The sequence below is a fragment of the Leuciscus leuciscus genome, assembly GCF_965113295.1.
Source record: "Leuciscus leuciscus genome assembly, chromosome: 14".
Taxonomy (NCBI): Eukaryota; Metazoa; Chordata; class Actinopteri; order Cypriniformes; family Leuciscidae; genus Leuciscus; species Leuciscus leuciscus.
This window is the reverse complement of record NC_138738.1, coordinates 21650060-21794238: the sequence shown is the minus strand read 5'-3', so window position 1 is coordinate 21794238 and position 144179 is coordinate 21650060. Positions and strand designations below refer to the sequence as shown.

Here is a 144179-nt window from a genome sequence, read left to right as displayed (position 1 = left end):
CACCTTCGCGGTGGAGCACAAACCAATCATAAAGGTCTAATTCGACTGCCCAGCGTGCACGTCTACCCGTTGGATCGTGGTCCAAAGGGAGCTTTTTTAGTCCGACCAATGGCTTGTGGTCCGTGATGATAGTAAATGGGTGGCACGCAAGGTAGTGGCGGAAATGGCGCACCGACCACACAATGGCGAATAGTTCTCGATCGAAAGTGGACCATTTCCTTTCCGACACAGACAGCACATGGCTGGCGTATGCAAGAACATGCTCCTTGCCATCCACCTGCTGTGAGAGGACAGAGCCAACTGAATACAGGGACGCGTCTGTGTAAAGAAGGAAGGGTATCGAAAGATTCGGAAACGCCATAATAGGCGGCGATGTCAATGCTTCCTTTAAGACACGAAATGATTCATCCGCCTGAACTGACCAAGTGAACGCAACACCCTTGTGTGTTAACCGGTGTAAGGGCTCTGCTGTATGAGCGAAGTTTTTTATAAACCTGCGGTAATACGAACATAAGCCTAAGAAAGCCCTGACCTGCGTGGCGGATGTTGGAATTGGCCACGTTTTAACTTTCTCGATGTTTGATGGGTCAGGCTCAACTCCGGCACTGGAGACACGATGGCCCAAAAATGTAACCGAGGAGCATGCCAGATGGCATTTAGACGGCTTGAGTTTAAGTCCAGCTGAACGGAAGCGTCCAAAGACGTCGCGCAAATGTTTCAAATGTTGTGCGAAGTCTGCACTGTAAACGATTATGTCGTCTAAATAGATCAAGCAAATGCTCCAATGAAGACCACGGAGCACCAACTCCATTAAGCGCTGGAAGCTAGGCAGCGCGTTTGATATACCCATGGGCATCATACGGAATTGATAAAGCCCTGCTCCCGTTGAGAACGCAGTTTTTTCTTTGTCTGCCGGATTAAGGGGTATTTGCCAATAACCCGTAGTCAAATCAATCATGCTAAACATTTGTGCCCCAGACAGCCTATCTAGAGTGTCGTCGACCCGAGGAAGAGGGTGTGAGTCCTTGATTGTGACTGCATTGAGTCGTCTGTAGTCCACACAGAACCGGTATGTACCGTCTTTCTTTCGAACGAGTACAACCGGGGCTGACCATGGGCTCTGTGACTCCTCAATGATGTCACGCTCCAAAAGCCTAGACACCTCTTCTTGTAGAATATTCTGCGTCGCTGGTGATGTACGATATGGGCGTAGTTTGATTGGTGCCGCGTCTCCTGTGTTAATGGTGTGTGTGACTAAATCGGTCCGTCCGTAATCGTGTGGATGTGAACTAAAAATGTCTGCAAATTCTGTCAGCAACTCCTTAAGTAACGACTGCTGGTCTGCATCTAAGCAGGTGTCTGCTAAAAGCGTGTCCTGAACAGTGCGTCTTTTGTCAGTGGAGGTAGATACAGATGAAACTAGTACGTATTCATCCTGTATTTTTCCCGTTATGGAGAAAAACTGGCCCACGGGGCATCCCGCCTCTAAAATAACCGGTTGGCTGGTCGGATTAACGACTCTAACGATGCCTCTACCGTTTTGAATCGACGTTAGAGTGCGCGCGATGCCTAAAGACACAGCCTGGGGAGACTGAGGCTCTACAACACCCACATATGAGTCTGTGAAGGGGTTTGCGACAGCACCGTCTTTAATTGAAACTGAGACCGTCGTTTCTGACATTGGCAGCACAGTTACCTGTGCGATAGTGATCGCTGTGCCCTGTACTGGAATGAATGACTGTGGCGGTGAGAGAAATAAAGTAGTGTCATACAATCGTAGCTGTTTGTGTGGTATATCGACCGTAACTGCGTGTTTGACCATGAAATCCCATCCGATAAGCACTGGATGGGTTGCTGTTCGTGTTATGTGAAAAATGTGAGAAACTGTGGCATCCCCAATATGCAGAAGGGCTGTTACAGAGCCCAGTATGTCTAATGGTTGTCCTGTGACTGAGGAGGCCAACACGAATGACTTATTAATAGGTTGAGATGCCAAGGCTGGGATCGATCTACGACAGTCGTCGGTAATGAGGGATAAACCCGAACCGGTATCGACTAGAGCGTAGATTTCGGTGCCAGCCAGCGTAACTTGAATGAATGGTGTAGGTGGGGTGGATGTATAGGGCATATTATCAGAGTGGACCATCGAGTGTGCTGGAGCTGACATTTGGTCCCCAATGACAGCTTCTACTCGTTTCACTTTACTTTATACTTTATTTGTCCCATTGCTGGGAAATTTGTCTTGGACAACGTGCAAAGTCCATACATACAACAACATACATTAAAAAACTAATAGAAATAAGTCAAATTAAATATGTAAAACATAATGACAATCAATACATACAATACAACATACATTAAGATAAATAGCAGGTAAGTGAAGTTAGATACATAGAAGACACAATGGCAATTCATAATATTTTATCTGTTTAACACTTTGATTGCAGTAGGAACAAAAGAATTTTTCAGTCGATTAGACCTGCACATCAAGACCCTATACCTCCTTCCTGATGGTAATAATTTAAAATTGGCATTCAGGATATGAGTATCGTCTCCAACAATGTTCCTGGCATGGTTTAAAATTGAAGCATCGAACAACTCTTGTGGTGATCGTCTCTCCTCACCCCCTATAATTTTAAAGGCGGTGTGCACCAAACGTCCTAATCTTGATTTTAATTGGACAGAGAGATTACCATACCATGCAGTAATACCATATCTAATCAAGCTCTCGAAAATAGACTGATAAAACAAGTACATGATTCTCTGGTTCACTCCAAACACTTTTAACCTGCGTAGAAAGTATAGTCTCTGCTGTAGCCTGGAACAAAGATTATTGACATGAAAAGACCAGCATAGTGAATTATCTATAAAAACTCCCAAGTACTTATATGAAGGGACCTGTGCGATGATATTGCCGTGTATCATTACCGGACTATGGTCCCCTACACTTCTAGGATCGAAAATCATCTCAACCGTCTTAGTTCCATTTAGTATTAAGGAGTTATTGTCACACCAACCTACAAATCTCTCCACCTCAGAGAAATAATGAGAAACATTGTCTTTCCCATTTAATAAACTTAAAATTGCAGTATCATCAGAAAATTTGATAAAAAAAGTATTGTCTTGACGTGCTACGCAATCATTGGTGTATAGTGTAAATAAAATTGGCGAGCAGACACATCCCTGCGGGGCTCCCATGTTCGTAATTTTAACCTCAGAATACGAGTTGTTGACTCTCACCTGTTGTGTACGGTTGTTCAGAAAGGAATAGAGCCACTTAATACAGTATGGATTTATCTTAAGCTCTTTTAACTTTGTTGTCAGCAACATGGGATTTAATGTATTAAACGCTGAACTAAAATCAATAAAAAGTAAACGGGCATATGATTGACTGGCTTCTAAGTGACTACTGACCAAATGAGAGATGTAGTTAATGGCGTCTTCAGTACCACGCCTCTCCCTATATGCGAATTGAAGTGGGTCGAGTAATGGTTTGACTTGATCCTTTAACCCCATTAAAACAAATCGCTCAAAACACTTCATAACATGAGATGTGAGGGCCACTGGTCTAAAATCACAATTCTCCAGTGAGTTCTGTTTCTTAGGAACTGGTATAACAATGGATTTTTTCCATAGAGATGGAATAGTATGCGAGTCCAAAGATTTTTGGAAAATGGGGCAGAATGCCTTGGATAACTCCATAGCACAAGTTTTTAGCAAAAAGGCCGAAATTCTATCCGGACCCATAGATTTTTTAGAGCATACACCTCTAAATATAGTACTGACCACCTGTGGGTCAACCACTAACCTCTGACCCGGTTCACATATTACGTTGTCCAAAACACCCGTATAATCAGCTGGTGACTCAAACCTAAGAAAAAAGTCATTTAAATCATTTGCCCTTTGTTCGTCATCATTAGTTATAAAAGTTTTGTGAGGTGGTGCCATATTTGTTACAACTTTCATTGCATCCCACAGTTTTTTTGAATTCCCTATAGCAAAATTATCTTCTAATGTATCTCTATATTTTTTCCTCGCCCCCTTCAGTAATATATTCAATTCCTTTTGGACTATTTTTAATTTAATTTTGTCATGATTTATAAATGCCAACTTCTTCCTATTCAAACATTCCTTAACTTCCTTTGTTATAAAACTCTTGCTATTTGGAAATACCGTCACAGTTTTCTTCTCCACAATTGAGTCCACACAAAAATGTATATAGTCCGTTATGGATTCTGTGGCCGTCTCAATGTCCATCTCGTGAAAAAGATCCCAATCCGTGGAATCAAAGCAGCCTTTTAAGGTCTCAATACTATCCTCCGACCAAACCGAGATTGTCTTTGTGTGTGGCTTAGCACTTTTTAAAAGAGTTTTATAAGTTGGAATCAAATGAACAGTGTTATGATCACAATTAGATAGAGGAGGTTTGGCCTTAGCAACATATGCATCCTTAACGTTTCCGTAACATTTGTCCAAAATCTTGTTACCTCTCGTGAAGCACTTAATATATTGTTCATATCCCGGCAGCATAAGCTCCAGTCTACACTGATTAAAGTCTCCAAGAATAAAAATTGGAGCCGCTGGAGTGCGCCTTAATTGTCCGTTGACACAGTCACTTATACACCTGGCCGCGTTAGCGGCATTCCCGCTTGGTGGAACGTACACCGCACAAATAATGATGTTTCCAAATTCACGCGGTAAATAAAAAGGCCTTAATGATAAACATAGTAATTCCACATCGGGATTGCACACAGTTTCTCTCACCGTATGCTGGCCGCACCATTTGTCCTTGACGTATATACAGACACCGCCGCCTCTTGATTTGCCCGAGTTTCCATCCCTGTCTGCACGGACAAGCGAAAACCCATCCAGTTCGACCAAAGAGCAAGGGATATCCCGATGAAGCCATGTCTCCGTGAACACCATCAAGCAGGACTCGCGATACTCGTGCCATATCCTTGTGATCGCGCGTAGCTCCTCAATTTTGTTCTTTAAGGACCGCACATTGCTTAAAATCACAGACGGAAGAGGAGGTTTATCACCACGGTTCCGAAGACGGAGACGAACTCCTCCTCTCTTCCCTCTTTTCCTGGGTCGCGCTGAAAATGCGCTCTTCCTCCTGAAGTCAACAGGTAGATCCGTGGGAGGCGATGTTCTTTCAGGCCTCAGAAGGAGCAATTCTGCTCTGGTATAGCACACAGATGGTACAGCGACAAAGTGTGCAGATGACACACGATTCAGAGCAAGGATCCTTCCTCCAATCAAAGTCAGTAATAGGAATTGTACCAAAAACGTCTTCATTATGATCAATCACTTTAACACAAGCCGTTAAAAATTAAAATCAAACTCAACACGAACAAACGAACAGTGCACGTGTCCGTGTCGCCAGCTGAGCAGCGCCACCGGAAGCTAGTTTCCCTGATGTGGCGAAGGAGGGGCAGTATCTCTTTTGACTGGAGAGAAATGTACATGGCGTGTAGGGGATGTATGAGAGTGTGGTGACTGTTTGTAACGCGGAGCTGGTGATGGTGAGCGATGGGTGCGATAAGTAGAATGCCTGTAATGTGAGTTTGGTGAGGTTGAGCGAGTGGCGTGTGGTCTGTCATCATAGACCAAATGGGATCGGGGTTCTCTTGAGGGGGAGCGGCCTGGTCTAGGGTGTATATAATTGTGTCTATGGGGGCTATGTTGATCGGGATGTGAATGATATGGGGTGTGTGACTCACAACACAGGGGAGGGGGAGAATAGCTGCGACGGCTCTGATGACGGGGGTCTTCATCAGATGTAGAGTGATCGTGAGAAGAACGGCGGCGGTGCGAGGAGCTGTAGTCATCATAAGGTTGTTGTCGTCGCTCTCTCTGTAGGTGCTGTGACGGGCAGCGGCAGTCCTGACGATGATGGTGACGGTCATCCCACTCAGGCTGGCGAGTCCGTGGTGTTATGTTGTAGTCAACAGCTGCGCAGGCGTGTGTAGTTTCTGTCATCTTGTGCTGAAGGTTGCTATCTGTTGTGAGAGTACATCCAGGCGGTCGTCAGTCCGACGCTCGTGAGACTGGCGTAAAGTATGCAGGTCCATCCGGAGGTCAGCGATGGCTGAGGCCAGATCTGTGATGGGCGTTGGCGTCGCTGTGGCAGATAAAGGCTGCTGATGCACAGTCACTGGCATGATAGCCGTTGGATTGGCTATGCTGATGGCCAACTGTGCACGTTCACATTGACTGGCTATTTTTAAAGCATTGTCCAAGGTCACTGCTCCATGCTCATGTATTTTCAATTGAAGTGCAGGATCTAAGCCAGTAATAAATCTACGAAAAATTTCACAATTTCGAGCCGTGACATCATACTGAGGGAAAGCTTCCGTCACTAAACTGGTGAGCTCAGCTGCATAAACTTCGAGAGGCTCCTGAGGCTTGCGGGGACGAGCATTCAAATATGTTTGGAATGTGGCCAAAAATGTGGCACGTCCAAAAACAGCACTTAAACTGGCCTTAGTCAGATCATAGTCCGCTTTAACAGCAGGGGAAAGAGACTGCCACTATGCAAACCCAGGTCCTTAGAGCTTAGCAGGGAGAAGTTTAGCTTTATCTGGTGGTGTGGCAGAGACATTAAGAGCAACTTCAAATCTCTGAATCCAGGAGCTGAATGGTTCAGCGTTATCACCCGAAAAGGGAGCAGGAAGATCAATTCTGAAAGGCACATGTGAATTTGTACCAGCCATCACGTTATGTGGTTGCGGCTGCTCCACAATATCATGCTCACCATCAGACATTTTGTGTGTGCGAGCAACGGCGAGAGAAAAAAAAAATATAGCACGTAAAATATTATGGGCAATATTAACGTCCCTGCAGGTTAATGTGGATATTTTACGTCGTGCAGAGTCAAGTAGAAAATGTCCATACTGAAAACAGAAAGATAAAAATAGCCAACCAACGCTGCCACCAGTGTAATACTCAGATTTGCGAGTCTCGATGAATCCGTGCTTACCGAGTATTATGCGTGGGTTCTTGGCTATTTTCTGTATCTGTCGTAGTCACTTGATAGAGGAGTCAGACCAAGACTTCTGTGCTCAGAACTCAGTGTTTATTTCAAAATTTCTCTTAACTATGACTCTACATCGTTCCACCCGATTACATCGTCCATTTCTCCATCCATATCCTCTCTCTTCTCCCTCCTTTTCAACTCCTCCCCTTTTCGCGTGTTTCTTACGCTCGCGATATCTCGCGTACCATCAAACTTTATTTAAACCTTCCCATTTCCATTCTTACATGTGTATGACACTGTGCACCTTCTTTATATTAACATGTGCCTAAGTTTGTGGAAAACTAAAAGGTTACTTCTGTATTTTTTATGGTAAAGTACTGGGAACCACAGCTGATGTTTATCTTTTTTTCTTTTCTTTTTTTTTTCAAAGTAAGTTTTTTTTTTTATATTGTGTTTTTTTGCACGTAAATTTAAATCCTGTAAAACATAAAAGGTTGCCACCATATTTTTTACGGTAAAATACGGACTTTTTTTAACAGTGTGGGACAATGTGGCTTTCCATCATTCGCAAGCAATAACAACATGGTTTGAAGTCCACCCAAGACTGGTAAGTCTCTTCCTTCCACCCTATTCACCTTTCCTCAACCCCATAGAGGAGTTCTTTTCTGCATGGAGGTGGAAGGTTTATGACCATCAGCCACATGACCAGATGTCCCTCCTTGAAGCCATGGATGCTGGCTGCAGGGACATCACAGCTCATGATTGCCAAGGGTGGATCCGACATACCAAGCGGTTTTATCCCAGGTGCATCGCCTTGGATAATATCAGATGTGATGTTGATGAAAAAATGTGGCCTAACCCTGAAGATCGCAGAGATTAGATACAGTAATTTTGTGCTTTTTTTTGTTTCAGCAGCATTCACTGAGCAGTAACCTGCTTTTGCATATAAGAACATGTACTTAAAGATTAAACATTTAAAGTTTATTTTCATCTTACAGTGCACATACTGTAGCCTATGCATCTCTGTAACATGTATGTCAGGATGACCTATACTTTTCCACTTCATATGTTGGACAAGTTTCTATCAGAAAGATTGTGACATAGAGAAAACATCTGGCCGGAAGGGAAGATCTCCAAAAACTACCCACAACTATTACAAGCAGCATCTATCCCAGATCTTTTAGAATTGACTATTACAGCAAGCTGCGTGTAAAAAAAAAGTTATATTTTTTACTCCTGCATTTATACAGGAGTAAAAAAAAAAGTGACTGGATTATGCTATTAGCCCTCTGGTATTGTTCGTTTTGGAGTCACACTTGTGTTGTTCATGGTAAAAAAATAATGTTACAAATTAATATTTACGCAACATGATAATTTTTCCCATTAAAAATAATACACTTTTCAAAAAAAAAAATTCAATAAAAGCTTTACAAGGCCTTTAAAATCCAATTTTTGTAGGCAGATTAGTGTCATCTGTTGGGAGTAAAAAAAGAAAAGCATCTGTAATGCCATGGTGTGTAGTTCCCTTTCAGTCGGGTAACGTTCGACTTAGTCGATCGTATACCGACTGTATGGGATAACGCCTAGTGAGCCCGATCACTCTGATTACTCTTAAAATCAAGCCAACAAGCTTTGGCAGGTGCGTAATCAACGCCCCGCCTTACCCTGTGGGTATAAACACGGAAGTGGATGCACCTACCAGTTGTCTTTCGCTTTCGGAGCTGATCGGTTCATTCTGATGGCCTCTGATCGAGCAACTATACAACGAGTGTGCTGGTGTTCTTCTGGAAGACTCTCCTGGTGTCGGTGTTTACAGCAGTTGTAGCGGTGGTCGCGAGCTACGGAAGCTCTCTTCAGCTGTTTCCACAGCATTTTCTTCTTAGTAAGAGTGTTTTGTTGACGCAGTTGAGGGCAGAAGTAGTGAGTGCTTCACTTTCGAGTGTTGCCGCGGTTGTTCCCCTGTGTGCTCCGGCACTGGTGACGGGTCCCATTTCTAAAAGAGCAAACACGGTTGTGATTTGTGTGTCTTTTTCAAGATGCCATTTCATCCGTGCGTTTCTGGGCATCCGTCGGTCTGTCGGTCTCTGTCGGTCTCTGTCGTCCTCTGACGGCCACGAGAGCTGCGTCACGTGCCTGGGCATTCAGCACGCTGAAGCGGCTCTTGTGGATGATTCATGTCCGCATTGTGGGGATATGATCAACTCGGTGCTAAGATCGAGACTCGCTTCCGTTAAACGCGGCTGTGTCGTCCCCGTGCCTTTGCCCCGTTCTAGAGTGCCCCCTAGGTTAACCTCCCAGGGGAAACCTGGAATGCCGCAGGGTATGGGTGATCTGAGAGTTACGGTGAAGGGTAATCCGCCCGGCGTGGCCCCATGGATCCCTCCCGTTTCTCAGGCATCGCAGCCGGGGGAAGCTCAGCAGGAATGTGCCAGTCCCTCTGTGATGGACCGACCGGACATTTCTTTTTGGGCGACTCCGGACGATGGGATGTCCATCGCAGCATCAGAGGGGGAGCTTGATTTGACGGAGGAAGACTCGGTGCCGTTGCCCTCCTCCGGGAGGGTGGTGACGCCGATGTTGGATCCTGAGATGACGGCTATGCTCAAGAAGGCCGCCGAGGCCGCCGAGGCGGTCGGGCTCGTGTGGAATACTCCACCGCGTCCCGAACCGTCTCGGTTGGATGATTGGTTTCTTGGAGCGGGCCGGTCTGGTTCTCAGCCCACCGCTCCAGTACCTTTCTTTCCTGAAGTGCATGAGGATCTCACTAGGTCGTGGAAGGCACCTTTCTCTGCCAGAAACAGGCTTGGTAGCTCCTCCTCCCTCACTACCCTCGATGGAGGTGCGGATAAGGGTTACGAGGCGATCCCCCCAGTGGAGCGGTCTGTTGCGATGCAACTGTGTCCAGCGACTGCTGCCTCCTGGAAGGGAGACCTTCATCTCCCCTCTAAGGCCTGTAAGTTCTCGTCTGCTTTGGCGGGCAGAGCTTACAAGGCCTGTGGGCAGGCCGCATCTTCACTGCATGCCATGGCGTTGCTTCAGGTCCACCAGGCCCAGGCACTCATGGACATGCACAAGAGTAGTGCAGATCGTGAGCTCATGGGTGAGCTCGATCGGTCTGGCGATGTCCACCTTGGTGGTCCAGGGGCGCCATCTCTGTCTCAACCTGGCAGATATAAGGGAAGCGGACAAGATTCGGTTCCTGGACTCACCCATTTCCCAGGTTGGGTTATTCGGCGACGCGGTGGAGAACTTCGCCCAACAGTTCTCCACTGTACAGAAGCAGACGGAGGCCATCCGGCACATCCTTTCCCGAGGGCCTGCTGCTGCCTCCACCCGGCCGTAGGGGGTAGATCCTCCGCCTGCCTGTCGCTGATGGCGTCCCCCTGCGTCCGCCTCTTCTCCCGCTCCCGCTCCCGCCGCACGTGCGGCAGCCTTCACCCGGGGCTCAGCGTGGATCCAGACGCAGGCGTAGCGCCCCGCCCATTGATTCACCGGCTTTGCCATCCGGCGCGCATATATCCTTTATAAGCTAGTGTGTTCGCCGCTGTGACTCACTTTCTAAAAGAGCAATTTTCTTAAGGCATTGTTTCAAATGCCTCGAGACACCTGCACCTCGTGCAGAGGCCCTCTCTTCGGCGGAGATCATCACATCTTGTGCGCTCCCTGTCTGGGCCTGAAGCTGCACTCTCTAAGGGCGGTTGCCCGGAATGCGATGAGATGGCGCTCTCCACCGTACGGGCTCGACTGGCCAGCTTCGCCACCGACGACCCCGCCCCCCCACTCTCTCTTTTCCTATGCTCGGACCGCGCAAGAAGAAGCGCCGTGCTCAGAGGATGCCAGAGTGGACAAATGCGAGCGAGCCCATGCCGGCCCAGTCCCCGTGTGCCTCACTCTCACCCAGATAAACCCCCTCGCCGGTCCTGTTCACAAAGGCGGACCAGTGCCCCTCTCAGCAAGCGGCCGGTCTCGTCTCCTTTGGGGGATCGGATGAGGAAGAAGAAAAGGATGACGGTTTTTCTCCTGCTGCATCCGAAAGTGAAGAGTGGCAGAATCTAAGCTTAGATATTTTATTGTGACTATAACACCATTTTACACATATTAGGATGATGCATATAAATTGTGCCACACAGAATTTATTTTTGAAAATGTTGAGCAATTGATGTCTTTGTCTTTGTTGATGATTGAATTAAGTGCCTAAATATTTTTCTGATTAGTCAAGTCTGTGGATGATGTGGATGTTATGCTGCACAGTCTGCTGAGCTTGTAATGGGATCATGAGCTTGTAATGGATTCTTTATACTTAGCTTTGATTGAGAGAGTTTCAGTCAGACTCATTTTGAAAATAAAAGTAGCACTGAACAATTGGCATTTGTATTTTTTTGTGAATACATAACTCATGTATAAAACTGAAACAGAAAGAATTTTTTTTTTTTTTTTTTATATTTTTTTTTTTTACTCTTCATGAAAGGAAAAGCAAGAATTAATAAAGAATGAATAATGGACATACCACTGATATCTTAATTTGGACAAGCTCTCTCTTGTTTGAGAATTATACAAATTTGGCACAAAAAATTATTGTGTTGAATGCAATTTTAATGTTTGCTTTTAAGGCCTAATATAGCCTGTTAACTGGTAGTGTCCCACTAGCAGGACACATGGCGTGCCTTTTTATTGTTTTGTGTTATATCAACTTCAAATATGGATCTTGGTTAGATATGACTTACATTTTTTGACAATTTCCAAATCATTCGGCCCAAAACCGGCATCCGACCAGCGCGGAAGGTCCAGTGTTTCCCCTACCATTATATAAGGGGGCACTCGCCCCGCCCCCCTTGAAGGTCAAGTACATTTTATTTGATTTTCTTTATGGCGTCAGATTACAATTTGTTATTTTATTAAACAAACTAAATAGCCCTTAAAGTCCCCGTGAACCGGAAGTTGCAAACGACTTTTCTCCAGTGTTGTGACGTATTTCCTAGTGAAACGGAATATTGAACAGAGGGCAGGGTTTTACTCTAGCGCTCCTCCTCTCCATCTCTGCTCATAGCAGACTAACGGTTTGAGGGGAGTGGTTAAGCGTTTTTCAACCCAAGCCCTCAAGCCTATGTCATCAGAGAGGGACCGCCATTCCAGTAATTTTTCAGACTTTGATTAAAGATTACCACGGCAAACAATTTTTTTCTGTGTCTTAACTTGCACGGATTAATTGTTCACCACAAGACTAGTAATATGCGCTAACAAAGTAAATATGTTCAATTTTGATTTCATGCCGACTTTAATTATGTTATTTATCTTATTTCCACGATGGCATTTCTTTTCTGTCTGTGTTTGCGCGTTTACAATTATCCCAATGAGTGCGCACGTGCGCACACTCACGCACAAACAAACACTTGTGTCACATACAGATGAGCACTAGCGGACAGAGAGCGCGCAGCGGAAAATATGTTGCGTCAACCAGATGAAAACCAGACAAAAATATTTGCGTTTTTTAAACGCTCACAGGGAACTGAAGATGGTAACACTCGCTCTACTGCGAGTAGCAGCCGGAGTAGCTCTCCTGCTCCAAGTCTAAAGGGGGTCGCACACCGGACGCGCAGCGCCACGTCTTTTAAATTCGAAAACATTATTCTCTATGAGTGTACACACACCGGCGGCGCCCTTTCGCCGTCTGTCCGCGGCGCCCAGCAACGGCTCAGGACCTTGTTCAAAATCCTGCCGCGCCACAGAGCGCCATCTACATAGTCAGGGGCGTCATGCAAGCCAAAATTCTGGGGGGGCACAATCTGAGACGTTGCAATTGTTTTCTGACGGGTGATATGGATCATGTTAGGAGGGGTCAGGGGGCTACTCCCCCTGAATTTTTTTTAATTCTGGCTGCTAAACATACCATTTCAATGCAGTTTGGGAGGGACACAAATACCTTAATGGAGCTAGCAGCAATCCTCCTCTATCTGAGGACTAAGTTAAAGTATCTATTTTGTAAGTTTATGTAAAAGACAGGTTGATGAAAGAACTGTAAGCTCAAATTCAAAAGCTTTTGAAGTCTACTTCATTAAAGCATGTTTACACACACATTTACTGTACACTTAGGCCTACTACACATGATTTTAAAAACAGTAGCCTACCATTGCAGTTTTTATGTTATGATAATTGGTATGTGACCTAAGAACGATCTTACATTAAAGGTACATAAAGGTGCTGAGGTCTGACTTTGTGGTGCTCTGAAATTAAGTTATTTTAATATTAATATGTGATGAAGGACTTTGAAAGAAGTTTGACAGATTTCAGTGCTGAATAAGGTTAACACTACCCCGTTTATTTGAAAATGGTTAATATTTGACAGAAATGTAAAAAAGTAATCAAAACCGATCAGATAACGTTACTATGGCTTTGTATGGCAGTAACGTTAGCCAACTAGTTTACGGTTAGACTAGGCTAGCTATCGATAACGTTACACTGACACAAGTTAATGCTCTGAATTCGCAGCTAATATCAAATCCATAACTTTTTGATCAAGTTAAAATTTCCAGGTCAACCACAAAAATAATCCCACTACCTTTTAATATCATCCGATAACTAATTCAATGCCGATTTGTTGCTTTGCCCACTTACCACTTCAAGACCATCTGTAAAACATTGCCAGCTCAACGTGCGAGACGAGTGAGTTGCTTGAACATACACAGCAAAGATTCTAGAGCGCTACGCGCGTGTATTTGATATACACAGACACCATATTAGGAAAAAGGGGCGGGCTGATGCATTGCTGACCGATTTATTACACATCCAGAAGAATACATTTGAGTCGTTATAGGCTCTGGTATATTATTGAGCATAATAGGAATAAAGTTGTGACAAAAAGATTATCAGGGAGGAAAAATCTCTCACTTTGAATGGGCATGACGCCACTGTACATAGTTTTACATTAAATGTAAGTTACATTTATTTTTCTCAAATCGTCGTTAATGTATACTGACTTCACCCTGTGCTGCAATACACATTCAGTTTTACACTCATTTACAGAAATCAGCTGCTTGAATGAAAATTGCTGATGTTATCGGATTTTCAGGTGATATTCTCGGTTAACGGACGCTCTGAGGTAAAGTGAATTCAGACTGCAGACTTAGCAAAGATTGTATTTAATTGTAGCCTACAGTCCAATCATAACATAGTATAGGCATTATCGTAATTTCATAATGTCCTTAAACATAACAATATTGCTGGCCATAAACTGAGAAAGTGCGCGTCCGGTGTGCAGTGCGACCCCCTTAAGTGCTGCGCATTTGTTTATCATATAAATGTATTAACTAACATTAACGAACAATGAATGAGCAATATATTTCTTAGTATTTATAAATCTTTTTTTAGTTGTTAGTTAAAAATAAAACTATTTAAGCTCTGGTCCATTCATATTAACAAATACTTCTATAAATTTAACAAAGGTTATTTGCCAAAGTCAATTTTAAAAAGATTTAAATTCGTTTATTTAATTTTTTTAAAGAGATATCTTATGTTAACATTTTTTAACTTTTACAAAGCATTACCCTCCCAGACAACCAATTTATGTGACATAGATAGATAGATAGATAGATAGATAGATAGATAGATAGATAGATAGATAGATAGATAGATAGATAGATAGATAGACACCATGACTCCTTTAAGTGTTTGTGTCTGATATATTTCAGATATATATATATATATATATATATATATATATATATATATATATATATATATATATATATATATATATATATATATATATATATCGGAGGTGAGACTTTCGGATGGTGCATGAGGGCTAGTTCAAATTTCCAGAGAGGTCCTTTGTCCTCTCAGGGTCTGTTTGGCATTTTGTAATTTCTCAATTCTTACATTGTTGATGACATAAACACTGAAGTATTTGTTTGTGTTAGGGTATAATCTGCTGGAATTTGTAAATACATAGACAATCTTGTTCTCGTCAGGTCCAAATAGATCAAAATCTCATTTTCTTAACTGGCCTGCTAAAAAAATTATACATGAGTGGTATTGGCTCATTACTTATATAAAAAGAATGTAAATTCTTGATATTAACATTGCAGTTAGGTACAATATTTTGCCGGTTTTTAGGCACTTGTTTTGCAATGTTGACTTCCCAGGAGAATCTTGAAAATTACCATGGAGGTAGATCTATATGTCCCTGTTCCCCTGGTAAAGAAAAATAAATTGTAGGGCACCAACACAGATTGGTTGACCATTGGTTGACCATCGGGACTGAACAGATAGTGAATCTGCTTCAGACTACTTGAAAAACACATACTGTATGAATATGCATTTAATTAATTGTGTTCTTGCAGATAATCATAAAATGTCGCAGATGGATGCTGTGTCAGATATTTGCAGTGACTGATTCAACAAGACACATGAATCTCCTGGTGTTGTGTGATATAGGCCTATGCCTTTAAAACGACTTTGGCGTCTTTCATTTTTGAAAGACTCTTTTCTTCTTAAGATGAACACAAATATAAATGTAATAATAATGGGGAGTGATTATGTTTTTCAATTACCAGCATTTACAAAAGCAAATTAAAAAGTGAGCCTCACAGCAGTGATGCACAAAGAAACTTGTAACATGGAAGTCCACTGGAGGCAAGCTTGACGAACCCAAGTGCAGTTTATTAATACTCAAAACAAGATCAAACATAAACAAAGGCATGGTGTGGCATGAAACTCAAGACTTAAACTTGGACATGGCAGGATCACATGAGGGCCAGGGAATCACATGACAAGTCATTAAACATGGACCAAAACATGACGTGTGACAAAACTACAGCAAGGACCACAACCTTAACTAAAGTCATATGGTGACATTGTTTGAACAGGAAATTTCTCACTAAATTTCCTAATGTTGAATAAATTTAGCAATTATTACACAGAGCATTTTCAATGAGCAGAGGAGATAAACATGGTTTATGGCCTCTGAATTTCAGCATACTTTTGACAACCTCTGGAGTATTTCTTTCTGGGATCAGTTTCTCACAGAGTTATGAGAATGTAGCACACAGCTGCAGTTTAGGGGGTCCACCCCTAAACTGCAGCTGTGTGTTACATTCTCATAACTGAGACAATGATTCATTATTTTGGAGAGAAAAATAAATTGTCATTGTCCTCTGGGAATTGACATTTTAAGAACTGTAGCTCCTCCCACCTGACTTCAATCTGCCTACACTGAGTTGCACGGAGGGCTCTCTGTGCTCTCTTTAGTTTTTTCTCTTATTGTTTCATTGTATTTTGTAAGTCCGCACATTTAGGTTCATCATAACAACTCCCTGACAGAAGACTAGAACAACAAAACTAACCCAGCACGATTTGAGTTACAACTGCATTCCCCGTGGTTTTAAATAAGGCTTTTGCATCAATTGCCAAAAAATGGAGGTAAAGTTAAATCTTATAAATGCAATATAAACATTCTTTAGATCATTTGTTCTAAACCTCCACTGGTTTAGAACAAATGATCTAAAGAATGTTTATATTGCATTTATAAGATTTAACTTTACCTCCATTTTTTGGCAATTGATGCAAAAGCCTTATTTAAAACCACGGGGAATGCAGTTGTAACTCAAATCGTGCTGGGTTAGTTTTGTTGTTCTAGTCTTCTGTCAGGGAGTTGCCTCTGCCTCTCCACAAGAGAGGCTCAGATGACTTAAGATAATTTAAAATAAGACAAATAAGTGTTCAAATAATCTAAAACAATTAAAAGCAATGTATTTCTTATTTTAATTCATGCCTATTTATAAACTGAGCGCCTAAACCAGTATTTGTACTGGGAGACAGGGCAATTCAGGGAGGGAATGCTCTAGATTCACTGAGTTTCCTGCTAATACAAAAGACCCTTCAATAAAGCAATAATACGCACCCTGGACAGAAGATTGCAAAGAAAGAGCACAGGACATTGTCTTGTCCAAATTGCCTTATCTCTGTATCCCACTCTCCCTCCTCCCTTCCTTTCCCCCTAAGTTCACTAAGAATGTCTATATATCACATATGATGTATCTTGTGAATCTATTGTTTTTCCTTTTCATGTTTGGTATCATTTTAAATGTCTCAGTGTGATTGGTAAAATGGTCTTAATTTCATTGCATTCATTGGTTTTATGAGAAAGATTGAGAACTTAGGAGAATCCTGTTCTGCTCTTTGGGTGATGTCTTTTCAAGATGTCTCCCCTCTCCCCCGAAACCAGGTGTTACCACCTGGGGTACATGAATTGACCCAAAACAACTCTAAAAAATATTGGTATAACCCTTTTGTTTTGGTCTGGGTTTTTAAAGGTAGGGTAGGTAATCCTGTTCAGAAACACTTTTTTTTATACTGGGTGAAATGGTCCTTCCATCCTGATAGTAGTCAATACATTATGTGTTTAGAAAAAGGAATGAAAAAAATCAGACCTCTGTAGCAGCTGCATGACAGTAAAAACTCTGACCAATCACTGCCATTCGGTGCGAATGTAAAGAACCAATCAGATGCCTTCATGTCTCGTGCCCGCCCCGAACCCCACTGCGCACGCTGCCCGGCGTGCACTCATCACATGTCACCGTTCCCGGAAATATTCAGCTCAAAGCACCTGCATATGCAGTCAGCGAAGGCAAACAAGGCAAAAACTACTTCCTCGGACCCTGCCCGCGCTCTTGAACGACCTCCTCTGCTTCGCCCTCAACCCCGGACCTGTCCTCGAACCGACGATGTGGTACTTGTCTCCGGACTCGGAGTGTACGTTAGTCTTCATTAGAGTCAACAATGTTTTCATCATGGAAACTCTTACATGCAAAACACCGTATATGTTATGAATCTTACACGAAATTCATCTTCATCACAGTGTAACTGATGGTAATGGAAAAACGTGTATCAATGCAACCTGTTTTTAGTTTTGCCTTATAAATATAGCTCGTTACCGAATGAAACTTTACCATTATCGATATGCTAGCTTGATAGTGAGTACTAAAAGAAATCTTATTTGTTTATATTCATAGTGATAAAGTTATAGGTATTTTATTACATGTGATTCTGACATGATGTCACTGTATGTACTGCGCTCCTTCCTCTCCACTCGTCTCAGGTAATAAATGCGTCTTGTTCCAGCCTGAGCGTTTGGCGTCGCGTGTTCATGTGTTTTGGGGGCGTGGCTTTGGAAGGAGCTCAGAAGGGAGGGGGTGGAGTGAATGGAAATAATGAGCTGTGTTTATTGCAGATTAAAAGGTCTACAGTCACTCGATTTTTATATTTTCTTTTTCAGAGTACTTACATTTTAATTATGTATTGGTATATAAAGACAGTTTAAACAAATTTGGAATGTTTTTTTTTTAGAAAAATGATTACCTACCCTACCTTTAAGGGGAAGTGGCAGAGCAGACTTTGGGAACCTGTAACCAGGAAAAAAAAAACATACAGTGTTGTTTCAGTGTTTTCCCGTTGGAAAATACTTACACACCACTGCATGTCTCTGTCAGGAATGCATTGCTTACTTTTAGAGTAATCTTTGAGTAAATTATGTCATGTATTTATTATTTCTGAATTGGCTTTTAATAATTTCCTTGTGTAATTGGCATGATACATTTTCTACCTGACAAATAAATGTTACATCTTGATTTATTCTGAAATCATTATTCTTAGTAGATTAATGTGTAGTCTGGTGTTTCCGCAGCGCTACTCCAGGGTAGATCAAACTGAAGGCACTAATGAATGGAGCATGGGGCACATCATTAAGGAGACCTTCTGATTTCTGACTATCACTGACTTAGCACGTTGCATCTTGCGACTATTACAAAAATTGGGGCGACCGCTTAAGGGTAAAATAGTTTGCACTGCATCCTCTGACTATTTCAGAACGGTTGTGATCGTGAGCGCACATTCATGACGTGACGTGTCAAAGCAATACCGGGTCCTTAATGAATGAATAATTGAAAATATGGGATACTCAGAATAATCAAAGATCTAAATTAAATCATAATCAATATGTATGATCATTTTCTAATAAGAAACATGATCTAAATTTGATTATCATTTGAAATTGGAGTCAGATTAAGCGTAGAGCTAAAGTAACTAAATTCTAATAAATTAAGTGAACTTCACTGGAGAGCTGAAAAGACATACACGCATAATAACTTCGCCCACAACATTGGATTCCGTCTTTGGGCCAATGGGTGGTCTTTACAGTGATGTAGAGGGTCGACTCATGAGTGTGTGTTAGCGGCTTCCAAAATTAATTGTGCTGTTCCTGAGCATAGTAGAGGAAGCGAATGAAGTGGTTGGAAAGGGAATACATATACATAGTTTATTTACCCCAGTACTACCTCTTTCTACCCCCGCTAAAAAAGTCACCATTTTAAATGTACACCCTTTCATTAAGGATGAGATGTTGACTAAGGAATTGTCATGCTTTGGCAAACAGATTGCTCCCATAAAAATTATCACTATAGGGAGTAATTCGGAGTCGGTGAAACATGAAGTGTCGATTCACGTATGATACTAAACGGAAACAAAACTGATCTTGATTTAAATCTTAAATTCAAAGAAAATGATTTGATTACATGTTTTTTGTTACTACAGACACGATGAGGTGTTTTGGGTGTGGAAAGTCTGGTCATTTGATATGCAGGTGCCCGGAAAACACCGCTCATCACAGCAGAATGATGGTGTTAAAGATAACAATGCGCAAAATGAAGACAGAGAAGTTGCCAGTAGGCTACTTCTAATGCACTGAATTCTAGTAGGCCTACTCAAAAAAGAGTTTGTCAGCAGATACAATTTTTGAATCTGATCTGACTAGACAAAGTGATGAAATCAACGAAAAAACAGCTGATATGCTAACCTGTGTTAATACACAAAAGAGTTTGAGTCCACTTTCTGATACTGAGTCACAAGTAGAAAGTTTAATTCAAAATGATAATATAATGGACATGGCCAGGTTGTTTTTAAAATACCTCTGAAGAGGAAAAAAAAAAAATGACAAGAGCATGGTTTTGAAACAGGCCAGAAAGAACCAAAAAGAGATTAAGGTGGACAATGAAAGTAGTGAGAGCCGAGTGCTCTGATTCAAATGTCTCAGTTTGTTCTCAATCCAGTTGTTAAGGTCTTGACTATGGAGTGGAAGAGATTAAACAAGTTCTACCAGAAAGACTAGGGAGAATTAATACTGTGACAATGAACATTTATTTAAGAGCTCAGCAAACAATCAAATTCTTTGGCGTAGGCCCCGTCCGTAACTCGCATTCCGAGGGTACGGAATCTGCATATCCTGCCTGAAGACGAAGGCAGGGGCGCAGCCCACCCCCTGCGAAGTAAGGAAGGGGGCCATCTGGTGGTGGTGGGGCGGAGGGAGGAAGAGGACATCCTGGCGTCTTCAGGATGGAGGGGAGAGCCCGTCTGGAGGTGTTGGGGAGGATGGAGGGGAGGACCCGACAGGATGGAGGTGGTTGAAGCGACAGCATCTGCGAACTCAGACATGAGTAAGTACCACCCTTTTATACTGGGTTATTAAGATATGATTGGATAGATGAGAAGGTAATAAGTGACGAGAATGATTGAGTCTTCCTGACAGAACTTGCGCTAGGCTTCATTTCTACCAGAAAGACTCAGGAGAATTAATACTGTGACAATGAACATTTATTTAAGAGATCAGCAAACAATCAAATTCTTTGGCGTAGGCCCCGTCCGTAACTTGCATTCCGAGGGTACGGAATCTGCATATCCTGCCTGAAGACGAAGGCGGGGCGCAGCCCACCCCCAAAAATAGGTGGAGGAATAATCCACCGGGACAGGGCCCACCCTCCAAAGAACGGTAGAGAAAGTATACCCACTGGTTGTGAATCCTGAAGTTCCTGAACATAGAGAGAGAAAAAATATATTAGAACTTGTGTTATTTTATTTTTTTTATACATTTAATTTTTTTATATAGGGACCACGGCTATCTTATGATATAACACGTGGACCACATGCCATCTCTTGATACTGACATGTAGGCCACAGGCCATCTTTTGGAACTGGCACATGGGCCACAGGCCATCTTTTGATAGGACACATGGGCCACAGGCCATTTTTTGATAGGACACATGGGCCACAGGCCATCTTTTGATAGGACGCATGGGCCACAGGCCATCTTTTGATAGGACGCATGGGCCACAGGCCATCTTTTGATAGGACGCATGGGCCACAGGCCATCTTTTGATAGGACGCATGGGCCACAGGCCATCTTTTGATTGGACGCATGGGCCACAGGCCATCTTTTGATAGGACGCATGGGCCACAGGCCATCTTTTGATAGGACGCATGGGCCACAGGCCATCTTTTGATAGGACGCATGGGCCACAGGCCATCTTTTGATAGGACGCATGGGCCACAGGCCATCTTTTGATAGGACGCATGGGCCACAGGCCATCTTTTGATAGGACACATGGGCCACAGGCCATCTTTTGATAGGACACATGGGCCACAGGCCATCTTTTGATAGGACGCATGGGCCACAGGCCATCTTTTGATAGGACGCAAGGGCCACAGGCCACCTTTTGATATGCCGTATGCTACAGGCCGTCTTTGATAAAGCACGTGGGCCACGGGTCATCTTTGTTTTGACACTTGGGCCGCAGCCACTTAAAACTATTGCGTGTAACAGCTGTTTAAACAGGTTGAAGCGACAGCATCTGCGAACTCAGACATTAGTAAGTACCACCCTTTTATACTGGGCTATTAAGATATGATTGGATAGATGAGAAGGTAATAAGTGACGAGAACGATTGAGTCTTCCTGGCAGAACTTGCGCTAGGCTTCATTTCTTGAAAGTGACCAAAATTGCACTGAAAGTGAGTGCAAATTGATAAGTATTTTCCAGATATTAGAACTTCTGGAAAATTTTAAATGTTCAATGAGTGAAGGAAAATGTACAGATAAAGAAGTATATCTTTTAAAGAAAATAGTTGGAAAAAATTCAACTCCAATTGCTGGGTTTCAGTCACGTGATTATGATGACGCGCGAAGGCGGGGCGATTTCAGATGGAGGGCAGGAAGTAAATATGGAGAATATGTCTATGGAGGAAACCGTTGCGGAGAGTCCGTATTGTACGAGTTTAGAACCAGTTTCAAGAAATAGATACAAGGAGTTAGTAAAGAGATATGTTGGACGTGACCCGTTCCTCATGAAGATGAGTGAGTTTTCGGTCGAACTTGAAGATTTACCGACAGTGGAGGCTGTTGACATCACCAACTATCTGGTCCTTCAGACATCTTACTACACCAGACAGCAAATGAAGGCATATAAAAGTCTGGAAGCGTACAACTTTTTTGTCAGCGGGTGGGTCCAGAACCTCGGTACCAAACGGCTCCAGGATGATCATCGTTTGGTCTTCGCCAGGGTGAGTGTTTGTTCTTAAATTGTTTTATGTGTTAATATGCTAGCAGTAACGGCTATAATGTCAACAAACATGCAACACATCTTAACGACGACGTTAGACTGACAATCGTTTATGTTTCAAGGTAAACCACTCTCAGAGATCAGGCGAAACACCTCTGAAGACCTGGATTATTGCGAAGGAGGATGGAGAAGTCATTGCAGCTCATTGCAATTGCATGGCAGGGTAAGTAATTTATGTAGGCTAGGATGTTTAACGTTACCACGAGATCTCTCTCACTCACACACACACACACACACACACACACACACACACACACACTGCTAGCATACTGGAGAGAGCTTTAAAGGGGTCATGAACTTGGTTGTTTTATTATTTTATAATGTTGCCTGGGGTGCCCTTATAATGTATAATGTTAGTATTTTTACATCAAATATTGTCATAATTTGGAAATAACATGCATTTTTCCTAGCCTGATTTTAGCCTCTGATTTGAACGCTCTAGGCTATATTACACATTATCAAAATGTGCTGATATAGATTGCACTTTTCCTCTGGCGTAGATTGCATTTGAGGTAAAAAATAAATACATAATCATATTGTATTCTATTCACAGACTATCAGAATCGTGTTCTCATGTAGGGGCAGTTCTTTTTTCCATTGAAGTTGGGGTAAAGATGCGAGATACAGCTTCCTGCACAACAGAGAAGTGCAAGTGGCTGATGCCATCACATGTAAAAAAGGTAAGGTGACACGCTCACTGCAAACCAAACGTGGGACAGAGAATGTTATTTTTTGGACACTGTGTAACTGTAGGCTAAATTATGATGTTAAATGAATGTTTATACTGTGCGCCTTTGGTTATGTCTATGCTCTGGTTAATTCATCAGGCAGATTGCTTGTCTTCATCTACACTTCATCTTCTTTTAGGGGATTTTCATTATATTCCATCATACCTAATGTTGGGGATTATTAAATTGTTTATATTCTATATTCTGCCTTAATATGTGTAGCTTGTGACAATGTGGTCAGTCACAATTTCCCTGTTGGACAAAGAGAAGCTAAGACAGCAAAGACCCACATAAACACATTATACTGCATATAGATATGTTATGGTTATGGACCACAGAAATGTGGACTTAATGATCTTCTTTGTGTTAACTTCCTGCTTCCTGCGGCTTCCTGCTTCCTAACTTCCTGAGGCTTCCTGCTCAGCTCAGCTACCATTCGGACGCTCTTGCTTACTGCTCCGCGCTTTGCTCTATCGCTTTTTTATATTTTATCTTCTATATTTTTATATTTTAGCTCCTTTTATCACCTAATTTTAACTTCAGCAAATCAGCACAGTGCTCAAACGACAAAGTTTGGATTACCACAAAAACGCAGAATTCTTCTACCCGACCAGCTTACATTCCGGGGAAAGAAAAACACAACTGCCTACAAGGATAAGAGAGAAAATGCCTCTTCTGGAATCTACTTGCTGCACTAACTGCCACAGACTTTTACAAAGGATTGCAGTTCTTGAAACAAAGTTATTTACGGGAACACCAAACCAGACGGAACACACAACAGAGCTTCGTCATGGACACCCTCAGCATATAGCCGGTGAGTCCCATGAAACTAGTGCTCCTCGACAGGTAAAGAAACAAGCCGATCGACTTACAAATCGATGGCACAAACAGGGAGCGAGACCCAAAGGCACTCGAGACATCAGATTGTCACGAGCCCCACATATTACCGCAGTAGCATCCTCTACCCCAGATACAGCTCTGTCAAGGACTGCAAACACTGGTCTCCAACCAACACCTATACATCTTGAGAACAGATTTGAAGTACTAATGAATGTAAATGAGGAATCCCCAAACATGATGAATATGATCGAACACAGACTGTATCAGCCAGTGGCTAACACTGATGCTAACTGGCGCTCAAGGTCGAGCAGACAGCGGCACTCAGCTCAGAGCACAGCCGAGCCCAGGACTCTGATAGTGGGGGACTCCATAATCAGAAACATTAGCAGCAGGGATACAACTACATGCTGCCTTCCACAAGCTACAACTTCTGATATAAACAGGGAACTTCAAAACATTCTGATGAAACATAAGACTGCAAATCGACTCATAATTCATGTGGGGAAGAATGATATTCATAAAGAGCAGTCAGAACTCCTTAAGAAGGATTTCAATGAACTTTTTGAAACACTTAAAAGACTGAAAGTTCAAACATTCATCAGTGGACCACTCCCAGCAAGAGGAACAAACAGGTTTTCACGGCTGCTTGGGATTAATACATGGCTGCAAAAAACCTGCAATATAAAAGGAGTAAACTTCATTGACACTTTCAATCTTTTCTGGAGTCAGAGACAACTATTTCATCGGGATGGCCATCACCCAAACAAACTTGGTTCAAGAGTGTTAAAGGACAATATCGACTTCTCCCTCAATCATCCTTCTGCAGTGTGTGTCAATCTGAACGACACACACACACCTGGAAACAGTATGAATGAACACGGGACTTCACTTCAGCAGCAAAATGGACATGATGTTGACATATCACACAAGGACAATGATAACACCACTGAGCCACAACAACCTCTGCTCACGGACACAATCTCAGCTGAGCCCTGCCCACAGAGCTCACCACAGACAGACATATTAGAACTGCTCGAAGATTCAGCACCCAAGGACGATTTCCTGGAAAACAGCCAGGGAAGCCAGGACAGCATATCCCAGCCTCCGATAACACCTGAGCAACAGCCCCTTTCACCAGATACTTTCTCACTCTCGCCAGCAAGTCCACTTTTGTGCTTCTCACAGAAAATGGAAGAATTGGTGCATGCTGGAACCAGACTATCCCACTCTTTTGCTGCAAGCCCCCAGATACCAACCAAAAAACGTCAGGCACCTCAAACACCGAAGCCTGCGCGCCGAGCTCGCCCGCCCCCTCCTTCTGTGAGAGCTCTTCGGCCTCTTCGGCCAAAACGCCAGGGCCCACACCCTCCTCCATCTGCTCGAGGTGAACCAAAAACAACTACCAGCTCTCAGTGATATGTGTCGGGTTCCTGCTATGATAACAGTAACTTTCTCAAATGTTTACAGAACAAGCGGGAACCCAGTGTGCCTGTATCTTTCTCTATTGCTGTTCTATTACAAGATAGAAAGTCTAAGGCCTTCAATAGCTGTACAGCAAACCCAACTAATCTGGTGCCTATTACATGTCAAACTAAGATTGCTGTGGGGACAAAAAGTAAGACTGTTAAGTTAGCACTTTTAAACATTCGCTCACTCAAAAATAAATCACTTCTAGTCAACGACTTAATAACCACAAACAACCTGGACTTTATGTTTCTAAATGAAACCTGGCTAGAATACAGCTGCAGTGCAACAATCCTCAATGAAACAGCCCCTCCTAACTTTACTTTTATGAGTGTCTGCAGAGCTGTTAAGAGAGGTGGGGGTCTAGCTGCTCTTTTTAAAGATATCTATCAATGTAAGCAAATATCATTTGGGAATTACCCATCTTTCGAATATCTGGGTATTGTGTTAAAAGGTGCTCCTCGCATTTTACTTATCATTATTTACAGGCCTCCAAAATATTCTCCAGCCTTTGCTGAGGACTTTACAGAACTGTTATCAACAATTACCTCAGAGTTTGACTGTTTTGCCATTGCTGGAGATTTTAACATTCACATAGATAATGCAGAAAACAATATGGCCAAAGAAATCAAAACTGTTTTAAAAACTTTTGATCTGACTCAGCATGTACATGGACCCACACACAATCATGGACACACTCTAGATTTACTTATCAGTAAGGGTCTAAACATTTCATCGATTGTTATTAAGGATGTAGCACTGTCTGATCATTTCTGTATTCTCTTTGATATATTGATCTCTCCTGCCACTGAAGCTAGATCTGTGTCTGTCAAGAAGAGATGCTTAAATGAGAACACTAGTGTACTATTTATGAAGGCTATATCTTTAACACCAAGCATATCTGCTGACTCTGTTGATTTTCTCCTTGATTCTTTTAACTCAAAAGTTAAAAATATAATTGATGATATTGCTCCTGTTAAAGTCAGGAAGAAGAGTGGCAGACAAAAAGCACCTTGGAGAAACTCAACAGCAGTGCAAAATATGAAAAGAAAATGCAGAAAAGCAGAGCGCATGTGGCGGAAGACAAAACTTGTAGTCCATTATAACATCTACAAAGACAGCCTGCATGCTTTCAATATGGAACTAGGCAAGGCTAGACAGACTTTCTTCTCAAATGTTATAAACAGCAATTTAAACAACACACGCACTCTTTTTGCTACTGTAGAGAGACTGACAAACCCCCCAAGCCAGATTCCCAGTGAAATGCTCTCAGACAGCAAGTGCAGTGAGTTTGCTTCTTTCTTCTCTGAGAAAATCAATAATATCAGAAAGGTGATCAGCACATCCTTGAGTTGCACTGAGGTCAGACAGATCAGACCACCTGAGAAAGTAGTTACTATGTCTGACTTCAAAGAAATTGATGGCAAAATTTTGGAAGAAACCGTACAACACCTCAAAACATCAACCTGCGCTCTTGACACACTTCCCACATCTTTTTTCAAAAGTGTGCTAAACAGTTTAGAAGCAGATCTTCTAGAAGTGGTAAATGCCTCACTTCTCTCTGGGAGTTTTCCAAACTCCCTTAAAACTGCAGTTGTCAAGCCCCTCCTGAAAAAGAGCAATCTGGATAAGACCATATTAAGCAACTATAGACCGATCTCAAATCTTCCTTTCATAGGCAAGATCATAGAAAAAGTTATCTTCAATCAGCTGAACAAATTCTTAAGCTCGAATGGATACTTTGACAATTTTCAATCTGGTTTCCGACCGCATCACAGCACAGAGACAGCGCTCATAAAGATAATAAACGATATTCGCTTAAATACTGATTCAGGAAAATTATCAGTGCTGGTACTACTCGACCTCAGTGCTGCATTTGACACTGTCGATCATAACATACTTCTTGACAGGCTGGAAAACTGGGTGGGGCTTTCTGGGATAGTCCTAAAATGGTTCAGGTCATACTTAGATGGGAGAGGTTATTATGTTAGTATAGGAGACCATAAGTCTGAGTGGACATCCATGACATGCGGAGTCCCTCAAGGGTCAATCCTTGCACCACTCCTGTTCAACCTGTATATGCTCCCAATGAGCCAAATAATGAGAAAGAACCAAATTGCTTACCACAGCTATGCAGACGACACACAGCTGTACTTAGCCCTATCGCCTAACGATTACAGCCCAATTGACTCCCTGTGCCGATGCATTGACGAAGTCAACAGTTGGATGTGTCAAAACTTTCTTCAATTAAACAAAGACAAAACTGAAGTTATTGCGTTTGGAAACAAAGATGAAGTTCTCAAAGTGAACGCATACCTTCACTCCAGGGGTCAAACAACTAAACATCAAGTCAGGAATCTTGGTGTGACACTAGAGTCAGACCTTAGTTTCAGTAGTCATGTCAAAGCAATAACTAAATCAGCATACTATCATCTGAAAAATATTGCAAGAATTAGATGCTTTGTTTCCAGACAAGACTTAGAGAAACTTGTGCATGCTTTCATCACCAGCAGGGTGGATTATTGTAATGGACTCCTCACTGGCCTTCCCAAAAAGACCATAAGACAGTTGCAGCTCATACAGAACGCTGCCGCTAGGATTCTGAGCAGAACCAGAAAATATGAACATATCACACCAGTCCTCAGGTCTTTACACTGGCTCCCAGTTAGATTTAGGATTGATTTTAAAGTATTATTACTGGTATATAAATCATTCAATGGCCTAGGACCTCAATACATTGCAGATATGCTCACTGAATATAAACCCAACAGATCACTCAGATCATTAGGATCATATCAGCTAGAAATACCAAGGGTTCACTCTAAACATGGTGAGTCTGCTTTTAGCTATTATGCCAGCCGCAGCTGGAACCAGCTTCCAGAAGAGATCAGATGTGCTCCTACAGTGGTCACATTCAAATCCAGACTCAAAACACTTCTGTTTAGCTATGCATTTACTGAATGAGCACTGTGCCGCTGTTCGTCCGACTGTTTTTACTGTACTGTATTTTATTCTATTTTTCTAAACTGTTTTCGTCTGAGAAAGAATGTGAACGCAGTGCTAAAGAAAGTAAAAAGAACGTGTGAGTAAATGAGGGAGAAAAGAAAGTTAAAGGAAAGTTGATAGATGGAAGTCGTAAGAAGATTGAAGGTTAAAAGAAAGTTGAAAGATTTAAGTCTTAAGGGATTCCTTTGAAGGAAAGATTTATAATAATATTCTTTTTTTTTTTAAGTACTGTATTTTATTTTATTTTTCTAAACTGTTTTAATTATTCTTATTTCTTCTCATTATTTTAATTTCTTCTATGTAAAGCACTTTGAATTGCCATTGTGTATGAAATGTGCTATATAAATAAACTTGCCTTGCCTTGCCTTGCCTTAACTTATTTTCAGATTCCTGCTGCTCCAGTAGCTCTGATCGACTTCTCCTCTGCCAAAGCCAAAAAAAAAAAGCTTGACCGTTCCATTGATGGCAGGACAACTGAAAACCAGGTTGGGAAATCACTTTCATGCCCAAAAGTGAAGAGAGGGTCAGAAACATATGCTAGTTTTTTTGAGACTTTAAGCAAAAACTGTCCAAGGAGTGCAGCACTGATGGCTAGGGAGCCTTACTACAAAGAATTCATCCCCAAATCTAGTATGCTTCCTAAAACTGTTCTTGAATATAGAACACCAAAGACTCTGCAGCTACCCCCCAAAGAGCTCGGAGAGCTATGCCAGGTATTCCAGCTAGAAGAGCTCATCATGTCCGAGGTCCAGGCTGTAGAGAGGGCAACTCGAAGTCAGAGTTCAAGCAGGATTTGGTTTAGGCAAAGAGCTGGACGCATAACTGCTTCCAAGCTGAAACAAGCTATTAAGACCAACCCCGAGCAACCATCTAAGAGCTTGATCAAGGCCATATGCTACCCAGAAGCATATAGGTTCACCACAGCCGCTACAAGGTATTTAGGGTTTGAATTAGGGTAAGGCAGAGTTAGAGTAAGGCCACGTGTGAACAGTGTTTATGTCCAGAAAAAGAAACACTGACAACAGAGGGTATAATTTGGATAAAAAAGAAGCTTGTCTATTAAGTAAATGTATCTTACTGGTGGAATATTAAATGAAATGTATAGTAACACATTGCTTTGGTGCGCGAGCTGATAAGAGAAAAACGTGCAGTGGATTTGAGCATGGTATGGACAGCCCTGAAGGGTCAACATTAGTTATAGGGTTATAAGACTAGGGTTATGCAGGAGTAGAACTAAGTAAAGGGGTTAGGGTAATGGCATTTAAATCACTGTACTGGCTCTACACATACAATACTAAGTAATCATTTCCTTTTCATGTTTTGCATGTGTACTGTGTACAGTTATGGATGCAAACATGAAGCACAAGCCAGAGGAGTGTATGAGACGCTGATGGGTCGGGAGCATGCAGGCTTCTCCTGTATGGACAGTGGTCTCTGGCTGAACCCCAAGTGGCCATACATGGGGTCCTCCCCTGATGGGATTGTCGCTTGTGACTGTCACGGAACTGGCATCTGCGAGATTAAGGTAATATTACAGTCTCTGTTGTAGTAAAGTCCCTAAATCTCGAGTCTGAGTCGTGTCTCAAGTCCTAAACTGAGCAAAAAGGCAGAACATATATTTGTTAATCTATTGTTCACGTGTCCTTCTCTCTGTGATTTTAGTGTCCACACTCTCACCAAGATGAAGCCAATCTGCGCTTGTGTGCTGGGCAAAAGGGCTTCTGCCTCATCAATGATGGGGATAATGTCATGCTGGACCGGACTCATGACTACTACTACCAAGTTCAGGGACAGCTTCACATTGTAGACGCTAAGTACTGTGATTTTGTTGTGTGGAACCACAATGATATTTTTGTTGAAAGGATTTTGCCCGATCTTGAACTTTGGGATAATGTTATCCCTAAAGTTGAGTGCTTTTTTAGAAATGGTATACTTCCAGAAATACTGGGACAGCAAGTTACAAACTCACATGTGTAATGTAATGAAAGGATCCAGGCACTCTTGAAAGTGGGCTGTGTGATATTGCTGTTATATCAATACTGTTGTATGAGACAAGATTACATTTTGACTGTTGTTATGAGTGTGGTCTTTGTGAGTTCTGGTTGTTGTATAATTTAAATGAAAATATTAAATGCCATTGAGAAGACAGAATTATACATGGTGGTTTATTTACAAGATTAGAATTTTCAACAGTTGTTATAACAAGAACATGGCATACAATAACAGATTAGAATCCATTTCATTACATATAATACATATAGCCAGTACAATTGGACTAGTGGATAAAAGTATTACACTTGTTGAAAACATTAACAGACTGATACGTGTCGGGGCTCAGGTACTACTACTCCCTGTCCTCTTACTTATCATCAGAGCCAAGAAGCAGGAATCAGGTATTGGACACTACATGCGTGAGGGCTCAGGTACTGGACTAACTGATTGTTATCCCCATCCCTCCCTCCTCCTTACTCCAATGGGACAATAGACTCCGAAAGATTAGACAAGACACAGCAAATAACCCCAATCTTGTCAATCAATGCTAGTGCCTCACCTTGTTTTGTTGCCATGTGCTCTATGGGCATAGCCCTGCTTTGCAGAATCTGATATTTTCTTCTGACTAAACCGATAACTCTCTCAACATGAATGCGCAAATTCGCTATTTTTCTTGTGTCTGCCACCTCATATGCTGACAGCTGTTTTCTCCCCTTGGTAAATGCAGGTATCTGTAATGAAGCACAGTAAAATCCCACACTATCACCAATATTGAACCCACGGTCTGCTAGGACAATATCTCCAGGTAACAGATTTTTTAGGAGGCCACTCTCTATTGTGATCTGTTTATCGCTGACTCTCCCTCCCCAGGCACAAGATATGTAAGTGACATAGCCTTGGGGTGCAACACCAATCAAAAATTGTACAGTATGGTGATGCTTGTAGTTTGACCACGTTTGTGCTTGGGCTAGTAAATTAGAGGGCTTCTCAATAAAAACTTCGAAACAGTCAACTATCACAGCAACTTTACATCCAAATGCCTGTCTGAATCCCATTGGCATTGTAGCTTGAAGAACATGTCGCTCTGGCCACTCAATTTGAAATTCCAACCTTTCATGAAGTATGTCAATTACTTTATGCCAAACTCTAGAAGCAGTTGGCAGAGAGATCTTGAACCTGAAAGCTAAATCTTTCAGCGGGAGATTTAGTCTCAGCTTCATCAAAACTAAAATGAACTGTTCAAATTTAGACAGCACAGACATAGGACCACAGCTGATGTAGGGTTTGCACAGCTCAAAAATCTGAATTAAAACTAGGAAGTTGGGGAGCCCCGTGTAGAACTTTGTCTTGTCTTCGTTTTTTTCAAAGGACTCCTTGTTGAACTGTGTGTCCAATGCTTTGGCTCGAAGATCTCCCAGCTCTGTTGTGTTTTGTCTCAGAACATCATCCATCTTCTCAATGTCATCCATTGTTAACTCAGTCTGGCATCCGACATCTACATAGCCTGCAACATATCAGTGGGGAGTATAATTAGTTAATTCATGAATATGAATTATGTGAATTGTTGTGAAGTAATCTTTTTTTACAACCTTTTTACAAACATAAAAGATTTCTGGTCCAATTATACAGGGTGATTTTAGTTAATGAATTATGTGAATTGTTGTTAAAGGGATAGTTCACTTTGAAATTAAATGTTGGTAGGTTTTAGCTTACCTCAAGGGCATCCAAGATGTAGGTGTCTTTTTTTCCGCAGTAGTTTCAATTTTTAGGTCAAACCGTTCTTGTCTGTCAGTCATATAATGCGGGTCGATGGTCACTGTCTCAAAGAGCATGCACAGAGTCCAAATTAAAACAATTCCCCATCGTCCAAATTAAACAATTCCCCATCGTAAGTACACATTGTACTAAGACACGAAACGAGCGGTTTGTGTGAGAAAACGAACAGTATTTATAGCGTTTTTACCACTTATACACAGCCATGTCCAAGTGATCTGATCTGACGTGTACGCAGACTGGTGCATAGATATATACACTAGATGTCGCCTTAAAGACATTAGTTCCAATGAACTGCCGTAGACAAGGCGACATCTAGTGTGTATATATCTATGCACCAGTCTGTGTACACGTCAGATCAGATCACTTGGACATGGCTGTGTATAAGTGGTAAAAACGCTATAAATACTGTTCGTTTTCTCACACAAACCGCTCGTTTCGTGTCTTAGTACAATGTGTACTTACGATGGGGAATTGTTTTAATTTGGACTCTGTGCATGCTCTTTGAGACAGTGACCATAGACCTGCATTATATGACTGACAGACAAGAACGGTTTGACCTAAAAATTGAAACTACTGCGGAAAAAAAGACACCTACATCTTGGATGCCCTTGAGGTAAGCTAAAACCTACCAAAATTTAATTTCAAAGTGAACTATCCCTTTAAGTAATCTTTTTTTACAACATTTTTACAAACACACAAGTTTTCTGGTCAACATTTGTAACAATTAATAATTATTAACAACAATGAATAATAATGCTGGTTACACATCTTAGTACAATAATTTACCTTGATCATTTAATGTCCCATTCCCACTGATCCCCTCTGATTGTGGGTTGTTGTCAGCTGGCTGCTTCGGTTCGGAGCTTTCGGCTGTCGGCGTCAGTTCCGGGCTCTCATCTGTCTGTTGGAGATCCAACATAGCCTCTGCACATTCCGACCGTCTTTGTTGGTCTTCCTTGAGTTTCATTCTCTGCTCTCGTTTAAGAGACGCCTCTGATTTGGGCTTAGTTTTTTGGTAACCTAGGTTGACCGTCGGAGCCCAATCTACCGACTCAACGTCACCCAAAGCGCTAGGGCAGCCTAAAAAGCCCCAATGAAGTCCATATTAGAGTACCGGTAACTTAATAATCATTACTAAGTAAATGAGCATTTAACGACAACCTAATGCTATATAAACACAGACACAAAAAACACGTTGGCTAGCTAACATACCTCCGACGAAGTGGTCGCTGCAGACACGGGCATTAACAGACTCTGCTCCTCCCGACCGCAGACGTACGTTAAAAATCCACTTTTTACGGCGTTGTTCTGTGAGCTTTTTACATTTCTCACCTTTATGAGTGACAATCTTCGGTACTCTATAAAAACTCTTTCCCTTTTCTCGATTAGACCGATTGGAGCAGCCGTAAACTACACAAAACATTGGCATTTTTCAGACGGCAGATCCTCAGCTATTTCACTTCCTGCCCTCCATCTGAATTTCGCGCTCTCGCGATGCAGCAGTGTGACGTCACGTGAAACCAACCTATTGAGTAACGATGCCTTTACTGGATGTTTTGCTCTCTGAAGTGTAGTTCCCTTTCGTAGTCACTAGGGCCCTGTCCCAATACCTCCCCTTACCCTAGATTTCTGCCCTAACCCTTGTTTTTGCGCGTTCTCGTGTAGGGGTGTCCCAATACTCTAAAGAGCAAGGGGGAGTGCTTTTCTCCCCTTAAAATCAACCCTCAAAACATAGTGCGGTCAGAGAATGTCTAATATGGCGATAAGTTTCACTCTCACTACACTTCCGGCTTCTGAACTGGTTGCAGTTCCACTCTGATTCCATATGAGGGCGCTCACAGGACGAGTGCAGAATGAATGGAGGTCAATGGCGGTATACCCCTCAAAATCCACTTTTCTCAGGATATAATTTTTTGTCTAGTAATTTGAATGTTGTATTCGAAAGGAGATGCAAAGAAATTACACATTGCTGGGTGTTAGATTTTTTAGAGTCACTTATTTGATTTAAAAAAGTCTTTCAAAATGTCAATGACGTCAGAATGCTGACGTCATTAGCAGAATGCTAGCGTGTTATGGGCAACAACAACTCAACCTGTAAGAAATCAAAACGACATAAGTACTCGTTCATTCAACTTTCGACCTAAAACCCATGTTGAACTTGCAAAATCTACAATCACATCTGAGATTTCTCAACGGCAATCGGGTGAAAGAGACAAATTTAGCCGTCTAGCCCCATTGACTCCCATTCATTTTGCACTCATGGCGAGCGCCCCCAGTGGAACTCTGGTGGTACTACAACCAAAATTCGGTACAATAGGGCTTAATAGGGAGTGGACAGGCTCTCCGTAGACGGGCTCTGGTGCGGTCTGATGCAGGCTTAAAACGAAGTGGAAGATGAAATTACCCAGGATACCTTGCGGCCTCAGCAAGCCGGTAATTTTTTTTACACAAGATGGCGGACACCGCTGGAAAGGAACAATTGAAGTATATTTTCGCAAATAAGCATGTTTAAATTTCTAACTATGTTGGAATATGTTAGTTTGATGCACATCCAATGGACTGTTAAGTTTTGAACACTAATATTAGAAAATATTTCGCGAAGCTATCAATCTGACGATGTTCATGATATCTGCCGAGTGCTTCGAGAGAGTCTGCCCATCAAATATGATTTGGGTAGTTCATCTAATTTTATTTTCGATTTTGGCTTCCAAGGATTATAAAAAGAAGATGTGAGGTAAAACTATTAAAAAATAGCCGCGTTCGTCTAGTGCTTCATCTTTTTCTTCACAGCGCGCTGTCACTTCTCCCTAACGTTAAACCCAAACAGCACTAAACACAATCAGTGATTGTTGTAAAATGCAGTGTCAGCTGATTCTAAATTGCGGGAGGTGTTTGATTGTAAAAAGAGCTATTATAAGCACAATTATCCGCGCAAGAGATGTACGTTGAGGGCGGCGGCGCGTTCGGAAACGGACTGCAACTAGACAAGCAAACTATACTTTGGGTTTCATGTGCGTGTCTAAACGATCAAATACAGACAAAAATATGGCTAAATGACAGGTTTGGAGATTCACTTTAACACAGTTTATGTCTTAAATGGGAGTTAGTTGTGGAATAGTTGGGAGAAAATGTGTATTATTAGATCTGCATTCGGTCTTTTAATGTGCAGCGTCTAATAAACCTGCTAATTATTACCTTTAATGTGAATAAAACAACTAAAGGCAAAGAGAAAATTACTCCTAGCTCATGAATGAATAACTTTAGCTTTAAAAAGCATTAATCTATCTATAATAAACTATGCTGTGTTATTTTACATTTGATTACTTTATTAGATTTCTAGCATATTATTATGGATACTTATATCCTGATCATAACTGGGATAGTTATGTGCATGTATTCACACTCATCAGATTGTATTGACCAAAAATCTGTTTAGTTCTCTCCTGTTAACTTGCAATTTACTTAGCGGCAACTGGTCTCTTATTTCAGGGACTGTCGAGCAGACCTTTGGCCTCATCAGGTTCTGGACTGAAAATGAGGAGAAGTTTACCAAAAAAAAATTTGCCTCCAAACTGTTATGGGAGTGAGTGACCAGATTGTACTATTCAATAACTGATAACAATATCAATGTCTGATAATGTTCTAGCCCCCAGGCAGCTACAATGCATTTTGACAGCTATTCTCATATTTGTATGTTTTTTAGGAAAGCAGTGAAAGACCTGGGCCTGGAAGGAAGGATTACAGGAGAGAAGGCAAGCAAGAAGTGGGAGAATCTAAAGAAGCGTTACAAGGTAATTCTTTGGATCGAGATCTGTTGCATGTCTTCATCACCTACATCTTACATCCTTTACACTAGGGCTGAAATTGCAAGTTAACAGGAGAGAACTAAACAGATTTTTGGTCAATACAATCTGATGAGTGTGAATACATGCACATAACTATCCCAGTTATGATCAGGATATAAGTATCCATAATAATAGGCTAGAAATCTAATAAAGTAATCAAATGTGGTTTGTCCTGTCTGTTTAATAACTTAAGATATAACTGACTGTTTACATTTTCGTGCCATAAAAGCATTTTGAGACTGTTTCTGTTTCTCTTTTTCTTTTCTTTTTTATTGTAGGACCTGAAAACACCAAAGAACAGAAAGTGGAGAAAAAACGGTATCCAACTGGCGATACTTCGAGGCGATGCATGCCGTTTTGGGGGGAAGGCCAGCTATAGATCCTCCTGTGATTGTGGCCTCTTTCAAGCCGGCAGAGGACCCCACATTATTGCTAATGGTAAGTTGATACTAGAAGGAACTAGGGCTGGGTATTGACACAAATTTCACAATTCGATTCGATTTCGATTCACAAGCTTGCAATTCGATTCGATTTTGTTTACGATTCGATTCAATATTGATTATTTTGGATATCAGGTACAATACATTGCACATTTTCTCAAGGAAAACAAATTTCTTTCTATTATTGTAAACTATGGGAGTCAGTTGTAGCCTATAGGCTTCATTAGCCTACTATAATATTGAAGGTAAAAATTAACTGATTTGTATACAAACACTTAAAATACACTTATTTATTATTTGTTTTTGAATTTCATAAGAAACTAGACGTAATTTGAAATCTGAAACTTTGTTTCATATCAATAATAACAAAGCACAAAGATTATTGCGATTTATTGGATGGGATGCACACAACAATGTTCCATTCATTCATCAACTGAAAACAGGATGACTAATCGATTCTTGGGATTTAAGAATCGATATCGTTTCATAAAAATGAGAATCGATTAAAATCGAGAAATCTATATTTTTTACCCAGCCCTAGTAGGAACTATCACATTTTCAAAAATAGCCTATGGTGCAATACTTGCAATACTTGTACCCCCCATCCCCCCCAGGCCATTGTCGCACCTGAACACGAACCCCTTGAGGAAGACATCTCTGAGCCTGTATCTACTCTTCATCCCACCACCCCAGTTCGTCCCACTACACCAACCACCACTTGTCCCACAACTCCAGCTACGACTCGTCCACCCACCACTCCAGCTACTCCGAGCTCCTCTAAGAGGAAGAGAGGAAATGATCTCATTCTGGATTTTCTTCAAGCAGAATCTGTTAAGGAGCAGGAAAGGCACAAAGAAACGGAGGCCCAAACTGAGAGGTTTTTAACCCTCTTCGAAAAACTTGTGGACAAAATGCCCCAACAATAGTTATGTTGTGTTTGTGGACAAAATGCCCCAACAATAGTTATGTTGTGTTTGTGGACAAAATGCCCCAAAAATTGTTATGCTGTGTAAAGATGTCATTAAAATGTTCAATATTTTTTTGCATGTCTAGATCATTATAAAAGAAACCATCACCAACATGTTTTCAAAATATAATTAAGTTTAATAGAACTAAAGTTAAAATGAACCATAAGTACACACTAGAACAACCCCAAAAAAACATGGGCATGTAAAAAAAACACACACAGAGAGTTGAACTATTTACAATTTTCATCAGAATTGTCTAATGAGGGGCTTGTGCGCTGATCAAGGTAGCAAGTCTGTCCCTTGTGGCATTCCCCGGTGTCTCATGTGCCTCAGGAGCTTCTTGTAGGGGAGGTTCTGGGTCCAGGATGTCCACTGCCACATCATTGTCAGGTTCCAGTTCCAGTTCCATCTCCATTGTCAATACAAACATTGTGCAGGAAAGCACAGGATGCTATGACCTGGGGTGCAAACGTAGGACTGACCTCCAGGGCCCTGAAAAGTGTGGACCTCCAACGAGTCTTCATGATGCCAAAGGCCCTCTCTACAATGGAACGTGCCCTTGATTGGTGGTAATTGAATTTCCTTTGCACTGGGCCATTCACAGGTTCCCTGTATGGAGTGATGAGGCAGATTGGTGTCTCCAAACAAGGATGTCCGCCATCTCCCAGGATAAAGTATCCATTGGGTGGATAATTTCTGGCCAGATAAAAATAACTGTTTTTCAAAATGCGTGTGTCGTGTACGGAACCAGGATAGCCTACAAAAATATCCAGGAACTTTCCAGCAGAGTCACAGATGGCTTGCATGTTTATGGAGTAAAACCCTTTGTAATTTAAATAGTCCAGGCGATGAACTGATGGGGGCTTAATTCTTATGTGACAGCCATCAATAGCACCTACAGCTTTGTTGAGGATGGGCGTTCCAGAACACTGGGCAAATCCATCAGCCACAGTGTCCAGGTCTGCAGGCTTCGGAAAGACGATGGCTCTATGTAGATTGTCCCAAATGAACTGTGCCACCTTGTGAACAATTCTGTGAACAGTGGATTTGGGCACACTGAAAACTCGCGACACCACACGATAGGAAAGTCCATGGGCAAGCCAATAGACATAAATCAGGACTTCCAATTCATTGCCCCATCCATGGTCCTGCTCTCTCTGCATCAGGCGCTGCAGGGCATGCATGGCCTGCCTATTTAACCTGAAGTCATGTTTTATCTCCAACTCCACATCAAACCACAGGCGTAGGATGGGCACAAGGGTATTCAAACTGCAGTATGTCACTGGACGGTCACTCTGGAAAACAATGAACAACAAGTAGCCTAATAAAAACATGTTTTGCATTACACATTCCACAGTCAGTGTAGATTGGTGACATTTACAACAATAAAATTTTTAGCATTTAGTCTTTTATTTGTAATAAACACTTTAAGTGGGCTATTTAAAAAGTGTTATTTATGTTAAATTATGTTTTTTTTAAACATACTTTTTTAGAGTGTTAACTTATGTAATATTGTGTTCATAGAAAAAAATCGTCGGCAGCCACTCAAAAGTGTATGAATAAGATACATTTTTATTGTATCAGAACCCCCAACCTAAAACCACCTCCCGCACCCCTGGATTTAACTAACGTTATACGACCTGAATGTGTAGGTCGTGTTATTTTATCGACACAAACAACAGGTAAGTTAATTCTATTTGGGCTAGCGTTAAATCACCAACAGCTGAGGTAAACATTTTTTTTTTTTTTTTTGAGGTAAATATATAACGTTAATCGTCAAAATATTTAAACAAATCGGACATACCTGAAATAAATCCTCAAGGCAAAGAAGACGGCGAATGCGTCTTCTATATTCCACATGTCTTCTCTGTTGATTCATCAGACGTAGATAAACGAACACAGCCAACACAACAGCTGGAACCGGCATTTTTCTGAATGAAAATAGTAGTAGTAGATGACGCTGCGCGTGACGTAGTGAGGTTTCCCTCGTTTGCCGCGCTAATTTGCATATAGTGGTGTCCCATTTCATAGGGAAAGATCTTCAACTCCACTTCCCTCGTTGAGGGGACTTACTTTCGAGGGCACTCAAAACTTAAGTGGAAGTTGTAAGGGGGGAGAAATGGGACAGGGCCTAGGAGTTACGTCGTGACGACGAATGGGGTTTCGCCTAGGAAGCCTCTCCTCTTCGAGAATTAAAACGAGCCAATGGCAAGAAATGCCATGGGTCTGCGGAATTTGCATAGCGTAACTTTTCCCCAAGGAAGTTTGCCGGCAACATGCAGATATGTTTTTGCTTCGCAGCCAAGTGTTTCACTTCAGTCCACAAGCCATCCTGAGATCATCGATTTATCTCTCTCACCCTGCCTAGTGTGTTCTCGCGGCTGAATGATTGGTTTTTGGGTGCGGCCGCTGATCCCCGTCAGCGTCCAACCCCAATACCTTTCTTACCGGACGTGCATGAGGAGGTCACGAGGTCCTGGAAGACTCCTTTGTCTTCCCGTGATCGTTCGGCGACCTTCTCCGCCTTCCCTCCCCTCGACCTGGCCGCTGCCAAAGGGTACACTGGGGTTCCCCAGGTTGAACGCTCTGTTACGATGCAACTGTGTCCACAGAGCACTTCTTCCCGTGGCGACCCAAAGCACCCCTCCAAAGCCTGTAGGTTTTCGTCTACTCTGGTGGCGAAGTCCTGTAAGGCCCGCTATATTGGTCCAATTGCCGGTTCGCCGATACACGGGGAAGGTTATCACGTGTTCTGTCCTCACTCATGCAAAGTATTGGTTGGTTAAATTTGTAATACATTAATCATATGTATTTACTCGTTAATTCATCTGACTCCATAAATGAAAGGTTTTAATAATATCTGTCCCTCACTAAAAGTGAGCGAAAGTTTGACTATTTCTTTTAACCATTAAAGGAACAATGTCAAAATCAGTTGGAATAATCGCATGTAACAATTTAATATTTCAGATATCAGAGATCAATTCCACAATCAATTCAAATATCTAGAACATGGTTATACATTGGTTACACCAAATAATCTTACCCAGCTTGTACCTGAGATAGAGAGAGAGAAAGGGAAAGAAAGAGAGAGAGAGACAGAGAGAGAGAGAGAGAGAGAGAGAGAGAGAGAGAGAGAGAGAGAGAAAGAGAGCGAAATCACCTATTCCATTCGTGTCCAGCAAAGAAGAGAGCCAGAGAGGGCCAGAACACCTTCCTTTATTCTCTCCTGACCAGGTGACATGGGGGATGGGGTGAGACCACCCTCAAATGGCTTCTATCCCACAGAAGGGGGGTTGCCTTATCTGGCCTTATCTCTAAACCAGTTTTCTATGAACTTCTATAAACCTTATTTCCTTTTATTTTATCTATCTGGATATGAGATATCTGTACCACTCACTTTGAGACATTTCAAATGACACCAAAAGCATAACAGTCAATGATAAACATTCACATTAAACCATGTTCTTGTGGGAGTTCTTTGTTGTTAGTTCATGTGCTTGTGTGAGTTCAAATGTTAATTAGCCAGCCGGCCCTTTTGTCCCATAAATCAGGCCTCAACCAGTATTTTCAGTCTTACAGTCCTATAGAGCTGCGGGGCAGGCAGCCGCCTCTCTGCATGCCATGGCCACTCTGCAGGTCTACCAGGCCCAGATGCTCAGGGACATGCACGAGGGAAGGACTGACCCTGGGCTCTTTGATGAGCTGCGTGCCACCACTGACCTCGCTCTCCGGGCGACGAAAGTGACCGCACGCTCCCTGGGTCAGGTGATGTCCACATGTGTGGTCCAGGAGTGACACCTGTGGCTCAACCTGGCCGATATGAGAGAGGCCGAGTTAACCAGTTTCCTCGACACTCCCATATCCCAGGCTGGCCTCTTCGGCGGCGCGGTTGAGGACTACGCCCAACAGTTCTCTACCGCCCAGAAGCAGACAGAGGCTATCAAGTATATTCTGCCCCGACGGCCCGCTGCCGCCTCCACCCAGCTGTCGGCACACCCACCCAGCCGTTTTTTTTTTTTCTTTCATAAATGGCTCAATTCTTCCAGTGGGTTTGGTTGTGTGTAAAATGATTGTAAGTTCTGTTAAATAGTCCTTATTGGCATTTTAATGTGACATTGTTGTCAGATTTACAGTTTAAAGATGTTTTTAAAGCTACACTGTGTAGGATTTTCTCCCATCTAGCGGTGAAATTGTTTATGACTACCAACTGAATATTACTTTGTACTACAAACAAAGAGAAAACTTTTCTAGACAGAAACTTCTTTCACATGGAAACATTTGCTAACAATGGGAATTTGCATTCAGAGTTCACACCTTTTGGGAGCAGAATGCCATTTGCCTGGAAGACACACCCTCATCTGTGTGCAAGTTATCTCTAAACTCTTAAGAACTTTATTACCTTTCAGTTTACTTCTTTGGGAAAGACACATTTGTACCAGTCGCACTGAGACATTTCAAATGATACCAAACATGTATAATACTATGGGCCCTATTTTAACGATCTAAGCCAGGGGTGGCGAACCCCTGCTTTTTTGTGGCTCGGTTCAGTCTCCACATGTTCTGTGTAGGCTATTCAATCGCAATTAATTCAACTTTTTTAGAATTTCAAAATTTTATTTAAAAATAAATATGAATGAATTTAAATGTATTTTCTGAATGTAATTGTACTTTTTTAAAATAATATATTATTCATATTATTTAAAAAAAAACTTTTTAACAGAACCTCGACTCTCGCGCAATTTAACGTGGCTAGCCTATTATTGACTGACAGGAGCTGCCGCTGTCTGATTAACGTGAAGTACGTTAGTAGGAATTATCATGGCAGAATCAAAAAAGCATACAGCTAAGTGCAAATATGAAGATGAGCACAGAACATTTTTATCTGAATGGGAGGATTTATATTTTTTTGTTGAACGAAATGGAAAACCATTCTGCTTGATATGCCAGACGTCATTGTCGCATTTTAAGGCTTCAAATCTTGAGCGCCATTTCACATCACTCCATTCTACGGTGGCCCGGGAATTTCCCAAAGGCAGTGAACTTCGCAAGCACAAGGTAAACACTTTGAAACGTCAGTCAGAGAAGCAAAGTCAGCTTTTTCGGAAATGTACCAAGCATTCAGAGACAGTGACATTAGCGTCATATCAGCTGGCATGGAACATTGCTCGTGCAAAAAAAACACATCGTGAAGGGGAGTTTCTTAAAAAGTGCCTTAGTGATGTAGTTGATATTCTTTGTCCCGAAAATTTAAATTTGAAACGTTCAGTAATGGACCTTCAGCTGTCACGGCACACAGTTGAAGAGAGAATATCGGACATTAACGACTCAGTTGAAACACATTTATATTCAGATCTTCAGAAGTGCCGGTATTTCAGCATTGCTTTGGATAAGTCTTGCGATGTTCAAGATAAGCCACAGTTGGCAATATTTGTACGATTTGTGTCAGAAGACTGCACAATTAAAGAAGAGCTGCTTGACATTGTACCACTGAAAGACAGAACCCGTGGCATCGACCTGAAAGAGACAGTGATGGCTGTTGTTGAGAAAGCAGATCTGCAGTTATCAAAGCTAACAGCAATAGCCACTGACGGAGCACCAGCCATGTTGGGATCTGGGAAAGGCCTTGTAGGGCTGTGTAAAGCTGATGACCGTTTTCCTGAATTTTGGACATTTCACTGTATTATCCACCAAGAGCACTTGGTGTCTAAAAAGCTGAACTTGGATCACATCATGAAACCAGTGCTGGAAATTGTAAATTGTATACGCACACAGGCTCTCAATCACAGGCAGTTCAAAAATCTCATTGCTGAGCTTGATGAAGATCTTCCATCTGATCTGCTTCTTCACTGTGCTGTAATAACTTTCAAGAGGTAATGTGCTTTCTCGTTTTTTTTGAGCTTTTAAATCCAGTGAAGCTGTTCCTCGCAGAGAAACATAAGGACTATCCTGAGCTACGTGATCCCCAGTGGATTTCGGACTTGGATTTTTTGGTCGACATGCTGCATTATCTGAATGGCCTCAATGTGGATCTCATCTACAAAAGAGGCAGTTAACACATTTTCCATCCTTGTTGAAGGCAAGTGGACATGCAGCAGAGGTTGTAAATGTAAGTACTGCACGTAATGCAACACTGCTTGAAAACTGCACAAATTTCATTTCTTATCAACCCAATTCACTGCTGAATCAGACTGTTTAAACGCCCCTTTAGTGGCAGATGAAGCAGCATCTCAGCTTGAAATTATTGAACTTTCTGAGGATGACAGACTTAAAAGTGTACTGAGGGAAGGAACCGTGGAGTTTTGGAAGATTGTGCCGAATGAGAGATAACCCAATGTCAAACAGGCTGCAGTCAAACTATTGTCAATGTTTGGGTCAACTTACATGTGTGAATCACTTTTTTCAACACTGAAATCATCGCTCTGTCTTTACTGACACGCATGTGAAAGAGTTACTACGAGTAGCCACAACTGAATACAAGCCAGACTTAACAAAGATTGTGGAAACCAAGGAGTGCCAGGTGTCCCACTGAGTCATGTAACCTTTTAGGTAGGCTGATACTATGACAAACATTGACAAACATTAAAATCCATGAAAACTATTGTGTGTTATATAATTAGTAATTGTAATAAGTAATAAATTGTAATGGTAATGTTATTGTGAGACACATCTGTTGTGTGGCTCTTTGCCGTGATGAGGGATTTTTTTTGGCTCATCATGCTGAACAGGTTTGCCACCTCTGATCTAAGCGCACGGCGCACGTTCACTAAGTGGTCCGAATCCACTTTTGCTAGTTTAACGACGGGAAAAATAGTCGGCGCAACAGGTGCATGGTCTAAAAGGGTTGTCCCTATTCTCATAATGAGTAATGGGTGTGTTTTGGGATTTACGTGCATTAAACCAATCAGAGTCTCATCTCCCATTCCCTTTAAATACCAGTTGCGCTCGTGCCATGGCAGATTCGCTATTTACATGACAGAATTTGATAGTGGAAAGACCAAAGCCGTCTCCAGAGCGCAAACGGAACTGCTCGTGCGCGAGGTAAAAGGGAGCCATTTACGGGACAAGCCGGATTCCACCATATCTTTATGTACACAATAATAATCTTTTACATTATAATCCTTTTATTTTAAATATGTGGCATGTTTGTGTGCTGCTGTGCTTCCCTGTGTGTTTAATAAGCAGAGTGTACGCGCATTGTGGAGCCGCCTATCGGCGCACATTACTAACGCGCTCATTAAATAAAAAAAAATGATTGCCCATTGACTTTAGACCAGGTTTCAGTTGGTCAATGGCGCAGTCTATTTCTGTTGCCTCAAAATAGCAATGCGCCAACAATCCGCCAGAACACACCTCGTTTGCCCTCTTTTCTAGTTCTTCCAGTCTTACAGCTTATGCTGATGATGTTACTGTAATTGTAAAAGAGCAAAATGATGTCAACATTTTGATGAAAACTTTGGAAGATTTTGAAATGATATCAGCTGCGAAAGTGAATTGGTTATAAAGTAAAGCTGTTTTAATGGGAGAGTGGATAACAGTGACTCCCTATCTCCCAGTTGGTCTGACATGGAAAAAAGAAAATATTTTGGACTTTATTTAGGAGAGGAGTCGTTTTAATTACTGTATTGGGAAGGGATGGTTGAGAAAATAAAGGGCCGTTTTGATAAACAGAAGTGGATTAAGTAAATATTGCCTTATAGGGGTCGACTTACAAAGCAGGACTTTTCGAGTACAATTTATACAACGTTTCTTGACAGGCCCAGAGTCTGTAAGTTATGCAAGTGCTCTTAGAATTTCTGTAAAATGTACGTTTCTCTAAAACGCCTAAAAAGGCATACCCAAAATAAATTGGATGCTGTTCTTGAACCATTTTGGAGTATATACATGGTTTTGGTCTCTTGAGGTTTGTTCCTAAACAGTCAGAATGACTGTAGGTCTTACTGGTATTGAGTAATAGAACTTTGAACACACACACAGATAACTATAGCTACTATTAGCTACTGCCTCCAGATAACTATAGCTGCTATTAGCTGGAAAACACAGTGGGATTATAGCATGAAGCCTTACCAAGCCCAATTTAAAAGTTGATAATAATACCTTAGATAATGAGTGTTTTACACATGTTTATCTAAGTTTATGTCTAGACGCTTCCCAAAAAAAGGCCACTTGGAGACTCCAAATGACACTTTGTAACCACAGACACATAACATGCTGCTATTCTTGAATGCTTTACTGTACAGTCAAACTATTTACAAATTTATGATTAGGTTTTTCTTTGGTTATTGAACCTCTCTAGGAAGGTGAAGGATGGGGCTCCTCTCTTGATGTCCATCAGATGGCTTTATCCAGTTCAATGTCAGATGATTGTCTGTGATATAAAAAAAAGCAAAGAAAGAAATAATTTACATCTTTTATGTATTCAACTATTTTATACAGAAATGCACACACACGAACAACCAGGCATATGCAGTGAGCACACACACACGGACACACACAAACATATAAACCCGTGGATAAAGACACACAGGGACACAAACATAAATGTACACCTTATAACAGCTCAAGAGCGCTCATAACACCAAACACACATGCGCTCGTGGACGAGCAAACACACAACAGAAGTTAGCATGACCATCTCAAAACACAAACGCATCAGTATACTCAGTATACAAGTAAAATATGTTATATAATAAAACACTTACTTGTCGAGAGTGATGTCTCCCCATCCAAAAAGCATATCTCCAAGAGTCACTATATGCCATTTGCTACACTATATGCCGCGTTAAAGTCGACATGAAATCAAAATTGACCCTATTTACTTTGTTAGCACATATTACTAGTCTTGTGGTGAACAATTAATCCGTGCAAGTTAATACACAGAAAAAAATTGTTTGCCGTGGTAATCTTTAATCAGCGTCTGAAAAGTTACTTCCGGTCTGAAATGGCATTCCTATTCTGATGACGTAGGCTTGACGGCTTGGGTTGAAAAACGCTTAACCACTCCCCTCAAACCGTTAGTCTGCTATGAGTGAGAGATGGAGAGGAGCAGTGGCGGATTTAGCAAATTGGGGGCCCAAGGCGAAAGTATGTATGGGGGCCCCCCCATTCGATCTTTAGAAGAGAACGAAAAAAAAATTACCGACTGAATGGTGTATAGGCAGGTAAAGCTAATCTATGGGGAAGTAGGCTAAAGGTTGGAGAGGAAAAAAAAAAACGTACCCTTTAAACCCTGCATACATTTCTTTACTCCAAAATGAAGATGGAAAGCAAAGAACACACAAAGTGTAGCACTACACAAACTAATAGTCACGATGGAACCCAACAGAGAATAAGGTTTCAGATAACACCTGTGTTACAACAAGTGTATTGTACGGTGGCCGAGAGAGCTCAACGCGCTGCAACTGAAGAAAACACATGCAAATAGAAAAAACACCCGCAAATTAAGAAAACATCTTCATCAGTTTTACAACACATGTGTGCTCCAAATACTCACAACACAACCAAATACAGAAACGCGCTGCAAAAGTTCACAACACAAACAAATACAGAAACGCGCTGCAAAAGTTCACAACACAACCAAATACAGAAACGCGCTGCAAAAGTTCACAACACAAACAAATACAGAAACGCGCTGCAAATAGGACAGAACACAACGGAAATGTTTCCGGGGAACCCAATAAGTGACGGACGGACGACTGGGACGTGCTTATTGCTCGTGAGCTTTACCTATGCCCTACTCTCTTTAAAGGGCAGACGGCAGAGCCCTTGAATTGGGCACTTTGGAGGGAGCGGGGCACTTGTGTGCCATTATGTTGATGAAGGGAGCAACGAAAGACAACGTAATATTTTCCTCATTATTTTCACCTGGGATGTTCCCATGACAACGCAGCGCGTGTCCATCAGCTGAATAGCTGTTCTTACCAGAAATATAGTATTATTGCTGTTAACATAACTGTTGCAAATAAATATACATTTTATACAACAAAGTTTTTAAAATATGCGTTATATCTGTGTGTGAGTGTCTCAACTTTAAAACTTGCTGTCTCATATTTGGACCCTAGCTGCATTCTAACATTTCTTATGAAACTTATTTTAACATAACATGACAAAATGTGTACAATGTAACTGATGTATAGATTAATGTCTTTCCCTCATGTTCTTTTTCTCTCTCTTTTTTTATTTATTTATTTTAGTCTTCAGCTCATTGTTCTTTTTAGTATTCTTATGACATTGAACATTATTGTAAATACATTTTGTATATTGTATACAAAGTTGTATGTCATAAACGTGTCATCTCTGTATGTTTTGCAAAAAAATTAAATAATAATAAAAGTAGACAGCTGTAAGCACGTCCCAGCCGGGTTCGTCACTTATTGGGTTCCCCGGAAACATTTCCGTTGTGTTCTGTTCTATTTGCAGCGCGTTTCTGTATTTGTTTGTGTTGTGAACTTTTGCAGCGTGTTTCTGTATTTGGTTGTGTTGTGAGTATTTGGAGCACACATGTGTTGTGAAACTGATGAAGATGTTTTCTTAATTTGCAGGTGTTTTTCTATTTGCATGTGTTTTCTTCAGTTGCAGCGCGTTGAGCTCTCTCGGCCACCGTAGTATTGTGATGTCAAAACATTTTAGTAACTAAACAGAAACATGTTACAATGTTTACATGGTACAATTTCTGGTAAGCTACGTTTTTTATTATTATTGCTTGACACAAATTTCACGATTTCAATTCAATTCTTGTGATTTGATTCAATATTGACTCATTTGGATAAATATTAGGTACACAAGATAGGCGTTAATTTTTCTCAAGAAAAAAAAAAACCTCACATAATGCTGTAAACACACAGAGAGCCCTATCAGCTGGTAGTATTATTTAAGGTTAAAAATAACTCAAATTAAACATAATGCGTTTTTATTATAATAACAACTTTAATAATATAAGTAAAAAATATACGTAATATATTACACATATTTAGCTAAATATACTCTCTATAGCTCTTTTTTCTAGCCAACTAACATGCTATAACATATATTATGGTCATTAAACGGCTTTCCTGAGGTAACGTAACGTTAACGCACAAATGTTATGTGACAATAATTGTTCTCCAGCTATTTTATTGACGTCTTTCCGCGGTTGAAAAACACTGATTGATCGATATTATGTATAGAATATACATTTCGGTAAGTTGGCCTGTATCTTTCAACATTTTTCAGTCGTGTTTATTCACTATTAGCTAGTAGAGATGATCGGCCGCAAGGGATCTGTCACGTCACATTTACAAGCGCCAAAACGGTATTTATAGTAAGGGGGTAACTAAGAGGGGCGAACTGGGGAGAGGTGATGTTGCATTTGGCTCCAAGCAAATCCACGTAACTTATATCCATGTGAGTGTGTTAACGTTATCCTCACCTAGCGCCACTTCACAGCTAACTTAGCTGCTGCTGCTGCTGCTTCAGTAGCGGCATGTTCAACGCTTTGGACGTTGTTTTTCCAGTCTGTATCCCCAACAGTAGCCATAAAAAAGTTTGTCATCTTTGGCAGCGTTGCCAAATACTTATCGGCGTCTTTTCGCTTTTTTCTTTTATTTGAGCCGCTTGGGTAACTTCGTTTCATTTTCGTGTTTAGACTCATCTTGCTTCGTCTCTGTTTGTGTAACGTTACTTCCCAGTCCTCCTGTCACTGCATGTTTATCTTTCGCGGTGCACACCGTTACGGACTAGTCCATTTCATTGTGAAAGTCGGGGGTGTATGTGTAGAGACGGATAACCATGAACTGGACATTTTAACTACTACTTCAACGTTTCAACGTATTTCTTAAGAATATTAATACAATTTACCATGCTTTTGAAGCGTTCATGATGATAAGGGGCTTTTTTTTTTTCTTTTCTTTTTTTTGGGAGGTTGGTTGGGGGGCCCCCTACTACGACCGCTGGCAGGGGGCCCCAAGCAGCCGCCTACCTATGCCTCTATGTTAAGACCATAGATATCATATATAAACACTAGATGTCTTATGGCGCCGTCACTTCCAGCATCACCGTTCGGCCATCTTGTCACAGTGAAGCTGTGAATTAAGGTGAGTGATCAGCATGCATACAAATCCTCTTATCTCGCTGAAATCGTGACGGATTTACAAACGGTTTGGTTTCTTACAAACGTTATTAACGTGGCTATAATTCCGAATGCTTGAACATGTATGTTATAATTATTCATATGTATGCAGTGTATGTATGCAGTGTCGTAACTACATCTCTGACGTTTATAACAAACCAAACCGTTTGAAAATCGGTAGAAAATTGAGCAAGTTATGGTTATTTAAAAGTACATGCACCATTAAACGAGTGAGCGAGCACCCTGTGGTAAGATGGCCGCCACGTGCGGACGTCGACCTCCATTGGCCAGCAGCGCGCACGAGACATCTAGCCTTTATATATGATATCTATGGTTAAGACCGCCACTGGAGAGGAGGAGCGCTAAAGTAAAACCCTGCCTTCTGTTCAATATTCCGTTTCACTTGGAAATACGTCACAACACTGGAGAAAAGTCATTTGCAACTTCCGGTTCACGTGGCAGTAATATGCATGGACGCGCTGATCACCATGAAACTTTGCGCACAGTCTTCTGTGGTCGATGTGTTGATTCCTCCCACTAAAACTGCATATCAATGTTTTCAGAAGTTCATTGGCTATCAGATAAGCCAGTCATTTGCGAACTCTGATCCAACTGGAGCAGACAAATGTCCCTCAAAGAGAAGGAGGGACCATCCCCCATACAACGCACTGGCTGGCTAATGCTGCCTGGAAAACCCCCTTGCACGCCCCGATTCGCTCAAATCAGCGGCCATTTTGGCATAAAAAAAATCTGTAATATTTACATGTGAGGTATAGTTTCATCACAGAATGCGTCAAAGTTGTGACAGCTCTGTCGGCAAACTTGAAATGCTACTACTACATTCTGTGGATGTTTATTGATATATAAATGTGTTATGGACTAAATACTTCGTTGAATTGGATTGTATGGACCCTTTACAGTGTAACTAAACCATTGTTGTTGGAATGTAATGGATCAGTGAACTAACAGGAGGCTTCATAGGTGAGTTTCTTCCGTTTTGTTGTTGTTTATTTTGTTTGCAGGTGGTCTGACAAAGACACAGATTGTACCAGCAGTGTTGATTGTATCCTAAAATGGTTTACATCGTTCAAATCACAAGAATCTCAGCTTTCCAAAGATATATGTAACATGTTTAATTTTTAGTTTTTTTGAGTTTTGTGTTTCAAGAAGTTAAACCTGTTAAACATCCAATGGTCCGCGGGTGGGACGTCGGAACTTTATCTGTAAAACTGTTGCAGGTCTAAGTTTGGACAAATCCTTATTTTTATTGAAATTTGAAATTTTGTTGAAATTTCCATTTTTTCATCGGAACCTTTTTAAAGTATGGAGTCTTTTTAAACTCCAAAGGATAAATAAGCCCAAATCCTTGTATTGGCTTCATGAAGCGCCATTACTTTATGGTGCAAGACTGGACATAAATAGTGCATCAGTTTCATTGACTTAAGTCAGTTTGGCAGGACCAGATCTTATTGAGGTGAATGTGGTGTAGCATGGCCACATAAGGGGAAGTTTTTAAATAAGGTTAGTGACTAATAACAAAGAATGTTTAGTCACTTTATGCAATTACTTTATCTTCTTACCTCGGTACGCTGTATGTGTCTTAACTGTTGTGTATTTGACCCCGATTTCTGTTCGCGAGATAACTTCTCGTGACTTTGAGTCATGTGATGACCTGTCATGTAAACAGGAAAAGACGATGACGAAGACGTTCCATTAAAGGAACCGGTCGTCGGTCGTTCTCAACTTTCTTCAACTCAACTCTTTTCATTGTGGATTATCCATTTGTTGACTGACTTGGAAGCGCCGTTCCTTGGAGGAGTATTTCTGTGGGTTCGCTGCCTGGATTTCTTATTTCGGAGGACTTAAGCCAGTCAAAAACTTCATTGATACTGCTCAAGGACTTGACATTGTTACCGGTGAGGCTGATCTGAACTTGACATTATACACGCTGGACTAAAATACATTACGTACACGCTCATACACACACACCCGCACATTTGTAAAGTTTTATGTGATTTGGGTACGTTTGTGTGGGTTTTGTAAATACACTTGGATTGTTTGATTAACACACTTGGTTCCCAAACCTGTCCTGGAGTACCCCCAACACTGCACGTTTTCTTTGTCTCCCTAATCTCATCATTATGAAATCAATCATTATGAGCTGATGAGTTGAATCAGGTGTGTGACATCCTTGAATCAGGTGTGTGGCATCGTGAAGGCATCCTTCAGGTGTTGGAAGGCTTCGGTAGCCAAGGGGTTCCAGGACAGAGACTTGGGCCGGTTCCTAAGGAGTGAGGTGAGCTGAGGAGACTGTAATTCTGGATGAATCTGCGATAGAAGTTTTGCGAAGCCTAGGAAGCGTTGGAGGTCCTTGATGGTGACAGGTTGGGGCCAGTTGTGGATGGTGTCCACCTTCCTCTGGTCCATCTGGATACCTTGTTGGTCTAGAGTTGGAGTGAGTTATAGGCGCTCCGCAGGTCCATAGACGTTGGAACAGGGGGGGCGGGGGGGTCGGCAGCCCCCCCCCCCCCCCCCACCACCCCTTTTCCCCACCACCCCTTTTCCCCACCACCCCTTTTCCCCACCACCACCCCTTTTCCCCACCCCTCTAGGGGTCAGCCAGCTGTTTTTTTCGTTGTTTTTGGTTTCCGTTTTATATATACAGAATCTGAATTAAATGTGTTTGATTTAAGCCTACATTTCAACATTTTGTGTCATAACATTTCTTGTTTTTAAGCCTTTCGCACGTACGGTCACACCGTTGTGATCAGTCTAGGCTGGTCCCTGGAGCGTTTCACACCGGTGTGATCAGAACGGTCAGTGCATCACATGATCAACTGCTAAATTCAAATGTTGAATTTAGCCAGAGACAGGCGCGCTCAGAGCTGTCATATATCACAACTTTTCAGTGTTTTCAACCACATACTGTTTATTTTAGGTTTCAGACATATAAATTCACATAAGTAGGCTACTAAAAAAACAATACATTTAGAATTTGTAAAATACACACTGATGTCTATGCATAGACATCAGTGTGTATTTTACAAATTCTAAATGTATTGTTTTCGGAGGTAATAATAATCCTTTCCATTATAATTCGACACGTTTTATTCATCAGATACACATTGTGTAAGTAACTTTAATGTTTACTCTATTCTTCTCCCAGTTCACCAGCCACTTACTTTTATGTATTTCGGGAGAAGTGGATGAATGTGAAATTTACACGTGTTGTAAATCCAACAGATCCGATTCTCTGAACTGCGTCTGCGGCACAAACTAACACGGCGGCGCCCATCGCGCATACAGCTCAACTAACGCGATCGTTATAAAGGTGTTTAAACAACAATACACTTCCACTTGCATATATTTGACAATCGGAATATCAGATATTTCATGCCATAGCTAACACATTTGTGAATATTCTGAATAAAAAAGGAAAAATGACATAAAAGCAGATCATCATTCATTCAGCGCTGTTGACTTTAGAGCGCTCCGTGGATAGACTGAAGGAGTGGTCTGTGGAGCTCGCTGAACTCCAGACACACATGGCCACGTTTTCTGCGCGTTTATGACCCTGCTCTGCGTAAATGCATTGCCTCTTTTGACGCGTTTTGACATAGATTTCATTGAAGGTAAATTGGAGCGGCCACACTGAGCTGTGCGTAACGCCCACAGACTTGAAGTGAACGAGACAGAGGCTGTCCGGTAGCCTACTGTCTGAAATGGTTAACTCTGTGGCGATGCATGTGCAAAACAGGTTTAACTAATCATAAAGTCAATCAGGATACATAACACAGGCTACTATAGGCCTACACTATAGTGTATAGGCCTATAATCATAAAGTCAATCAGGATACATAACACAGGCTACTATAGGCCTACACTAACACCCCCCGCCCCCCCCCCACACCTCCCTCCCCACCTCCCTCAAGAATCCCGCCCCCCCCTCACAATATAGTTCCCACGTCCCTGCGCAGGTCCAGCTTGGAGAAGATCGCAAGAGCTGTTTTTATTTCTATTGTTAATTGTGACCTTTAACATTATAGTAATGTGTAATTTAGGGCTCCCCATATAGTTTACAGCACTAGCTAAGATATATTTTTGTATCCTTTAGAAAATGTTAATTATAGAATTTATTTAAACTCAAATACACATTTAAAAAAAAAACTGTTTCAAAAATAAAATAAAAAAGAAGCAATATATTTAGTGACGTGAAGATGTAAAAAATAAAACTGAGGTACTGAATATACTTGTACAAAGTTGGCTTATCCTGTTTTACCATCATGTAATCAAGTTATGTTTTTGGTAATCCATCTAATAACTTGTCTGAACAGGGAACCTCCAAAATGTTTGTTGAATAGGTCTATGATAAAAAAGTAGGACCATTCAAATCTGTTTTTGTTCTGTTCTTTAGTGAAGATGTAACAAATAAAACTGAGGGACTGAATCGTGTAAGGTTAGCTTATCCTGTTTTGCTTTCATGTAATCTGACACTTTTCAAATAATGTTTGTGGTAAGCCATCTGATAACTTGTCTGAACAGGGAACCTCCAAAATGTTTGTTGAATAGGTCTATAATAAAAAAAATAGGACCATTCAAATCTGTTTTTGTTCTGTTCTTTAGTGAAGATGTAACAAATAAACATCTTTATCCTGTTTTGCTATCATGTAAGCCATCTGATAACTTGTCTGAACAGGGATTCCAACTGTATGTTGACATTAAACCTCCAAAATATTTGTTGAATGGGTCTATAATAAAAAAGAAGAACCATTCAAATCTGTATTTTTGTTCTTTAGTCAAGTCAGAAAATAGGCTAAAGTTAAATCGGGATCAAGTTATTAAACTGCTCTTAGATCAACAAACAAATTTTGAAGTGAGAACATAAAAGTTGCTATTATGGGAGCCTGTTTCTGTTTATGAAATTCTTTTTTAAATATATGCAGATTGAAACACTTGACACTGAAGAGTCCACCCATTTTTGTAAAAGATGAAAGTATACATTAAACAAATATACATTGTTAACTTCAATCAAAGCTAAAGTAATTAATAAACTAATGTCTAGCTTAATGTTTCCTTTGTCAAAATTATATTTAATTTCTGGGTTCTGCATTTTAAAGTTTAGTTAAACCTAAACGTGTTTACATTTGTTCTTGTTTTTCCAGTCTAGTGACTCGAGGCATGAAGAAAAGGCAAAGAAATGGCTTTTGTTTGTCTTGAAACTTGGATCTGGGTTCAAAACTTTACCTGGCCAAAAGAAGCCTGTTTATGACATCACTATCATTATTAAGGTGTCCCTGCATATTCCAATGTATGAAATCAAATGTAAATGAACAGGTATGACTCAAGTACTTTAATAATGATAAGATTCTAGTGGCTTTGCAATGTAAGACATTTTGATCCCTGTATTCAAATCCCTGTACTCTGCCTACAGCAGAGATGAATTGGGCAGATTTCATGGGGATGGAAAAACAACTGTTTATTCTAAAAAGAAACGTCAGTAAGATTGTTCCCATCTATGTTCGACATTACATCGATATTGACGTATTAGGGGTCTCACTTGGGAGACCCAATCACCTCTGAGTTGTAAGAAAACTGGCCAATGAATAGCTAAAATGCTAGCTTTAGCCTGATAGCAGTAAAAGCATACGTATATATCTTATATATGCAATACCAATATCTTGTGTCATTCACCGGTGAGAAAATGTTATAGTAACACTACAATACCAAACATAAACAAATTCTTAAAAACAGAATTAGATGCAGCACGTTTTCGGTTTGTTTAGCTAGCAAAACTTGTCAGTGTGTAATAATATGTATTGCATGACAGGGTTTCCACGATGAGAGTCTGCTTGGCTCTGATGAAGATATATAGATCATAGATCCTTTGCCAGTGCCATTTGCTGTCGGTTCAGAAGGAAAGTTAGGTTGTTGCTGTTTGCCTGCCATTCTCGCTCTGTCCGCACAGCATACATGAACGGGCTGATGACTTATTATGTCTGCGTGAACAGCCTGCGCAGTGGTATGCAAACACACGTTGAGTAACAGGGAACACATGCTATAGGACCGTTCGGACCAACCGCAACGATTGAACGAACATTTCATGGTCCTACGCCTTCCACAGACGACATATATTTATAAAAATACATTTAGACCACTTAACAGAGAGATTACTATTAGGATATGAGGAGACTTTCAACTAGCATAACAAAAAATGTGTCTGCAGAGAATCACAATACGGCACCTTTAAGTGAAGCGATTCACCCCTTTGCACTTCGGCGCAAAAGAGTCGATTTAAAAAAAAAAGCAAGCATGGGCAGCAAGCGTCTTTTTAAAGATATCTTTCCGTTCGTATGTTTTGGGATACGGTCGATTCCTGTCTTCATCTAATGGCCATGATTACTCTCTCACATGTCTGGGCCGTAAGCATGCTGAGAGAGCGTTATACCAAAAAACAGCCCAGCAAGCAAATTTATAAAGTTCTTTGGTGTATGCCCTGTCCGTAGCTCGAAATCCGAGGGTAACGGAATCTGCATTTCCTGCCTGAAGACAAAGGCAGGGGCGCAGCCGACCGCCTGGGAGGTATGGGCAGGGACCATTCTGGTGGGGGTGGGGAAGATGAAGATGAATGTTGGCGTCAGCATCTGCAAACTCAGACATGTGTAAGTACCGATCTTTATACTACGAGTATTAGAACACGATTGGATAGATGAGAAGGTAATAAGTGATGTAACAATTGAGTCTTCCTGGCAGAATTTACACTAAAGCTTTCATTTCATGGATGGTTCATGCTCTCACTGAACCAAGGTATGAGTCCCCTCTGCTATTGCCCGTCCTGCCGCCACTTCTCAAAGCAGAGCCTTCTTTTGGCATACGTGGGGTGCTGAGTAGGTTACGAGTGTGTGATGGCAGTTGCCAAAACAACACACTACAGCTTGCCAAAATCTGTGTCTCCAACACTCGTAACACAGTTCAGTGGATGTGGCACTTTCCACTGGGACCCCAATACGTCAGTATCGGCGTAATGTTGAACGTGACTGACTGGGAACGTCTCGGTTACTGATGTAACCCTCGTTCCCTGAAGGAGGAAACGGAGACGTTACGTCTGTACTGCCACAACCCTGCACCATCGCTTAATGGCTGGGATCCCTGTCTCGGCTCCTTAGCATAAATCTGAAGGAGTGAGTTGCCGGCCGGCTTATACCGTATGTCTGGGTAGGAGTGGCTCGGCATACAAATCTCACTCGCCAAAATGAAGGTTACATCAGTAACCGTGTCGATTGAAATAACTAGTTAACATGAGACCAAAAAGCATGATTTCAGCAGAACGAAGATATTTACAGCCATAAGTGTGCTTGTGTGCATTTGTAACGTAAGTACACTAAAATCAAGGCGAGTTGCGAACACTTGCAGTTTTATTTACAAAACATAAAACAAATAAAACAAACAGAAGAAATAAACGATAACATTAACAAGGGGCCTTGAGCATAAACCTGTCTAAACAAAACTCACCTAGAGTGGGTTACAACAACAAAGCTAGAGAAGAGACTATGAGGGCTATAAATACACATTGACTAATGCCTAAACAAGACATGCCTGAAAGTAATCAAGACAAGGACCGGTTACAAGAGAGAACTGATAATCACCTGACAATACAATAAACAATCAGAATTTTCTGCAATAGAAAAATCAAAATGTCGAGGGAACCAGGGTTGAAGTTAGAAGCGACCAAACACCTCCACGTTTTCCCTATTGATATTGATACAGTTACACAAGTAGTTACACGACCAAGTATGGTGACACAAAATAAAACGTGGTGCTTTTCTAAGCGGGTAAAAATGATAACTATAATGTATGGCGGAATAGCACTTGGGAGCACTTCGACTCGGCGCAGTATTATCATCACTCCTGAAAAATCCTCTCCCCCGCTCCCTCTCACTTCTGTCATTAGAACCAACGTGACTTTTTACTGTGCCGAGTCGAAGTGCTCCCAAGTGCTATTCCGCCATACATTATAGTTATCATTTTTACCCGCTTAGAAAAGCGCCACGTTTTATTTTGTGTCACCATACTTGGTCGTGTAACTACTCATGTAACTGTATTTAAATAGGGAAAACGTAGATGTGTTTGGTAGCTTCTAACTTCATCTCTGTTTGGACCCCAATGAATAAACTGGGCTAAGCTAAGTGCTATCAAAGTGTCGCCGGGCGCCAGAGCGATTGAGTGCACGCACTGAGACGAGAGGGGTATATATCAACTCATCTTAGTTAAGGGAATAACATAGTTTAATATGAAAAAACGGTGGAGTGTTCCTTTAAGATTGTACACGTTAAAATATATTAATGTTTATAAGATGATAAACACAAGCTTACACAAGTGTAAGTTCAATCAAGACAAAAAATTTCATCACTGCAGCAATATGTCAGACAACAAAAGTAATTATGAAATTACATATAAATACGTAATTATTGCAAAGAATGTTATCTTAAAGGGATACTTCAGGATTTAGCATTAAGCTTTGTATTAGTAGAAAACCTGTAGTATTTTCGAATTACCATGCTTTCCACCCTCATATCCCCCTGAGACAAGAGATTTATGTATTTTTTGTCTGGAAAAAATTTTCTGGCCAGAGGCAAAAGACTACAGCCAGTAGATGGCGTTGTTCCGCATGTTTTCAGCCCGCCCATAGAGGGATCTCACTCACAGAATGTACACAGTATCAGCCGTCTTTCTTTGGAAGCTAAGCTAGCAGGCTCTTGTTCTGTGCAGAAAGCTGAATAGTAGGAGAAAGCTGAGTAAGTAGGGGTTACCATCCTCCTTTTCCTGGACTTGTCCGGCGGGCGAGATCGTTCAAAATGTAGGGGATTCAGCTTTTGCGTTCTGCGGTCGCCATTCATGTTTACATGCACACCTTTTGTTTCAATCTAACTGAATTCATTCCGATTGGTGAGTCTGAATGTAGTGTTTACAAGTAATCGGTTGATGTGCGTTTTACCATTGCTAAGAAAATTCCCGCTCCTCCGTGAGAGATGCAAGACCCGGCGCGTCTCAGTAATGACGCCACCGGCCTCGTGCCGTTCTCCCGCGGCCGTCAGCCTCGTCCTGCTCGCCACAGTAAACATAATGAATGGCGACTGAACGCAAAAGCCGAATCCCAGACATTTTGGGCGATCTCTAAATCCCTGGCAAACTCATCACGTAGGCTAGCCTAATAGCCTTGTTGTTTTCAACTGCGCTCTCTTACCGGTAGGCGTGGCCTCCTAGGGCAGCGAAGCAAGTGCATACTGGGAGTTGTTGTCTTTCATCCACATAAGCCAAAAATAAATTTTCTGGCTTTTCTCAGTCTAGAAAGCTCCAAATTCAAATTTCTTCACATTTCTTCTACTTAAATGACCTATTTTAAATACACTTTCATCTTCCCAGAGGTGAAGTATCCCTTTAAGTTCAACTTATTACATTTTCATTTAATTGCAAATAACATGCAATTAAGTGTCTGAAAATATTACATTAAATTCATGCTTAAATAGGCTATTCTTTTTAAAGAATATTATTTCTGTAATAAATGCTCTTTTTAAACATATGCTGAAGTCTACTTTTTCACAAGGGATTGCTATACTGTGAAGTGCACAAGTGTGACGGCATAGGCTATATTTTATTTAAAGCAACACCATGTAGTTTTTCAACCTTCATAATATATTTCCAAGACCCTTGTGATGGTACATCAACTTACAATAGCTTGAACTTCGGAACTTCGGAACTTCGGGGTTCGGGTAGTAACCCGAGCACAAAAAGAACTACAAAATTCGACTGGTTTACGGCATACCTCACTTCCCCCACTACCCTCCACCACCATTTCCTCAAATTCGGACGTGAGAGCCCAAATAGCGTTTGTTTGCCGGCTGGTATAGCGTGTGTATGTTGTTGTCATGGCCGAAGCAGCAACGAAACCGAAGAAGGCAAAGGTTTTGTCGGAGGAGACTAGGAAGAGAAAAAGGGCGAGTGACAAAATCAAAGGCCGGTGAAGCAGTCAATTCTGTTCCCTATCGGAATTCCTGTTCCCCCTCAACGAGCCGTGTCTGCTGACAGCGCATGCGTCAAAGCCATGTACGTGGGAAACCATGACATGACAAAACCAAAGCTACTATCAGAGAAGTAATGTTGGTCGGCTTAAATCTGTAGTCGTGGCCCTGACCTCTGACTGAAGTAAACGTTACTTTAATTCAAGTGTACAGACCACGGGGGGCTATACAAAAATATCTTAGATTGAGTAAGCGTGAATGCGACCGTTTAAGATATTTAGCCAATTACCTCTTTTTAGTGACCAAAAACTGATGAGTTTATGATCGTGGGCCCGCATAAAAATTAACGGCCGGTGCGACTTTGGCACCCGAGTGAACGAGGATAATAAGAGTAGAGTTAAATAGAATAATCAAATGTGCTGCTAAACTATTATAAAAATGACCAATAACCAATTGACCCTTCGCAGGGAGTTTGCTTGACAGGCGATCTAACCAATCATAATCCGCCATCCAGAGTTAGGAATTACAATTAGCCACAAAACGGTATTTATTGTTAAATTTCGTAAAAAAATTACCAAATTTGAAAGTTGAGACTTTGTTTCATATCAAAAGTAACCTGTCTGTCCTGTCTGTCAGCGCATTGTCAGTGAGAACTGGTGTGCCGCCATTTCTCCACCCCCCACAAAACTAGACCGCCTCCCAGCTAAACGGGCCAGTTAGAATTTGATGTATTTTGCTACGTAGAACCCGGGTAACCAATGGGTGTCGTGTTCCAAAACTCGACCTAGCCCCGCCCCCTTTCTCGAATCCGAGAAGAAGCGGGAGTCATGTCTGGAGTTAAGTCGTCCCTGAAATCCGGCCATGAGAAATGCATCATTTTATAAAACTACAAATAAAGTCGTACTATATCTTCTCCCAGCGGTCACAGGGGAACTTCATGCTGCTGACACCGCTGCCTTTTCCAGGCAACAGCGGCGCACAGAGAGCCGGGGATAAGAGTAGGTGGGCGTGTGTCAGGTAACGCTATGTGCCGTGCACCGGAACATAAACACAGACACATCACCGAAAGTATGATAATAACATGAAAACACATCATTCACTCTAGGGGTCGACCGATTAATCGGTCGGACGATTAATCGGCCGATTTTTTGCATTTTTTAACATAATCGGCATCGGCCAATATCCAGTATATCAAGCCGATTATTAGGCGGGCGCATCTGTGGGCAGCCTTGTGTTGTTGTTGTGGACGCATGCTGCGCCTAGAGTCATTCTCCAGCAGAGTGAGCAGACCTCATCCAGTGCCTAAGGAAGGAGCTAAGTTCCTTGGAGAAAACTCCTTTATATTTAATTAAAACCTTTTGATATGTTACTGCCAACTTCGAGAAAAAATATGAATAGGCGACATGACGTTCGGTGGATATTGATAGCGTAGTTGAGGTTGCATTAGCACAGCAGAAGGGTTGCTATCATGTCACAACAATAAGTAAGCAAGAATTTTGCAATTACAGACAGAGAATCTGATACTTTTATTTGTTCTGTTTTGTGTGTCTTATATTTGAGAGGGTTGTCACTCAATGCAGAGAAATAAGTAATAAAAAAGTGACCATAGGTTAGTGAAGGACTGGCTTTGCTTTGCTAGCGTCGTCGCTAGGGTTGGGTAGCTACAGACAGACCCGGTGCTAATACGGCACTGGTGCCTTAACGACCGTTATTTACCAGACCGAATATCAATGCGTATTTCTGTGCTTCTCTTGGATGCTCTGAAAACGGACGTTAGAAACGTGACGCTAGTCAGCAGTTAACTTTAGCATACTGTTAGCTAGTAGCTGGATTAAACACGGTTAAAATGCTGGCCAAACAGTGTAATGTGTGACTGTATTTCACTGTAGACTAGGGGTGGAACATGTATTCGTATTGAACCGAAACGGTACGGGCGTCATGGTTCGGTGTATACATTTACACGGAGAATACATGGTATAAAAATAAATAAAACTCGCGTGCAAATTAATTCATGTAATGCGGAACTACTGTTAGATACGCGGGTTCTTTGGGGACACCTAATCTGTAGCCCCGCCTTAGCTCTGAAGCAGGCTGCGATGTAAAGATTGCAATGCTGGAGTATGGTGTGTGTGTGTGTGGAAGAGAGAGAGAGAGAGGGAGAGGGAGAGAGGGGCGCGGGCGCGATCGAAAAGTCGCGTGTGTTTAAAGTCGCAAAGTGTTTACTTATATTTGTGTGTGTGTGTGTGTGTGTGTGTGTGTGTGAGGCGCGGATGCGATCGAACAGTGGAAACATAAAAACATACTCCGTCATTTTGTTTACAAGACATCATTCAAACTGCAAAGTGTTTAAGTTACTGTTAATTACAATTTTAAGGAAAACAAATATATTAATCTGAAATGTAGCAAATTAATTTTCAATTCATTCAGGTACAATTACCAAACATATCTCAAGGTCACAACAAGTGCAGATTGGTCAAGTGTTCAATAAATGTTTTTGTTGAGAAATCTTGTCTATCTTAAGTAATTATTTGTGTTATATTTTATCTTTCAAATAGAGGTTAAAAACAAGCACATAATCGGCCAAAATAAATCGGCAGCATTAATCGGCCATCGGCCGACCCGGATTTCAAAAGATCGGCATCGGCATCGGCCTGAAAAAACCCATATCGGTCGACCTCTAATTCACTCTAGTCTAAGTGGTTTCTATGACTTTCAGACATGAACGTGAACACTCCATCCAGCAGCGAATCCAAGCGTTTGTGGGAGGGGAGAAAAAAGGCTCTCAGAAAAGTGTGGGAAAATCAACCCAACTCTTTTTTTTTTTTTTTTTTTACACTATTAAATTAGTGTTTAATAGACACATATAAACGGTACAAATATAAGTTTAAGTGTCACCATATGTGAATTTGAGGTCGATCTTGATTCTTAAAAAGATCTAATCAATCCAACCGAGGTTTTAAATCCCTCTGATTTCCCAGTCAGACCGTGGCTTAAGCTGGGTGCCGATTTGTTTTCGATGCATGGAAGCAATTATCTATGTTTTAACGGCATGGAATTCTAGAGTTTGGACCTCAATTTTCCAGCCAGATGTTTGCAAGCTTTGCAGCGGAGAGAGTAGCAGGTTTCAAGCCACCATCAGAAGGAACAGACATAGGGCCCTATTTTAACGATCTGAAACGCATGTATCAAGCGCGAAAACCAAGTAACTTTGTGGGCGGGTCTTGGGCGCTGTTGCTATTATACCGGCGGGATAAATGACTCTTGCGCCCGACGCAAATCTAAAATGGGTTGGTCTGAAGTAGGTTCATTATTCATAGGTGTGGTTTGGGCGTAACGTGAAATAAACCAATCAGAGCGACATCTCACATTCCCTTTAAGAGCAGGCACTCTTGTTCCATGGCCAGGATTACTAGGTTTTTCCTGGTCAGTGGCGGAATTGTTTTCTAAACCTGCAAAATACGTTTGCGACGGAACACGCCTCCTCTTTGCGCTGAACCGCCCCCGGGAGCGCAAATGCATTTTCTAGTTTACCGACGTGCGTCTGTGGAGGGAAAAGTCTGCTGTGCGCGGGTGCAAAATAGGAATGATACATGCGTCGGTGTACAAAGTCAATTGCGCTGGGTGCAAGATAGGGCCCATAATCGTGTCCCCATGGAAAACACCAAACCATGTGCTGAAATAGTCCCAAAAACTATTGAACAAACAAAGGAGGAGGAACACTCCCCAGCAAACATTACACTTATATATTAATACATTCATAAATAACATTATAGCACTGTAGGTTGCATCTTTATAAATACATTCATGGAACCTTAAAACTGACTAATTAATACTTATAAATCAGTGTATAATGGATTATGAGCATACGCATTGAAAGAGCAATTTCTACATTTCTTTACTATTCTCTTGAATGTATACATTTCATCAGAACGTTTGTCCATACAGAGCAACATTTGACTGAAATATAAATGTTTTTTTTCTTTTTCTCTCTTTTCCTTGTGTGTAATCAGATAAGTGGTACTGCTCTGTTAATATTCTCCCAGCTAACAGGGAACGTTCCCAGAACTTTCACTAACGTTCCTTAAAAGTTGTGTAAATGTTAGCACAAAATGTTACTAAAATAATGTTTTTGGAACGTTCATACAACGTTATTAACGTTCTTGTAGCGTTGAGTAAAAAACGTTCTTAGAACAACGTTCTTGGAATGTCTTTATGACGTTATTTGTGATTGATGAACGTTCTCATAACGTTGATAGAAAACGTTCTTAGAACAAGGTTCTTGGAACGTGTTTATGACGTTATTTCTGATTGATGAACGTTCTAATAACGTTGATAGAAAACGTTCTTAGAACAAGGTTCTTGGAACGTCTTTTTGACGTTATTTGTGATTGATGAATGTTCTCATAATGTTGATAGAAAACATTCTTAGAACAAGGTTCTTGGAACATCTTTTTGACGTTATTTCTGATTGATGAACGTTCTCATAACGTTGATAGAAAACGTTCTTAGAACAAGGTTCTTGGAACGTCTTTATGACGTTATTTGTGATTGATGAACGTTCTCATAACGTTGATAGAAAACGTTCTTAGAACAAGGTTCTTGGAACGTCTTTTTGACGTTATTTGTGATTGATGAAAGTTCTCATAACGTTGATAGAAAACGTTCTTAGAACAAGGTTCTTGGAACATCTTTATGACGTTATTTGTGATTGATGAACGTTCCCATAACGTTGATAGAAAATGTTCTTAGAACAAGGTTCTTGGAACGTCTTTTTGACGTTATTTCTGATTGAAGAAAGTTCTCATAACGTTGATAGAAAACGTTCCTAGAACAAGGTTCTTGGAACGTCTTTTTGACGTTATTTGTGATTGATGAAAGTTCTCATAACGGTGATAGAAAACGTTCTTAGAACAACGTTCTTGGAACGTCTTTATGACGTTATTTGTGATTGATGAAAGTTCTCATAACGGTGATAGAAAACGTTCTTAGAACAACGTTCTTGGAACGTCTTTATGACGTTATTTGTGATTGATGAAAGTTCTCATAACGTTGATAGAAAACGCTCTTAGAACAAGGTTCTTGGAACGTCTTTTTGACGTTATTTGTGATTGATGAAAGTTCTCATAACGTTGATAGAAAACGTTCTTAGAACAAGGTTCTTGGAACGTCTTTATGACGTTATTTGTGATGGCTGAAGATTCTCATAACGTTGATAGAAAACGTTCCTAGAACAAGGTTCTTGGAACGTCTTTATGACGTTATTTGTGATGGATGAAAGTTCTCATAACGTTGATAGAAAACGTTCTTAGAACAAGGTTCTTGGAACGTCTTTATGACGGTATTTCTGATTGATGAAAGTTCTCATAACGTTGATAGAAAACGTTTTTATAACAACATTCTTGGAACGTCTTTTTGACGTTATTTTGTGATTGATGAAAGTTATCATAACGTTGATAGAAAACGTTCTTAGAACAACGTTCTTGGAACGTCTTTTTGACGTTATTTTGTGATTGATGAAAGTTCTCATAACGTTGATAGAAAACATTCTTAGAACAAGGTTCTTGGAACGTCTTTATAACGTTATTTCTGATTGATAAAAGTTCTCATAACGTTGATAGAAAACGTTTTTAGAACAACATTCTTAGAACGTCTTTTTGATGTTATTTTGTGATTGATGAAAGTTCTCATAACGTTGATAGAAAACGTTCTTAGAACAACGTTCTTGGAACGTCTTTATAACGTTATTTCTGAGTGATGAAAGTTCTCATAACTTTGATAGAAAACTTTCTTAGAACAAGGTTCTTGGAACGTCTTTATGGCGTTATTTTGTGATTGATGAAAGTTCTCATAACGTTGATAGAAAACGTTCTTAGAACAAGGTTCTTGGAATGTCTTTATGGCGTTATTTGTGATTGATGAAAGTTCTCATAACATTGATAGAAAACGTTCTTAGAACAACGTTCTTGGAACGTCTTTTTTACGTTATTTTGTGATTGATGAAAGTTATCATAACGTTGATAGAAAACGTTCTTAGAACAACGTTCTTGGAATGTCTTTATGACGTTATTTGTGATTGATGAATGTTCTCATAATGTTGATAGAAAACGTTCTTAGAACAACATTCTCAGAACGTCTTTATAATGTTATTAGTATTTTCTGAATGTTATATTTAGGCTATCATAAAACGTTCTGGGAACATGTTGTTTGCTTCTTAACAGTTTACAATCACTAGATTTGTATAATATGACTATATATATCCATATAAACATTTTAAACATCACAGTAGTTTATAACACCACCCCAATAAACCAGCACTATATAGCCTATTAATACATTAATATTAACTAGTGCAAAATGCCTGTGCAAAATCAGTTTTTTTGTGTGTGTTTTTAGTAATTGTTGGTTTGGTGTGTTTGAGTGCTCATTGTTACAATTACACAGCAAAAGTTCAGTGACATTTTTATTTTGTGTACAGTAGAAAGCAAATACTGATCCTGAAATAATGGCATAAAATAAATGTGGAAAATTGAACTACACGATGCAGGGAGCAGACTACACAGTGAACTCAGAGAAAATGCTACGCTTGAGTAAAAACAGTTTGTGAATAGGCTACTACAAATGATGCCCGTGAAAGAGATTGTGAACGCATTGAATAGGATATGTTTTGTTGGTTAATAGCATGCTACTATTACACAGTAGTGATAATGTTAAGCACCAGAATGAAATATAATATTCAGAAGTAAACAGCATAGCTGACTTACAGATTCGGTTAACATGCACAAATGAGTAAGCGTGACGATTCAGGGAGCAGGCTACACAGTGAACTCAGAGAAAACGCTACGCTTGAGCAAAACAGTGTGATACTACAAATGATGGCAAACTGCCCGTGCAAAATCGGTTTTTGTGTGTGTTTTTAATAATTTTTGTTTTGGTGTGTTTGAGTGCTCATTGTTACAATTACACAGCAAAAGTTCAGTGACATTTTTATTTATGCATGGAAGAAAGCACCAAGGAAAATTTAACTACACGATTCAGAGAGCAGGCTACACAGTGAACTCCGAGAAAAGCTGTGAATAAAATACAATATTCAGAAGTAAACAGTGTAGCAGTAGCTGACAGAGTGTTTATGCCAGAATGTTTAAACAATTACCTTCTTTTACTAATATATTTAACAATATCTTTTGTATTTCTAATCCAAACAACGTCAAACTTTACACTGCACTTACTTGTGCCCGTAGCAAAAAACATGTCAAGTTTGAAAATGTTGTTAACAGACACATACAGACACATAGACAGACAGACCTTCCTATAATTCATAGATAGATGTATAGATAGATATGCTATTCACATATGTGAAGCACTGTTAAATATATTGAAATACATTTTGAAAATATATTATTTCAAAAATACATTGAACATACATCTTTTAAATTGTTCCTCATGTTACATCTGTAAATATGTGTACATATTGTGCATATTTCACTAAATATTCATGCCTTAGCTATAGCCTATATCATGTTTAGTTTTTAAAGCTGCCGTCGGCAAGTCTGGCAGATTGGGTCGATTAGCCAAAATTTTGAATGTTTACAACTCTCATGCCCCTCCCCACTACCAGCGAGCACCCTCCCATCGAGGTCGTGCTCGTCAGTGCGTCACTGTGCGTGTGTACCTGATTTTCTGTGAACGCGTCCGTCTCTTCAGCATCGATCAACACCATGGACTCGGAGGTAGGCTGCCCTGGCTAATCTATCCATAGATAGCAATAACCGAGGAATTGGAAGCTTGTTAGTAGATTTTCTCTCCGCCATCATGCTTCATGCAATCTCCAGGCGAACTTCATGCGTGGCGTGTGCATGTGATATTAACGTGCGCGAGTGAGGGGGATCTGTGGCGTGTGCACGACCTGTGATTGACAGTCAGATCTCACACCCCCCTGCGCTGATTGGACCTGATGAAGCCGGAGCGCTGGATTTTTGCAAAACAAATAACACGCTCCAGGTGGAGTTAGAAGCTCGGGTTTTTTTCTAAAACCACCTTATTTATGTTGTTCTGTCGGATTATAGTGTCGATTACACTGAATATGATCAAAAAAAATTTGCCGACGGCAGCTTTAATAAATGTTTTTGCAATTTTATTTCTACACCACATTAACCATTTATAAAGCTATATAATATTATAGGCTATTACATATTACATTATATTATAGCCTATTATAACCTATGATTTTGTAAACATACACTCATGCTTCATATACTCATTCCGTTTACAGTTTGGTGATGGCCAAAATGTTAACCTCACATTTCAGGATATTTTAACTGATTATCAAATAATTCCCTCCATCAATTCTTCTTTTATGTAAATTCTGCGTGACTTCTAACGTTACGTCTTTTAATTGGCGCGCGCACTCGAGTTACATTTGAACCAGATTTGAACTGAGTTACCATGGAAACGGGCGGGGATCTGAACTGACGACAAGCAGGAACTCCGTCTTTCACTGTTGCATTCGCTAATTTCAGGTAAGTTGTTTAGTGAGTTTTGTCACCAACATACACAAATAGTACATAAAAATGTTTCTGACACATTCTTTCATGTAAATGACACGCTTCCGTTGAATATTTACTTTATAGAAATGGTTTAGTGTCTTCGGGAAGAGTCCGTTAGCATCTCAAATTTTAGGCTAACGTTAGAGGTGAGGTTAGGTTGATTAGACTTTAGCTGTAAGTTTAGGCTTTAGGCTTTTAATCTTATGTGTTGATTTGAGGTTTTGTAAAAGTTTTGCTGGCAATTTTTCAATGTGAATGGATGTAAACTAAAAAGTATTCTGGATGGTTAATTCATAGTTTTCACGTGACGGAATGCCCACCTGGAGGGCAAATTGGGGTTTTATAATGCCATCATGCCTAGTATTAAAGGTAGGGTAGGTAATCATTTTTCTAAAAAAAAAAACATTCCAAATTTGTTTAAACTGTCTTTATATACCAATACATAATTAAAATGTAAGTACTCTGAAAAAGAAAATATAAAAATCGAGTGACTGTAGACCTTTTAATCTGCAATAAACACAGCTCATTATTTCCATTCACTCCACCACCTCCCTTCTGAGCTCCTTCCAAAGCCACGCCCCCAAAACACATGAACGCGCGACGCCAAACGCTCAGGCTGGAACAAGATGCATTTATTACCTGAGACGAGTGGAGAGGAAGGAGCGCAGTACATACAGTGACATCATGTCAGAATCACATGTAATAAAATACCTAACTTTATCACTATGAATATAAACAAATAAGATTTCTTTTAGTACTCACTATCAAGCTAGCATATCGATAATGGTAAAGTTTCATTCGGTAACGAGCTATATTTATAAGGCAAAACTAAAAACAGGTTGCATTGATACACGTTTTTCCATTACCATCAGTTACACTATGATGAAGATGAATTTCGTGTAAGATTCATAACATATACGGTGTTTTGCATGTAAGAGTTTCCATGATGAAAACATTGTTGACTCTAATGAAGACTAACGTTCACTCCGAGTCCGGAGACAAGTACCGCATCGTCGGTTCGAGGACAGGTCCGGGGTTGAGGGCGAAGCAGAGGAGGTCGTTCAAGAGTGCGGGCAGGGTCCGAGGAAGTAGTTTTTGCCTTGTTTGCCTTCGCTGACTGCATATGCAGGTGCTTTGAGCTGAATATTTCCGGGAACGGTGACATGTGATGAGTGCACGCCGGGCAGCGCGCGCAGTGGGGCTCGGGGCGGGCACGAGACATGAAGGCATCTGATTGGTTCTTTACATTCGCACCGAATGGCAGTGATTGGTCAGAGTTTTTACTGTCCTGCAGCTGCTACAGAGGTCTGATTTTTTTCATTCCTTTTTCTAAACACATAATGTATTGACTACTATCAGGATGGAAGGACCATTTCACCCAGTATAAAAAAAAGTGTTTCTGAACAGGATTACCTACCCTACCTTTAACATGAATGTCACGCAACCGCTTAATTCGAAGGTAAGTCAGTTGAATCACCGTTTTATATTAATGTGCTCTTTTATTTTAAGCATAACTTACAGCCGCACACACACACATATGTTACACACAGATTAATAACCTTAGTTAAAAAAAATGATATATTCCTGGTAGGGCTGGACCCGAATATTCGAATATTCGTTCGGTGGGTTTGTATTCGATTTGAAAATTTGACATTCGAATATTCTTTTTTTTTTTTTTTTTTTTTTTTTTGCACACCTGGGATCCCCCGCGAAACGGTTCTCATTCGCGCTTGAATAAGGCCGGCGACACACTGGCTGCGTGGAGTGAGCGTCTCAGCTGCGTGGCGTGTCCGTTTTTATTTCGGCTCCCATGTTAACAGGTTGGAGTTTGCACACTGCCTGCGTGAGACACGCGTCTCAGGCGTGGCTCGAGCCACGCGGAAAACGTGCATGCTAGAAATAGAACCGACCCCAGTGTTCCAGAAACGGGAGTGTTCTCTCGCTAGAGCGCAGAACAGTGGAGTTTGTATGGACCGAAGTGCATGCCTGAGCTTGTGTTTTGGGTTAAGCTGCGTTGCTTTGACATTGTGGAAAATAGAATAATAGAAACAAAATGTATTAGCCTTTTTACCCGTTATTATCAATCTAAATTAATCTCGTTTTTAATTTAAATTAATTTCGTTTTTTCTTTATTTAAATTTCGTTTTTCTTTATTTAAATTTCGTTTTTTCCTTTATTTAAATTTCGTTTGTCTTTATTTAAATTTCGTTTTTCTTTATTTAAATTTCGTTTTTTCCTTTATTTTAAATTTCGTTTTAAATACAAAATTTAATTCTTTATTTAAATTTCGTTTTTCTTTATTTAAATTTCGTTTTTCTTTATTTAAATCTACTGTGTCAGTAATTTGTTAGTCAGAAAAATATTAGACTACCTTAGAAGTATTGCTTAATTTAACAGACCTGTGTGTGTGCGTTTTATATCACTAGTGCAGTGTCCGTTATCGGAGCATAATAAGCCCTGCCCGCGTGAGGCGCACCGCTTCCCGCTCGTGCTGTTCTGTAGTTTATTAAAAGTTTATTAATTTTGAATGTGTCGCGTCTCGCATGTCCATCTATATTGCACCAAATGCGACACTGCACTCCCTGTGAAGTCGATTGGATAAACGGTTCTCGAAATAATCAAAATGCAAACGGACATACCGACACATAGGGAATACTGCCTTTATTAGAGAGAAGAACATGTTCAGCCCCCTCTCTCCGAAGCTTCGAATATTCTACCGAAGCTTCGAAGCTCAAAAAATGGTATTCGGACCAGCCCTAATTCCTGGACAAGCTACTTTTTTTTTTTTTACAAGTGAATGAACGATTTATTTGTCCAAAGGACAAGTTACAAGACCAGGGTTAATGCCAAGCCCTGGTTTATACATTTTTATAATTTTATTATAAAAGCTTCAGAAGACCTTTCTCAATGCTGCTATTGTCATACAATGAAAGTATTATATTCCTACTTCCATAGTATGGCAAATTAGTACAAATTAGAAAAGTTTAGCAGGTACATAATTTTGATGCACGTTATCTTATTTTCCCCTCAATGATGGAAGTTTTCATTTTCAGGTGTAGCTAATCCTTTACAATGTGTTATTAACCCTCTGAGGTCTGAGCTGTTTTCTGGCCCTGGAGGTGTTCTGACATGCTCTGACATTTGTGTTTTTTTCTGTTACTAGTGACATTTTCATGGCTAAAGTCTAATTACACTGTATTCAGCACAAACTCTGCTACAATAATATATCAGCAGCATGTATGTAAAAGTTTGTAGTTTTGAGATAATGACATTTATGCGTGGTTTGTGAAAATACAAAAAAAAATTCTCACTGAAATAAGGCCATGAAACCCATACTGATTATTTCTTCACAATACTTTTGAAAATTGTATGACATAGCCTAGAATATTTGCTCCAAAACTATGTGAAAATCACCCTGACTGCTCATTCAGATAAGACAATATATTGATTTAAAATTTCTAAGACGTGTTTTGTGTGACAAAGCCATATGCGAAGAGGCGTGATCATCTCATGAATATGTAAGCTTTTAACACCTGAGAAAGACAAAGACACTCCCCTAACTGCCCTATTAGGAGCGATCAGGCCCTGTCATTCAGAGCAACCTTGCACAAAGAATGAGGAGATTTAAAAAAGAATGGCTTTTAGATTGTTTGGATTTATTTACAACACAACACAATCCAAAAATACAAATGACAAAAGAGCACATTGAAAACAATGATCCAAAGACAGAGACCTTTGTGCCATTCCTAAAAACATTGTACATACCTTTCATTTCCAAGGTGTTTGATTTTCACTTTACCATGTTCATGTACAGAGACTCATGTGAATGTTGAAGTCAGCAGGACTCAGTTGCATCTGGTCCCTGAAAGAAAAAAAAAAAAAGAAAAAACTGTGAACATACTGATATCAAGAGAAACTATAGGGCTGCACGATTTTGGGAATAGATTTTAGATTTTTCTGGTTAAAATTTCTTTTTAAAATTCACAGAATACACACACACACACACGTTTCCAACAATATATAATGAACACCAGGTTTGTTGTGCCTTGTAGGCATAGGCTACGCAGTGCTGCATAAAATAATAATAACAATAAATTAAATCTTCCAAAAGATTTCAAGAACAAATACGCTAGAGAAAAATATATTGATTATCATATGTTACTTCAAATGTTTCCATTCGTTATGATGATATGAAATGAGATAATAGTAAAAACATAAAGCCTAATGTTTGGTGCATTTTTCCTTTCAAACGCAATCGCGCTCCAAAATATGATACATTAAAACCCACAGCGCGCTCCAAAATATGATACATTCAAACCCACAGCGCGCTCCAAAATATGATACATTCAAACCCACAGCGCGCTCCAAAATATTCAAACGCCAGCGCGCTCCAAAATATGATACATTCAAACGCCATCGCGCTCCAAAATATTAAACATTATGGTTATACATATCTATGTTTGAGCAGATATCCACAAACAGTATTTAACAGGAAACACGGGTCTAAATAGTATAATATTCACCATATACAGTATCTAGCAACAGTTCAACTGCAATGTGACGTTTATGCAACAATACCATAAACTAATAAGTAAGAATTTCTTACCTTACATCTTTCTTGTCTTCAAATCGCGTTCTTCTTCTTCTGGGGGTAAATCCAATGTAAGCTCAGACGTGTCTTCCAAACTCGACGAAAAGCAGAGACTTGTGAAGTGTTTTGGTGTTTTGTGTTTGAGGTAACGAGGGCGTTCGCGTCCCATGTGGAGATTTGCATGTGAATCACTTTTGCGCGAGTGGGCGTGTCGAATTAAAAAGTAATTAGCAAGCGTTTGAGATACTGGACATCCTGTTGGTTTTATACAAATTACTTAAACAGAGAATATTTGTTTGCAGTTTGAATCCGATCATTTAAAAGTACACACTTAAATGTGTATAAAGGTATATGGCTCATAAATGTGTGAGAAGGATTCGCTGAGTTTTGTTTCAGTTTATAGACGTGCTCAAGAAAAAAAAGTTCACCGCGACGGAGAGGCAGAACGCACACCCTGTTTATTTTCTTTATTTTACAAAAGCACAATGTTTTGATTTGATTGTAAGTGGACACACAAAAGTAGAAATATCACAGATTATTTTTTTATATTTCTTTTTTCTGTATAACCATAAATGACGGAGTAATTTAAGTTTATGTTGCTGCTATGTGAAGAAAATCCAGCAAAACGCGTCGGCGCGTTTCTCGACCTCCTACATTTTAATCTTGTGTGTTTAATATTTATAGTACTCAAAGCACAGCCTAAATAACTTAAGGGTTAACATTTATGGAGTAGTCACACTGTTATTATTAAATGTTTATGAAATAATAAATCACCATTAGTAACATCAGTCAATCTGTTCACTTTACAGACAGGGCATGAAGAGACTGGACCACAGACTGGACCCAAGCATGAAGAGACTGGACCACAGACTGGACCACAGTGCTAGTTTGGCACCCCCACACTACTTATATTTAAGGGTTAGTTCACCCAAAAATGTATATTCTGTCAGTAATTATACACCCTCATGTTGTTCCAACCCCTTAAAGGAACACTCCACCCATTTGCATTAAGCTTTGCAATGTTAGAAACCCATTCATACTATTGAATGGTCGTGCAACATTTTCTCATTTTCCCCTGAGAAGAGAGAAATCTGTATTTACCTCTTTACACTTCCTCCTACAATGACGCAAAAATCGTCATTTTGCGTCATTGTAGGAGAAAGTGTAAGAGGGGGGGATTTCTGTTAAGACTACAAGCATTAGTTCCCACCTTTTCAAACCCGCCCATAGGGGGTTGGACCTAATGTGCTAACAGACCTATCACAGATCAGTGCCAGTGCGTTTGATTTCACCAGCAGAAACCTGCATGACCGGCCGTCGAGATCGTCCAAAATGTCCGGGATTCGGCTTTTCTTTCTACGGTCGCCATTCATTGTTTACATGCACACCTTTTGTTTCAATCTAACTGAATTCATTCCGATTGGTGAATCTGAATGTAGTGTTTACATGAACGCTAAAAAAGTGATCGGTTGATGTGCATTTTACCATTGCTAAAAAAATACCCGCTCCTCCGTGAGAGATAGCCCACTAGACCGGCGCCGCTCATCAGTAATCACGCCACCGCTTTTGCGTTCTACAGTCGCCATTCATCATGTTTACTGTGGCGAGCAGGACGAGGCTAGGGCCGCGGGAGAAAGACGCGAGGCCGGTGGCGTGATCGGTTGATGTGCGTTTTACCACTGCTAAGAAAATACCCGCTCCTCCGTGAGAGATACGAGCCAGTGCCTCACAGGTGTCGGTCATCAGTAATCAAGCCAAAAAATAATTTCACATTTCTTCTACATAAATGACCCAATTTAAATACACATTCATCTTTCCAGAGGTGGAGTGTCCCTTTAAAGGATAATTCTGGTATTTAGCACTTTGAGTCTCTTTTCTGGTTTGTTTTGGATGAACTAGAGTGGTGGACACAGAAATGTTGACGATGGGTCCTGTCTCGACTTTTAGACTTGTTTAGAATCGCCTTTGACCACTTCAGAGTGGCTGTCTATGGGCATGCACGAACATGTCCTTAAAACAACCCTAATAACTTTCGTTTTCAAAACTGTGCAACTCACCGAGTGGTTAGTGGTGTTCGTTGATGATTAAAAACAAATATATCGGCACAATGTATGATTTCAATCTGTGTTATTTGCTCTATATTTACTAATATACTATTTTTTCAGATACCTCACAACAAAGTATAAACTTCCGCTCGATATTTGAGTCTGAAGCATCTTTTCTGTTCCCGGTAGCGCAGTAATATCAACGAGCAATGAGTCCTCCAACAGAAATCAATGGGATTTTACAAAATGGCAAATAAAACACAACAGAATCTGTATTTCGCTACGCTACTTGTTTTTAATCATCAACGAACACCACTAACCACTCGGTGAGTTGCACAGTTTTGAAAACGAACGTTAAGGGTTGTTTTAATGACATTTTCGTGCATGCCCATAGACAGCAACTCTGAAGCCGTCAAAGGCGATTCTAGACGAGTAAAAAAAGTCGAGACAGGACCCATCGTCAACATTTCTGTGTCCACCACTCTAGTTCATCCAAAACAAACCAGAAAAGAGACTCAAAGTGCTAAATACCAGAATTATCCTTCAAGACTTCCGTTCATCTTCAGAACACAAATTAAGATATTTTTGATGAAATATGAGAGCTGGCTCACTCCTCCATAGTCTTCTAGGCAATTTTATTCTGCCCAGAAAGTTAGTAAAGACATTGTTAAAATAGTCCAAGTGACTGGCTCAACCTTAAGTTCATCAAGCGACGACAATTATTTTTGTGTGCAAAAATAACAACTTTATTCAACTATTCATTTTCTTATGTGTGGGCCTCTGAGTGAGTTCACAAAAGTGCCACACTACATCGAGTCCCATCTGCGTCATCTTCTCAGTTCTCGCTGCTCTCGTGAACTCTAGGGCTGGGAGGATACAACTATCTCCCGATTCGATACTATCACGATACTTGGGTGCTGATACTGCTGGTATTACGATTTTTTTTTAAGAATTGCGATTCGATATTGCGATTTTTATTTTATTTTTAACATTAGACCATCAGAAAATGTTAAATCACACTTTTACAGACTGTATAGGCTACATGATGTATAAGATGAGTCATATTTACAAAAACAATTCATCACATCTTTCTGACTTATTTCAGAAGTAGGGATGGGACGATTACCGGTTTCACTATACACCACGATAAAATTTACTGACTGTTAGTAATATCGTTTAAAATTTAATTATCATTAAAACCGTGTTTGATTATCGCGATTTTTAGATCCTGTCCAGCCAGCAACAGTCTGACGCAGGCTCAGCGCGCAATGTTGTTGTTTTTTTATTCAAGAAGGAATAGCGGAAGGCAGTGACAGCGCTCGGGAGATTTTTCAGCCTTTTAAGAGAACCAATTCTGAGGTGTGGCCATATTTTGGCTTTAACAAAAGTCCTGAGGCAAACTTAATCGAGGATGGAAAACAATCGTTCAGACAAGATGATCACAACAATATTATCAAACTCTGTAAACAATAAATCAATTCTGATTTAATTTTCAATACAATTAAAAATGGAGACGCAAGACGGCAAGTTATTTGAATGAAACGAGAGAGCGCGTTTGTGATACATGGTGTAACGTCTGTCAGACCGTGCAAATTAACTGGTAGTTCCACGAGACTTTTAGGCCATGTCCACACTAATACGTTTTCGTTTGAAAACGCATCTTTTTCTCTCCGTTTTGGCCTTCCGTCCACACTGAGACGGCGTTTTTATTAATGAAAACGAAGCTTTTTGAAAACGCACTCCAAAGCGTATACATTTGAAAACGCAGTTTTTGCGTCGTAGTGTGGACTGTGAAACCGGAGGGATTTAAAAACGATGACGTAAATTTAGTCATGTGACGCATATTGTACCAAAAGATATTCATGTTTATACCAGTATTGTGCCTGTTATGTGCTATTCACTTTCACACTGTTGCTAAAAAAATATTCTACATTGCACACTCTTCATATCACAGTCCTGCAAAGATGACAGAATTTAGCCTACTCACATTTGCTGTCCTGCGGTGATACATGAGAGCAGTCGCGTTTTAGACCAAACAAATGGTGTCTGCGTGCGACCTGGACGCATCAGTGAATGGTGAGATATTTTACTAAATAAAATTATCCTGTCAGAAGAATTGCGCGATAACTTCATTATTTATTTTTCCATCTGAATCATATCAGTGAGCTTTTGTGGGGTTTTACACATGCGCAGTAAAGGTGAATTGAGCGTTTTCAGGCGTTTTTCAAAAGTTTCTCATCCACACTGAAACGTCCGAAAACGCTAGTGTGGACGGAGAGCGTTTCTAAACGAAAACGCCGTTTTCAAATGTATCCGGATTAATGTAGACGTAGCCTTATAGATGTTTTCTCTCAGTTATAAGCACACTCTTTCACATACATGTCGAAGAACGAATGTTAAAAGGGAAAAGAAAACACTCTAAAACACGCTACAAATCAAAGTGGAAGTAAACACATTATAATAAAACAACGGTCAGCAGTAGAGCGGTCATCTTCTTCCTCTTAGCGCGAGCAATCTCACTCTCACTGTGCGTGCGCGCTCACATAAAAACAGCATGCATACAATAACGTATGCCATAGAAGAAGTTATCTTAAAGGCACATCAACATTCATGTCATTAACACTACTTAACACTAGGTGGCCGTTAAAATGGATGTGCGCGGTGTTATAATGCGTTGCTATTGACGACCGTCGACTATAAGGAAGGAAATGGCACAGAATAGAATATTGCTTTAAAAAGAGCATATAGCTGCTTGTTTTATTTGTTGTTTGTTGATTTTCAAATATAAAACTTGTTGAAATGCCTTCAGTGTGATCATCATCTCTTTTTGAACACTTTCATCTCGTTTGAACAAAACCGTGATAATATTCATAATTGCGATAATTTTGGTCACTATAATCGTGATATTAAATTTTCATACCGTCCCATCCCTATTCAGAAGCATCATACAGTTAGTACTACATTAAATTATTCAATAACAAATACATTTTGTAACAGTCACTTGTGTTTATGCGCCCCAGGTGCCTCGCGTTTAACCGCCGGCTGCGCCTCACGTTTTTGGAGTTGATTTTAATGAATAGAGAGGCGGGTCTTCCATTGTAGTGATGAAAGCTACAGTTGTTTTGGACGCCAGAGAGTGCGATGATGGAGGATAAACTTGTGGTGCTCTCGCGGGTTACCAGGAGCTTAACGACTTCACGAATCGTAACTATCACAATGTTAACAGAAAATAAACAAAGTTAATAAAAGTCTGATTTGACATTTACTTGACTGACAGGACAGCTGTTTCTGTGTTTGCCTAGCAACAAAAAACGCAGTTCACTGCTCGTTCTGTGTGATTGGGGCAGTGCTGTGCGCCTCGCGTTTTCGAACCGAAAAAACGCGTTAGGTGTGATTGGGGCTTTACTCTATCTTGATCGCTATCATAAACATCAGTGTTTATATTTGAAATTTAAACTTTTATCCTAGTACTTCTATGATAATTTGAACTAGCCTATTGAATCACAGAAATAATGATACTATGAGGTTGAAAAGACTGATTGTGAAGCTGTTTCATGACGACTCTCTCCGGGTCAGCACAGCTTTAAATGTTGCGATATGATTTTTTTGTCAAGGGTTTAATAGACAGACGAAATGGAAGCAGATCGTGTGGGTGTTTGAATCGAGATCACATTTTTTTAAAGATGAATCGTGCAGCTCTATTGTCTTATCTCTCTCCCAGTATATGAGTAGCGTGATGGCTTATCAATGCATTCAATCTCACGTCGCTTTTACGCGTCCACTTGAAAGGGATATTAAGTTACTCGACACTCAAAATTTAACAACACATTTCATCCTTTGTTGGAACGAAAGTGACTAAAATAAAGCAATTTAATTTGAATTAATATCGATTCTGTAATAAAAAAATTATCCATTTTAAGATCGTTTAAAAAACAACAACACGATACCTCCTAGGTGAATCGATTTTTTCTCCCAGCACTAGTGAAGTCACTCAGAAGCCAATACGGAAGAAAATGAATAGTTGAATAAAGTGTTTATTTAGTTTTTTTGTGCATAAAAATTATTGTCGTCACTTGATAAACTCGCCAGAATAAAATTGCCTAGAAGCCTATTGAGGAGTGAGCCAGCTCTCAGATTTCATCAAAACTATCTTAATTTGTGTTCTGAAGAGTCTTACGGGGTTGGAATAACATGAGGGTGAGTGATTACTGACAGAATTTTTTGGTGAACTAACCCTTAAACACCGTTTTCATTACATTTAAATATGAAAATATTTGTTGTTGTTTTTTTAAGCTATAATGTAGTGTTTAAAATGTATGATAATCATATGAAATGTTCTACTTTTTGATGTGCTGTAAAAGTGTGCGCTTATAATTCACATGGTTGTGTTAATAAAAAATAAAGTTGTACAAATTCTGCAGAATTTTTTTTCTAACCTTAAAATAACATTTTAACTTGAAAGAAAGTGGACATTTTAATGTTCTTTGAATGTTGTATTGTTAATAACATTTTGGGGGAAAGAACGTTGCAGGAATGTTATGCTTACCTTAAGATGATGTTCCAGCAACGTTATGCCAATGTTCCGGCAATGTTATACTAACCTTAAGATAACGTTGCATGAACGTTATGCTAACCTTAAGGTAACGTTGCATGAACGTTATGCTAACCTTAAGATAACGTTCCATTAACGTAATGCTAACCTTAAGAATGTTCCAGCAATGTTGTGCTAATGTTCCAGCAACGTTATGCTAACCTTAAGATAATGTTCCAGCAACATTATGCAAACCGTAAGATAACGTTCCATGAACATTATGCTAACCTTAAGATAACATTCCATGAACGTTATGCTAACCTTAAGAATGTTCCAGCAATGTTGTGCTAACGTTCCAGCAACATTAGCTAACCTTAAGATAACGTTCCATGAATATTATGCTAACCTTAAGATAACGTTCCATGAATATTATGCTAACCTTAAGATAACGTTCCATGAACGTTATGCTAACCTTAAGATAACATTCCATGAACGTTATGCTAACTAGGGATGGGCATTCGATTACATTTTCTTAGTCGATCGTCGGGAGAATTAACGATCGACTATCGATTAATCATTAATATTTTTATATTGAAATTCATTATTTCTTTAACTTTTTATAAATTAAAAATGCAATGAAAATACAGTTTGTTTGTCCTCGATGAGATCTTTATTACAAGAAGATCAACTTGTGGCAGTGAAACTGGACGTTCGGTAGACTTGAAGATTCCTGCGGTGCTCTAAACCAGCAGAACCTGCAGCTGCGAGCCAGCGTTCTTAAACAGAGACCCATGGCCACTTCATCCGTTTTCTGTGATCGGATAGCTACCCGGTCGTGAAAAGACCAAATCTAAATGCCCTCCGAAACGCATTCGAGACGGATTTAAATCCGATCGCTCAAACCACTTCAGGAGGAGATCTGAGACGCATTCCAGACGAAACTGGACAAGAGTAAATGCATCTGGTTGTTGAAACCACATATGTAAATTTGACTTATCCCAAAAATGATAAGAAATAAACGTGTGAGAGCGTGTTATAGGCTATATGTCATGTTATATCCAGATATGACGACGCTACTTCAACACGCATCACCACAGATGAGCATCTATTCATCAAGCCAACGTGCAAACTATCGCAAATCAAAGTGAAAGTCATTCATCAACACACAATCATCTTCATTAAAAGTAAAGAACCGAAATGATCTTAAAAGAGAGTCCTCTCTCTTTTCAGTATTCATTGCCATCTAATCCTGATTGCAGAATTGTAAATTCTTCCGGAACTCAAATTATTCTCAGGTTTCTCCAGTCAAAGTGCATCTAGTGGTTCTCAAATTTTTATTTGTTCCCTGAGGTGGAAATGTCACAACCCTTGGGAAAACACCACATAATGCAAGAGACTGGGATGGTGGAAGGAGCAGAAGAACCAGAAGACTGGAGATCTGGCAAAGATCTACTGGTATCCGAGGGGATTGATTTATTTTAATCAAATGTGTTTATTAATGTGTTGTGATTTTTTTTTATTCAAAATCTATTTCAAATAAATGCTGCTCTTTTGACAGTTCAAACATTCCTGTTTTTTTTTGTTTGTTTTTTTGTTTATTTCCATGCTGACGACTGAAAATTCAGTTTTAACATTAAAATAGATAATTAAAATAGTATTTAAAAAATCTTACTGACCCCAAACTTTTGAACGGTAATGTATTATATAATATATATATATATTTTATTTGATTTTTTTACATGACTGAATAAATGAAATAATTTGAAACATATGACTTAATGTACTACTTCGACTTTCAACAAGTGCAAATATTTTGCATGTATTGTGGCAAATGTAAAGTACAACCAAACTAATCCTGTTGTTTGTTAAGGGCGCCACAGGTATGTTACAACACATCTGTGCATTGTTAAAATGTAAATGGAATGAGTTGGATGAATAAAAGAATAGGCTTGTTCGGCTTGAACCGGTCTGAACCGGCTTGAACAGACCGATTGGTTTATGACATCAAAGTACCGCGAGAGCGATTCAAAAGAATAGGCTTGGGCTTGTTCGACTTCATGCAGCTCTGCGCAGAACGATCGGCGGCTGACTTGAAGCAGTGCATGCCGGTTAGAAATGTTGTCCGACTTGATACAGCGCTGACGCCACGTGACTGTGACGTATGGCATCAAAGTACCGCGAGAGCGTTTCGAGAGTAGCCGGACACGACATCGGCTGCGGCTGGATGTAACCGATCGGCGAGAGTAGCCGCGTGCAGGCGGGGAGGAGCTGCAAACGGAGACGTGAAGTCGGACACTTTCTGGTTCCCGTAGTGACCGCTCACGTGGTGTTTGCATACTTTACCACAGCTGCAGTGAAATAAATGCAATATTTGCCAAATAATACACAGATGTTTCATTTCATGAGACATGTTCATTCAATACTTTATGTACTGCTTCATACAGCGTCTGTTTGAACAAGAATAAAGTTCAACATAAGCAACTATCAATGAAGTGGAGTCTACGTTTTTTAAGCAGTTTTAATTTGATAAACATGACACAATATAACATGACAACGACATGAAAAGAGTGTTCACTGTTATAATAAACTGATTTGAGAGCATTAGAGGAACTAAAGGTGTTCGAATAAACACGAAACACACGTGATCGTTGTCATGCGGTGAATCCGGCCAATCGTGGAACAGCTGTGTCGTCATCAGCCCTCCTGCAGCCCAGTGCAGCCGCTCTTGAGAAGCTGCGCTGGCTGAGTTCTCCGGCTACTCTCGAAACGCTCTCGCGGTACTTTGATGCCATACGTCACAGTCACGTGGCGTCGGCGCTGTATCAAGTCGGACAAAATTTCTAACCGGCATGCACTGCTTCAAGTCAGCCGCCGATCGTTCTGCGCAGAGCTGCATGAAGTCGAACAAGCCCAATAAATTGGATGGAATTTAAGTTCTGTTGCTTTTATATGAAAATAAATATAATGAACAAGACACCCAAAGTAGCCTACTTATTTTATTCCATTCCAAATACATGTTTATCAGTCTTTTTTTCTTTAATACAGACATGTGTTTTTTTGTTTTTGTTTTTAATAAAAATTACATTGCATAAACCATAGTGATTGCACTGTTAGGTAGTTTGGGAATATTCACACATAACGTATACACATAAAACATGATATCAGAGTTTTAAAATCAAACATTTTAAAAGAGAACAATACATCACGGTTGTTTAAACCAATGAACATCAAGCTGTGTCGTCAGCAAGTCGTTTCCCATCATGCTTTTGATCAGCGCAGTCAGTGGAGAGCAACTGCGCTCGACTGCAGAATCCGACAGGTGCGCCTTGCGCTCGCGAGAGATTTTTGACATACGTCAGCATGACATCAGAGCAAGGCGGACCGCACTCGAACACATTTCTAACCGGCATGCATCTCGCGCTGATCACCGGTGATCGATTCTGCGCAGATTTTGCTCATCTCAAACAAGCCTAATACGGAGCATCTGCTCTCTAATCGCTCTCGCGGTATTTTGATGTCATTCACTGTCCAGCGCGGGTTCAAGTCGAACAAGCCTATTGGCAAGTGAGTAAACACGTTAAATGGGCCTGATCTCTTTTGTTTAATAACGAGACAGAATCGTGCAACAGTCCGCAATTGCATGTCCTTGCTTTCAACTTTACATTCATTAAGAAACTGTCAAAAGTCTCTCCCTGTTGTTGTTGTTGTAGACGAGAACGAAAAACTTACCTTTCAAAAGTCTCCAGCTCTCCACAGTTAAGTGTAATGCTACTGACACCTAGTGGTTAGTTTAGTACTCACATCTACAAATACACTCCATCACTACAAACACCTGCCAAAATCTGCCCTCAAACATAGGCTACTGACATGCTAAAACTAAATACTAGGGATGAGTACATTACTTAACTAATAGCCCATATTTACTTGAGAGAGGGAATTCGAACACTGAGTGTTGTCGCTTTTGCAGTTTTGTGCGTGCTGTTTAATATTGAAACTTGGCAAACTGGCAGAAGCAGACAGTAAGATGAAAATATTTATCTTGAACTATGTCATGGAAACTAGCATGTGTAAACCTTAATCAAACAATTGAATAATAAATAATTACAAAGTAATTTGAAAATGAATGGATGGATGGTTCAGATCAGCTGTGGGCGCCATCTTCTGGCGAGATGCGAGAATTCAGTCGATGCGCAACTCTCACTGTGCATTATAGGTATTCTCTAAAGACGTTGAGCGCATAGACATATAAAATAAATATATTATATTGTATTTTATATGTCTATGGTTTAGAAAGCAATTAGCAATCCAGTCATTTATAGATCAGTAATTGTGTTCGCGACGATGGGCTGCTTTCACTTTCACTTAGCTATAACTGTTATGTAAACACACCTGTTCACAGTACAGGTAATAATACACTATTATATTATATAATAGCCTATTATATTACACTATTATAATACAATAGTTTGTGTATATGGAGAATTAGAAGATGGGTTGGGCGCAGTGACGTTTGTATCTATTCTCAGGACAACACAGACAAAGACTTTTTTTTTTTTTTATTTGAGAAAAGCTCATGTACATAAAAAAAAAAGAACACTCTATTACACACTTCCTCCAAGAAGTCAAAGAACAATACAGCACCTTTTTGGCATACGTCAAAAATAACAAGGCAATAACTTTCAATCTTTTGGTGAATATGGAATACTTGATGAATGATTAGATAAAATGGCTTTACACTGTGGCTGTTGTTTGTATTTTTGTACATATTTTATAACTTTATGTTTTGTAACAAACACAAATAAATAATAGCTTGCTCACATGCACCTTTTCTGGCACAGAAAAGTCACTTTAGTGACTAGAAGGTAACAGTATTTCATTGCACTCTCATGTCGTTGCTCTGTCAACTCTAACCACACGACCTGAATGTACAGGCAATGATTTAATATGTAACTGTTAAACCTCATTGCGTTTTTGTTGTTCTTTGTAAACATCTCCTCAGCGATCAGTATATCAGTGTTAATATTTTTTTTTTTTTACAACTACAAATGTTTCAGCATTTTTTTTTTTTTTTTTGCAGTGATGGATGTGAAAATTTGTGTTTTAACCAGCAGGTCTGAGGCACCACAAATTGGGTACCACAGTTCACAAAGTGCTGACAAAAACTTAATACATAAAAAGGGAGACAAACACTGAATCAGGGAGACATTTCTTAGGCTTATGTGAATGAAGTTTAACCTCCTAAATGGTAATGGTGAGAACTTTGATGGCAAATTTTGGCCTATGGTTTGTAGTATCTGAGAGTAGCAGTGCATACACAGGATTTGTTTTTCCTAAGGGGTCTTTAGTCGACGCAAGACTGAGAGACCAACACTCGACACATTCAAAGACATTCTTTGAATGAATCACAGCTCAGAGATTTGTGACAATCCTCTCTGACTAAATTGCCCTGATCTGAATCAGTTCTTTGTGGCTTATGAATACAGTTATGCAGAGGATGAGCACTGAATACAGAACAGCACATTTACTCTGAGATGCTCGTTTCACATAGGCCCAGATCTTATCCTTAAGTGCAGCAACTCTTTAGCCTAAGACGAGAGAAGATTTGCCCCCTGGTGGGTTTCTACGGCCAGAAGGAAGCCCAGCTGCAGGCTGCTCTGTTGCAGAGACGCAAGGTGGAGCTGGTGTGTCATGCTGCTCCTGAACAGCTTTAGGTTCTTCTGTGCCATCTGTGAACATAACAATGAAAGAAATACTAATTAATTATCAGGGGCCGTATTCACAAAGAATTTTAAGGCTAAAAGTAGCTCCTAACTGTCGAATTTAGGAGCAACTCCTAAAAATAATGGGCGTGTCACTCCTAACTTTAGGACTCCTCATTTTTTTGACTAAGAGTAATTCACGAAGCATTTTATCCCTAAAAGTAGCACCTAAGCCTGGGACAGCTTAAAAGAAGTCGAGAGGACTCCTAACTCACTAAGACCTATTCACAAACCGCTTTTTGTGGCATTTCACGTTGCGATGTTTTGAAATGCGTATGCGGCGGCAACAGGAGCTTCCAATCGCGAGGGAACAATTTTGCATTGTAGGCATAACTAGAGATGCAATAACGCCACCAACAACAACCAAAACTAGGCTACTAAACTAATTGTAACATTTAATTATAAATTCAAATTAAAATGTTCTTCTCTTTGCAAACGTAGGCAGAGGCATATAGTGACAGATTAATTCAATAATGTTGCAAAGATATTGCATCAATCCATATGTTTCATTAGGCTACTAGGCTATTTGTTTTGCCTTACTCTTTATACATTTAGGCTATTTATTCAGTTATTCATCATCTTCCGTCCTTCACACTACTTGTGTAGCGCACGCATTCTCAGACCTGTCACCTGTCACTCATCATCGTAGGGGAGGTGTTTGGAATCATTCCCGCGTTACAATCATCAGCCAATCAAGGTGGTCACTTCAGTCAAGCTCGTGCATGAGTAATGACGTCATCCATAGCAACGAAGACTCACTCTTAGTTTAGGAGTTGTCATTATTCTTTACTAAGAGTAGGTCTGAAAGGCGTTGTGAATAACTTTTAAGAGAAAACTCCTAGCTAAAATCTTTTAGTGCGATTTAGGAGTACTCCTAGTGGTAAGATAAAATGCTTTGTGAATACGGCCCCAGATCATTTTATAACATTTCAATGAAACTAAATTGAAAGAAAATTTTCTTTTTTTCTATTATATTTTTGCCACATTTTTGGTTACTCTCACCCTTGTGAGACAGTGAGAGTGAGACAAATGTGTCAATGACAAATCAATATTTTAATGATTTTTATAAAATCTAGCTTAAAACACATAAGCCAAATTATTCTTTCTAATTATACTGGTTTCATATAGTTTTGAAAAACCTTTATATATATTCAAGTTTAAATTTAGTGACTCTAAAAATGTGGTAAACAAAAAAAGGTTTCTAAAAAATGTCTTTAAACCTTGAATGCAGACCTGCAATCTTATTCTTTATTTTAAAATAAAAAATACAATATTTTATTATGTAATATTATAGTTAAGATGTTATTTGTATATGTATGTGTATGTAACATGCACCACGTGACATTTTACAACCTGAACTTGCCATGAAGACTTGTCATAAAAAGATTCAATTATTGGATATTTTAAGGCCAGAACTTTGCTGGACAAAAGCTTTATGACATTGTGATATGATTGTACCCTGACATTTTTTACTTTATGCCTTCCAAAAAAATCTCAAAATGAAACATTAAAAACATGCTCATAATAGGCTCACGTCACTTTATTTAATTTAAAAAAGTGTCAATGATGCAAAGTTATATGAATGGTTAGAACACTTACCAACATCGACTGAGTCTTCATCACCATTCTGTGCAAAAATAAAGCATATTCTCAGTAATAGATTTAAAAAAAATAAAATAATTATGCAACCACTTTGAAGTCAGTCTGAACTTCGATCCAAGGTCACAAGTTTGTTTTCACTCATTAATGACTGAACTTGTCTCTATATCTTACCACAGGTACATTGTCGAGTGTGGTGCTGCTTTGTTTGACTGGTTGAGCAGTACATCTTCTGAGCGGGGCAGACGGCTCTCCACACAACACACCTGTAGGCTTCCCACCTTTCAGACAAATAAGAACAGTAAAAGTATCTGTGCATTGATCTCATAAACAATAGAGAATACTTGCAGCCCAGACATACAAGTTGTATTTTATTCTTTGTTATGCATACAAATATATTTAAGAGCATATTAAGCATTTTAAGAGATTTAAAGCAGGGCTATGCAGTTTCGGGAATTTCTTCGCTGTATTCTCGCTTTTTGCTTGCAGGTTTCTCTATAGAGCTCCCCCTACAGCTTCGGAATAGATATTTGACAACACTGTCGAAAAACTCGTTGGCGACTCTCAGATACCAGAGGCTAGAGTTCTCAACGGGTCGGGTCGGCCCGACAAACCCGACGGGACCCGCGGGTTCGGGCCGGGTTCGGGTCGAAAATATAAGCAAATGACTCGGGTCGGGTCGGACATCGGGCTTAATCTTTTCTGCTCAGTAAAAAAACTAAACATTTATTAATCATCGCTGCTGTCCACCATAAAGAAAGTCTGGCTGCTGCGTGCAACATCATGAAGAGGGGCGGGGGCAGACCTGATGCCGCTGCGTGCACGCCTTTAGCCTGGAGAAGAAGATGGAGTTGGTGAAAAGTAAACTTGCCGCAGGTGAATTCACCGTCGCTACTAGCCTACAGACTATTTATATATTTAAAGTTTATTGTTTCAGTTGTTTGTATTGTTAAAAGGCGTGAACATTAAAGGTTGATTTGAATTCGCGTCTGCTGGTCATGATAATACGTGTATGAGAAAAAAAAATTCTGACGCGGCGTCGGGCCGCGGGCCGGGTTCGGGCAGATAATTCATGTTGATGTGTCGGGTTACATCGGGTCCGGGCTTTAAAAGCCACGGGCCGGGTCGGGTCGGGTTGTAATTTTCAGGCCCGTTGAGAACTCTACCAGAGGCTAGTAGATCAACGACATCAAAGCAGATGGGACATTCTTTAAAACGTCTTCTTCATTCGGGTTCGAACAATGACAGAATTTTAGAAGATTTTTTTTGCCGTAAAGCAATTCATTGCATCGCAAGACCTGATATCACGCGATACTTCCTGACGCTGCGGCCGGCGGCCCGCCGGCTCAAAGTTGCAAGGGTGGTTTTTCGGCTCACATGCGCTTGGGGGGTGCGAGACGACCACCATTCAACCCGAAAAAAGTCATATAACTATTCCAATGACTGTTCGGTTAAAGGTGGGGTATGTGATTCTCTTTTTTGTCCATTTTTTCAAAATCACTTGAAATCCTATTCCTAATCCACTTACAGCTACTGAGTTAGAAGCACTGAAATGAAAATTAAGCAATTGAATCATCTGTGGAACGGGCAGGACTCGAAAAACTCCAGCCAATCATTTCCAAGACCACCTAGAATCATTGGACAGTAAGTTCGTCAATCAAACGGTCGTACCATCCCCCCGTCCCCCCGTCCCCCTCCCTCCACATGAATGGGTGGAGTCAGGGCCAGCATTAGAGGAAAGAAGGTAGGACCATTTGAGTTGTGTATTTTCAAAATCTGCCGGCCGTTTTGCAAATCCCATACCCTACCTTTAAGGTAAAAAAGTTACTTAGTTCACCTTTAAGAACAAAATAATGTTCTGTAAAGAAGTGACATTAGTTATCATTTGTAAAGTGTTTTAAGGTGCAGTATGTAATGTTGACAGCTAGCGGTTGAAATGGGTACTGCAGTCCAAATTCAAAACAATGGAGAGAGTTGTTTCTCCCGCCCCCTCCTCCTCCTCGATGCTCGCGTGGGTTGCCAGATTGAAGGACACACAACAGGAATGACAATTGAAGGCGACAAGCCTCACACTGTAAGTTGATGAGTTGTTTAATCCGCGTTTTAATATAAATATATGTCCTCTGGGACATAGATCTTTTTAGATGGATGCTGAGGCTTTTTAGGTCGGGTAGATTCTGCAATCTCTGACCCAGTTCATTTGCGGTCTTCCATGGCTGCAATATGTAGAGTTTTCCGCCAAACTGGCAACCCGGATGTCGAAATACTATTGGGTAAATTGGCAACGCGCGGGATCACAAAGACCAAAACAAAAATGGACATTCCGACACAGAGCACACATTTCAAAGTAGAATAACTGGCTGATTTATTGTTTTTTGGAGAAACAATAAGAACTTAGCATGCTTCCTAAATATCTGTATTTTTATTAGCAAGACTTAGCAAGTTTTTAATGTGGAACTGAAACACATTCAGCATTTGGTTGCTCATTATCACACATGCTAAAGTGAGTCATAAAGTTACTGTTGCTTCCACCAGCAGCTTATGTCTGAAACAAAAAATCACATTTAAAGCAGTGCATACTCATCAAACCATAATTTAAATATTTCTTATAATTTTCTCTAAGGTTTAGTCATCTCAAATGCAATGGAATAACACTGGCTAGAATACTATTAAAAAGTAAAAGACGAGACACGAATCATTATTAAGAAAAATCAGCACCTGGTGGATTGTTCCTCCGATGGGCATGCGGGTCCTCGGGTTCATCAAATATACTAGATGCCATTTTGTGTTTTTTCACAGATTTGTCTTCATCGTTGCCAAAGCAGATGTTTGAACCTCCACCTGGTGGACGCAGTACTCTGGGATGGAAAAGAAACATTTAAAATACGTTGTCATAAATGCAACTTTTTTTAACCGTTGGCTAATTGGCTTGTCTTGTACTTTTATTTTAAAAGTTCATTTTTGTGTGTGTTTTTTGGTGGATTACAATTGAGGTTTTATTTTTGATTTCTTAAGTGTTTGTTTTGTCACATACTGTACATACCCCAACATCGCAAAAAGGTGTTGTGGGCAACATCAGTCCAAAATGACTGACCCATGAGGGTCACATTAAACAGAATAAAACAACTTAGAATGTTGAGTCAAATTAAGCGATTAAGTTCAGTTTGCCTTTAAGAAAGAAAGAAAAAAGAAACCTTGTGGCTTTATAAAGATATTTATTTTATGAAAATGTAGGAATTTGTGCAGATGTAAGATGTAAATATTCCTTAATTGCACATGTACATTTATTATTTGATTGAATTTGATTTGATTTTGATCTTACTTCAATTATATTCTGTAAATGAAAATATTTTTCATACTGTTCTTATTCATGCCAATTAGCTGAGCAGATATTGTCGTCTGACAGCAAGCATGGTGAAATAAATCTCACTCAAAATCCCTCCACCAGTCCGACTGAAAACGTGATTAGTGATAAACGTCATTAGTGCATTCAGTTAATGAAACGATAAGACGGATACAACAGGGAGCGTAATATAATGCTTTACTACAGAAGCTGAACCGCACCCAACCTTAACCACACACGCGCGTGCGCGCGCTCAAGCATCCTCGTACTCAGAAAGCGTGGTGAGGGACTCTTTTCAAATGTACGAACGACTGACACAGTGCAGTAAATACGATGTTTTAATTACTCAACAATTAATTATTTGTGTGTCTGTCCTTTTTTAAGATACTGCAGTCAGAGGCCGTGTCACAAAGCCTAGCGAGTTGCCTACCTAGACAGAATTTTGGAGCATTATATGCATTTATAAGACTTGGAAAGCGACCGCATGTCTCAAAAATGCTGCACGCGCCTCTGGTGTCTCTCCAAAAAAGCTGTCTAGAGAGGCTAACAAGATTCAGACACTGCCAGAGGGATGCACATGTTAGTACAATAAAACAGGCATTTACAAACCAAAATCCTGCCTTAAATGTCTTTTTAAAATTCAATACACTTTGCCTTTGAGCTACGGGGTACCATTTTATCCCCAAAACGCAATATTTGTACCGAAAATGGTGCTCATTCTCATCAGCATCGCCATCCGTTTTTAAACCAATATCGTTCAGCTGGAGAATAATTTTGTCTTTTGTCAGTGATATTACATCTCATATCGTCCTGATACATTAGCCATTATAAAGCTTAAAATAATATGCTGTTTTCTACAACCTAAACCGCTTGAGCATTGTGATCTTCCTATAGACATCATCTATCAGCACCTGGAGCTGCTCCTCCCGGTCGGATCCATGCCTTGATAAGTGGTGGTGGTTGTCATCTGGAACACTCACAGCTTCTGTTCACGGCTTTTCCCACAAAATATTCGACAGATTATTGTCATCAAGCCACAAAGAGCGTCTCCTGCTCAGGTCATCAGTCTCTAGTGCTGAATCTGCGCTCCGGTACACGCCCATTAGACGCGATTAATACTGCATTTCTGCAGATCCGCCACTGGAGCGGCGCCAGAGAGCAAATAGTTGTTTAAAAATACAGTTGGTGTCATAAGTTTAGAATAAAACCCGTCGACGTTTGAGGGACTCATGCAAAACTATACAAATGTTGCAAGCAAACCTTGACTCATTCTCAGTGATCAAGGTAAATTGTAGGCTACTTGTTTTATTTATATTTTGTCTGTTAAGACGTATTTTTTTTTATTAGCACCCTATTCAAAACTGTACACCCCATCTCCTATTTGTGTTGCTTTCTTGAGGATCTGTAAGTGTTCACACCTTTTAGAATAGTTATGAGTCCCTCAATTGGCTTCAATGAAAAGATGGATCTCGAACTCATACGGTCACTGCTGGAAAGGGTTTATATATGCAGAAGATGCTAGAAAACCAAATGTAGAAAAACAGTGGGCAGTTTAACTGCTCAGGACTAACAATGGACTCAAGCAACCATCACAAAAACAAAAAGTTTAAAATATATAAAATAAAAGCTTTTGTTTTGTCTCGACTATTTGTAAACATTCGTTTTGTGAAATTGCTTATTCAGGGAGCACTAAAAACATGTTATTTTGTAGATTCTACAATGTGTATGTAAACCACAACTGTATCTAAAAAGAATAGTGGAAACACAATGCCCCATTTGACTATGTTGCTATTTCTTTTAAATGTAATAATGAACAGGTAAAAAAGAAAACAAAAAGCCTCAAGTGGTTTTGTAAAACAATTTTATTCCAACACAAAATCTTATCAACATTTCAATTCACAACACAAGTCACTAAATAAAATTAGCCTGAGTACAAAAGAGAAATACATCAACATATATAAAATATTTATAAAAAGTCCAACGGCTCTGAGCAAACAAAACAGTACCTTAGAACTGACACTGACTAAAGTTCTATATACCAAATCTGATGACTGATCAAAAGCATTTTAGTCTTAACACTCTAGGTCAACACCTGATGAAATATATCAGCGTTTACACAAATATATTTTAAGAAAGCCATTCATCTGATTTGGGAGAGCTGATGGGCATTTTAGAGCACAAGTTTTGGCAAGGTGGAGGGAGGTCAGCCTATTAAAAAAAATGCAGGGGACAAAGAGGACATGGTGATGGAGGGCAGAGGTAGTTATTTACATCAGGCCCCCAGTCTGTTGCTGAAATACATCAATTGTATCCTCATCCTCCATTTCCAACTGCAAATAGATTAAAAAAATTATAAAAAAAGACTATAAATTATATGAATACTTTAAGCATGGTGACATCCAGAACTGGTCATATCAGTGACTGTACCTGAGCTGGTGTGTCAGTCTCATTAATTGGCTGCCCATCAAACCGGAACCGAATCTGACGCATTGATAGCCCCTGTGAACAGATCAAATGTTGACTTGACTTCTCGATAAGCATGCTTTAGACACACAAATTCCAAGTGGAATACTGTGGAGAAAAGGCCCCGTCAAGTGACAAATTCAGGTTGATTGGGACACTTTCTTGCCATTGAGATGACTGGGTAAAAGTGTCCCGATCAACCTGAATTCAGACTCCCCCTAGATTTCTACCATCCCTTGCTCTGGCATTTAAGACTAAGGAACAATAATGTGGAAAATGTTAATAGATGTACCCTGTTATGTGCTTCAGAGATCAGTTTTTGTTCCCAGGAGCTAGGACCATCCTGAGCTGTGATTTTAGTAAGTTTTAAGTTTCAGTAAAAATCTATAGAGCCAAAATTTGCCACCATGGCAAAGAAAAGAAAAATACTGTTATTGCAATAGCAATACATAAAAGTAATCCCTCTTAAAAAAAAAAAAAAAAAAAACCCTGTGTTGGACTACTTGAGATGTATTAACCCAATTGCATTGATGCTCTAATGGGAGTAATTTGAAAGGGCCTTATGTTTTATAGGAGGTTTATTAACAAATTGTATGAGTTTTATAATTTAGAATTATCTATAACCAAAGTTTAGCAATGAGTAGCTGTAACATGTTAGCATTTCTCAACTGCAGTCTTGGGAAACACCTACCAAAAAGTTTCAGATGTCTCACTAATTAAAATCTCTCAGCTCATCAGCTTCTTAGCGTGTTAAATACGGAGACATCTAAAACCTTCTGGGAAGTTTTTCCTGAAGACACGAATTGAGAAACTCTGTATAAAAGGATATGACCGTGATGATGTATTTGGTCTCGGCGGACTACACATGCTGATGCTGAGAAATGCACAGATGTGCAGCTGTGAGCATGTAAATCATGCTTCTGCACACACAGACATGCATAATATTCCCCAGAGCAGATCTAGACAGGATTTCAGAGGAACTCTGATAATGCTACGCTGGACTAGCTTTCAGCGAATACTGAACCAGACTATTTAAATGTTGTGCAAGGAAGCTCATTAACTGGGTTTCCATCCAAACGTGAAGCGAATCTTTTCAAAGTTCACAAAAAAAGAAAGAAATTCGAATTAGTGCGTTTCCATCTAGTTGTTTGAGCGGATGACGATGGTATTTGTAACCAACACCAAATAAAACACCATCAGCAGAAACAGTCGATTAGTCACGGGGGTTTAATATTCACTCCATTAGAATTTATTCAGCCAATGCGTTTCTATCTCTCATTAACTCTTTTTCGCACTAGTCAAAGACCACCAAGTGAGCATAAAAACGTTTGCGAATTTGGCGTTTCCATCACTTGTTTTTGATGCAATACTTCAAAATGCGCATAAAACCAGGGTGATGGAAACATAGCTATTGGTTGTAAATACATATAGTATGTATCTGCAACCAATAGCTATGTTTCCATCACCCTTATACAGATGAGATTTATATCCAATTTATAACCAATTATTTCCAGACATTCACATCTTTACCCATCTCTTAGTGGCAAGTATGGACAACCTGTGCACTTAAAGGAAGGATGATTATTACTGTAAGGGAAGGTAAATGATGCAGTTGAATGCAAATAAAATAATTTTACCTGTCTCTCACAATATGCTTTCATCAGTTTGTTGAGGGGTGTGTGCCTCTTGATTTTAAACTGAACCACTGAGCCATCCTGCCCAGCCACTTTCAGATTGATGTGGTCATTCTCTGTTTTTACACCTTCCTGAAATGAAAGTAAAATACAGTTATCATAAATACAGATATCAAAAGCTAAATAAATACATGCTTGGCCACAATTGTGTAGAGCACATAATTGTATTGTACAAGATTGTAGCATCTTGGAATCATGACAGGAACACAAATTCAGTTCAATAAAAGGGTTTACAAAGCTAGTAAGTGAAAAAAAAAAAAACGGGTTATTTCACCCATCTTTACGCAGTGAAGGCAGACTGCTCTTTTCCACTACACAGTACCAGCTCGCCTTGGCTCGCCTCGCCTCTGTTTGGTTTTCCACTGTGTAAAAGTTGTACCTGTACCTGCTTCCAGGTACTTTTTTTCGTACCACCTCCGGCGAGGTTCTAAGCGAGCTGAGACGATACTAAAATGTGACGTGAAAACACGGCAGACTGCTGATTGGTCAGAGAGAATCGTCACTATTCATGGGTTTCATCAGGTCCCTTTCCACAGGTGTATAAAATCAAGCACCTAGATTATGAATGCAGACTGCATTGTGCTTGATTAATACACCTGTGGAAAGGGACCTGATGAAACCCATGAATTCACGGCGTCATCATTGCACGCGCCAGACGGAGTATCCTGAATAAAAAACAGCAAAAACAAAAACAAAAACATCCAAAAACAGCATACACTCGATTTCCTCCATTGTCCTGTGTGTGTGGGTAGCGGGCGTGTCTCGCGTAAAAGATACGGCAGTTTCCTGCGGCGTCGCTATGACGACCAGGTACTATTGTGGAGGTACGTACTATCTGCAATGGAAAACGGAGCGAAAAGCGAGCCGAGTCGAGTTGAGCTGTTACTGGTAATGGAAAAGCGCCATAAAATAACATACTCTCCTCCAAAGTCTAAACTATTAGACATAATGGCCTGATTTCACAGACAGGGCTTAGATTAAGCCAGGATTAGTCCTTGTCTCAATTAGGACATTAAGTAGCCATTTTAAATGTGCCTCAGAAAAAAACACCAAAAAAACCCATTACTGGTTGAGACAAAACAATGGCACTGACATTTTAAGATACGAGTATTTTAAGATATACTAGTTGCTTTCAGTTAACCCTCTACTGCATGAATTTTGATGACACATGATAAAAATTATTTCACATCATTTCCTGGCTCATTTGGGAACATTTTATTGATTTATTGAAAAATGTCCCTCCCCCAACCCCCCCACCCCAAAATATTTTTTTGTTGCCTGAGGGCAACGTTATGCAACAATGGTAAAGAATCATAGAGAAAATGATCATTATACAATTCTCAGAGAGCAATAAAAAAATAAAAAAAATTATTAAAAAATGTCAAGAAATCATTTAAGTAAAAAGGGAAAAACACTTAAATAACTCTGACTGGCAATCCAATGGACGAGTCTGGGTTTGGCAGGAAAACGGTACTTGCCTGACTGCATTGTGCCAAGTGTAAAGTTTTGTAGAGGGGGGATTATGGTGTGGGGTTGTTTGGTGGAGGGGGGATTATGGTGTGGGGTTGTTTGGTGGAGGGGGGATTATGGTGTGGGGTTGTTTTTCAGGGGTTGGGCTTTGCCCCTTAGGTCCAGTGAAAGGAACTCCTAATGCTTTAGCATACCAAGACAATTTGGACAATTTCATGCTCCCAACTTTGTGGGAACAGTTTGTAGATGGCCCCTTTCTGTTCTAACATGACTGTGGATGCTGCACATTAGTGTCACTTTGGTGACTTTGGGTGTTCCTGTGCACCCAGGAACCCTACATCTTCCCTACTTGTAACACATTATTTGCCATTGTGAGGTATTGTCCAAGACATCCTTGAAAAGTACCCCTTATCGCATAACGTTGCCCTGAGGCAACAAGAAGAAAAACTGAATTTGTGAACATGCAAAATAAAAATAAATTCACAAAACCTGCCAAAAGGCTTCTCTACACCTTCATACACACACACATATTTTTTATGTACAGTTCATGTCATTTTAAATATGATTACTAAAGCAAATAATCTTGCTTTCATCTCACACCATGTGCTCCTGTGACCATGTGTCAGAAAAGGACGTCCCGCCTTCAAATGGTGCTTGATAGTGACTCCCAAACCTTATTGGACTGTTCTTTGATACTTTTTCAAACATTCTAATTGGTTGCAATCATTTAAAGAAAAATGTACTGAACACAGGGCTTAAGAAAACTTTCCGTTGCCTGGGGGCAACGCTATGCAGTAGAGGGTTAAAACAGCTCAAACATGCATTTTAGTCTTGGACTTGGCTTAAGCCAATTGTCTGTGAGAACCGAGGGTTGATGTATTGAACAACAGAATAACAATAAACCTACAAAATAAATTTAACACCACACTACAGACAATGTGGCCATTTTCTTTTATTACAGATTTCAAATTAAGTGATTCGTGTAGAGCAGTGCTTCGCAAACATGTCTTAGGGACCCCCACCCACCACTGAACATTTTGTACATCTCGCTCATCACTCACACTTCATTCAAGTCTCTAGTCTAGTCTCTACTACTGAGCTGAGGAGTTGATTTAGATGTGTTAGATGAGGGCGACACGAAAAATGTGCAGTGGCTGGGGCTCCTCAGTGCAGGTTTGAAAAGCACATATTTCCAATGTGACACGCACAACACACGACTTTTTTTTTTTTTTTATTGTCAAAATAAAGTATCTCGATATAAGATTAAATACACAAATAGGACTCCTACAACGCTGTCTGTTATAAATCCACGCTGCAGTCTGCACTATTATTCGCGAGTCCAGAGCTTTGCGCGCGAATAGTCAGTGAGCTCGCGAGAAACAGCAGTGGACTCTGCGCGCTTCCAAAATACAGTGCTTTGTTTACTACAAGTTTTGTCTTATCACTTGCAGTGTGTATGAGGTGCGAGGCACATTAGCGAACTGGATAATTAGCGCGTTAGCTTTATGGAAAACCATCACTATTTCACAAAGAAATTGAATCAGTGAACAATACATGAGAGGAAAATATACTCTGAAAAGTCCCCATTAATCATATATCAAAGAATTGTCGTGCTTATAAGAACATTTATAAAGAGCCTTGAACACGCACCTTTGGCTTCTCGTCTGCCATGACTGCCTCTGCCTCTCACGAACGCGCGTAATGCCGCCGGAAATGACGACATTTAAAAGGGTCCACTTCCGGAATCCCATTACCCTCATCCTCCCCTTGATTTGACAAAATCAGGAATATCCCCAGCTGCATTTAAGCAGCAAAGCTGAGTATGAATGATTTGACAAAACCAACAGCAACCAATACTGATAGACATAGTATACCACATTGTTCAAAACAATATATTTATTTGTCTTTAAAACAGTATACATCATGTTAAATTGTAGATTTAACTGAGTCTAAAAAGAACAGTATCATAGGAATATTTGTGAAGCTCTTCTTCAAAATAACTTACAAGTCAAATGAATAATCATTAGAATTGGCTCCTGGACACATCCAGTACAACAAAATAATACTGAGACATCTGCTGTAAAACAAAAAACAAAAGCCATACAAAAGTCGCAAACACATCTTTTAAATGTCAAATTTTATAATATAAATAATTGCATCTGTAATAACCCTAAAATGAAGTGTAAAACATGTAATGTAAAACATTAAAACCAGCCTCCTGTCCAATTACACACACACACAAAAATAAAGAAAATCGGACAACTCTGCATATAGGCAATTCCTTCCAGTTGTGTAAAAAAGGAAATAAAGTTAAACTTTACATCCAAAAACACAGAAGTCAAGTATGCTTTGCACACTCCTTTCCCCTCCCTGTGTCAATTACTGTTATCTGCTGAGTTTCTGCTAAATGACGCAAGACAAAGTAAACTTGGCTTTAAACCAGTGAGGCCAGCCATGTCAAACACCAAGAATCTGATAAATAGTAATGAAATAAATATGTAAAACTCAGAAATAACATCAATAAAATTCACATAACCTCTAACACAACTGGTGCATCACGGAACAGAGATTAAAGGATAGAAAAATTGTAACCTGTCCATGATCTGAATGAGCTGAATTGTCAAGTGGTGGCTAACAATAAAATGACCCATTACTATAAGCAACATGCTTATGTTAATGACAACAGAACCTAATGAGTACCTAAGACCAGCATATCAAGACATCTGGGGGATTACTCACAGACTGGGATTTATAAATGTAACATCCAGTGTGTCAAAGGTAAAGTCCTTGACATAACATATCTTTGAGACTCAGTCGAAGGACTGTGCACACCATTGATGCACACCGTGTTTTCCATTTCTCTTCATAACTAATAGTGCTTACACAGCTATAAATGACCCCATCTTTCCACTGGAGGGAACTTGTCTATCTCTCCAGACTCTGTGACCTGTCGATCTCCAAGGATGAATGTCAGCTTGTACCTCATTCTCACTTTCTCCTGTAAAACACACACATACAATTATTTACGCAGTCATGAGTTTATCATAGACATTTTATCATGTAAACATATTTATAATTTCTTTGTATGGCCACAAGTAAAACAATCTATGGAGGGATTATGCAGGATAATGCAGGGATTAGCAATGTAGTAATTCTAAAATATGGTGACAAACATGACAATTGACTTTTCAGTGATGAAACATTTCAAATATTCAAGAAATTCCATATAAAAGCATTCAATAACCTAACCTGTTTTCAGCGATACAAAATGGTGTGACTCTATATTGTTTTGTACAATAAAAAAACACAACAAAAAAACAAAAACCCTTGTCCTCAGTTACTGACGAAGAGGAAACAAAAAGACAGTGTTTATTCACAATGCAAAATACTCAGGGGATCACAGGAACAGCATAGGAGAAACGCAAATTGCGTAAATCATAGACGATTAACACCCAACCAGGAATCGACAGAACTCGGAGCTTAATTACACAAGGGAATGGTAACTAATTAACAGAACTAAGTGCATAATTAAATCAAGAACCATGGAAACAGAGGCTGCATCCGAAATCGCTTACTTCCCTACTATATAGTAGGCAAAAAGAGTATGTGACAAAATGAGTATGGACGAATTCACAGTACTCGTAGAAGAGTAGGCAAAAAGTACCTGGATGACCTACTTCCGGTGGGATTCTGAAGTGTGCATACGATGGACACTTTACTATCTCATGAGGCCACAAGAGAGGATTTATAAATGGCAGTGAAGCCACGTAACTAACGCTGGTAGGTCATATGATACTGACAGCATGGCGGATGCAGTACATCCAAATTACATTCATATTACACACATTCATATTTTAAAGATGCACTTTTTTAGCGGTTGTGAAGTAATTACTTATTCAAAATAAGTAAAATAAAACTGAACATGACTGTGAAAGTTATTTATTATTTAATATTCAATTTATTTTCCAAGGTTAGGCATTAGTCTAACAAGTTTGCAAAAAACAAACAAAAAACGATATAAATAATAATATAAATGTATTTTATAAATGTGATGTTAATGGTGAGACAATTGTCTAGTGATGTACCTACCAAACCATATTTTGGACAAATGTTCACCCAGAAGTGAGCTAAATCTAACAAAACTAACTTTTGAGGATGTCTATTTATAAAAAGCAGAATTTTTTTCTTTTAAGGTTAAGGTTAAGTTATAGTATTTATAACTATCTGTTTATAAAAATGATCAAAGTCTATGGAATGTCCTCCTCATTTAGATAGACAAGTAAATGTGTATGTGTGTCTTTCTTCACCTTTAGTGGGTTAGCCAGGAGCATGATCTGAGTGATAGAACTGGGGGGCATGAAGGGGTTAAAGGGAACCATTTCGGTTCCAGAAGGGGGCTGCAGCTTCACTCTCATAGACTGTCAATTACAAATCACAGAGGTAAAAGTCAAAAATTCATTAATCAAAACCATCTGAAACCAAAATTTATTCAGAACTGCAAAATCCATAAAGTAAAAAATGCTTGTCTATCACAAAACAATAACAGTCTACTTTTAGCTTCCATATACTTCAGAAGAATATTAAAAATAAATGTTGTGCCTCTCACCTTTGGCACAGCTGCCTGAAGCACTACATTCCTCACTAACAGTGGTGCTGTGTTCAACATGGACACCACAATCACCAGAACATCAGGGCGACCAGGTGGATGGTCAGTAGCAAAGTGCAACAACACACGAACACCATCCTTATCGTAGGCTGTCACTGGACCCTCCTTACCTGTGAAAACAAAGGGAAAAACACACAGTTCTAAGCCTTACCATAACAGGCAAGTCATTAAGTCTAGAATAACTGCTATAGATCTCACAGCATCCATATTCATTTATAGGCCTTACTTGGTTTAATGGCCTCCAGTGGAACAAAGACAGTGTTTAGGGAGATGTCTGAGCCCGAGGGTGAGTGACTGGTGGGTAGTGTTGGAGACAGGGATCTGAAGAGAGGGCTGTCTGGGGCGAAGCTCTGAGGTTTGGCAGAGGATACAGCAGAAGGCACTGGTGTTATTCCAGCAGGAAAACTGAATGTGGTTAATGCAGGATGAATGTTCTCTTCCCAAGCTCTAAGTTCTCTGCCGCCCGAGCTTGAATATTTGGACTGGCTGCTTAATATAGAAAGAACAAACAATTAGTTGTATTTAAATGGAACGAGACAATTCACAAGCAGTTCTCTGATCACAATAAAAGGCTCTAATAATAGAGTGTGCACATTCTGCCGCTTTCCTTCCTTCCTTCCTTGTTTTAATGCTATTATTAAACTGCTTCATCTCAGAACAACTATCATTTACCAATGGCATCAATCCTCTCTAGTATATATATATATATTTTTTTTTACTTAATTTTCAGGAGCCATTACTTCAGTGTCACATAATCTGTCAGAAGTAATTCTAATATGTAATAAAAATAATAAATGTTTTTTTCTGTGTTTTTCTTTTAAAGAAATTGCTACTTATTCTCTCACTACCTATTAGCCTTGTCCAGGTCCAGCATGGCAAAGTCTTTACTGCTCTGCTGGAGGGAGTTTTCAAAGCTTGTGACTGAGGTAGCTTCCGAGGTAGGTGGCGCTGTTGAGATTAGAGGATTTAATGGAGCAGAGCTGAAGAGGAGGTCAATCACTGGTTTAGAAGTCTGTCATTAAAACAAAAAACAAAACAAAAAAGTGAATGGGTAGATATCAAACATCATAAAATGCAGACTCTCTAGGCACACATTTTAAATTCATTATACATTTAAATTATATATAGGCTACAGCACTGTAATCTTACTTGTGAAGAAATCCACTGATTGCTTTGAGCTTCTTTTGTATTCTTTTCTGCTGACTTCTTTGATTTTGAGTCCAGACTACCAAGGCCTGAAAAATAGTCAGTTAACACCAAGAGAGTTAAACACTGAGATTGCCTTAAAATGGATGACTCTTACTTATTGAATTGGAACCCACTCCTATAGAAAATTATATTATATTATACATAATACTTACACTCCCGTACAAAGGTTTGAGGTCAGTACGATTTTTGTTTACAAAGGCTGTATTTATTTGATAATAAAAATGATTCTTTTACAGTAAAAAAAAAAAAAAAAAAAAAAAAAAATATATATATATATATATATATATATATATATATATATATATATATATATATATATATATATATATATATTTAATTTGTGAAATATTAAAAAGGAAACCTGTAAAAAGGCAAAGCTCCATATTCAGCAGCCATTATATGAGTCTTCAAGGTTAAAAAAAAAAAAAATCATTCTAATATGCTGATTTGGTGCTCAAGAAACTTTTCTCTCTTCTTCTTTTTATTCTTCCTCTTATTATTAAAAAATGATTGTGCTGCTTAATGTGGAAAGTGTGGAAATATTGGCCTAAAACTTTTGAACAGTGGTGTATTCAATTTTATATTAACCCCTTAAGCCCTGAAGAGTTGTTTTTTCTGAGTGACATACACAAACGTAAAGACTCATAACTCCAAAACTATAGCAAGAAGAGTCAAAAGGTAGGCATAGTTTGATAGAACACTTTTAAATTTTTTAGAAAATATAAATTACATTAGGACATTCTCATGCTGAGAAACTGCTGATAATACATATTTTTCGTATTTGACATGCAATAACTCAGGAAGAAAATCCTTTTTTAAGTTCCTCTACATGTGAGCTGCATCTGCATTTTTTGGGAATTGCATAAAGTAATCAAAAGTTACAGCATTTGGAACCAATGTAGCCTTGTTTAGTGCATTTTTCAAATTGTTCCACCATGAGGAATATCTTGTGATCAACAAGATATGTATTATGTTAATTTTAATTGAGAGAATCTGCTGTAAATAATGCTGTGCCATTTTCCACAATCGGAGCATGTTACGAAGTTATGAAGTTACGAGCAAAAACGTGACGAATGCCGCATCCGTATATTATTTACATATGGGTCTTCACGTACAAAAACTCACTCAAGTTTAGTCAAAGCCCGAAACAATTATGCCTGTTGTATTCTACTCCGTGAGACCTTTTTAGATGACACATGACTTTCTGAGCTGTATGATGTTTTTGACATATTGCAGTACATAGTACAAACAATTATTTCATAAATTACGAAAACATTTATTTTCTATTTATCAGCAAATAATAGCATTACTTAGGAGTTAATCGAATATGCACTATTATGCATATATGCACCGAATATGCTATATGCACTGTAAAGTTCAGACTCTAAGCTTTCAAATGACACCTATTTTGTGTTGATCAAGACAGTAGTTTAGAAAAATATGATTATTAATCGTTTCCTAGCTAGGTGGCAGGCAGTACACTCGGTTTTAGAGGGACTACTCAGCACTCGTTAAGAGATTATCAAAATTAGCATTAAAAAGCTGAGTTTCTAAGTTTTAAAATTATACCTATTTTTTGTTATTCCATTCAGTGGTTGCTTAGTCATTTGATTATGATTTCTTTTTCATAAAAAAAAAAAAAATGGTACCGCCAGCAGTACACTTCGGGTTTAAGGGGTTAAATACATTCCAAATAAAATAGACATCATACACTGCAAAATACATTGCCATCTTTACCTAATGAACCAAGTTCTTCATCCAGAAGAGAAAGACTGCTGGGAAGCTGGCTTGATGGAGGACTGGTTTGGAAACTTGACGATCCAGAGGACGTATTGGAAGAGGAAGGCCGTGCTGCAAGTGTGAGGAGGTCAGCAGGAAGGGAATCCGAGTGCTGGGGTGGAGTCAAAACATGTTTGAGGGGTGAAGGGGACCCTGAGTCCAAATCAATCAAAATCTCAGAAGAGCTTCCGTCATTTGGGTCTGTTCAGAAAAACAGAAAACAAACTCACATTGAACTGCATTTTCAGACTTGTAGTTTCATAAACCAATGCAAAGCTCTTTGGATAATTCAGATACAGTATGCTAAATCTTTTTAAAAACATTTTAATGTGTAAATTGTGACAATTCTGGTACATAATACATACGTTTTGAGGCTGTTGAACCTGGTATGTCAATCACAATGGTCTGTCCTTCAACAATCTTTTTATACGAGTTGATTACACGTGAGAGATCATCACTAGCGTGTAAAATATCACCTGCACCAAAGACCACAAAGTACATGTAAAGGAGAGGAAGTTATTTGGTTCTAATATATTATTGGCTTAAGACCTAAATGAGTTTTTATTTACTAATGTGTATTACCTAAGGCACTGTCATCATCCTCTGTCTCGGTGGCGAGTCTGAAGACAGCGGTTCGAAGTTTGTCACAGTCATTATAAAGATCCTATGAACATACAGTTGCACATGGTCAATTACGTACAAATGCAAGTCTAGCAGTGACTGGATATAAAAGGGCTCACCGTTAGAAGTTCTTTGTCTGCTTGTGTCGACTCATCTCTTTTGAAATGACTTAGCATCTCATTTAGGAGCTTCACACTGTTGTTCACCTCCTCTAGGGTGCTGGCACGATGGGAAGCTTTCTGTTGTATAGCCTCATCCTGAAAGCAAAGTAAGAGGGCAGTAAGCCATTTAAAAAAAATGCATATTAAACAAAAAGGTAATGACTTGAATACACCACTTCTACCATCAGCATGCTTTTAATTTCTGAATTAAAATAAATTGATACTTTTTGGTATAATATTTTATTATTATTCCGGGTGCAATTTATTTTACTGTACGTGCACTTAAAGTGTACTTACCTAAGAAAGTACTGGTTAATAAGTTGGTTAAGGTAACTACATGGGTTAAAGTTAGGTTTAGGTTCAGGTTCAGGTTCAGGGTTAGTACCTAGTTATTACCCAGTTATTGTAATAACTATAATAAGTAGTACATAGTATGTATATGGGGAACAGGACTGTAAAATAAAGTGCTACCATTATTTCTTACAAAACTATATTTTAACAAAACGGCATAAACCTGCATAAAAATAATCATGCAATCAACATGCAGAAAAACCCCCAACTTAAAATAGGAATTATATCACATCATAGTAGACCCTCACGGCTGTGTGTCAGGGTCAACAAATAATATCAGATTAATATTGAATAATTAAAAAATATCAAGTCTCTTAAAATATCAGATCATTTTACCTTTATGACAATGTTTTATGAAAATGTCATGTGGTGCATCTACAAAAACATAATAATATATAATGTTTGTAAAAACAATTTACACTAAATGAAATGAGGAAAAGCAAATGCTTTTCTTTTACTGTGTACATGACAGTCCTTTTTTATTTTTTAAATGTGTTTTTCAAAACGACATGAATACAATTAGTACATTCCTAAAAAACTGGCTCCTGTTTTTTTTACAAAGACATTTTAAGGATTTACTTATTTGTCAGTGAAGTATTTGTATAAAAAAAAAAAAGCACAAGATTATTCAATCACTTACCTCTTTGACCATACTCTTGATAATGCGGTTGGCTTCTTGAAGATCCTCAGGCTTTTTACTCTTAAGAAGTTCCGCAAGACGCTGCAAGGAAATGTTTATAGATAGACAATGCTTTACAATTTTACAAAACAATTACCCTTAAAATAATATTCTAGGTTCAATACAAGTAAAGCTCTGTCAGCAGCATTTGGACTTAAAAGGAGAACTAAAAGCAAACAGTTTCATAAAAGGACTCCCATTGATTCTTGTTCAAATGTCTTAAAAAAAATAGTTTGAGCTGTTAAGTTTTTTAAATCAGCATTTTATGGTTTTGTGATTTACAGCCTTAAAGCCCAAAGTATACATCATTTTTTATGTGTACGCGAAGGCCCTGGTACAGTGACGCAAATTTTGATACCAGAATTGTACTGAACGATTTTTTGTAACCATGCATAATTTATATGCGCAGGTCGTCCCTGTGCATTGAATTTGTTTAGCATTAATCTGTTGTCAGTCACACCAACAAAATTATACAATTTTATGTAACTTCTCACAGAAAGGTTGGTAAGTAACTTACACTAAAATCATAATAACATGTTGTTTATGTCTAAAAATTCGCATTTTTACATTTACATTATGGATTCGCTCCATTCACTTCCATTGTACGTGCCTCACTCAACCTAGACAGTGTAACTTTTGCTTTTTTTAGATAAAGAAAAAAATGGACAAACTGAAAGAATTTTCTGATAATCAATATTATACAACAATTACGGTCATTTGAGCCTAAATTGTACTGAACCTGGAATCTTTCTTTAAGTTCTGATACTGTAATGTGTTTCTTCACCTTACTCTTTTCCTCATTGTCAAACACTGGATTCTTGGGCTTTGGCGAGGGAACGAGGGTCTTGTCCACAGGAACCTCTGGGTCTTCTGTTACAATACCTAAGAAAGAATGTGACAAAGACTTAAACAAGACAGTCTAGCAAAATTGGAAGATAGAAAATAAGTAGGTGAGATTCTTATAAATGCAAATGTTTATATTTGTGACGAAAGAACCTTGCATCTTTAGCATCTGATAGGCCTCTGTGATCTTTGCCTCATCTGGTAAAGCAATTGACCAGCTGTAGAGCAACTCTATTACTTTAGTCTTCACTTGTTCAGATACTCTGTCTCCCAAATACTGCAGGATAAAAAAGGGCAAACTTATTATGGAGGTATTGTGTCTGTAATGGGTGGTACCTAAAAAGTTGGACAAAAACATCATGCAGGTTTTGAATAACTTGAAGGTGGGTAAACGATGACAGAGATTTTTTTTTTTTTTTTTGAGAAACAATCTTTTAACTTACCTTAGGTGAAACTACTTTAATGAGTTCATTTAAAAATCTAAATTTTCCAACTTCATTATGAAACCTCCTCCCACAATTCTTCATGCAGGCTTCTAAAACCTGTAAGAAACATCTGAATTTAGTTAGTCAGTCACTTTATTAAACATATAATATTTGGTCTGAAGGAGATAAACTCACAGTTAGAGCTTGTAATGACTCCCATTCTTGTGGTGACTGGATTTTATGTGCCAATAATCTGACCGATATCTGTGGGCTGCAAGTTACAGACACAATTCTCAAATCAGTGATTTAAGAACAAACACAAACTTTATAGTTTCTTTATTACAGAATCATCCTAACTTAGAATCCTATCTTATCTGCTCAAGCCTGGAACAAAGCCTTTTGAAAATCTGAACAGACTTGATCATACATTTGCAGATGTTGTAAATGGTTACAGAGGAAAAACTGGGCATCGTACATTAAAGGACTGGCACTGATTTTCAGCAACAAACATCGACTCCTCTCCAGACTGTAAACCGGGGGCAAACGTCACGTAGTGTGTAGATGCTCAAAAAGACAAAACATACCCTTCAAGTTCCTTGTTGATTTGGTCACAGAACCCAATGATGTACTCCCACTCCTCCTGTCTGTTTGACGGATTGGTGGCTTTGTCTAACACGAAAAATCAAACTAATATCACTATTCTTGAATGAAAATCAATTCTCTCTTATTTTTTACTCTTCTTCTGCTAAACATTTGAATTAACATATTTATTAAATAACAAATGTCATAATACATTTATGCACGTAGAAGACACTTTTATCCAAATCAAGTCACATTTATATAGCATTTTATACAATACAAAATCGTTTCAAAGCAGCCTCACAGTAATAAACAAGAAAACAACTTAATTTAGCAAAATTTTGTTTAGTATTGATTCAATTCAGCTCACTATGTGTCAGTTTCGCCAAGTTCATCGATAATGAAACAACTTCAAAGGCAGATAGTATGCTATAGGCAAGGCACTTTTTTAAGTGTAAACTATGCAACGTGGGAAGTTCAAGACAAAATGGTTGGTTTTCTACTTAAAACAGAACCTGTTTCAGAGCTAACAATAAAGAAGTGCAAAGTTACAGCTGTTTAGACAACAGCCTACGTGTCTCAAAACCTAGACATTTAGGGGCATAACGCGTTGGAACCAAATATTCTGCCGACTTTAAACGCATCAGCGATACCCTAAAATGCTGGCTAGGATGGGTCAGTCCATCCAACCAACCCTCATGACCTGTCAGTGTAAATATCACAGACACGCTAAGACATGAGAAAACAACTGGTCACAAACAGCATCCGGATATGACAGTTTTCTGTCTCTTAAAGACTCTACAGAGTAAAATTAAACCATATTCTGGTAATGTATTAGCATGAAAACTCACTTAGCCATGACTCCAGTGACTCTCCTTCCGGATCCGCCATGATCACACAAAATGCATAACTGACGAGAGGGAACTACACAACAAGCCCGTCATGTGACATTCTCGTGCCTCTGTGTGAATCAGTGGCCTGTGGTCTTCCGAAAGGAAGCGAAGTTCTTTAATGTAAATAATTAATGATGAAATATTCTGTTCACAAATATATTTACCTCCCCCTATAGTAGTCCTGTAACCAAATGTTTTCAACCCATTTATTTCATGATATAATATAATTTGTGGTATAAAACAATAGGTATAAAAAATTGATTCGTTTAGTTTAGTTACTCGTGAATCTTAATTTCACACACACAGATGGTGACTTACATTAATCACGACTCGTGAAGTCACCAGGTCTGTGTGTGTGAATTTAAGATTTTGTCTTGTGGGCGTTTATGCGATTTAAGTTTTCAAGTGATGTTATTAGTAACAAGCAATTTGCTCGAGTCTGATTATATTTGTTCAGAATAATATGAGTAATTCTGATTTCCATTGTACGTTTGTATAAATTGAATAAATTTGGGGAATTTTCTTAACTAAATATGTATAACTAGGGCCAGTGTGCTGATAGTTTTGTCATATCCAATTGATCCTAATCTGGCAACATTTATAATCATTTTTAAGTAACTTAAGAAACTAAGTTCAGTTGTTACATGATTTCTGTATCATAATCTTTTTATTATTGTTATTTATAAATTTTATTATTTTTGCTATATCTAGCCCTATATATATATATATATATATATATATATATATATAAAATACTGTCTTTTTTATTTAGTTTAATTTTTGTCTGTACACATGCTTTACTAAATGTTCTAAATCATTTTCTATGTTGTTTTAATGCTTTGGCAATACAAAATTATTTTTTTGTCATGTCAATAAAGAGAGATTATGCACTTGACACTTGTTATGCAACTCAAAACAGCAGACTTTATAGTATGTAAACAAAACAATGAAAATGCTCTCAATTTTTGAAAAAATAAAATAAACTTACAGCAGCCAACATGACTGAACATTTTTCTCATACATATTGGCCCAAACAGAAACTTTAACAATGCCATTTTAAAATTAATATAAAATTAAGAAGCTTTTACAAGGTATCCTAATGTGCTAACAACACAGGTAAAAGTCAAAGCATCTTCCACTGTTATTGCAATAACCCTTCACTGTAAAAAATATGAAACTGTACAAACAAAGTGTTCATTGTATGAAACTTCTAAAACATAATAATAAATTAAAAGAACTAAACAGAAAAGAAAACTGCCATTCATGTATTCTGCTGGTGACTCACAGGTTTGCGGCTGGTAGCGATTGCTTTTCTTATTGCATGGAATCATCATCATCCAGTGCAGATTTAAGACACTAACCTCAAAATAGAACAAATTCTGACCATTCTGAGCTAAACCCAAACGCTGAACACAACACATGCAAATGCATGAACACGAACTCCGCCATACTGCTCCACAGTACTAGTACATGGGGTTTCCACTTCTTTCTCCCATGAAGTACTCTTTAAGCCTTCCGTGAACACTGAACGCTTGAAACCCGAATGCTGAACAAGGAACCTCATCCTCTCCTCAGTCAGCTACTTCACTGTAGTAGTACTTTTGTGCAGTTTCAGTGAGGGTCCAACCACTGGCCCTGAACTCCAAGATCTCCAGCAGCAAGAGCCTTGTCATGGAGCTGAGGTCTTGCTGAAGGAGAAAACCATCCCGCAGCAAGTAAAAGAGCTGATTCATGCGCTGAGAGTTTGCTTGCTCCAGCTGCTCGCCCACACGATGAAGCTGTAAGACCAGGCAGTCCACCTGTTAGAAACAGAAAGAAATTCATAGATTTAAAATAAGTCAAATGTCAACAACAAAAAAAAAATCTTACAAATGGCCAAAGAAATTGTCTTTTGCAACTTCAGAAATAATGTACTGTCAGAATATGTACTACATTTAAAAAAAAACTTCACAACCATTAAAAAGTAGCATGTTCTGTAAAGCATGAACACAATCACATGCTACATTTGGCATAGGGATGTCAATGAGTAATTGTTAATCGAGGAGTTAATGGATTAATCACCTTTAAAAATATAATCAATAAATCAATAAAGCTCAAATGCATTCAGTAATAATGTATGAAGGTGAAAACACTTGCCTATAAAATCAACTGATGCTATAGTATGCATTACAACTTGACCACTAAATGTATATTTCGGAAATCTTTGCTCAGGCTTGTAAACACATTTGAACTACCATTAGTCCGTAACAATTGCATTAAAGGTGGGTCTGCTCTGGGGCTTCACCTTCTCATTAATTCATTACTTCCTTCCTTCACTCGCTACATCAAGGGCAGATAGAATAAACTGGAGAACTGCTTTCAAATTAAATACTGACTCCTCAATTTAAAGAACTTGGCAACACGGATTCTATTTTTTCCTGTTTATTACTTAAGCTGCTTTGAACCAATGTGTATTTTATAAAGCGGTGTATAAATGCTGTGCCGAATTGCAGATCTGGAGTAAACATATCTACTTCCCTATGATCAGATGATTTCTTGACTGCTCCCTTCTCACCGCTGTCATTTTTGTTGTGCATTTGTTGTATTATTGAGAGAATAGTGCACAGCACATATTTAAAATTTAAACATATTTAAACATTCAACTAAACAACGTTTGCAGCATGGGCGGCATCTGAATGTTTGAAAACAGTATATCGTTACTAAGGTTTTTCGAACTTCCTTGAAGAACGAAAAAGAGTGAGTACGTCAGGGCCTTAAATTGTCCGTTTTTTTTATTACTGTTTTATGAATACTGGGAATTTGGATATTCCACAAAATTGCACAAAGCTACTTTGTCCTCTGACATTCCTACTATCCTGACATTCCTTGTTAATTTCAAACAAGGTTATGATACCAATGCAGAAGACAGTCAAAAATTATAATGTTGACGGATAGTTATATATTCCTTCCCAAAATTAAATTTACTTCCAAATGTTTATGAGCCAAACCTTTTACCTCTTCCTCATTCATCAAGGCATCTGACTGAGCCAACCGAAAGAGGCAGTCATATATTGGATCCACAAGGGCCACAACAGGAGCATCGTTTACCTAAAAACAAGTTAGTTAGTCAAACCTGGTTGAGGAAAAACAGACCCTCCGATACAAATAAAAAACTGCCTACTTGCAACTGAGATATTTTACCTTGATATAATCAAATACGCTGCATATAAACGTGACCACACACACCCACTCCTCCACCGAGTGGTTCCGAATCTCCACCCTGGCAGTGAACTCTTGCTGTAGACGATTCAACAGCTTTCGCCTGAATACACTGGATGCAGCTTTCCGGGCCTCTGCCTATTTAGTATAAAAGTTTATTCGCAATGTAATAAAACAAAATACATGGCTTCAATGGAGGTTCATTTCATCCTGTGTTTTGCAGACAGTTGTTGGTTCATGAAAACAGCTTTGTGTTAGGGATATATTAAAGGTCACAACTTAATGAGCAACATAAGAAAGGCTTACCTGAACTACAGTATAACACAAGCGGCCAGCATCTTTGCAGAACGCGAGGTCTTTCAATGACTGCTCTACGATGGCGTTAGAAAGCTTGTCCATATCAACTCTCTTTGGATCTGAGAGGAAAAAAATCACTTGTTCTTTTAAAGTTCTTAACCGGCAAGGGTAAGCTAAAGGCAAGATACTTCAAAACCTAGCCAAATCACTTTAAATGGATTATCAGAGAAGTCCGGTAAAGTTTACATACCGTTCATCGCTGTTTGAAGCATAGTCTGAGTTTCCGAATCAAAAGCCGTCCATGCGGAATCCATGCTGCTCGAACTTAACAATAATATAAGGTAATCAAAACAAAGGAACGACCACAGACAAAAACATTCACTTATCAAATGTATATAAAATCAATTGAATAACATGACAACAATTCAAAACATGACAGGGATCGCTCGCGTGCACTGTTTAACTCGTTGACATCGCTGTGCTGAATTGTTTGGTAGTTTACAAGTCAGAACAAATTCTAGATTCGTTAAAAAAAGTATTGCGAAATCACAAAATGTTCAATATTACTTTCTTACTTCAAACGCGGAATCCTCGCGCGTGTTTGTTTCCTGATTGCGTGGACTGGTCAGTGCGCATGCGAGTTTGGACACACTTCCGGGTTCAGCACTCATGTGCATCACCATCCTGATCACCATGGCATGTAGTTTCTTCTCATTATCCACTTAAAATATATTAATGTATATTGGCGTATTATGAATGATTTAAACCGTTCTGTTAAGTATTTAAATAATTACCACAATATTACTCGTTATCTGGGTTGCAGTTCTGAAAAAAATACTTTATTTACCAAGATGTCACTAGGGGGAGACAAATAACTAGAAACAGGTAGAGGTTGTTACCTGTCGGTACGCATTAGGCGAGGCAAGTTTATATAGCACATTTCATACATTATGGTAATTCAAATGGCTTTACACAGAAAGGAATTAAAATAATCACAAAATAAAATCAAGGGAAATTAAAACAGTTATAAAAGGAATTAAAATAGATATAGTGATACAGTTATAGCCTACAAGGAATTAAAAGAGTAAAGAGTAGGCTATTACTCCGACCCGCAGATATCCAGATAAAACGAATCCTTAAAACAAAGAAGAAGAAGAAGAAGAAGAAGAAGAAGAAGAAACCCTCCGTCAAAGTGATAAACAGCTGAAAACAATTTCATCACCCCAGGTAAAAGTGAAACAAGTCTGTCGAAATTTTAGTAATGTTACAATGGAAATGAAAATGCCATGAGCATTTTATGCCACAAAAAAAGAGTGTTTACGTAATTTACATGTTGCTCATAAATACTTATTTTATGTGCAGTTGTCAGATTAAAGATTTACCTGAAAATGTATCAGTCTGTCCCAAGATCTACCAAAAAAGAACTCCAGTAGCAGTATTCTGACAAAATCACCCAATCAACGTTGTCTTGGCGTCATTTTACAGCAGCTCCAGAGTAGTCTACATTAGTCGCATGCCATTTATGTGCCCTGAACTGAGCTCCCAAGAGCAAAGATGGCAGCATACTGGTCATTTATAGGGTAAAATACACATTCAAAGTCTCAAAATATTCCTGATTATTTTCAAATTCATTTGAAAGTCGCTGGCCATGCACCCAGGGTGTTTCCCTGTATATGGCCCAAGATGCTATTGGGCCCAGTATCCCTGTGACCCTGCATGGGACAAGGCATTTTAGAAATGAATGGGTTAAAGTTAAGTTGTCAAGTCAAGTCAAGTCAAGTTTATTTGTATAGCGCTTTTCACAATACAGATTGTATCAAAGCAGCTTCACAGTATTAAATTAAAATAATACAACAAAGTTTGTTTCAAGAGGAATTTATTGATTGATAAAATTAAATTAAATATCCCCAAAATATCCCCAACTGAGCAAGCCAAAGGCAACAGTGGCAAGGAACCGAAAAACTTCATCAAGTGACCTAATGGTGTCCTAAAACTCCATCAGGTGACCTAATGGAGAAAAAAAAAACCTTGGGAGAACCCAGGCTCAGTCGGGGGCCAGTTTTCCTCTGGCATTTATGAGCTAGAGGCCGGATTGTAGTTTGAACTGTAGGATTATATGAATGCCTGGCTGAAGAGATGCGACTTTAATCTAGTTTTAAACTGGGAGAGCGAGTCTGAGCAACGAACAGTATCAGGAAGACTATTCCAGAGTTTTGGAGCCAAATGTGAGAATGCTCTCCCTCCTTTGGTGGTTCTGGATATCCTAGGTATGACCAAAAGCCTTGAATTTAGTGATCTTAAAGAGCGCGATGGATTATAGGGTGATAGAAGATCCGTTAAATAGACTGGAGCTAAGCCGTTTAGGGCTTTATAGGTCAGTAGCAATACCTTGTAATTAATACGGAACTTTATAGGTAACCAATGCAGTGATGATAAAATCGGTGTTATATGATCATATTTTCTTGATCTAGTAAGAACTCTAGCGGCGGCATTTTGGACTAACTGTAGCTTGTTTATTGAGGATGCAGGACAACCAGCTAGTAAAGCATTACAGTAATCCAGTCTCGAGGTCATGAATGCATGAACTAACTTTTCTGCATCAGAAACTGATAGCATATTACGTAGCTTAGCAATGTTTCTAAGGTGGAAAAAGGCTGTTTTTGTAACATATGAAATATGATTTTCAAAAGACAGGTTGCAATCGAGTATAACACCCAGGTCTTTTACTGTAGAGGATAAAGTAACAGGACATCCTATGATGTTAAAGTTGTATTGTGCTAGGTTTTGTGGGCGGTTTTTTGAACCGATAAGTATTACCTCTGTCTTGTCTGGATTTAATAAAAGAAAAGAAAATTACGGGTCATCCAATCTTTTATATCTTTAACACACTCTGTCAATTTGGAAAATTTTGCGTTTTCATCCGGCCGTGATGAAATATATATTTGAGTGTCATCAGCATAACAATGGAAACTAATTCCATGTTTCCTTATAATATTTCCAAGTGGCATCATATATATTGAAAATAACAGAGGGCCTAACACAGATCCCTGCGGCACTCCATAGTTTACTGGAGTTATGATCGATTTTTCTCCATTTAAATAGACAAAATGGTAGCGGTCAGATAGGTATGATTTGAACCAGCTTAGTGCTTGTCCTTGAACACCAGTATAATTTTGTAGTCGATCTAAGAGTAATGTATGATCTATAGTATCGAACGCAGCACTAAGATCAAGTAAAACTAGTATTGAGATACAGCCTTGGTCAGAAGCTAAAAGTAAATCATTTGTGATTTTAACGAGCGCAGTTTCAGTGCTATGATGCGGTCTGAATCCAGACTGAAACTTTTCATAGATCTCATTTTGTTGCAAGAAAGAGCCCAGTTGAGTTAAGTTGTGCAACCATCATGCTTTTTAAATAATGTAGATAAGCAGTGGAGAGACTTTAGAGTTCCCTTCACCTGTTTTTTATTCTTCTTGGTATACAGGACAGATATGTTGTGTATTCTTAAGGTAAATGTGAATGATTGGCTATTCTTTTATTACAGTTCATGTTCCAACCGCACTACCATTTTACTCTTCAGCTCCAAATTACACATTGCAAACACTATTAATAATACACAACTTAATAGTAGATTTATCTGTAATGTAAATTAACCAGTACCCAGGACAAAATCACTGAGAATAAAATGCACAAAATAAAAGGCAACACTTACAGGGTGTTATGAGATTTAATTCATAATCTATATTGTGCAGGTGCACATAAACACCAGCATTGTGGAACTGCACTTTTCAGACAGCAAACTGATGCCTTATGTGCATTTATATTGTTGAGGTTTACTGCAGCTGAAGGAATTTGAGTATAAACCTAAAATATTAAACTAACCAAAAAAGTCATTTTTCAGGATACTGTGTAATATATATTGTAAAACAATGTTCATGCTTGTTCAATGAGCCATAAACAACTATTGCATATGCACCTGTGGAACAGTCCTCAAGACATTAACAGTTTACAGTCGGTAGACAATTAAGGTCACACAGTTCCAATAACTTAGGACATTTAAGAGACATTTCTACTAACTCTGAAAAACACCAGAAGAAAGATGTCCAGGGTCCTCGATCACTTGTGTGAAGAGGGAGGCATAAGGACTGCAGATGTGGCCAGAGCAATAAACCGCAATGTCCATAATGTAAGACGCCTAAGACAGTGCTACAGGGAGACAGGAAGAACAAGCCGATAGTCCTCACAGTGTCAAACCACATGTAACCATGTGTCCCCCCAGACATGTTCAAGAACTTGCAAGTGCCTTGGTGGAAGAGTGGAGTAACATCTCACAGCAAGAACTGGCAAATCTGGCTCAGTCCATGAGGATGAGGTGCACTGGATGTTTACTTTTTCTTCTTTTATTAAATTTTTTTTGCTGAGTTTACGTCTCAATTAAGTTGGCGACACAACTGAACATTACTAAAATAATTGAAGTTACTACCAAGAGAACAAATTACCTTGACAAATAGAGATGAACTGAAGGGCTAAAAGTCTATCAAACTTGAAAGGTAAAAAATTCAGCATGAAAAATGACACATATGTTAGTGTATACATTTGATAGTTTTCTTTTAGTAAAACTTGGGCCACATAATGACAAACAAAAAAAAAAGAAAAAAAAAAGAGAAATCTCAAATAACATCAGACACTGTACAGCCTGCAGCTTCAAAAGGAGGAACTCAATGCCCCTTGTAAAATTGGGGTAATAAACTTCCAAAAAAAAAAAAAAAGAGTAATCAATCTGAGCAAGTTCAGCCCTTTGTCACCACAGTCATATGGCATCATTCTACGGCACTACTAAACAAATATATCAAATAAAAAAATATAATAAAATATAAATAAAAAAATGCATTGCATTGGGTTTCAATGGAAATATCTTTATTCTGTGTAATTTATACAGGAATCATCCAGAGTATCCAACATACTCTATAAAGTTCCCAAATGGAATCACATCAAGAGCCATTTTAAAGGGATTCATGAAATGCTCCAAATTTGTTACACTGATAATTGATCTGCTACAGACGCTTTGGCACCATTACATTATTTTCAAGCTATTTTGATTTAAAGGGATAGTTCAACCAAAAAGAAAAAATCTGACATCACCTTTATGACGCTCCAAACCTGTATGACTTACTTTCTACTGTGGAGCACAAATGAGGATATGTCTTCTACAGAAGAAAGTTGTATACATTTGGAACGACCCGAGGGTCGGTAAATAATGATTTTTCATTTTTGGGTGAACTGTCCCTTTAAGAGAAAAAGACGACAACATGTAATTTTACTATGGCATGAGATTATGCTTGATCATCCCACACCAAATAACATGGCAACACTACATATGAAAACATGACAAAAGACAAAGCAAAACTGAAAAACTCACAATGCATTTTAACAAAACATAACATGGTGCTTTAAAATTAATCCTGGTGCAAAACTGTGACACAGTGGTGTGCTGAGTGATATCAACCTCTTATTTGTGGCATAAGACTTTCCTTCACATACCAATTTTTTTTTTTTTTTTGTACAGCAGATGTCATATAACATGAAATAAAGTTGCATATAAAGCTAAGCTGATGTGATGCAAAGTACATGAACGAAATATCAGTCCGGAACATTCTCCTCACACAGCCAGTATTGCTTCATAAAATGTCAACCACTCCAAACAGCACAGTCTTTTTTTTTTCTGGCCAATCGACATCCATGTCACAAATTGAGCCTTTTCTCTCCCCTCTGTGGTTTCCGTGGCAACCCAGCTGGAAGTCCACAAGTGCTTTAAGCAGGCAAACATTTTCTCTGAAAGTTACATGTTTTGATTGACAGGTGTGACATAATTGCGAGGAAACATTCCTGTCTGTCCGTGACAAGCCCCCTTCCACCAATTAGGATCCGAGTTGTCCAGGACCTGGATGAAATCTCCACGCCTGAAACCCAGCTCTCCATCCTCTTGAGGGTCAAAGTCAAACAAAGCTTGAACATATGTGGAGTGCTGTGGAACAGAAGTAGAAATGTTGAGAATTAATTCAATTATGACATTGCTTTAAACTCAATCTGGCCTAATGCCTGGTTATAACTGCAATCATATCTGTGCTTAAATTAGTAGATTGGAGTAACACTGCACCATTACATCATACTAAAACCCCAAAGACAAAGTTAAGAAATGAAGGATTATATATATATATATATTTATGAAAATTATGATATATATATTCTTTGAAAATTATGATTTTTTTTGCCATGAAGTGTCATGAAATCCCCGTTTTAGCACTGGTCGTTCACACCTCAGATTTGAAAAAGACTCAAGAAATGGGCGTGTAAAGCTGTGGAAAAGTGGGAGTGAACCCTGTCCACCCTGCCCATCCGAATAAAACACAATACACTCATTACAGACACGTGAATATTGACAAAAACAAACAACAGAGTTGGGGGCACCTTGATGTATTTTAAAAATATAATCCTATGACAACAATCTCACAAGAATCTTGTCATTAGACACTAACAACTATCATGAACAAATCAAATACATTCTGATAAATAATTTTTTTGAAATATCAACAAATCAGCATTAGGCTATAACTTTGCAGAGCAACTGGTCTATATGAAAAATGAGGAATAATAATAATATTTTCATTACGTTTAAGAGCACTACAATCTCTGAACAAATGACACACGTCAGTTTAACACAGAAAAAATAAAGGCATAGTTACTTTTTGTCCATTCTTTGAATTATCAGTCTACTACATCATTGTCTTCTGAGTATCAATCAGATTAATTAATTGTGTCATTGCATTCATGATCAGATGTACCGCTGTATCAGTGTCTTTATTTGCACATATATATTTCACAAGACATGAAATATGTGCACAAATGCGCTTGCTCCTGTCTGGATATAAACTGTGATCCACATTGCGAGTGTTAGTTTTCTGTGCAGAAACCGCTCTCATGCCCGCTCCGCATGTTGTTGTTACGTATTAAATATTGTCACATTCATATTTCTCATGTGTTTGCAGTCAAACTCCAGCCCCTACCACATTGTTGGGAAAATGCAAACAACACTTTTGTGCTACTGTACTGATACACCTATGACACGTGTGTCCGAACGCAAAGCTGAAGAGGCAGAGGTGAACGGACAGCGCTTAAACGGTCTTTCATGACATCTGAATTCTCCACTGTAATGCGATACATGTAAGACCAAATAATAAACATAATGAGTGCTATTTTTGTTTTCATTGATGTGCAACCTGTAAAAATATGTTAACACCTCAAAATTGTGTTTTAGGGATTCATGACCCTTTAAATAACTTGGGTAACAGGGTGGAATGATTGCACAATGCGTCAACACTACAATTTTGAGGGAAAGTGTTGGTTTTAATTAAGTAATAATAATTTGTTACATTTATATAGCACTTTTCTTGGGACTCAAAAGCCCTTTACAAAGAAGGGGTTCTCTCCTCAACCACCACCAATCCATCTGGATACTGCGATGGCAGCCATATTGTGCCAGAACGCCCACCACACACCAGCTTACTGGTGGAGAGGAGACAGAGTGATGAAGCCAGTCAGTATATGGGGATGATTAGGAGGCCATGATAGACAGAGGCCAATGGGCAAATATGGACTGGATGCCAGGGTTAAACCACTACTCTTTTTTTCAAAGGACATCCTGGGATTTTTAATGACCACAGAGAGTCAGGACCTTGGTTTAACACCTCAACCTAGTTTTCACAGGAGGTCTCCCATCCAGGTACTGACCAGGCTCAACCCTGCTTAGCTTCAGTGGGCAACCAGTCTTGGGCTACAGGGTGATATGGCTGCTGGCCATATCACGGTTTGTTATCAAAGGGAAAATCATCTAGTAACAGGGTGACAGAACTAAATATTAGATTTTTAGGTAAAATGAAAAATTGCTTTTTAATACAATTGACTTAAATTCAATTGATTATATACAAATTTTAATGTTGCATGATTGTTGGTTTTAGTCAAGAAGGTGAGACAAAACTATGGGATTTGTGCATTTAATGCTTTAAAAATGAGACTATACAGTACTTGTGGAATGTTCCAGCACTGATTCAGTCCTACCTGTGGTACCTGTTCAATGTCCCTGAGGAAAATGGGCTGATTCCTGGACACAGAAGTGGATCGATGATAATCTACTAAAGAGTTTAACGAGTTAAATTTGACCACCCACAAGAAGTATTTTCCTGCTCCGTCCCGTAAGACTTTGAAATGCTGGACATCATTCCCAAATCTATTGCAAAACAAAAGAAGGGGGGGGGGGGGTTCGTGTTTAGTGAATTACATCATAACCAGCTGCATTTATAGCACTTGGATATTGCAACTATAGTTATAAAAAAAAAAGACTTTGCACTGTTCAGTGTATCATGAACCCTGATGTCTGCAGCTGTCTGTGGAGAACTGTTTGAATGATTCAGTGTTGGCCTAGTTTAGATACCACACAAAAGAATTCAGAAGAACACAAAAATAAAGTGTTGAAACGGCTATATTTTTTGCTGCACTGCATCAATTATTCATTGACATGCCCCTATTTACAAGAACAGATTCAATTACTGCATCAAAATTTCAAAATCAGCAGCCTTTGTTTCTAAGTGTTTATTATTAGGACTTCAGAACAGTCATATACAAATTGGCAATGTTATTTGGCACAGAGAAATAAAATATAGTAGGATAGGATAGAATAGAATAGAATAGAATGACATACACATACTTGACAGACAGTGAGAAGTCTCCAGGTGCACTCTCACTCTCCCTAATGAGAAAAGCTCCATCGTGTCTCTGTTTATTTAACATTTCTTCTGCTTTTGCTCGGGGAATCTTCCCATAAAACCAGCTGTGTGTTCAGAACAAATCAAAAAGCAATGGTTAAGATTTTGTAGAATATACTGGTGACATTCCACAATACAAGAGTTTTGAAGTGAGAGATTATGCAAAGCAGCTATGACACTGAGAAGCACGTCTTTAATGAATAACAATAAAAGAAAACGGACAGGAAAAAATAAGTTTAACTTGAGTATTTATTAGAGATCTTGGGCCCTATTTTAACGATCCAAGCTCATAGTCTAAAGCACACGGCGCAAGTGCACTTAGGGCGTGTCCGAATCCACCGGCGCATGGTCTAAAAGGGTTGTCCCTATTCTCTTAATGAGTCATGGGTGTGTTTTGGGTGTAACGTGCAATAAACCAATCAGAGTCTCATCTCCCATTCCCTTTAAAAGCCAGTTGCGCTCGTGCCATGGTGGATTGCTATTTACATGGCGCAATTTGCAAGCGGAAAGACTGAACGCGTCTCCAGAGAGGAAACGGATCTGCTCGTGCACAATGGTTAAAGCGCGCGAGCAGACCATCTATGGGACAAGCCGGATTCCACCATATTTTTAGGTAAACAATAATAATCTTTTACATTGTAATCCTTTTATTTTTAATATTTGGCATGTTTGTGTGCTGCTCCGCGTCCCTGTGTGTTTAATAAGCAGAGTGTATGTGCGTTGTGCACCCGCCTATAGGCGCACATTACTAATGCACTGAAATAGAGTGTGCCTTTGACCAACAAAAACCTGGTCTAAAGTCTATTTCAGTTTCCTCAAAATAGCAACGTGCCAACAATGCGCCTGAACACACCTCGTTTTCAGACCAGAACGCCCATGGGTGAACAGATGGGCACAAATGCATTTGCTATTTAAACAACGTGGCGCAGGACGTGAAAATGATAACTGCGTCGGGCTGAAACTAGCAAAAAACACTTGCGTCGCGCCTGGCGCTGCATTGCGCCATTTATATGATAGGGCCCATAGAGTGTGTATATTTTGATGAGAGGTATACTGTTATAAGAGAGGCATGGATTCAAACTATATAGAGATATCACATTGACAATATGTAATAAGAGCAGACTTTCAACTGCTGAGTTCAGCAGACGGAACAAAAAGGAAACAACTACAGATCAAATTCAACACTGTAATTTTTATATATATTGTATTATTTTTCTACTTATACTAATGTGTCAACCTCATTGGTACTCGCTGAAGTCTTTTCAGGAGACTTGAATTAAACCACTGGATTCATATAGATTACTTTTACAATGTCTTTATAAAGTTGTTGAAGCGTCAAAGTTTTACTTGCTTGGAGATTCGATGGACGGCCAGAAATCAGGTTATTTGTGTTTCAAAAATGAGCAAAAAAGTCTTATGGGTTTTGGAATGACAGGAGTGAGAGTAACTGATTACCGAATTTAAATTTTCGGTTGAATTAACCCTTGTAAAGATGATCTTTTTGGTGACTAAAAAGAGCAAATACTTACGGGTGTGGCTTCATTTCAATGTAATTTTTAGGGATGAATCCTTCTTTTCCATTGAGTTCTGCCTTGTACCAGTTCTGGTCACATTCCTCATTTAAAACCTGATGGCAAAACAATAGACACTTCAAAACTTGACCAGCATGTTGTCATTACACAGTGTCCACACAGTAATCCTCCAATCAGCCCACAGAAGACACTTCCCTCAGAACACAGAGGAGCTAAAGAACCAATCGTATCACTGGCTTTGGTGTTTAAAACCCTCTATAAATAGCATACAGGAAATATCCATCATTTCAGCTTTAAGCCACACATAACATCCTGTATACATAAGACTTCTCTGGCACTAATGAGAAATACATTGCACACTACCCTGTTTTGTGGAATTGCAAAACTGAACCAGATGGATTGCGCAAAAAGATGTGGACCATTACCATCAGTTCTGATGGCTGGGATTTAATGTCTCTTTTCATAACTGTGAAAAAGGACCATCTGTGATAATGACCATCACCTTCCAATATGAAATAAAGAGTTCATTTCTGACCTGTGGACAATCTCAGAGGTGGAGGGCTTTCGGTTGAAACAGATGAAGTCGACAAATATGAAAAAGCATCACCTAATGTGATTATTTTAGGCTAAAATACCCTCTCTCAGTCATGCTTAAGTCAAGTATGTTATGACACATCCGTCTAAGATAAATGGGAATCTTATCCTATAGCCTGAACGCTCTCATAACTCTGAAAGATGGTCTCCCCATCCCTTCTCTCTCTGTAAACAATCATTAATCTGCTCTCACACCCGCCGCGCTATGGCGCCTCTTTTCTCTGCCTTCAAGAAAAATAGTCACATTATAAACAAGCCAAGATGTCAAATTCCAAATATAAAAAAAGAAGAAGAAAAAAAAACTAAAGTAGGTCTTGGTGGGAAAAATGAACAAAGAATAAAAATAAAAGTGGGTCTTTGTGGGAAAAATGAACAGTCTCAATTATAAAGAAGACAAACCTTTATTTTGTATTTTTAAAATCTCTTGTAATCTTGGTGAAAAAGTAATCAAAATTTTAGGAAATCTCTGTGTGGGTGCGGAAGAGAATTTGCATATGCAAAATTTGCCCCAATTTTGTCTCTTTCCAGTAAAACCCCTCGCAGTGGTAGGATGGAAACTGGTATTAGACATACAACATAGAGCCAAAAAGTGGCACAGCAGACAGATAACTGAATGTGATGTCCAAACCAAGTCCAAATGCTAAAACACAGGTTTGTGGTTCAGATATGTCAACCAGCCACAATCCACAACCACTAAATCCCTATACAGAGGAAATCATGCTATCAGCAGCAATGCTTGCCCGCAGCTAAGCACTGTTGCCAGGCAGAAAGAGCATAGCAACAGAAAGAGAGTGGGAAAGAGGTTCAAACGGTAATAGAATACAGGAACAGTTTAGATATCTATGGTGCAATTGCACCCATATAGAGTACAGAGAGACGGTGTGTAGCAGGTGACCTTAGGCATGACAATAAAATGAGAAATAATATTTCTTCCATGTTAATATATAATAGTTCACCCATAAAAAAGTAATAATTTACACACCCTCATGTCATACCGAAACAGTACAACTTTCTTCTGCGGAACACAAAAGAAGATATTTTGAAGTATGTTTGTAACCAAACAGTTTCAGTTAAGATATTTCTCAAAACAGCTTTTTTGTGTTCCACAGAGGAAAGAACGTCAGAAAATAAGGTTTGGAATGATATGCACATGAGTAAATGCAGACAGAATTGTCATTTTTTATTTAGGCCCCATTCACACTTTTTCAGTATTGTTGGCCACTAGTGGGGATGGGCAAAAGTATGAGTACTCCAAAGTCCAAAGATCTCATCAGAAATGTCGACAGAGAAAAAACATACAGAACAGGTAAATTGCTCACAGTAACGTTAACTTCTCTGTAGAGATGCACCGATATGAACATTTTGTCCGATACCGATAATTCTTTATATTTGAAAGCCTATAACCGATATATTGGCAGATAAATCTAAATACACATTTTTATATCATTTTTGAGATCCTGATTACAAAAACAAAAGTCACCATTAAAAGCATTAAATGTCCCAAGCACATAATTATAATGATGTTCTCATTATCATTTTATGTAGCCTATATGTCAGACAAGCATGTTGCGCTAAACAGTATTTTCCTTTTTTGAAGTCATTCCAATCATAATTCAAGCAATTCAAGAACATCAGGGTGAACCGTGAAGTGTCTCAGCTGAAGGTCAAGGAAATAATCCATTATTTATTGGCTTTATTATATCGGCCAAATTTTTTTTCGTGCCGATAACGATAAAATAAAAAATTAACATATTTTCGTCCGATACCGATATAGTGGCCGATATAGTGCATCCCTACTTCTCCATCTTGTCTACATCAGAGCCATAGAGAGAGAGAGTTGCGACACTCCCATAGACCTCCGTTGTAAATAATGGCGGCGCTTTTAACCGCCTACTTCCGGGATTTGAAGATCGGAATAGTTCCAAACACTGTCATTTGGGCGTTGGACACCATTCACTTACATTGCTGCGCGTCGAGTTGTTCCAGAGTAAAGTTGCTGAAATATCGACCTCTTTTGAATTGTCAACTGTCTATATTGTATCAGAGGCCCTTTGCGATGCTTATACTGGTCTTCATTTGTACATGCACAGCGTAATTATTTATATTTTATGTTGGTTGTTTCAACCAATTTTCAAGCACTGCCTGCTAGCTAACGTTAGTTAGCTAGCGCGACTTCGTCAGCTAAGAGTTCGGTAATGAATCGCTACCACCTTTATAGCAACTTTTATTTAATTAAATTTTTTGGGATATACTAACTTTTCATTATGTTATTATTGTCTTGAGTGAAGCGGCTTGTGAGAACAATGCTGGACCTTTAGGATTGTTATGGCCATCACCAGTCCTGTCTGTTTCATGGATCACCTGCCCCTGGTTTTTGTTTTTCTTGTTCACACACACAAGCACACATTTTTGTTGTCTGTCATTGTTTAATAAAAAATATTTTATTTGAAAACCTTCATTTGTATCAGCCATGCTTAAATTCGTTTTTAATCTGTTATAGTTTTGATAATGTGTATGGCCTTAATCTTAAAATAATATTCTTAGTCTTAACATGATCATGTTTCACGTTGTGGTCCTGGGGGTGGCCACTTTCATCAGAAGAAGTGAGCTAGCTTCTAAGCGAATTCTGAACGGACCGCCACGGCAGAACTCTTGCGTGATCACGAAGGTAGGCTAATGGCTGAATCAAAATTTATAAGCAAAATCACGGGAATCAATAGCCTAATACAGCCCAGTTGTGCTAAAATAAATATCATGAGACGTCCATCATCAGATGAATGATATGGAAAAGTTAAGTTAGAGCCGCTAAAGCCAGTGCTACTACCCATGCGAACATGAACACTAAGCTTTTCCCTCCAAAAATATAGCCTAAAACTTATCTCCAAATGCAAAACTGACATTAACAAAATGCAATAATGCAATAACAGCTGAAAAAGTACTTGGGTGTGTGTTTTATTTTATATTTACCGTTCAATAATGCAATCGCTGCTGTCTGTCCCATAGAAGAACATGACAGCCAGCGTACGTTTTGGAACTATTGGGGCTTACATGAACCACGTGACAGCCATAGCGGCAACATCAAAGAGTGTCGCAACTCTCTCTCTCTATGGCTCTGGTCTACATGCCACAACAGTACCTCAAAAGATACGGAGTCTTTACTTCTACTGGTACTCACTGCATTTGCATAAAATCACCACCAGTTGCTGGTGTTTATCAACTCTCTGTGAAATTGAATAACTTCTGGCTGTAGTTTTCATGTCACGCCTGGTTAAGACAGAGTGTAAGCCTGATGGTGTTGACAAGAGCAGAGTAGATTCAAGAGCAGAGTCACAACACAAGGCTTTCTTTTAACATTGACAAGCTCTGACCCTTGAAATCAAAACAATTTATACTGACACACAAACCCAGGACAAGTGTGTGACTCAAAACATAACATAAAAGAAAACATTTTACTCCAAAATCCAGTTGCATGAGCATTGGGAAATGAGTAAAGTAATATATATATAGATTGTTCTATTTGTGCATTTTATTTTTTTTAACACATTTTTTTTTTAACCTCATTTAGGTCTCATTCTCTTTTTTTCAAAGGGGATTTATTTATAACTATATAACTCATAACTTATAAACACTTATTTTCTTCCTTTCATTAAGTTTTTTTTTTTTTTTGCAAATATAATAAAACATACATATTTAACCTAAAATGAAACCAAACTAACAGTTTATATGGCTTCAATCCTAAACTATGCCCTGGAAAAGTGTTTATCATGTTGTGTCATGGTCATGATTTTACCATGTCAAGGAGAAATTGCTCAGTGTTTGGTTTAAATGTCTAGAGTTGAGTCTGCTGGACTGCCATCGGCTCATGTGAATATCACATTATTACTCACTCTGCCTAGAATAAACAAATCACACCAACTAAAGCACCAGAGAATGCAGTGCAAAACAGATAAACAATATGAAGCATAATAGTGATAGAAACATAAACTACAACCGACCAAGTCTATAGTGCATAACTGTATTGACTTTATTGGATTCTTCTTTTTAGAGTTATATTTTTGTCCTTTTCACGGCTTAATTGGATAGGACTGTGTAGAGATCAGACAGGAAATCACGGGGTGGAGAGAGAGGAACAGGACAGCAAAGGACCTCGAGCCGGGAATCAAACTCGGGTCGCCAGAGATGCAGTTAAGCCATATTAAGCCAACTTTATTGGCTTCAAACATGGCTCATCTATCAGAAATTATTCTGAATTATTTGTTTTATATGCATTTAGTTTTATAGTATTTTCTTTTGATCTCACTTACATAAAAGTTACTAAAGTTCCAAACAAAAAGGTAAATATGAGATTAAGTATTTTATTAAATTGGTTATCTAAAAATAGACCTACTAGGCCTACATGGCCATTACATTTTTTATAAATAAGTATTTTTTACCAAATTTCCACCAAAAAATACACTACCATTTAAAGGCTTGGGGTTGGTAAGATTTGTCAATGATTTTGAAAACAGTCTCTTATGCTCACCAAGACTGCATTTATTTGACCAGGAACACAGTAAAACAGTAATATTGTGAAATTATTCATTTAAAATAACTGTTTTCTATTTTAATATTCAGCATCATTACTCCAGTCTTCGGTGTCACAAGATCCTTCAGAAATAATTCTAATATGATGATTTGCTGCCCAAATAACATTTCATATTATACAGTGTTGAAAACCATTGCTGCTTAATATTTTTGTTTGCTTATTTTTCTAAGGTTTCTTTGATGAATATACTGAGTTGTAAGGTTTTGGTCACACTGCACACTGCACACCCAATCTAGAAAATGTAGGTCATTAAAGATTTTCTAGGAAATATGGTCCAGTGTGCCTAAAGCACTTATGAAAGACAAAGGAAGCATAATTGCTCATGAGACAAAAATGGAAAATTAAGCATACAGGCAGGGGGCAAGATTTTACAGGATCTTAATTCAGTCATAATAAAAATCCAGGCAAATCATATTAGGCTAATAATATCCTCTAATTCCAAAGATTTTCACCTCATGTCTGTCATACCCTTTACTGCAGGCCTAAATATCTGTAATAAATAAATTATTATTGTGTTCAAGGGCAATGGAGAGCTGATACTGGTTGGAAAGAATATAATAGCCTTTAGCAGCTGGGACTAGACAGCACCAATTCAAACTTAACATTAGTAGTAGTAGTAGCAGTAAGTAGTGCAGTAAGATTTTTTTCCACACTGAAAAGGATAATTCGTTTCATTCATGTTTGATGTATTTTAATTAATCTGTGCATTGCATCTTATTCCTTGGTAAATAAATAAATGACACCACCAATGATATCAGACTGGCATCAGCCATGATATTACGAGTCCAAACATCCCCTGAAGGCCAAGTTAATCACAGGCTGACATACTCCAGACAGGCTGTGAGCCATAGAGGTTCAGACACAAGATCATAACTGTACGGATAAAAGACTGTAACAGACGAAGAGATGTGTCACTAAAGCAGGCATCAGGCGCTTTGAATCCATGTCTATGCTCATGTGTACATTTTCAAAGACGCAATGTAAGGAAGCACATGCCCGTGATATATTTAGTAGGTTAAATATTTAGACCTGTCTTCAAATCCTGCAGTGTGAAATGTGTTTTGACTGGAAATTACATCAACGACAAAAGACAGTTGTGTAGTGTTAAAAGAACAGCAACCCAACAACCTTGAAAGTCATAAGGTATAGATAAAGATAGTGTGTGTATATAGAGTTTACGATATAAAGTTTTGTGAAGTAAGGACAACAGTGATGTCAACCCAAATGCCTGCACTCAATCACTGAATCAGTAAATAGAGGTGACCAAATTGGTATTACACCAGAAGAACCCACTGAATCTAATAATTTGTTTAAATGCATAATCGCTGATGTCCATCCACAATGAGTATCAATGAATTCATAAAAAACGACCAATAAAACTAAACTAACAAAGTCGCAACGTATCTCAAACAAATAGTAGCATAGGAGTAAAAAATATATATTCACTTAATAGTCTCCCATATAAACCAGGTGTTTGGCTGTAACTATAAGAAAAGCTTTAACCGCAACTATTCTCTGTACAGACTGTAGCATTACTAGTCACGTCTCTAGCACGCATTTGATTTAGTCGATCATGAGGTCCTGTTGATACGTCTGGAGATATCTGTGGGCTTTTGTGGCGTAGTCTTACAGTGGTTCCGTTCTTATGTGACCAACAGATGTTTTAGTGTTCGTATTGGTCATCAGTCCTCCTCTAGTGTACCTCTAAACTGTGGAGTCCCACAGGGATCAACCCTCGGGCCGGTATTGTTTACCCTGCACATGCTACCTCTGGCTTCCATTTTTAATAAATGCGGAGTATCCTTTCATCTATATGCGGATGATACTCAGATCTATTTTCCTTTAAAACATAACGATAAAAATGGTTTGCAACTCCTTTTGGCCTGTTTAAATGAACTTAAGCTTTGGCTTTCAAGTAATTTTCTAAATTTAAACGAAAATAAAGGAAAACTGTGTGCTTGATGTTGACCATGTTTCTCTTGCCCCATATGAAACTCAATGTGCTAGACATCTGGGCTTTCTGTTTGATCACAACCTAAAATTTGATAAACAGATCAGTACCGTTGTAAAATCATGCTTTTTTCATCTTCGCCAACTCTCTAAAGTGAAACCTTTTTTAACCCAAAGTAACTTCCAAACAGTGATTCATGCTTTCGTAACAACTCGTCTAGACTATTGTAATTCACTTTATATTGGTGTCTCTCAGTCTTCCCTCTCCCGTCTACAGCTAGTGCAAAACGCAGCTGTTAGACTCCTCACCGGGACCTGCAAGTATGACTCGTTCACCCCTATTTTATCTACACTGCACTGGCTACCTGTCAAATTTAGAATTGATTTTAAAATTGTATTATTTGTTTATAAAGCCCTCAACAAATTGGCCCCTCAGTACCTGACCGATCTACTCTGTCCGTACACTCCTTCTAGAACTCTGAGATCCAGTGATCACTGTCTTCTCATTGTGCCTAGATCTAGACTTAAAAAACGAGGCGATCGCGCTTTTGCGACTGCAGGCCCAAAACTTTGGAACAGTCTACCTCTCTACATTAGATTAGCTCCCTCTGTTTCCACCTTCAAATCTTCTTAAAAGGCTTATTTATTTTCTTTGGCTTTTAATACTCCTTGATTTAGGTACGATTATTGTTTGTCTCTTTTTTTTGCGTTTCTTTATTGGTTGTTTTATTTTTATTTATTTTTTCTGTTCTGTACAGCACTTTGGTCAGCCTTGGTTGTTTTTAAATGTGTTTTATAAATAAACATTGTATTGTATTGTAGCACAACGTCAAATTCTCAAAACTGAAAGCATAGAACCTTTTTAGTGGCATTCTGCCTTGTGCCAGAGGCGCTTTTGGTTGAGTGTTCTAAGTCAGTGAGAATGATGCTAAAAATACTGAAAATACTAGGGCTTCTGTCAGGGCACTACAGAGAGCAATTTTTTTTTTTTTTTTTTTAAGCAGAAGAGTTCGGCCTGGTTCATAAAGTGTCTGTGAATGAACATGTTAAAAGGAATAATTATCCCAAAATTATGCGATGACAACGGAATGCAATGGATTATTCGGAAATGATGTAAACCGAAAATTCAAAGAATGAAAAAAAAAGTAACTATGCCTTTATTCTTTCTTTATCACTATATCGGAGCCAGATCTTTCATCATAATTAATTATACATAATTCAGTGCTACTCCCCCTTTCATTGTAGTAGCAAGGAAAAGAGTGACAAGTACATTGTTCAAAATGTGCTCTTTTAAGATTCATGGAGAGAAAAAAAGTCAAAGTCATGAAATGAAATGAAATGAAATGAAATGAAATGAAATGAAATTAAGTCAAATGTTTGTTACATCATGAGAGTGAGTAAAGGAAGATATATGTGAGGGGATTCATCTTATTTTGCAGGTGACATGTTCTTTGATGCAACGCCCATGTATGCAAAATCAACTCCCATGAAACTAGGAAAGTAGGGCAATAAATTCATAAATATATCAGACATACAGCTAGAATTTTCAGCGCTGCCTTTGGGGGAGGTGTGGGGGAAGCACCAAAATCACAAGAGACTCTGGAAAAAGCTGAGTTCCCTGTAGCCAGAGGTTCAAAACAGAACCCAAGTGAGAAGATCAAATCCTATCCTGCAGTCAGGAGGCTGATACAGTAATTAGTCAGGATTTCTAGGCCAACCTAACAGACTCTTGAGGCTTGGGAATGTTCACAACATATTAGAAGCAAATGCTGTTATCCCATGGGATATGTTTGGGCTGTTATTCCCTTTAAATAAAAAAAGATTTTCATATAGATAACAGCAAAATTGGAAACATCCCTCTCTATATGATCCAAGTTCCCAACAGAACTGTTGTTACTTACTCAACAGAACAATGTTGATTTGGGATAGGGCTTTGGATAGGGCTGCACGATTTGGGGAAAATGTCATATTGCGATTATTGAGGTCAACATTGCGATTGCGATATGCGATTGCGAAATAATAAACAAATGGTTTCATGGGTCAACTACTTGCTTGGTTCTCAAGGAAAATGCACACACAGATTAGTGATAATGCTAAAATGTGTAATTCTCAACTCAAACTAGCAACAACAACTAAATGCACAGTGTTTTCAAATTAAAATAATATGTTTTACAAAATTAAATAATGACATCTTTGCTTTACTGCAAACTTGTTATTGTCTCAATGGTACAATAGTATAAAATAAATAGAACAATAAAGAATAACATTTGTATGCTCATGAAAATAAGATATTTTGAACATTCTGTCCAGACAAGCTGGGACATTTAAGCAGAATGTAACATATATGCTTTGTCTAAACTCAGTCTGTGGATCATTTTTGGTGTAAGTGTATTGTGATTGTCAAAACATTTTGTAACTAAACAGAATTTTGTTAGAACTAGAATTTCTGAAGGATCATGTGACATTGAAGACTGGAGTAATGATGCTGATAATTCAGCTTTGCATCAAAGGAATAAACTACATATTAAAATATAAAACAGTTAATAATATTTTACAATATTACTGTTTTTACTGTATTTTGGGTCAAATAAATGCAGCCTTGATGAACATGAGAGACATGTTAAAAACTTTGAAAAATGTTTACCTATCCCAAACTTTTGAATGGTAGTGTATATATTACCACTTACAAAACATATAAAACAACATTAAGTAAAGTAGTGGCTCTATTCAAACCGATGACAGATTCACAGATTCCTTAGAGTAATTTATTTACGTATCTGACTCCTTCGTCCATGCTGTTTATCTTGGATTAATTTGTTGTACCTAGTGTTTTATCTCATCTTATACCATTGAACAATGGCTGAACCTAGAATGCTTTATTTTGATTGGCTGACAGATTTTCGAATGTGTTAATTAATATTCAATAACTGCACGGAAAAAGTAGTTCCAACCAGATCTTGAGCACATTACAGTTCTATATCACTGTGCCAAATTATTTCACCATAACAATGGCTCTAGCCTCCATTGCTCATTCTAAAATGTTGTAGAGTCTTGGGCTGTTTATAAGGAAGATGCAGGGAAGTAGTTCTATATACACACAATATTGTTTTAAGGACAAAAAAAACAAAAAACTGTGGTAAGCCAAATAACTGACAATGAACCGTTGAATTATTAAAAACATAATGCACACCTGAGGTGGCCTCCAGTTATTGCAACGTTACCACCTTGGGTGTGCATCATTTTTCAATAATACAATAGCATGTCATCAGTTATTCTTTACACATTCAATTGAGACCGCAAACTCACAACTGGACAGGTAAAATATGAAATATTTTGCCTTGTCATTGTAGCTTCCATAAATTGCTCTCAGAAGTTCATAAAATTCCGTAATTGCTTTAGGTCTGTGCCAGGATTTGAATTTTGCAGGCATTGCCAAAGAGTAGGGGAGAAAAAAAATATCAAGACCAACTCTGCTAAACCTCCAACTTCATTCTGAAGAGGTGAAGTCAATGAAGAAAATGCAACAAGCAAAGACAGGTCTGGCACTCCTTGCTTTACACTCCTGCAATTTTTAATATGATCAATTATAAAAAATGATATGAAAAGTTGCTAGTGATTACTAAGATTAATCCCTTTTGCCTGTTGAATCGTAAAAAAAATTTCAACCTGTCAATTACTCTGACAAATTTAAATTTAGAAGATAATAAAATATGAATTTTTAAGACCCTATGGCTCAAAGGTTTTCTTGAGAGATGAAGCTTCATTGACCTTCTGCTAGTGTTAAACTTGGCACAGTATCTCTGTGTGCCAAAATTCTTGAAGAAATAAAGTAATATTCAGATGAAAAGAGCAATGTTTGATCATATTCTAGTTGGCAGAATTCAAAAGCAGATAGTACGTATGTATGCTGCTGATTAAAAGTTGTCTGGAATGTTGAGAAAGATGTGCAGCTTTGAAGCTGTGCGTTTTGCTGGTTGAAAGGTCCAGGGGGCAAGAATAGCTGATACGTGACCTAAATTAAATTATAGCTGGATGGCAAGCGCTCCTGAATCCAGTCCAAAATACTTTGGATAGAGCTGAAGCCTTCAGGGGTGGGTGGATGGGGGGAGTCTGAGTTGCTAGGTCGACTGCCCTTGGTTCAGAACCAGGACAGAACCAGATCTTTGAAAGAAGTCTCTTTTGCTCACCAAGGCTACATTTGATCAAAAATAGTAAAAAATAAATAAATAAAATAAAAAACGTAATATTGTGAATTATTTTAATTTAAAATAACTGTTTTCTATTTTAATATATTTTAAGATGTGACTTATTTGTGTGATGAATAAATAATAAATGTTGAAAAAGGTTGTGAAGCTTAATATTTTGTTGAAACCATGATACACTTTTTCATGATTCTTTGATGAATAGAAGTTCAAAGTAGGGCTGCATCGCTGGTCCCTTTGAGATTTTCCTATAGGGTTTTATAATGGAGTTTTTCAATTTATGAGTAAAATAAAGCCTGTGGTAAACATAACTTGAAGATACTTTGACGTTTTGTTCTACAACGTACACTGCACACACCCCAAATTGTTATATAAAACGTACATTTTCAAAAATGAACATGCTTCAAAATTCAAGTTTTCGCTATGGGTTTGTGTAATTTACTTTGGAGAACAAACTGTCAAAGTATCAAGTTACCGAATTAGACTTCTGGGCTCTGTCGTCATACCTGAACTACTCTATTCGGTTGTTAAGTCGTGACGTAACCACTCTCCGATAATACTCTTTCCGGGTCCAAAGTCCAGGTCCTCTCTACCTACCTACCGCTTTCGCTAGTGTTTTGGTTATTATTGAGTGTTTTTACAATGCCGCAGTGCTGTGTCCCGTGTCCCGAGCTAACTCACTTCAACCTCGTAAATCTTCTTTTTCATTGATGCCTGGACTCTACCCTTAATTATGCCACCTGAGTGATGAGCTACACTAACCACTCTGTTGGTGTTAAAGGAATTTAAACCCTTTTTGACCGCCAAGGGAGCCTCACTAAGAAGGACGTGATCGTAAATAATTGTACAGGTTCCACCATTGTTATTTCTGGACGAGAGGAGCGCTTGGACCCGGAAAAGGCTAAACGTCACGCGTGACGTCAGACTAAACAATCGGATTGGATCCATGCATTCGGTCTTAAAGTGACAGCAGCCTAATATTCCTACTGGTGTCTGTGTCATTAATGTTAATGTAACGGTCACAAGCTGGAATGCCCATGAGAGCCGCCAGAGGGCACTCCACACCAGACTATCTTGTTCACTCAGACTACATTTCCCATAACTCACTGCCCGGACTCATCATCACTGATTGTATTCACCTGTATCTCATTCACCTGTATCTCATCACCTTGTTAGTTTCAGCCTATTTATTCCTTGTTCATTCATTCAATAATGGCGAAGTTTTGTTTAGTGTCACACTGCAATTCTGAGCGTTTTCCTGGTTTTCTTGTTTATTGGTTTTCGGATTTCTTGCCTGTTCCTTGGATTACTCTCTTGCCTCTGACCCCTGCCTGTCTTGTTTTTGTTTTGTTTTGTTTGTTTGGACTGTCTACCTGTGTTTTGACCCTTTGCCTGTTTATTGGATTACGTGTCTGGATTGCCCCTTAATAAAGCTGCATTTGGATCTCCTCTTTGAGTCTCGGAGCAGTTCATGACAGTTAAAGGGATACTTCACTTTGAAATTAAATTTTGGTATGTTTTAGCTTACCTCAAGGGCATCCAAGATGTAGGTGTCTTTTTTTCCGCAGTAGTTTCAATTTTGATATTTTTAGGTCAAACCGTTCTTGTCTGTCAGTCATATAATGCAGGTCGATGGTCACTTGTCTCAAACAGCATGCACAGAGTCCAAATTAAAACACTAGATGTCGCCCTGGCTACTGCGAAACCGTAGCCAAGGCGACATCTAGTGTATATATCTATACCCGCCCGCGCTCTCAGATCACTTGGACGTGGCTGAGTTCAAGAGGTAAAAACGATATAAAAACTGTTCGTTTTCTCACACAAACCGCTCGTTTCGTGTCTTAGGCCATCAATGTGTACTTACGATGGGGAATTGTTTAATTTGGACGACGGGGAATTGTTTTAATTTGGACTCTGTGCTTGCTGTTTGAGACAAGTGACCATCGACCTGCATTATATGACTGACAGACAAGAACGGTTTGACCTAAAAATATCAAAATTGAAACTACTGCGGAAAAAAAGACACCTATATCTTGGATGCCCTTGAGGTAAGCTAAAACATACCAAAATTTTATTTCAAAGTGAACTATCCCTTTAATCAAACAACAAAAAACAAAGAGAAATTCATTTTTGTAACTTTAACTAAGATTAAATACATGTAATTTTCTACAGTGAATTCTATGCAGTTTTTATTTTTCATTTGATTATTACATTTCTGAATACTGTTCGACTTTGTATTTTGTTTGTATCTTTGATCTATTGTATATGTCTATGCTTGTAATTTGTTTATTAATTTCTATGCAGATTCACTCCCCTACAAAATCACCCCAATCATTCTAGAATGATTAATATTCAGAGCTATTCAAGTCATCTGGTGAAATTGTTTTCATATCGCAATATATATCGCAAAAAAAACAAAATAATGAAATGTCAGTTTTTTTTCCAATATTTTGCAGCCCTAAATCAAAAGAACAGATTTTATTTGAAAAAATTGTGAAAAGTAAATGTAATTTTCTTTTTTAAAAGTCTTTACTGTCAATTTTTTTAACCAATGTAATGTATCCTTGCTGAATAAAAGTATTAATTTCTTTTAAAAAACTGAGAGAAAAAAAATCTTACTGACCCCAAACATTTGAACAGTAGTGTATGCTACTTGCTGGCAAATTGCAGTTAAGGAGGTCTACATAATATCTGTTGAAAGCCATCCGTTAGCATTCCCATTCATTTTAATGACAGTTGCTTGGTTGGCTCAAAACCCCTGGTGCACAATCTGCCATCTTTTCTCATGGGTGGGTGCCACATTTTTTTGAGCCAATCATCTGAACCTAAATGCCATGTGACTAATCACTCTGGAGCCACACTAAAATGATATCATGACAATACAGATTGGCTGATCGCACCACAAGAATGTGCACAGTCACAAACCCTTAGCTAGTGATTATCCTGAGCTTGATATCAAATGCAGCAGACAGAGAAAAGTAGAAGTCCAGAGCATGTTTTATTTATTTAGCCCAACAAAAAGAACTGGGCCTTGGCAAACAGCAAATATATAATGAAATATTTGCGATTTACAACCTTACATCGTTTTATTTTTAAGGCATGACTTATCAAGCTGTAAAAAAGCAATATCCTAAATGATATAACATTTTTTGTTGTTTGTTGAAATCTCTTTAAAGTGTTTTAATAGTGTATTATGTCAAAGTTTATGGCCTCAAAGCTACCCATATGGACTAAACTGATTTGATTTAACATGTGGTCAGTTTAAAGTAGATATAAAAAAAAAGTTATGTGATTTCCAAGAGATGATTACAATGTTACAGAGTTCCAAACAGCAAAACAATTATAGGCTACAATTTCTAGTTACAATCACATCAACTGCTTGATTGTTTATATATCCCCAAAATGTAAACTATATTATCGCCCAGCTCTAATCTGCTAAATATGACTATAAGGCATGGAGATATTACAAGCATTAATATCATGATTTTCTGAAAAGCTGACTCAAAACAATGTGAGAAAAGCACTATAAAAATAAGATAGTTGACTTTACTTAACATCACGGCACGTCCAGACTTTACGAAATCAGTGCTGCATATTTTCGACCCTGATTAAAGTGAATATGTGTCTGTATAAATTAATTATTGCAAAAGGATAAACAGATAAACTATAGATATCTGTAGATATCAGGTTTCTCATAACTTGATCATACAGTAAGACAGAAATGAAAAAATGCTGCAGCAATAAATGACACTTACCTTTAGAATCTCTCCACGCTTGAAACTTAATTCATCATCCGCAGTAGCTTTGAAATCATATTTAGCTATTGCCTCCATGGCATGGACTGTGTGGACACAAGACAGATATACAGCTCCAGAAGGAAGTGTTTCTACATGCAGAATAACACCCCTAACTGATCTGATTCAATCTCTTAATTTCTGTCCTTGTCCCTGCTGTCCGTGGAGTGACAGGTCTTCCTTGTCTGCGTGCTGTCAACCTGCAGACAGACATAAAGATTTGAAACAAATGTAGTTATCTATACAGACAAAGCATAAGGAAAAATATTGTTTTTTGCCTTTTAATCAGATCTGGTGTGAAGCAGCTGTGCAATGTACGCAAATATAAAGGGAACGAAATAACTGGGTCGAGCTGACGTTTTCTTGCCACTGACTATGAGCCAATAAGAGGAATCAGATGTGATGTGGGGTGTTCTTGGTGATACTGGATGCTGGTGAGACCTTGAGTCATTAAGATCTGACACATTTGCACCACAACAAATGTCAACTAATTGCAAATCCAAACAAATTCTTCATACATTCATGTAAAGATCACGTTTAAAGCTTAGTGGTTGGGGTTTTGATCCATACTGTGATTTGAATCATTTGAATCGATTCAATAAGAAGATTTGTTAAGATTCGCTTTCTGGTTCATTCAGAGGCTTTTTAAAAGTGCGAAATCAATGTTTGAATCAAACGAAACGTTAAAACACTCGTTACACTTAATTAAAATTGTCTATCTCTAAAAATCTATTAAGAGATTTTTGCGTATTTAAATATGATTTTCGTTTTACTCAAACCAACAAAGCAGACCATTTTATTCGTTCTTTTAGTCAACTGCAGCTAGCCATGACTTTTACCGAGAACAAAATAAAATAGTTTTGAGTTTCAGAAAACATCATTTTAATAGGCCTAGTGTAGTCATTCTCCCTTTTCTCATTGTTGTCAACGAGAACATGAACCGAACAGGACGAACGACGACTCCTTCAGTCCGTCAGCAGATCCATGTTGACGTAAAATTGTCCAATTGTTTAAAACACTCACAAAACGAGACATGTCGTTCACGAACTAACGTTATCTGTATCGCGATTCGCGTTCAGTGTCACTCCTCCAGCGAGTCTCGTTCAGTAAAGGGGCGTATCCAGCAACCAATAAAAATGCCCATTCAGTCCACACTCGAATGCTATTTGCTCGTGCTTATCGTCCGTCGGAGCTAGACTGGACAGGCAGCCAATGGAGTCACGCGCTTACTTAGATGAACAAAATAGGAGTCAGTGCAAGGGATGAACGAGAACGATTCACTTAAAAGATTTGTTCACTCCACCATTCGACTCAGCTTGTGATGTGAGATACTAGAACGTTGCTGTTATAATTAAGCTGTCAACACGCTGCGACCATGTAACGAGTTCTCGAGGGTCCAGACCTCCAGACAGCTCGCGCTGAACTATGTGTCGTGGGCCCTGGGCGTCAGTCACGTCGCTGCCTTAGATAACTTCGTTGATCATAATAGGAACGTTTTGGTTTGTCGCTTCGCACGTTTGCAGCAGTAGCCTATGTATTATAATAGTTGTTAATATCGTCGTTATGGTACATAGTTAGAGTTGGATAAACAGATTCGTTTAATTATGTTGTGATTCTGAAGATGCGATCCTTTGTTTTGACACTAAACTTTTCAGCCTTAATTGTGAATCAGTCACCAACACGTACCACTCAAACATAAATTCCTACATATATTTTTGTTTTCGTTCCACCACATATAAATCTTTCTTTCTATCAAGAAATCTATCAATCTGATTGAAACGAGTCGAACATCAGTTCTTATGCAAACATAACTTACCCACCAAGTCACAGAGGTGCAGAGTCTCCCTCTCCGATCCCCCTTACGCATTGAAAAAGATACCTAAATAAAACTACTGTATTTTGACAACAGTAAAATCATGTTATACGGCTCACTATTTCAGTCAATTTTCCCGACTCCGGAGTAGCTCTGGGAAAAGCAAGCGGGCTGTTAATTTCCGCTTCCTTCGTGTTATGGTCAGCAAAGATGGAAAGGTCCAAACAAAAACTTCGCACACTGAATTAATAAGAAACTACATAAATCGACGGTGCACTATAGATCAGAGATTCGATTCAAACGCGCTTGCCCCGTTACCTAAACCGTTTCATCTCGCTGTGAAGATTGTAATAGGCTACAGATTTGGCATGAAACAGGAGAGAGATTGGTTGTTCCAGTTCTCCATGAGAAAGAATAATGCAGCACGACACACAGATGAGCGGAGCGACATCTAATGGACAAAGGGTGAAATGCTGCACTCCTTAACTCAGAGAATAGTCTGGCTGCAAAAGTCAATTTGACAAACATTTCAAGGACAACAGCTGCACTAACAATACTTATATGCTCAAATAAACAACATTACAAAAAATGAACCCCAAAAACACCTCATATACCCTCGGAAAGGTAGGCCTAAATATTGTCACAAGGCGTTGGGGTTGTTGATAGGGATATTGTACTTTTCAAATAGGCTAGGCCTATATAAGTTTTGTAGGCTACATAAGGCAATAAATATATATATATATATAAAAAACTTTCCAACCGTTATATCAAAATGTAGAGATAAATATTGAAACATGCAATTTTAATAAGTTATGAGTTACGTTAAGAAATCAATAGAAAAAGCAATCCTTGTTGGGTTGGTTCAGTGGTAGACTGATACGCGCCTCCCATCAATATTTGAACAACTGCAGACCTTTAAATAAACGAGAAATGTTGCAAATATGAGAATAAATGGTGATGCCCTGACGTATAAAGGTGCAGTTTCCATCTATGACTGGAGGTGTCGGCTGCTGTCCAAAGAAAGACGAGCCTCTCTCTCTCTCTCTCTCTCTCTCTCTCTCTCTCTCTCTCTCTCTCTCTCTCTCTCTCTCTCTCTCTCTCTCTCTCTCTCTGCAGACACTGAGACTCTGGATGCTGCTGCTCATCATCTCACGCGTCTTCAAACAAGTTTTGCCCAGGGTTATTCTTTCGTTTTTATTTGTCTTTATTCATTTATTCAGCAGTGTGTACCGCGAAAATTGTGTATAGAATTATAAAAATGTGAGGCGGTGCTAAAGGTGCGACCCTCACTGTGAGCCTTAAAGTTATTAGCTGCTTTGTTGTCTGCAGAGGTAGATGTTGAAACGGCATTTCTTTCGCAATTTTCCACATGGATATCTCTGAAGACTCTGAAAACTCATCTCTGGTTTTCTTTAACTCGTCGGAACAAGGTAGGCAGATATAGGGAATCAGTTTTGTGGAAGTGAAGGTGGCAATTTAGTTTGTTTCAAAGGTTATTAGCTGATACAGAAACAGAACTGTTTATGATCTTGTTAGCGAATATAACATTGTTTACAGAATACGGCAACAGCTTATTATTCTTATTATTATATGAGGAATTTTTAGCTATACATATGATATGGATATGTTGGCGGTGCAAAACATGTTCATAAGTTTTGTTTTTTAATAAACTAAAATATTTATTATTTCTGTGAATGTATAAGAGAAAGTGTATATTTTAGGCACTGTGGCATAATTTTAACAAGTTTAGCAACTTGTAAAAACAGTAAAAAGTAAAAACAGCACAAACTAAAAGATTAGCAAAATGCTGCTAAATAATAGCTGTACACCTCGGGACGTCAACTTTTTAATTTTTCTTTCTCTTCTTATTGCTTCTGTTTTGTGCTTAGTGACAATGGGAGACCAGTATGGAAATGCCATCTTGCCCAGTATTTTTGGAACCATATGTATTTTGGGCATCGCTGGAAATTCTATTGTAATCTACACCATCATTAAAAAGACCAAATGCCAGGCTGAACAAACAGTCCCAGACATTTTCATATTCAATCTCTCTATTGTGGATTTGCTTTTCCTCCTCGGCATGCCCTTTCTCATCCATCAGCTCCTGGGCAACGGATCTTGGTGTTTCGGAGCCATTATGTGCAAAGTCATCTCTGCTTTAGATTCTAACAGCCAGACAGTGAGCACCTACATCCTTACCGTTATGACCTTGGACCGTTACGTGGCAACCGTCCACCCATTCCGCTTTAACCATGTCCGGACAACCTGTGTAGCCGGCACTGTGGTGGGGATTGTGTGGGCGCTCTCTCTCATCTCCATCACCCCCGTCTTAATGTACACTGGCTTGATGCCTCTCCACAGCGGCCAGGTGGGATGTGCTCTCCTGCTACCGAATCCATCCACCAGTATCTGCTGGTTCACCATCTATCAGTTTGTGCTGGCCTTCGCCCTTCCGCTCACGATTATCTGTGTGGTGTTCTTTAAAATCTTAAAGCATATGTCTACCACAGTGGCTCCTCTTCCCCCAAGGTACCAACGGGTGCGCACCAAAAGTGTGACTCGGATGGCTGTGGCCATCTGTTTGGCCTTTTTCATCTGTTGGGCTCCGTACTACATCCTTCAACTTGTCCATTTGGGAGTACAGAAACCCAGTGCCTCGTTTTATTATGTCTATCACGTTGCCATTAGCATGGGTTATGCTAACAGCTGCATTAACCCTTTTCTCTATATTATTCTGAGTAAGACCTTTAAGCGGCAGTTTGTAGTTGCTATCCAGCCTGAGCACAACCACTTTCGGGTCAACCCGAGCACCACAGAGGCCACTGTGTCCCTCCGTCTGGCTGCAGACTGCCAAAGACATATTCCTGCTGACACCTCAGAGTAATATAATAATGTCTTTCCTAATTACAGAAGATTACCGGCTTGAGTGTGAGGATTTCATTGTTTTCTTGGCTAGATGGAACATGAATATATGTGGGCTTATGAAAAGCAAGGGTATGCAGAGCACAATAGAATGACTGACAGTCTGGTTGAACAGTCTGAGTGAAGTGAAGAATCTTTGAGCAGCTGTGCAACTATGTGCTGACAAATAACAATGTCCATCACAGGCAGAACACAAAACACAGCCGCTGCTTGTCTTCAAAACAATATTATGCTGTTTCATTACTATACATAAAATGTTGATTAAAGTTAAAGAAAATATGATGTAAATAAAAACAACATGATGGAATAATAGATCAACATGCTATCTCGGTGCACTGTGCGTGTCTGCATTATGTATTTATACATCATGCCTAAATTATGTTTAAAGTAAATGTGTAAAAGTGAAACTTAGTCGTTTTATTTTATTTTATTTATTGTTTTACTTATAGAACAGGAAACAGATCAGCAGTAAGTGATTGGTTGTGTTTGATATTTTATTATATTGCTTTGGTAGATCCCCTTGGTGCATATTCAAAAGTTATTTTACTTATACTTACCATGTGTTGTGAAGCCATGATTTAAGTATGCTTAAAAGTCACCAGTCAAGGGTTATGTTTATGAAACATAAAAAAAAGTTTAATTATTAAATTCCAGTACTACCCTACCAATAAACTCTGAAGATAAATTCATCTGACGGGACTCAGAAATCATGTTCATAGGTGAGCTAATATATTAAAGTTGTATTAATGTTACTGTAGTATGAAGCAGGGCGGGCCGAGAGCCTGGGACATTTTACGTTGCTGTTTTTATTATGCTTATATGGCACAGTCAGCCACCGTCGCTCCTTTCGTTTTGTTCTTTATGCATATTTTACCATTAAAGTTTAATGTTTGCCTCCTTCCCGAACTTGAACTTTGTTACAGTTACGTTTGATCACTTAAACTCCCATTATTTTATTTTATTGTAATAAAACAGTCACAAGTGCTGAATTACTGCTCATAAAGGTCACTTTATTTAACAAATTATATTTGTGGGGTAACGCAGCTCTGCTTTACCTGGTCAAAACAATCATACTAAAAATATATTTGAGAGTGTTAAAAGTTATGTTATAACGTTACTCTGTGTATTCGCTCAGTGGCTGATATGAGACACTGTTGTGCACTGCAGTAAGCTAGATTGATAGAGAATATCATATTAATAAAAGCTGAATGACTTGTGTTGCTTAATGGCATGCAATTCATTTTAAAACTCATAAGAAAATGCTTTATTTCTGTTACTACAAATAAAGCTCTTTGTGGATATTAAAGTGTCTTTGGTGTTTCCATGGTTTCTATGGAAGTAAATCCAGAAATCAAGGGTAGCACGGATATGACGTCATTGACGGGTGACACAATGACATGGGTCGTTACACTGGTTAAAATAGCTGATTTCTCTGGATTTAAACATTTGGGATAATGTAAGTACAAGTCAACAAAATATGTAACATTGTTCCTATGGTTTTTGGATTTTTTAATCCAAAATCTTACATATTGTGCCTTTAAGTATAATATATCTTTGTATTGTGACAATTAACAATAGATTTATTTGATAAAAAAAACAGTAAAAGTAATATTGTGAATTAATATTACAATTTAAAATAACTGTTTTCTATCTTTATATATATATATATATATATATATATATATATACACATTATAAATGATTTATGTGATGGTGAATTTTTAGCAGCTATTACTCTATTTATTTGGTACATGATCATTCAGAAATCATAAATACTGATTTGGTGCTCAAGTTTATTATTATTATAATCAATGGAAAACAGTTGTGCTACTTAATACTTTTGTGCAAACTTAATGTGTTTTTTCAGGATTTTTTTAGTTCAAAGTACAGCATTTATATGAAATGGAAATATTTTGTAACATTATAAATGTCTTTAGTCTCATTTCTGATCAATTTTATGCATTCTTTATCAATAAATGTATTTCAATTTCATAAAAGTCCATTAGTATATGTCTTTTTTAAACTTCAAATTAAATTTTGCAATGTTGTTATTCATCTTGAAGCTGGTTTTTGTGGTTCTTTTTTTTTTTTATACCTATTGAGAAAGTAATTGGTAAGTGTATTTGGACACAATGCTGCTTGAGAGGTGCATGGACAGTTGTGTCCTTTTGTTTTGTGTCTCTAATGGCACAGACATTACTCACATCAGTCATCTTGTGTCAAGTATTGTCACCTTTATTTATATAGCGCTTTTTACAATACAGATTGTATCAAAGCAGCTTCACAGTGATAACATGAAAATAATACAACAAAGTTTGTTTCTAGAAGAAAATTGCATCATTGTCCACCCTAAGTAAGGCAGATCAGTAATATTGTTGAACATTAAATGTCCCCAACTAAGCAAGCCAAAAGCCAAGGCAAACAGTGGCAAGGAACCAAAACTCCATCAGGTGACAGAATGGAGAAAAAAAACTTGGGAGAACCCAGGCTCAGTCGGGGGCCAGTTCTGAACAGTGTATGATTATGATCCAGGCAGCATTACAGGTCAGAAGTCAGATTGGTCGTGTCAATGAGGCCTTTACAGGGCTGATGAGGTTGACACTTCAGGACCGCGTTGTCATCATGTCA

At 39.0% G+C, this 144179-nt stretch overlaps 8 protein-coding genes across 15 annotated transcripts; 2 read left to right on the top strand and 6 right to left on the bottom strand.

The window, feature by feature from the left end:
* Positions 1-21951: 21951 nt before the first annotated feature.
* On the top strand, positions 21952-30613 carry LOC309474454 (uncharacterized protein). Of its 3 annotated transcripts, none has more exons than XM_082137057.1 (6): positions 21952-22304; positions 22487-22587; positions 22978-23104; positions 28849-28947; positions 29804-29987; positions 30125-30613. In XM_082137057.1, the coding sequence occupies exons 4-6, from the start codon at positions 28925-28927 to the stop codon at positions 30437-30439; spliced, it is 522 nt and encodes a 173-aa protein (XP_081993183.1). In that variant the 5' UTR covers positions 21952-22304; positions 22487-22587; positions 22978-23104; positions 28849-28924; the 3' UTR covers positions 30440-30613. The 3 variants fall into 3 exon arrangements, with proteins under 3 accessions (XP_081993183.1, XP_081993182.1, XP_081993184.1); XM_082137056.1 differs by having other exon boundaries at positions 21952-22365; XM_082137058.1 differs by lacking the exon at positions 21952-22304 and having other exon boundaries at positions 22385-22587.
* A 145-nt stretch (positions 30614-30758) lies between these two features.
* On the bottom strand, positions 30759-33724 carry LOC309474393 (uncharacterized protein). Its single transcript, XM_082136961.1, has 2 exons — positions 33017-33724; positions 30759-31958 (listed from the first exon to the last, which is right to left on the bottom strand). Exons 1-2 carry the CDS (start codon positions 33195-33197, stop codon positions 30928-30930), a joined length of 1212 nt encoding a protein of 403 aa, XP_081993087.1. The 5' UTR covers positions 33198-33724; the 3' UTR covers positions 30759-30927.
* Positions 33725-83456: 49732 nt separating this feature from the next.
* On the bottom strand, positions 83457-91334 carry jpt1a (Jupiter microtubule associated homolog 1a). Its single transcript, XM_082189548.1, has 5 exons — positions 90924-91334; positions 89388-89527; positions 86844-86950; positions 86670-86697; positions 83457-85037 (listed from the first exon to the last, which is right to left on the bottom strand). The coding sequence occupies exons 1-5, from the start codon at positions 90977-90979 to the stop codon at positions 84892-84894; spliced, it is 477 nt and encodes a 158-aa protein (XP_082045674.1). The 5' UTR covers positions 90980-91334; the 3' UTR covers positions 83457-84891.
* Positions 91335-91856: 522 nt separating this feature from the next.
* On the bottom strand, positions 91857-97403 carry sumo2a (small ubiquitin like modifier 2a). The gene is made up of 4 exons (XM_082137063.1): positions 97290-97403; positions 94113-94241; positions 92440-92511; positions 91857-92342 (listed from the first exon to the last, which is right to left on the bottom strand). Exons 1-4 carry the CDS (start codon positions 97308-97310, stop codon positions 92280-92282), a joined length of 285 nt encoding a protein of 94 aa, XP_081993189.1. The 5' UTR covers positions 97311-97403; the 3' UTR covers positions 91857-92279.
* A 107-nt stretch (positions 97404-97510) lies between these two features.
* On the bottom strand, positions 97511-107955 carry gga3a (golgi associated, gamma adaptin ear containing, ARF binding protein 3a). Of its 2 annotated transcripts, none has more exons than XM_082136827.1 (17): positions 107804-107955; positions 106958-107042; positions 106569-106644; positions 106392-106490; positions 106102-106225; positions 105890-105987; positions 105067-105147; positions 104034-104171; positions 103876-103957; positions 103659-103769; positions 103252-103494; positions 101455-101540; positions 101154-101317; positions 100532-100794; positions 100246-100415; positions 99947-100057; positions 97511-98637 (listed from the first exon to the last, which is right to left on the bottom strand). In XM_082136827.1, the coding sequence occupies exons 1-17, from the start codon at positions 107841-107843 to the stop codon at positions 98527-98529; spliced, it is 2082 nt and encodes a 693-aa protein (XP_081992953.1). In that variant the 5' UTR covers positions 107844-107955; the 3' UTR covers positions 97511-98526. The 2 variants fall into 2 exon arrangements, with proteins under 2 accessions (XP_081992953.1, XP_081992954.1); XM_082136828.1 differs by having other exon boundaries at positions 100532-100791.
* A 788-nt stretch (positions 107956-108743) lies between these two features.
* On the bottom strand, positions 108744-112022 carry mif4gda (MIF4G domain containing a). 2 transcript variants are annotated; one of them, XM_082137047.1, is made up of 6 exons: positions 111916-112022; positions 111591-111664; positions 111350-111459; positions 111026-111181; positions 110840-110932; positions 108744-109644 (listed from the first exon to the last, which is right to left on the bottom strand). In XM_082137047.1, exons 2-6 carry the CDS (start codon positions 111652-111654, stop codon positions 109417-109419), a joined length of 651 nt encoding a protein of 216 aa, XP_081993173.1. In that variant the 5' UTR covers positions 111655-111664; positions 111916-112022; the 3' UTR covers positions 108744-109416. The 2 variants fall into 2 exon arrangements, with proteins under 2 accessions (XP_081993173.1, XP_081993174.1); XM_082137048.1 differs by lacking the exon at positions 111916-112022 and having other exon boundaries at positions 111591-111907.
* A 4213-nt stretch (positions 112023-116235) lies between these two features.
* On the bottom strand, positions 116236-139052 carry grb2a (growth factor receptor-bound protein 2a). Of its 4 annotated transcripts, none has more exons than XM_082137041.1 (6): positions 138633-139052; positions 136778-137016; positions 121689-121786; positions 120096-120224; positions 119456-119624; positions 116236-117365 (listed from the first exon to the last, which is right to left on the bottom strand). In XM_082137041.1, the coding sequence occupies exons 2-6, from the start codon at positions 136853-136855 to the stop codon at positions 117180-117182; spliced, it is 660 nt and encodes a 219-aa protein (XP_081993167.1). In that variant the 5' UTR covers positions 136856-137016; positions 138633-139052; the 3' UTR covers positions 116236-117179. The 4 variants fall into 4 exon arrangements, with proteins under 4 accessions (XP_081993167.1, XP_081993170.1, XP_081993169.1 ...); XM_082137044.1 differs by having other exon boundaries at positions 120102-120224; XM_082137043.1 differs by having other exon boundaries at positions 138637-139052.
* An 893-nt stretch (positions 139053-139945) lies between these two features.
* Positions 139946-141513, top strand: mchr1a (melanin-concentrating hormone receptor 1a; the record flags this gene model as incomplete). The annotated part of the gene is made up of 2 exons (XM_082190276.1): positions 139946-140059; positions 140519-141513. Exons 1-2 carry the CDS (start codon positions 139999-140001, stop codon positions 141511-141513), a joined length of 1056 nt encoding a protein of 351 aa, XP_082046402.1. The 5' UTR covers positions 139946-139998.
* Positions 141514-144179: the final 2666 nt, after the last annotated feature.

Excerpts from the sequence above, each read along its gene's own strand:
- LOC309474454 (XM_082137057.1), top strand. The coding sequence starts at position 28,925 with ATGGCAGGACAACTGAAAACCAG. Across the intron at positions 28,948-29,803 it reads GCAGGACAACTGAAAACCAG|TTATGGATGCAAACATGAAG; the intron begins GTTGGGAAATCA and ends TACTGTGTACAG. Across the intron at positions 29,988-30,124 it reads CTGGCATCTGCGAGATTAAG|TGTCCACACTCTCACCAAGA; the intron begins GTAATATTACAG and ends CTGTGATTTTAG.
- jpt1a (XM_082189548.1), bottom strand. The coding sequence starts at position 90,979 with ATGACAACCACCACCACTTATCAAGGCATGGATCCGACCGGGAGGAGC. Across the intron at positions 86,951-89,387 it reads TCGGAGGAACAATCCACCAG|GTGGGAAGCCTACAGGTGTG; the intron begins GTGCTGATTTTT and ends TTTGTCTGAAAG. Across the intron at positions 86,698-86,843 it reads CACTCGACAATGTACCTGTG|AATGGTGATGAAGACTCAGT; the intron begins GTAAGATATAGA and ends ATTTTTGCACAG.
- mif4gda (XM_082137047.1), bottom strand. The coding sequence starts at position 111,654 with ATGGATTCCGCATGGACGGCTTTTGATTCGGAAACTCAGACTATGCTT. Across the intron at positions 111,460-111,590 it reads GCTTCAAACAGCGATGAACG|ATCCAAAGAGAGTTGATATG; the intron begins GTATGTAAACTT and ends TTTTCCTCTCAG. Across the intron at positions 111,182-111,349 it reads TGTGTTATACTGTAGTTCAG|GCAGAGGCCCGGAAAGCTGC; the intron begins GTAAGCCTTTCT and ends TATACTAAATAG.
- grb2a (XM_082137041.1), bottom strand. The coding sequence starts at position 136,855 with ATGGAGGCAATAGCTAAATATGATTTCAAAGCTACTGCGGATGATGAA. Across the intron at positions 120,225-121,688 it reads ATTGAAATGAAGCCACACCC|CTGGTTTTATGGGAAGATTC; the intron begins GTAAGTATTTGC and ends CTGAACACACAG. Across the intron at positions 119,625-120,095 it reads TCACTGTCTGTCAAGTATGT|ATTTGGGAATGATGTCCAGC; the intron begins GTATGTCATTCT and ends GTTTTGCAATAG.
- sumo2a (XM_082137063.1), bottom strand. The coding sequence starts at position 97,310 with ATGGCAGACGAGAAGCCAAAG. Across the intron at positions 94,242-97,289 it reads TGGCAGACGAGAAGCCAAAG|GAAGGTGTAAAAACAGAGAA; the intron begins GTGCGTGTTCAA and ends CTTTCATTTCAG. Across the intron at positions 92,512-94,112 it reads AAGCATATTGTGAGAGACAG|GGGCTATCAATGCGTCAGAT; the intron begins GTAAAATTATTT and ends ATCTGTTCACAG.
- gga3a (XM_082136827.1), bottom strand. The coding sequence starts at position 107,843 with ATGGCGGATCCGGAAGGAGAGTCACTGGAGTCATGGCTAA. Across the intron at positions 101,541-103,251 it reads TGAAGAACTTGGTTCATTAG|GCCTTGGTAGTCTGGACTCA; the intron begins GTAAAGATGGCA and ends ACTATTTTTCAG. Across the intron at positions 101,318-101,454 it reads ATCAGTGGATTTCTTCACAA|ACTTCTAAACCAGTGATTGA; the intron begins GTAAGATTACAG and ends TTTTAATGACAG.
- LOC309474393 (XM_082136961.1), bottom strand. The coding sequence starts at position 33,197 with ATGAAACTCAAGGAAGACCAACAAAGACGGTCGGAATGTGCAGAGGCT. Across the intron at positions 31,959-33,016 it reads TGGGACATTAAATGATCAAG|GCTATGTAGATGTCGGATGC; the intron begins GTAAATTATTGT and ends GATATGTTGCAG.